Source organism: Indicator indicator, chromosome 15 (assembly GCF_027791375.1).
Source record: "Indicator indicator isolate 239-I01 chromosome 15, UM_Iind_1.1, whole genome shotgun sequence".
In the NCBI taxonomy this organism is placed as follows: Eukaryota; Metazoa; Chordata; class Aves; order Piciformes; family Indicatoridae; genus Indicator; species Indicator indicator.
Genome location: NC_072024.1, coordinates 24388802 through 24518134, shown reverse-complemented (window position 1 = coordinate 24518134; position 129333 = coordinate 24388802). Strand labels below are relative to the sequence as shown.

Genomic DNA, 129333 nt, shown 5'->3' with positions numbered 1-129333 from the left:
ATCCCCACCCCTGCAGGTGCTTCCCAGAGGCAGAGCTGTGGTGCTGAGGGCCATGGTTTAGCCCTAGCCTAGGCAGAGCTAGAGCCTGTCTGGGTGGGGGATCTCAAAGGGCTTCTCCAAAACAGTTCTGTGCTGCTGTGATTCTGCCCTCACACCAAAAGGCTCAGTGATTCCCAGGGTCTCTGAGCTCCCTGACCACAGCTCCTGGTGGGAACTGGGATGGATCTCAGCCAAGCCATGGGGCGCCCCGAGGCAAGCAGCCCCTCACATCTTGAGGCTGGGGGCTGGCAGCTGGTGGCTGTGGCCTCACCAGGGGCTCCCAGGTGTACCCCATCTCCAGGACATGTCTTCTCCCTGCTGCTTGCTTCATCCTTCTGCAAACCTTCTGCCATCCTACTCCTGTCTTATTTTCACTCTTCCAAAAGAGACTCCACTGTCCTTTGAACTCCCTGAGTGCAGCCAGGAGGGCTTTTTGCCCTGGCCCCCAGCACGGAGGGCACAGGACACTCCTTGGCTCTGGGGCTTTTTATTTTTATTGAAGTAATCCTTCTGCAAGTTAAATTCAGTGAAGCACTGCACACGTAGCATGGAGCTGAGGCATGATACCTCCTGCCATGTGGGCTTACAACTTCAGGACCACACTTAGTGAAAACAGTTCTGCTGCTGAAAGAAGAGTTTGTTCTGCTTGCTGAGCCTGGTAGAACATCACCATCCTTTCACTGCTCTACACCCTGCTGTGCAATGCAGCTGGAAACAGCTTCAGAAATCCTTCAGTACCCAACCTTCATTCACCTGTGAGAGGCTTTTGTTGGCAGGTGTTGGCCATGCCATGGCCAGCCCCTGCAGGACACAGTGCTGGGCAGTGGCACAGGCTGGCTTCACTCAGCCAGGGCTCCCTGCAGAAAGCACCTGCCAGTGCTGCTGTCCCCTGAGGGGCTGCAGGGCGTGGTCTGGGAGATGCTGGGAGGCCTCCTAAGGCTTTAATACAGGACTGCTTAATTGCTTCCACAGCTCTGGAACAACTCATAAAATTGTGGAATCGTTTTGGTTGGAAGAGGCTTCTCAAGCCCTCGAGTCTAGCTGTTAACCCAGCACTGCCAGGTCACCACTAAACCCTGGCCCTCAGCACCACATCTCCACGGCTTGCAAATACCACCTGGCAGGTTCTCACTATCAGCTACAACATCAAGGTGTTGGACTGGGACTGGTTTGTGCTCTTCCTTCACTTGCCCAGGTGCAGTAAGGTCCATCTGGACAGGCTGCAGAGGTGGTGCCCAGGTGAACCTCATGAGGTTCCACAAGAGCAAGTGCAGGGTTCTGAGCCTGGGCTGGAACAATCCTCACTGTCAATACAGACTGGGGGAGGAGGGGATGGAAAGCAGCCCTGAGGAAAAGGACTTGGGGGTGCTGGTGGGGGAGAAGCTGGACAGGAGCAGGCAGTGTGAGCTTGCAGCACAGAAGGCCGATGGCAGCCTGGGCTGCATCCAAAACAGCATTTCCAGAGATCCAGAGATTGTGCCACTGTCCTCTGCTCTGGGGGGTGCTGTGCTGTGTACAGGTCTGGAGCCCTCAAGACCTGGATCTGATGGAGAGGGTCCAGAGGAGGCCATGAAAATGATCAGGAGCTTGGAGCAGCTCTGCTATGAGAACAGACTGAGGGAGCTGGGGGTGTTCAGCCTGCAGAAGAGAAGGCTCCAGGGAGACCTCAGAGCAGCCTGCCAGGACCTGAAGGGGCTACAAGAAGGCTGCAGAGAGACTGTTTGCAAAGGGCTGCAGGGACAGGACCAGGGACAATGGCTTCAAACTAGAGCAGAGCAGATTGAGATTGGATGTGAGGAACAAGTTCTGCCCCATGAGGGTGGTGGAACACTGGAACAGGTTGCCCAGGGAGGTGGTTCAGGCCCCATGCCTGGAGATATTCAAGGTGAGGCTGGACAGGGCTCTAGTTGGGGATCTAGTTGGGGATGTCCCTGCTGAGTGCAGGGGGGTTGGGACTGGATGAGCTTTGGAGGTCCCTTCCAGCCCAGCCCATTTCTATGATTGTCTGTGCTCAGCTCTGCCCCACAAGGAAGCTTTTTTCACTGCTCTAACACACACAAACACAGATGTTTTGCTTGTTCCCCTGTTCCCCCACAACAAATACAGAAACAGAGTCACAGAGATGCACCATGAGGAAGCCACAGGCCACTAGCAAAGACGAGTCCTGGCCTGCCTGCCCACCTCCCAGTTACCATGCCTGGTGTCCACCAGGCAGAAGAAGTGGCCAGGCTTTGTTGCTGATGCTGCTTCCTACTGCACTGCAGCTGCTTCCCAGGGGCAGGGTCTTGAGCTGAGCTCCTGCTTCTTCCTGTGCCTCTTATCCATGTGAATGAGCCCTTAGGCTACAGCACAACAGCACCAGGGGGCTACTGTCATTTGTCTGAGTTACTACAATTGTTTCCCCCCAAAACAAACAAACAAAACAAAAAATAAAATAAAATCCCAGAATCCCAGCATGGTGGAGGATGGAAAAGACCTCTGGAGCTCACCCAGTCCAACCCCTTGCTCCAGCAGGGCACCCACAGCAGCTTGCCCAGAAGCACAATGCCCAGGGGGGTTTGGAATTTCTCCAGAGGAGACTCCACAACCTCTCTGGGCAGCCTACTCCAGGCCTCCTGCATCCTCACAACAAAGAAGTTTTTCCTCCTGTTCAGAAGGAACCTCCTGGGTTCCAGTTTGTGCCCCTTGCCCCTTGGCCTGACCCTAGGCACCATTGACGAGAGTCTACCTTTCCCCCCACCCTTTAGCTCTTGCTGAGCATTGCTCAGATCCCCTCAGGGACTGCTCTTCTCCAGGCTCAACAGCCCCAGGGCTCTCAGCCTTTGCTTTTCAAAGATGCTCCAGGCCCCTCAGCCTTTTCAGAACCTTTACTGGACTCCAGTATTTCCCTGTCTCTCTTGAACTGGGGAGTCCAGAACTGGACTCAATACTCCAGATGTGGCCACACTAGGGCAGAGTAGAAGGGGAGAGGAACCTCTCTCAAGCTGCTGGAAGGGCACATTGCTGGCTCCTGGGGAACTTGTTGTTCACCAGCACTCCCAGGTTTTCTCTGCAGAGCTGCTTTTCTAAAAGAAAATACCTAGAATTTGAAACCTTCTAAAAGCCTCATCCCTTTGATTTGACCCTGACAGGATGGCCACAGCTCAGGTGTCTGTGCCCTGTACAGATGCTGGGGACTGACCATATCAAATCCCCCTGCCAGTATGAACTGACACTCAAAGAGTTAACTTCTCCACGTGGAGATGGTGCAGGACACCAAGCTGGGTGGCTGTGTCCATCTGCTAGAGGGTAGAGATGCTTCACAGCAGGATCTGGACAAGTGAGAGCCATGGGCCAAGGCTCTTTGTGTGAAGTTCAACAAGGCCAAGGGCCAGGTCCTGCCCCTGGGTCACAACAACCCCATGGGGAGCTACAGACCTGGGGATGTGTGGTTGGAAATCTGCAGCTTGGAGAGGGACCTGGGGGTGTTGGTTGGCAGTCACTGACCATGAGCCAGCAGTGCCCAGGAGGCCAGGAAAGCCAAAGACCTCCTGGCTTGGATCAGAAGCAGGGTGGGCAGCAGGGACAGGAGGTGACCATCCCCCTGTGCTCAGCTCTGGGGAGGCCACACCTCGAGTGCTGTGTTCAGCTCTAGGCTCTCACTGCAAGGAAGGACATTGAGGGGCTGGAGCCTGTCCAGAGAAGGGCAATGAGGCTGGAGAAGGGCCTGGAGCCCCTGGGCTAGAGGAGGGGCTGAGGGAGCTGGGGGTGTTGAGGCTGGAGAAGAGGAGGCTGAGGGAGACCTCATTGCTCTCTGCAGCTCCCTGAAGGGAGGTTGGAGTGAGGAGGGGACAGCCTCTGCTCCTTGGTGGCAAGGGACAGGAGCAGAAGCAATGGTTCCAAGCTGCCCCAGGGGAGGTTCAGGCTGGATGCTAGGAGATATTTCTGCACTGGAAGGGCTCTCAGACATTGGAATGTTCTGCCCAGGGCAGTGCTGGAGTCCCCATCCCTGGAGGTGTTCAAGCAGCTGTGGAGCTGTGCTTAGGGACATGGTTTGGTGCTGAGCCTGCAGTGCTGGGTGGAGGGTTGGACTGGATGAGCCTGGAGGTCTCTTCCAACTGGAGTCTCTGAGTCTGCAATCAGGCTGTGTGCTGCAATGGAAGGTGAGAAAGGTGCATGTGTGGACTGCTAAATGCAAACTGCACCAGCAGTTCTGAATACCAAATAAATTCCTTAACTAGGTCTTTAAACCAATCTGCTATATGAAAGGCCATTTTAAACCAGACTCCTACTATGGCTTGAACCACTTTCCATTAAAAATGTTGTTTACAGCCTTAAATGCCTTGCTTCAAACTGCACAGCTCATTATTGCTCCTGGTTTGGGGTTTGGGCTTATTTGTGCCTTTTTACCTCTCTGTGTGTATTTCATTACATCATCTGGACAGCATGTCCAGAGAAGGGCAACGAGGCTGGTGAGAGGCCTTGAGCACAAGCCCTATGAGGAGAGGCTGAGGGAGCTGGGACTGTTTAGCCTGGAGAAGAGGAGGCTCAGGGCAGACCTCATTGCTGTCTACAGCTACCTGAAGGGAGGTTGTAGCCAGGAGGGGTTTGGTCTCTTCTCCCAGGCAACCAGCAGCAGAACAAGAGGACACAGTCTCAAGCTGCTCCAGGGGAGGTTTAGGCTGGAGGTGAGGAGAAAGTTCTTCACAGAGAGAGTGGTTGGCCATTGGAATGTGCTGCCCAGGGAGGTGGTGGAGTCACCATCCCTGGAGGTGTTCAAGAGGGGATTGGATGTGGCACTTGGTGCCATGGTTTAGATAGTCATGAGGTGTAGGGTGACAGGTTGGACTCGATGATCCTTGAGGTCTCTTCCAACCTTCTTGATTCTTGATTCTTGATTCTTGATTCTTGATTTGAGCTCTCCCTTGATGTGCTCACTGCAGAGCTCCCTGTAGGACAGCCACAGCCTGATGGGTGCTGCTCACCCATTTCAGCCAACCAAACCAGTACAATGTGGTATGATGTGAGATCAAACCAGTTGCTGGCACTGGGAAATGTGATGTCAGAGGGAACACTGGCAGAGAGACTTACTGTCACCTGCTGACCGTTCTCTGGCCTGTGTTCCAAGCTTGGTTTCATGGATAGCTTCTTTGCAGCCTTTTACTGAAAGAGTAGAAGTGGTCAAGGGAAGCCAAAATAATTTGGTTTACTTCTCTCTGCTGAAGAGTTGTACTTCTCTGCTACTCTTCAGCAGCATGCAAATACCTCCAGGGACAATGTGTCTGTCTACAGGGCATGGTGAAATAGAAGGCCTACAGGAAGAACACCACAAAATGGTAAGGAAAACTCAAAAGATGAGAGCAGTCATAGAATCATAAAGGTTGGAAGAGACCTTGAAGATGATCAAATCCAACCATAACCCAACTACCATGACCACTAAACTCTATCCTGAAGAGCCACATCCACAAGTTTCTTGAACACCACCAGGGATGGGGACTCCACCACCTCCCTGGGCAGCCTGTTCCAATCCCTGACCACTCCTGCAGGAAAGAGATTGTTCTCAGTCTCCAACCTAACCCTCCCCTGGCACATCTTCAGCCCATTTCCTCTTGTTCTACTGATGGCTACTTGAGAGAAGAGACCAACCCCACCTCACCCCAACCTCCTTGCATGGAGCTATAGAGAGCAATGATGTCCCCCCTCAGCCTCCTCTTCTCCACACTAAACACCCCCAGCTCCCTCAGCTGCTCCTCATAGGATGTCCTATAAATCCCTCAGCATCCTCACTGCTCTTCTCTGAACACCCTCCAGCCCCTCAATGTGTTTCCTATCCTGTGGCTCCCAGAACATTACCCAGGACTCCAGCTGTGGCCTCACCAGGGCTGAGCACAGCAGCACCATCACTGCCCTGCTCCTGCTGGCCAGACTGTTCTTGATCCAGGCCAGGTTGCTGGTGGCCTTCTTGGCCACCTGGGCACTGCTGGCTCATGTTCAGCTGCTGTCAACCAGCACCCCCAGGTCCTTTTCCCCAGGGCTGCTTTCCAGGCACTCTGCCCCAAGCCTGGAGTGTTGCTTGGGGATGTTGTGACCGAAGTGCAGCACCCAGTACTTGGCTCATCCCACTGGCCCCAGCCCATGCATCCAGCCTGCCCAGATCCCTCTGCAGAGCCTTCCTACCCTGCAGCAGATCAACACCCCCCCACCTCCCCCCAATTTAGTGTCAGCTGCAGATTTGCTGAGGGTGCCTCAATCCCCTCATCCAAATAATTGACCAAGATGTCAGAGCTGTCCCCAGCTCCAAGCCCTTCCCCCTGTGCTGATGACCAAGCCTGAGTCCTTCCTCAGCACTGCACTGGGCAGGGGACTGGAGGGCTCAGTTCAAACTGAAGAGGCAGATGGAGGCTCTTCCAAAGTGCCTCCTTCCAGATGTCAATGTTGATGAGACTTCTGCTCCTGGGTCACTTAAATACTCCTGAAATATCCCATCCTGTCCTGAGAGCTCCAGGACAGCAGCAGCTCTCTTCATGCCCCTGGACTCCTGGTGGTTTGCCAACAAATGTCCAACTGCTTTCTGCCCACAGGGGCTGCAGCCACCCTGCAGATGTTCCCTGGCTATCTCCTTGAGCCTATGTTGATGAATTCTTTTTTCCAGTTGATTTAAATGTGTGCATTAAAAACTCCCTTCCAAATCTCAAACCAGTTAACTCAATGATCAAATGAAGTTTTGCTGAGGTATCTCACTGCCCAAGCACCCTCCTTATGTGGCTTCCAGACTGAAATACCCATGAAGAGCTCAGGACAGTGAGACAACCTCACCAGTTTAGTTTCTTTATCTGCTAATCCATGGAAAATCGATTAGTAAGATGTCCAAGTTGCCAGACCAGAGCCACCAAGTCTCCCATAATTTGTTTCCAAGCAATGTGGGCTCCAGCAGCCTCCAGCACCATTTAAGATAATCCAACTGACTTCCCAGGGGAAAGGAATGATGCTGACACTGTGGGCACAGCTCTGCTGCTGCATACAATCATCACCCATGGAGAGGTGTGGGACAGCCAAGGAGCCTGACACTGCTCCAGCCCCGTGTGCAGAGGCATGTTTGGAGGCCCTCCTGCATTCCAGCTGCTCTGTGTTGTGGTCCCCAGACTCCCTGTGGTACTAAGAGGGTTTAGCTCAGCAGTGGCTGCACTGGAGACATGCAGACACTAGAAACTGGGGTGGTGCTTTGGAAATAGAGCTGTTCTCATGGAGGTGCTTGTAGGACTTGAGGAAAGGCAATAAGGGTATCATTTTCTGCAGGTTGTATGGGCTGGGTGTGAGCAAAGCCCACAAAGCAGCTGGGAGAGGGAGATGAGCACAGAGCATGGTATGAGGAGCTGCTATGCTGGCAGCTGCTTCTATGCTCTATAGAATAAAAATGCTGTTTCAGGAAGGGCAAGGTGGCACTCCAGGCTGTTTCAGCAAGGGCAGGTGGCACTCCAGGCTATGGCTGCACACATTTTGGGGTGTACAGAGGCATGAAGCTCCTTTTCCCCACAACTGTCCCATGCCAAAGGACATCCAAATAGCTGAATGTTCTGTTCAGACCCTAAGCTGAGAGGTGCTGGCTGATGAACTCAGCATTGCCAAGCACTGAGCAGCCTCTTCTGATGGCTCTCAAGCCTGCTTTACTCCCTAGACTTGCTCTTCTGCTTTCTGGTTGAAGCTCCAAGCAACTAAAATCATGATGATGGACAAATCTAAGCTTAAGAGAGGTCTGATTTCCAGAGGCCTTACCTATGTCAGCGTGAAGAAGAAAATAGGTCCCTTTGTGTGTCCTGAGACATTAAGGACAGGTTGTTCAAAACAACTGAGTCATGATTTGAAATGCAGGCCTAGAACCTTGCCCTCACACTACCACACCTTGAGCTATGCCAGAAATCCAGCTGCATCCTCCTCAACACCCATGGTGGACCAGAGTGTGCCACCTCCAGCAGCAGTTCCAGGCCAGCTCTGCATGGACACTGGCTGAAAGTTATTGCTGTGGTGTGGAAACTCAGTGGGTAAGGCAAGGAATTGTGAGAGTCTCTCTTCAGCTGTCCTAGGTAGGTTTTGCCTCTACCACTGATGTGTATCTCTGTAGCAAAAATGAGAACTGAAGTCATTTGGCCCCTGGAAATTCCCTTGTCTGCCACAGGTGACTTGGGAGGATTTTTTCAGACTGATGATCTAAGGCAGAGAAATGTCCTCTTGCTCTTTTTGCTCAAAGATAAACAGAACTTTCCTTTTTTTTTTTTTTTTCTTAGCTCAAATGAGATGGATTCAAGACACCAAATCCATCATAACTGGAATTAAAATCACATCTCAGCTGGGATTCCCTTTGTGGGTCCTTCATATGAAACTCTAACTCTTAGGGAAGTGTGCCAGGGGCTGGCCGAAGGCTCTGGGGACACAGATCCCCCCAAATACCCACACTGCCATCATCTTAACCACCTGCACAGCCTCAGCATTGAGGGGAAGTGAGGTTCAGTGTTCTCAGTCTCATACAGGCTTGATGGTTCTTCTTTTGTTTTTGCTGCTGGCATGGACCCACCTCAGCCCAGGAGGAAGGAGTCTGTGGGATGCACAGCCCCGGGTGACACAAACAGTCTGTGTCTTGGTGATCCTGTACAGAATGTACCCAGCACCTTCCCACTTTCACCTGGTCCTCAGTGAACTGGGATTGTTTAGCTGGAGAAGAGGAGGCTCAGGGGAGATCTCATTGCTCTCTACAACTCCCTGAAAAGAGGTTGGAGTGAGGTGGGCATTGGTCTCTTCTCCCTAGCATCAGGTGATAGAACCTCATAGAGAGGAAATGGCCTGAAATTGTGCCAGGGGAGGGTCAGGTTGGAGATTGAACAATTTCTTTGCTGCAAGAGTGGTCACAGTATCACAGTACATTAGAGGTTGGAAGGGACCTCCAGAGGTCACCCAGGGTAATCTGCACAGGAATGCACCCAGGCAGATGTTGAAAGTCTCCAGAGAAGGACACTCCACAACCTCTCTGGACAGCTTGCTCCAGGGCTCTGTCACCCTCACTACGAAGAAGTTTCTCCTCACATTGAGGTGAAACCTTCTATGTTCAAGGTTGAACCTGTTGTTTCTTATCTTAGTGCATACCACTGAAAAGAGCCCCCTCCACTTGCCCCCCACCCCTCAGCTATTGATAGTCATTGATCAGATCCCCTCTCAGCCTTCTCTTCTCCAGACTAAACAGCCCCAGAGCTCTCAGGCTCCCTTCACAGGGAGATGCTCAAGTCCCCTAAGCATCCTCCTGGCTCTCCCTTGGACTCTCTCCAGCAGGTGTCTGTCTCTCTTGAACTGGGGAGCCCCAAACTGGACACAGTACTCCAGGTCAGGGATTGGAACAGGCTGCCCAGGGTGGTGTAGACACCATCCCTGGAGGTGTTCAAGAAACGTGTGGACACTTGGAGACACGGTTTAATGGCCACGGTGGTGTTGGGTTGATGGTTGATCTCGATGATCTTAGAGAGGTTTTCCAACCCAAACAATTCTATGATTCTATGATTCATAGCCACGAGGTCTCTATTTTTACCTTTTTGCCATAGCAGCCCTACATGAAAGGGTGAAAAGGGCTGCCACGGGCAGCGGTAGGAAACTTTGAAAGCAGTCCTATAATTCCAACAGCTAAAAATAAATTAATGTTTGTCTTTTTTAGCATGAACCAAGCCCCGTGGGTCTTCACCGGCCCTCACTCGCTGTTGCCGCCTGGATAGCGGCCCGTTGAGGGGTGAATTCTGCTCCTCGGGCAGCACGGTACGCACAGCACTTTCCAGGTGCCCGCCCCGCGGTGCCTCGTCGCTACAAGAGGGCTTTTGTGCTCCGCTCTTGCAGGCACATCCCGCATCACCCCGCGCCGTCTTTGCGCCGAGGGGACAGTGCGGGCTGCCTCCCACATCGCTCCCGCCGCCAAAGCTCCCTCCCCGGGCTCTGTGCCTGTCGGGGGACACACGGACAGAGCCCGAAGCTGCTCCCGGGTCACTTTCTTTAACAAAGTCCCTCCCGGCAGCCGGGCGGTACGAGCCCCTGCACCCCTCCGCCGCCCCCGGCCCCGCCAACCGCTCCGCCGAGCCCCGCCGCTGCCCGCCGCTCGCCCCGGCCCCGGCCGCGGCCCCAGCCCCGGCAGAGGAAATATTGCGATGTTGCAAGCTGACGTAAGGACATTAGAAGGCAAGGGCTACATTTCAGAGTGTTTATGAAAAGCCTCGGTACTGTACTGTCACCAGGGGGCACGCAATAGAATGCATTTCGCCAAACATTTTGAATAATAATCCTTTAACAACAACAACAACAACAAAAAAGCCCCAGTCCGGCCGGCGCTCGGAGAGCCGAAGGAGCCACCATGCAGCCAAACTTTGGGAAGCCCTTTATTATTTTCCTGACATTGTTCGCCCGCCCTTGAGGAGCCGTAATTGCATTATCTGATTCCCCCCCCCCCCGCTCTTTTTTCTTTCCCCCCCCCCTCCTCCCCCCCCCTTTTTTTTTTTCCTCCCTTCTCCCCCCCTCCCCGTCTCTCGGCATCGGGAATTGGCGGGCGGTTCGTCAGGAGCAGCAAGCCGGAGCGACCCCGCGGCAGGAGCCGCCGCCAGCCCCGCTCGCCCCGCTCCCGCGGGCGGCCAGCCTTGTTTTGAAGGGAGCTAACATGGCGACGGTGCCCGTCTATTGCATCTGTAGGCTGCCCTACGACGTAACCCGCTTCATGATCGAGTGCGATGCCTGCAAGGACTGGTTTCACGGCAGGTAACACAAAGAGATCGGGCCTTTCCCCCCCTTGCGCCGCGGTCCTGCCGCCTTTCGCCGCCTTTTTCTCCGCCGGGCGCTGCCGGAGCTGCCGCCGTGTGCAGTTTTCCAACAGGCCTTTTTGGAGAGGAGGAGGAGGAGCCACTCTGCCCCCGTCTCTCGCTCGCTCTCTCCCCGTTGTATTTTTTGTGTGTGTGTGTGTTTTGTTTTGTAAATTTTGCTGCATTCCCCGCACAAAGCTCCCCCCACACCCCCCATCCCCGGGGCTCCGGTGTCACCGGGGTGGGGGGGGCCATTGTGCTTCCCTCTCGGGGAGGGGATCGCTCCCGCCGGCCCGGCTGGGCGATGGCAGCGCCGCGGCGGCGGCTCTGACGCCGGGATGTTGTGTGTCCCGCCGGGGCCGTCCTCCCCTCGGCTCCGCACCGCTTCCTTCCCTCACCCAAACGGGGCCTGGGGTGGCCGGGGGCCTGGCCGCGGCACACTCGGGGCGGGCAGGGGAGCGGGGGACCGCGGCGGCGGCGGACGGGGTCTCGGCCGCCCTGTCACTAGGCTCCGGCGCCTGGCGCGGCGGGCCGGGCCGGCCTCGCCTCCCGGCCGGGGAGAGGATTCCGGGCACCCCCCCTTCTTCACCCCCTCCCCCCGAGTCCTCCGCGGCTCCCCGGGGCGGCGGGAGCGGGGAGGAGCGGTGCGGGGGGCAGCCGGGGTGTTTCCCGGCTGACAGGGCTGCCATCGCCGCGCCAGCCCTGCGGCTTAACCCTTGGCGGGGCGGGCCGAGGGGAGCGCGGTGGGGCCCAGCTCCGCGTCCGCCCTGGCTGGGGGAAAGCGGCGGGCGAAGGGAAGCCCCTCGGCACCGGGAGCCGGGCGGGGCGGCAGAGCGCCTACCCGGGGGCGGAGAGGGCCGGGCGGGAAAGACCCTGCTCGTCCAGAGCCCGCCCCTGCGCCCGGATCGGGCACCTCCACCCCGCGGGGACCTGCGCCGCCCTACCGCGCCTCACGGCGGGTTCCGGGCGGGGTGAGGGCGGCTGCCAGGATCCCACCACCGCCCGCGGGCCGGCCCTGCCGCCGCCGAAGTGCCCGAGGCCGGGGCCTACTGTAGCGGCGGCTGCCGCCGGGCGGTGGAGGAGCGGCGGCGGCGGTGGAGCCTGAGGGAGCCTGGGCGAGCGTGGGCAGGGCGGGCCGGGGGACCCTTCTTTCCGTCTCGTTTCTCCCCAAACCGTGCTCGGCGAGCGCTGGTGCGGCAGACAATGGCCGAGCGGCCGCGCTGGAGTTAAGGCGGCCGGGCGCAACTTGCGAAGCGTGTGTTAGTGTTTCCTGCTCCTGTGAGAAACGGGGAAGTTGGTGAGGGGAAAGCGAGAGCAGTAACGTTCACCCGGTTCCCCGGGCAGTCGCTTCACCAGCGTCCTGCGAGCGGGCGGCGGGTCGCGGAGCGCTGCGGGGCGGAAGGTGCCACGTCCCGGGCGGCTCGGCAGCGGCGGTTCTGAGGAGCTGTCAGGCGGAGGAGCTGCACGGAACGAGCGGCCGGACGCGTCCCGTACCTGCGAGCCCCTGCCCTATCCAGAGCTGCCTGGCGGGCGGTACCAGGAGTCACGGTGGTGGTGGTGGGGGGAAGGTGGACGAGGAGGCAGCCGAGCGGGCAGGTTTTCCTGCACCAGGTGTTACAGGGGAGAGTGATGGAGCGTTACCGGCTTCCCAGCACTTCTCTAGAAGTGATAAAAGTGTAAAAAGTGAAATTAAAGTCTGGTAAATCACCTGGATGAGTGCTTTTTTATGACAGGTATTCAGTATGGTAAAAGTGAACTGCTGCGTTTGAACCAGCTCGGGTAATTGCCTCAAAGTAGCAGCTGGAAGAGGTGAAGGGCAGAGGCACTGCTTGCTGGAGTTGAACACATACCCCAGGAGGCTCTGGGTCAGCTGCAGATCTTCCCCAAAACTACCCCATAGCACCAGAAACTTTGCTGAGGGCTTAGTGATGATGCTCTGCCATTTATTTTAAAAGCTGTCTGGAAACATGAAGCAAAAATACTGAAATAAATAGTTGTAGTGCCATTGTTGATGGTGGGCTGCTCTGCATGTGTGGTTGTAGACACAAGGCTTGAAGGATGTGCACTGGCCTGTTTTGGTTAAGACTTGGCTGCAGGTGACAAGGTGAGGTTGGCAAAAATCTTCAAGTGTTCTCTTGAAAAGTGGAAAATTTAAGAACATGGAAGAATTCAGATTTTCATGCAAAGTGGTGGTAGAGTGGAGAAAAAAGGAATCAAAGTAAAAGGAATTAAGCTGCTAGCTTAAGGTGGTGTATTTTGGTTGAAGCTGATAAAAACAGATTGTGACTGATCAAGAAAATGATAACTTTGTGGGCAGTTCAGGGGCAGTGTCTTGTGCACGCACAAAGAGAGAGGTTTCACCATGTGGTATAAAGGGACAGAAATCACAGCTATGTTGCAGGGATACAGTTGTACCCTTCTTGCTTGGCACACAGGAGCATCCAGAGGGGGATTTTGAAGTAAAGAACGCTTGACATTCCTCACCATGTCTGCTGGGTCACCCCTGTCTGCAGGGCCATGGTGGGAGCCATGTGTTTCCTTCTGGTTTGAAACAGCCTCCTTCCTCCTCACTTCAGAGAGGGAGGATGTAAGGAAGAAAAATAAACGTCTGTGCTGGCTTCCCTTCTGTGGGAAAGTAAGAGATGGGGCAGCATCCAAAGCACTCTTTCCTCTCTCACCTCAGGAAGGAGGAAATCTGGAACTGGAGAAAGGTTGGGAGCATTACCGTGGCTGGGGTTGAGCATACAATTTCATCCTAGTGGTTTCCTTCCGAGAAGGGTGTAAGGTTTTTAGGGTGTCACTGGGCTACATCTAGACCTTGTCATTTGGTGCCTTCTAGGGGTTGAGGCAGCTTCTGCCCTGTGCCTTGCAGCATCCTGTCTGGGTACCTGGGAGGAATGCTGGCCATGCAGGCTCTTGTTCACGGCAGAACATTCTCTTCCTCATGCCATTGCAGGGGTTTAACTCTTTAAGTACAAAAGAAACATGGGAAACTATCACTCCTTGTATTTGCACAGCCTTACTCGGTGGGTTGCCCCTTCCCTGGAAGTGTTCAAAGCCAGGTGCATGAGGTCCTGAGCAACCTGGGCCAGTGGGAGGTGTCCCTGGCCAACCTAAGCCATTCTATGAGTCTATGATGCTATATCAAAACCCGAGATAACTGTCCTGGAGAAGTTACTGAGCAATACAGTGGAAAACAGCTTATCTGTGTCCCTGTTTGCTTTTCTTGGTATTATACGAACAAATAAATGTTCAGCAAAGAAAAATAAAAACTTTTTGTGTCTTTCCTAGGCATTCAAAGCCCTTGCAGTGTTAGTGTTTGTGTAGAAACTGTGCTGCAACCAAAAATAAGAGTGCAAAGCTGCGCTCCAGAGGAGGCTTGCCCAGCTTTGCAGTGGTTTAATCGTTCTTGTGTCTCTTTGTGTGCTTCAGAAAGCAAAGTGTCACTTCTCCTTTGATTTTAGAAGCAGATCAGGTGTTTTCATGCTTCCTTTCTGACAGTAGTTCCCAAATCCCTAAAGTAGATGTTCTTCATGGCTTTATTCACATGGCGGTCAGGCTCCCTCACACTTCAGGTTGGGTAACATCTCTGTGGCAATTTCAGCTGTTTTGATGGTGAATGTGTTCTGTAAAAACATCAAACGTGTTAAACTTCCCTAATGCAGTTTGGAAGGTGGGCAGGAGGAGCCAGGCATCAGGTGAGTGCTCTCCAAAACATCAAGTACTGGCAGTCTCCTGAGGAGCAATGACGAGCATTTTGGGAGTCACTGCTCCACATTGGCTCCCACTACAAGTGCCAGAGGGATGGATTTGGGGTTCTCTGGTGCTTTTAGATACCATTGATTATTTTTATTATCTTTTTGTCAGGGATTTCTTTTGGGAAGTGGTGTTAGATCTTTCTGTAGAAATCATTACTTCAACCTGAGAAACAGCCAGGTGGTCCCCAACTGCTGGATCTAGCTGCTGTGTGGTGGGGAAGGTGGCACCTGGGAGTGCTTGCTGCTGTTGCCTGGGCCCTTGCCATCATTGTGGTCTTAGGCTTGCACATGGTGAAGCTGCTTCATTAGACCATAGAGCTAAATTGATCCATATACCTGATAGGTTTCTTCTGATAGTCAAAGACTGATCATGATTTTGTAGGTTAGTAGCGTTTGGTAGTGTTGCCTGCGTGGTGTTGCTGGTCTGCAGGAAGAAGGAGTAAAGCACTTGTTCATGGTTAGCTCAGTTCCTTTCTGAGCCCCCCTGTTATGAGTCCTGTGTTAGCCATCACTGGAGCCCCTGGGACACTGCTGCTGAAGCCTGTTGGGCTATGGAGGCACCAGCGTGTTCATAGAGTGCTCTTTGTGGCTTCTCACTAGACTGAGTTTTAGTCGTTTCTGAGCTTTCTGTTTGTCAGAGCAGCTTGAGCTTCAAGCTATGTCTGGAGAGGATGGAGATGACCTTACAGGGTAAAGAAAAATAATGCTAGAGCAGTCAGTGGGGTGGTTTGTCTCCTCTGTTTGTGAAGCCTGGATGTTCTGTGATGTGGCTGTTTGGTCTCATGAAATTGCTCACACTTCAACTGCCTGTAGGCCTTTGCTGGGAAAAGCCAACCTTGCTGCTCCATGCACTCCTGGCTTCTCCATCATCTGTGTTGTGTTCTCACCTCATGGATCCCTTCCTGCTGAGGAGCTGCTAGCCTTGTTCCACATGTTGCCCTACTGCCCACAGGCAGTAGCAAGGGCTCGGGTTGCAGGTACCTCTCTGCTTAAAGCCTGTTGGTATGGGAGATGGCTCTTTGGACTTGGAGAAGGCCAGGAGAGGAGGATAAGGGCATTGCATCACCTGCCAATGGGTGAAGAAGCTGAGAACCAGCAGGTGCCCAGGCAGTCACTCTGCTACCTCATCCGTAGGCCTGGCCTGGCTTTGTGCAGGCAGTGCTGCAGGCTGGAGGGAATGAGTGCTGGGTGGGCTTGGCTTAGGGGATGTGAGACAAGATGGTTCAGCAGCTTGGTGAAGCTGTTTGGCCGAAGCACATTACACCTGAGCTGTACCTTCTCCTCTGCTGCTAGGGCATGGTGCTGGTGGTGCTCCATGAAGCCATGTGTGATTGAGGAGCTGCCTGCTCCAGGGTCACCCCCTGTTCCTGAGCTCCTCTGCTGCCACTGAGAGCAGCAGGGGTGGGTTTGCTGACAGGTTGTGGATGTGAACTGCCGAGGGCTTGATGACATCATATTCAGTGACAGGTCTCCAGGTATCTCATCTCTTATGGCAGTGTTACAGAGCCTGGCACTGAAGGTCAGGTGAGTCCTCTGTAAGGGTTAGCTGGAGGAGAAATCTGTACAGGGTTTTCTACTACAGCTGTGTGGGGAGGGAGCTGAATTATTTATCTGCTCTGCAGTGGGTGTTCTGTTACCGGTTCTTACAGCGTGCACCTGGTGCTTCAGGCTGGGATCATACAAACTCTGGCTAAATAAAAGAGCAACTATTGCTCTATTTAGTTTTCTACCCCATGTATATTTAATCTTTGAAGCTTAACTGCCCCAAGTGTAGCTGAATCAAGCAACTTAGTAAAATTACAAAAGGTTTATTTCTCTGAAAGTGGTTCTTGCAGTTGCTGTAGCAGCACGAGGCAGTGATGGGTGTTGATAGGAGGGCCTTGATGAATGAGGTGAACTCTGGCCATGGTGGGAAAAGCACTTTGCAGTGTAAACTGCAAAACTGAACACCCCGTGGGCAGGGGGACTCTGTCCTCCCACTGGAGCAGTCAGCTCTGTCCCTTTTCAAACTAGGTCTGGTTTTGTGCAGCAGCATCCACTCCCTCTCTTTGAGGTAGGCTTAGGATGGGCTGGGGCCAAATTGGGCAATGTGAGTCAAATGCTGAGGTGAGCATACTCCTAAAACCACAGTGCTCTTTGCCTTCATGCCACCACAGCCCAGGGAGTCACCGACATTAGTTGCAGTGTGCAGGGCATCAGTTCCTGTAGCCTGCTGGGTTCAGATCACACATCACAGAAATGGTCTGGGTTAGAAGGGACCTCCAAAGCTCATCCAGTCCAACCCCCTCTGCACTCAGCAGGGATATCCTCAACTAGATCAGGTTGCCCAGAGCCCTGTCCAGCCCCACCTTAAATATCTCCAGGGCTGGGGCCCCAAACACCTCCCTGGGCAATCTGTTCCAGTGCTCCACCACCCTCATGGAAAAAGGATGGGAACAAGGTGTGTGAGTTTTTCCCATAACTGAATGTTTGAGATGATTTCAGGCTGTCCTGAAGAGTTAGTTAAGATTGCAACCACAGTTGTGCTGGGAGAGTGACCAGAGCAGCTCTGGTGAGTAAGCCTGTACCAGAGTGCTTTCCCTTATGCTCTACAAAAAACCATCTCGTTTGGGAAGGATTTTATAGAGCCCACAAAGCACACTCATTGTTCTGGAGAAGGTGTTTGCATGACACTTATGCCTTAGAAGGAAAACAAGCCAAGCCACCCCAAACACCTACTTTCCTGAAACAATATGAGTTGGCAGTATGGAATGTGAAGAAGATATGAACTTGAGATAAAACTGTTGAAATCCTCCTTGTCTTCAGGCTGAAACTGCTCTCATTTTAATTTTCCTTTCAGTAACTGTGTTATTTACTCTGGAATTCAGAGACCCTAAGACACTTCTAAGACTTCAAATTCATTTTGTATCTTCTAGAAGATTCTTCTAGAAGGGCTGTGTAGAGATAGAAACACATGGCACACTTGTATTGATATGGGTTTGTTGCTTCTCACAGCTGTGTGGTCCCACAGTGATGGGTCCCACCGTGCTACAGTGATGGTGCCGCTCCAAACTCCACAGCATCAGGAGTCTGCCCAGGTGGTACAGTGAGTTGTACTTGCATGTTGCCAGTCAGTGCTGTGTTCATGGTCCTTTGGCAGGGCTAAATCACAGAGAACATCTGGTTGGAAGAGATGTCAATGATCATTCAGTCCAACCTTGCACCCAGTTTAGGGTAAATCCCAAACCATGTCCCTGAGCACCAGGGAGGCTGTGGAGAGATTCCATTGTGATCCTGGCCATTGTGATCCTGGGCAAGCTGCTGTGGGTGCCCTGCTTTAGCAGAGCAGTTGGACTGGATGATCCCCAGAGGTCTCTTCCAACCCCATCATGCTGGCATTCCCTGATTTTGTCTCCTTTTGATAAGTTTTTTGCTGTAGGACTGAGCATCACTGTTGGGCACCCTAGGTTTACAGTGCCTGGGTGCCCTGTGTTTCAGTTTGCTCCTTAGAAGGCCCTGAGGTTTCAGTTTGAGAAAGTGTTCCACTGAGACATTGTCTTGTGGAAAGAACTGATCACTCCAGTTTATCCACATGGGAACATGAGTGCTTAGCTGGCCTGGGCATCGAGGGGTTTGACATTTCAGCTCAGAAGCCATGGAATTATTCTTCAAATTCAAGTCTGCTTTAGAAAATCCAAGTCTGGGTAGTTCCAAGTGTGGACAGGAGCCTGGGAAGAGCTGGCTCTACAACTATGTTTTCTGGTATCTGAGAGCAGATAGAGATCACAGAAGGGTGTTGTATATAAAGATGCTTTTAATTTCAGAGGGTTTTACCCAGATTTTGGCTCTGGAAGTATAAATGTTATGAACATTAAGCACAATTCATGTTTTAATTAAAAAAACAAACTTGGAAAATGTGTATGGATTAATGAGAGCTCTTCAGCAGTGTTTGGTGAGTACCCAGCTACCTGTTAAGTTCAGTAGTAGCAGGATTAGGTTCTTCCCAGGTGCTGGCTTCTCATCAGAAAAGTTCAAGCAGTGTCAGAACAAAATGAAGCAGTTCCGGAAGCAAAGTGGGACTTGGTTGTCTGATGCTTCCTCCTTGCTGCCCAGCTGCTCTCTGAGGAAGGGAATGGCTAAAAGTTGGCTTGATGGGAATGATAGGAGCAGCCTGGCTGCCTCTGGGGAGAAACTGGTGAGGAGGACAAACCTTGAATCACTGTAAGGATTTCTAAAGCCCATCCTCTCCAGTGCTCCCATGGCATATCCAATGCTTCCTGCCTGCTGGCACGCTGTACAGTGGGGTGTGCTGTCTGCACCCGAAGCTGGGGGCTTCCTCTGCCCTGGGCAGCTGGGCTCTGCCTGGCAGCCTGTAGTGCTGGCACTGTGGCCTTCAGCTGGGGCACCTCTTGGCCATCTGCACAGGGGCTGTTAGGGAGTGCTCGGGGCCCGGAGCTGTGTGGTGCTCAGCTTGGCTCTGCCCCCATGGGCTGGGTGACACTCGGGGATGGCAGTGTGCAGGGCTGCGCCATGTCCTGCTCTGTGCCCCAGCCTCCTGCTGAGGCCATCGGCCCCTTGCCTGCCCCGAGCTGAGCATCCTCTGCCTGCCAAACAGCTGATCTTGCTCCCAGCTTTAGGAGCAAAGTTGTGTTGCACTGCAGAAATGTGTCCAGAGGAGTCCCAGCACAGAGGAAATCCCAGCGCTGCTGCTACACTCTTACTGCAGTGTTACTCTGGTGAGAGGAGGACAGGGAGTGGACCCGCAGGAAGTTTGCTGATGATACAAAACTGGGAGGAGTGGCTGACACCCAGCCAGGCTGTGCTGCCACCCGGTGTGACCTGGAGAGCTAGGTGAGAGGCACTTCATGAAGGGCAGCTGTAGGGTCCTGCACCTGGGGAGGAACAACCCTCTGCACCAGGACAGGTGAGGGGTGTGCATCTGGAAAGCAGCTCTGTGGAGAAGGACCTGCGAGTGCTGGTGGGCAGCAAGTTGCCCATGAGCCAGCAATGTGCCCTCATGGCCAAGAAGGTCCATGGTGTCCTGGGATGCATTCAGAGGAGTGTAGCCAGCAGGTCAAGGGAGGTTCTCCTCCCATTCTACAAGTGAGGTCCCTAATGAGGCCACATCTGGAGTATTGTGTTTGGTTCTGGACTCCCCAGGTCAAGAGAGACAGGGAACCTCTGGAGAGGCTACAGAAATGCTGAGGGATCTGGAGCATCTTTCTTACAAAGAGAGGCTGAGACACCTAGGGTTATTCAGCCTGGAGAAGACTGAGAGAGGATCTTCTCAATGCTGATTGGTATCTACAGGGTGGGAGGCAAGAGGATGAGGCCAGATTCTTCTCAGTGGTGCCTGGTGCCAGGATAAGGGGCAGCAACTACAAACTGGAACCTAGGGGCTTCCATCTGAAGATAAGGAGAAACTTGTTTGGTGTGAGGATGCTGGAGACCTGGAGCTGGCTGCCCAGAGAGGTTGTGGAGTCTCCTTCTCTGGAGACATTCCAATCCCACCTGGCCGTTGTCATCCTGGGCAAGCTACTGTGGGTGCCCTGCTCTGGCAGGGGGGTTGGACTGGATGATCTCCAGAGGTCCCTTCCAACCTCCACCATTCTGGGATTCTGTAACTTTATTGTTGTAATGACTTCTTTTCATGTTCATCAGAAATTTGTACATCCAAAATATTTTACAGTTCCTCAAAGTGTGGTTTGTGGCATTAAAAGCATCAAGACAAGGTGCACTGTAGCAGCTCTGGAGGCTGTTCTGTGGTGTGGATGAGCTAACTCCTTGAAATCAGCTGGAGCTGCCATGGTTTATGGACCTCACATGTGGCTGTGCCACTGTGGTGTGGGTGTGTGTGAGAGCTCCTGCCTTGCTGAGCAACCCGAGTGGCAGTTCCTTTCTGAGCCTGGATGTGGAAACAACAACCCTGTGCTCAGTCTGTTTTGGGATGGTACCTGGCTGCTTGCTACACCTAAACACCTTCTGTCCAGAAGAGATTGGGAATAACAAGGCTTTAGCAAATTTCACACAGTCTCTCACATGGAGTTGTTCCTGAGGAGTTTCTCCCTGACTCTATGGAATGCTTGAGTAGCTCAAGCCCTGATGAAAACACTCTCTGAGGGGCAGTGCTGTCCTTGTGACCAAGGTGATGTGTTCAGACTGCAACATCTGCTCTGCACTGGTGTGTGGTGCTTTCCAGGGCTGGTATCCTAGCCCAAGGTGTGTACAGGGCACCCAGGGATGGTTTTCTTCTGGTCTTAGAATGCAAACCCCTGCTTGTTGAGCTTTCCTGGTTCTTGGGTAGAACTGCTGGAAGAGGCTGACAATGAGTGAAGGATACCTCCCTCTGCTTTCCCCTGGGTGAGGCCACATCTGAAATATTGTGTCCAGTTCTGGCTCCTCGGTTCAAGAAGGACCTCAGGGAACTGCTTGAGAGAGTCCATCCCAGAGCCACCAAGCTGCTGCAGGCAGTGGAACATCTCCTGTGAGGCCAGGCTGAGGGAGCTGAGGGCTTGGAGCTTGGAGCAGAGGAGCCTGAGGGCTGCCCTCAGTACTGGGGATAAAGCTGTGCAGGGCTGGAGCCAGGCTCTGCTCAGAGATGTCCAAGGACAGCACAAGGGGCACTGGGGGCAAGCTGGAGCAGAGGAGGTGCCATAGGAACAGAAGGGAAAATTTTTCCCCTGTGAGGGTGCTGGAGCCTGGAGCAGGCTGCCCAGAGAGGTTGTGGAGTCTCCTCTGGAGACTTTCCAAGCCCACCTGGATGTGTTCCTGTGTGCCCTGCCTTGGGTGATGCTGCTCTGGCAGGGGGCTTGGACTGGATGATCTCCAGAGGTCCCATCCAACCCCTGACGTTCTGTGATACCTGGCCAGCAGTTCCTCTCCTCGCTTCCTCCCAGGCACGTCCCCAAAAAGCTCTGGCTGCAGCTTCCAGATGAGGCCCTGGCTCGGTGGTGTGCTGACAGCCCTGAGTGGATGTGAGGACAGTTTCACTGTGGTGCTCTTGTGCTCAGAGTTGCACAGCTACCAAGTGGTGCAGGACTCTTAAGGGGGCAGTCAGCAAGGGTTAGAGCTGTAAGCATTAGTTCTGGCAGCAGATGAGAAAGGCAGCAAGTTAAGAAATAGTTCTGACAGCAAAACAGTTCTGAATTGTACCCCCCAAGCTGTTTTGAACTCCCCTCTTTGCAGTTGCTGATCTGCTCATCTAGAAGCAGGTGAGAGCAGCTGGAGTCGTGGGGGGCCTCTTTGTTTTCCTGGAATTGCTGATGGATTTCGTTGAGTTCCCATCTTTTAGTCCAAAATATGGCACATGCGTGCTCAAGGGAGAGGATTGCTCCTTGAAGTTTTAATTCTGGCAGAGTAAAAGGGTGTAAGAAGTGAAAAAAAACAAGGTGAGAGATTTCTGCCAGGAGTCAGTAGCTGTGAGTTTTTGCTGTTAGCATCTCCTTTTTTGCTGTTAGCATCTCAGTGGAAGGTGATGGAAAGGAGAAAATTGGCAGGAACACTCTTTCTGTGTTGTGTGTCAGGAAGGAAGGGACAGGGACAGCCTCTTCTCACTTGTGCCCTGGGATAGGACAAGAGGCAATGGATGGGAACTCAACATGAGGAGGAACTTCTTTACTGTAAGGGTCCCAGAGCACTGGAACAGGCTGCCCAGAGAGGTTGTGGAGTTTCTTTCTCTGGAGCCTTCGCAGCCCTGTCTGGATGTGTTCCTGTGTGACCTGTTCTGTGTGCTCTGGCAGGGGGTTGGATTCAAAGATGTCCAGAGGTTCCTTCCAACCCCTAACCTCCTGGGATCCTGTGTGTGCCATTCATTGGGCTGCAAAAGTTGCACTTGAGATTGCCAGGCTAGCATGATTTAAACCCCTCCATGTTAATGCATACTTAGTTTGAACAACCTGATCTTCCTGTGCTCCTTTGGCACAGTCCTCACTGCCTGTGGACAGCAGAGTGATCTCCTTTGATCTCCTTTGTATCTTTGGGTCCTGTAGGATTTTCAGGTGGAGTAGGAATGATTCTGGGATGATTTGTGCTTAAATGTGAGCCATGTGGTTGTGATTTACCCTTTCAGCATAGGTCTGTGCTGCTGCTGGGGTGCAGAGAGGTACCTCATGGAACATGTAGGCACCATGCAGCCTCTGATGCCAGATCCAAGAGGCACTGCCAGTGGTTTTCATTATGTGTTTAGATGGTTGCAGAATGACATGGGAGCATGTGGAACAGCTAGTGACCACAGAGCCCAGGGAAGGGCAACAGAGCTGGGGAAGGGTCTGCAGAAATGAGGAGTGGCTGAGCGAACTGGGGTTGTTCTGCCTGGGGGAAAGGAGGCTCAGGGGAGACCTCCTCACTCTCTACAACTACCTGAAAGAAGATTGGAGCAAGGTGGGAATTGGTCTCTTCTCCCTAGTAACAAGATGAGAGGAAATGACCTCAAGTTGCACCAGGGGAGGTTTAGGTTGTGGATTTAGAAAAAACTTCTTCCCTGAAAGGGTTCTCAAAGACTGGACCAGGCTGCCCTGGTGGCTGAATGCCCATTCCTGGAGGTGTTTCAAAGTCACAGATGTGGTGCTTGGACTGGATGATCTTGAAGGTCTTTTCCAACCAAGAGGATGTGACGGTTGTGTTGTGTGATTGTGTGGCTCTTCAGGAGCACAGGCCCACAGCCAGAATACAAGCAGTACTTAATCCTTCCTTTTGAACAGCCCAACAAAGTCTCTGGACCAGGGCAGGAGAGGGAAGTGAAAGGACTTAGACTTCTGTTGCTGTTTGGCCTATGTCTGAACAAGGAGAGGGCCTCCTGCATCACTGTGCTCTCCATTTTCTCTCCATTTGTCACCACTAAATGCCCTTAAATACAATTGCAGCAGTTGCTAAGGAATGTAAAATTAGAGTGTATCTGTGTATTTTTAATGTTTTGAGCTCAAATGTGCACTTCACTGGCTGGAGTTAATTCGGAGTGGGAGCACTTGGAGATCTAGCTCCTTACAGACTGCCACAGCTACAGCATATCAACTCCTGGTGGGATTAATGACTGCTGTTGTGGTAAGAAATCCAGCTGGATGCCTGGTTGAACACTAACTGAGCAAAGAACAGTCAACTTTTAGGGCAGGTAAGTATTTTTGACATGGTCACTTCAGAAATCTAAGTCACAGAACTGCCATCAAAACCAGTGCTGTGGAGTGTTTTCTTTGCTCCTCTGGGAAGGGCTGAAAAGCACTTGCCTTACTGCCTAGAAACCCAAGACAAGCAGCAAGACCCCCAGGGTGGCCAAGTCACCTCAGGCTGCTTTCACCCTGTGCAATCTACCTAGAGAAGAAGACCACAGACAGGCTCTAGGCAGTCTCAATGTACTCATCCCTGCTCGTTGTGTCTGAAGCACCAAAGCTGCTACTCCATGTTGATTTGCTGCCTGGATTACTCATCCTAAAGACTTGACTAATTCCTGGTCTGGAGGAAAAGCCTCTCAGTTAAGCTTTACTGTTGAAAGGCATGGTAAAAAAAGATGGTACCTGAAGGGGGCCTACAAGAAAGCTGGAGAGGGACTTTTGACTTGTAGTGACAGGACAAGCAGCAATGTCTTTGAGCTGGAAGAGAGGAGATTGAGGCTGGAGGCTAGGAAGAAATTCTTGACAGTGAGGGTAGGGAGACATTGGAACAGGTTGCCCAGGGAGGCTGTGGATGGCTCATCCCTGGAACTGTTTAACACCAGGCTGGATGAGGCCTTGAGCAACCTGGGCTGGTGGGAGGTGTCCCAGCCCATGGCAGGAGGGTTGAAGCTGGATGATCTCAAGGTGCCTTCCAACCCAACCTATTCTGTGAAGCTGTGAATGGTAGAGAGCATTCAAGAAGGTCTGAAAGAGACAAGGATGCCATTTCCTGACAGCCAGCATGGCCCTTTGGTAAAAGGTGTGGCTTACTCTTGCTTGGATGGTGCAGATGTCAGCGTTGAAGCTTGTTCTGAGCACACCTGATGTGCCCAGTTTTTAATGCCAGCACTGACAGCATTCTGAACTCTTACAGAGATTATCAGCCAACATTTTTCTGTCAGCCAAAGGAAAAGACTTCTGCTCTTGGGAGAATTAAAATACTGCACTAGAGAGTTGTCCCAGTGGTTTATGGAAACATCTCCTGCACTTCCCATCCTGTGTTTGCTTATTTTTAGTCTCAGGATGTTAGATCTTATTATTTTATTAGGTGAATCACAGACCCCCAGAATGCCAGGTTGGAAGAGACCCCAAGGATCATCTGGTCCAACCCTTCTAAGGTGGTGGTGGAGTTGGAATGAGCTGGACCAGCAGCCTGTCAAGCTGAGTCTTAAAGCTGTCCAATGCAGGGGACTCTACTGCTTCCCTTGGGAGATGATTCCAATGTCCAACTGTTCTCATGGGAAACATTTTCTTCTGGAGTTCCATGGGAATCTCCCCAGCAGTAACTTGTCCCCATCACCCCTTGTCTTTCCCATGGCACTCCTGTACAAAGGGAGTCTCCATCCTCCTGGCAGCTACCCCTTCTGTACCAGTTGAGCTGAAGAGCCCTCTCTCTCTAGTCAGATTTTGATGTCCTGCTGCTGAAAGAGTGTTCTTTACTTGTGAGATGATATCCTTCATTTGAGTTCTGCTGAGAAAGTAGCTGAGCATGTTTCCTACAGCCCAAAAACCTGCTTCATTTTCTGGTTCTGTCCAGAGACATTTCAGGTTTTGGCTGTATTTCAGTGACTGTTTTTTTCACGTGGCTCAGCAGTGATGTTTCCCTTTTGCTCTCTCTGTGTTTTGGTAACTTGGGAGGCATAACCAGCAAATGTTTGCTCTCTGCATGAAGCTGTTCAAGACGCCAGGTACGAGGTTACTCGTTAGTTTTTAAGTGGGTTTGCTCTGAAACTGCTTTTTTACCCCATGAATCATAGCAGAAGGCTGTGCTCTGAGTTCACAGAAGGAAAGCCCCTCTGCAGCATGGTGAGCCAGCACTGCTAATCAAAGTGTGAGTACTTCAGAGAAATGACATCACTGCACACTGTGGGCTGGTGCTGGATGTAGTCACAGCCGTGGTGTCCTTGTATCAGAGCTACAATGACGCTGGCTGCTCTCCCCTCCTCTGTTGATGTTGTGACCTTGTCACAGAAGGCCACCAGGTTTGTCAGGCAGGATTTGCCCTTGGTGTAGCTGTGTTGGTTGTACCAAATCACCTCTTCATTATTCCTCTGCCTCAGCAGTGCCTCCAGGAGGATCTTAGCAGGCACAGAGGTGAGACTGCCTGGCCTGGAGTTCCTGGGTCATCCTTTTTTCTCTTGTTGGACATGGAGGTTATGTTTCCCCTTTTCCAGCCAGTGGGGACTTCCCTGGCCTGCCATGACATTTGGAATATAATAGAGGTTACTAAACTGGTTGGGACTAGATGATCTTTGAGGTCCCTTCCAACCTTGACAATTCCCTGATGATTCTGCAACTCAGTAGCTCTTGAGGGTTGTTGCTGCAGGAATGGTGCAGCGAAACTTGGTAGCTCTCAGTCTGGCTGAGCAGGTGTCACTGCCCTGAAGCCATAGCCACCTCTCTGCTTTTTTCAGGTGTAAAATCCTGTGGCAGTTGGGGAGAATTGTTTACTGGCACTGCTGCAAGGGTTCCCCTTCTCTAATCCGTCTGGGGTGATGTTTAAGAGAGGGTAAAATTTGAAGTCAAGACTTCAAAATGCAGCAGGGTTGAGGGGTTTGGAGGGCATCCTATGAGGAGTGGGGAGCAGCTGAGGGAGCTGGGAGTGTTTAGTCTGGAGAAGAGGAGGCTGAGGGGAGGCCTCGTTGCTCTCTACAGCTCCCTGCTGTTGGTCTTTTCTCTCTAGTACCCAGCTGTAGGACAAGAGGAAAGGAGCTTAAGTTGTGCCAGGGGAGGGTTAGGTTAGAGGTTAGGAAAAATGTCTTTGCTGCAAGAGTTGTTAGGGATTGGAACAGGCTGCCCAGGGAGGTGGTGGAGTCCCCATCCCTGGAAGTGTTGAAGAAGTGTGGAGATGTGGTGCTTCAGTATATAACCTAGTGGTCATGGAAGCTAGACTATGGTTGGACTCAATGATCTTAAAGGTTTTTTCCAACCTTCATGATTCTGTGATTCCAAGGGGACCAGGAGGGTCTGGTACCATGCCATGGTCTGTGTTTTCTGGATGTCCCACCCAATCCCATTCCACCCCACGACTGATTGACTGCTTGAGTTGCCTGCGAATTGGGATTTGCTATGCCAGCATCCCCTGCCCTCCCTTCTGCCTGGCTCTGACTCACCCTGTGTGGCAAGGCTGCCACCGTTGCAGACTTTCTGCTTTGTAGAAGCCTGGCAATCTTGCAAGTGCATGGAGCCTTCCCCTGTCATCTGGTGACTTAGGAGAGCAATTTCTTGTAAGGCAGAGCTTGTGTGTGGCACATGCTGCGCTGCCGTGTGGCTTGGCAGGGAGATGGCACAGCAGATAAGTGACAATCCACTGTGATTTTGCTGAGTGTGTGTCAGAATATTTAGCTCTTGTTTTAGGAGCTATTTGAATCAACAAATCTGTGTACAAGTTGTGGTTTCTGGGATGCTGCCGTCAGAAGCGCAGGGAGCGCCACTTGCTCTTCTGGAGTTTTCTGGGATTTCATTTCGGGTTTCAGTTTAGCTCAGCAAAAGTTAACCTGCTTTTCCTTCTTGTGCCACTCAGAGCTTTGGCTTTGATCAGCTGTGTTTCCCTCCTGCATGTCCACTGCCCACTGCAGCTGAGGAAAGCCACCTGGGCTGGTTCTCAGGTGATGGGATAGGGGAAGTTCAGTTTTCAAGCCAGATGCAGTCCCTTATCCCTGCTAGGTACTGTGGGTGGTACTGGAAAGGAGATGTTTGCGTTCCACATTTACTTGGGATGTTTGCAGGCTGTGTCATGTAGGGAGTAAGGTAAGAAAGTTGGTGTCTGTGGTGTGGCTGTGGTAGAAATTCCGAGAAGCCGTGAGTTAAAATGTGCAGAACAGCAATGAGGAGGAGGTGTAAAGCTCAGCCCTGCACCCAGTTTGTTACTGCCACCATACTCTGGTCCCACTTCCAAATGATGGCTGCTCTTGCCAGCTGCCCACACCAGTCACGCAGTCACAGGATGCTAGGTGTTGGAAGGGTCCTCCAGAGATCGTCAAGTCCAACCCCCCTGCCAGAGCAGGGTCACCTAGGGCAGGTCACACAGGGATGCATCCAGGAAGGATTGAAGGTCTCTAGAGAAGGAGACTCCACAACCTGTCTGGGAAGCCTGTTCCAGGCCTCCAGCACCCTCAAACCAAAGAAGTTTTTTCTCATGTTGAGATGGAACCTCCTATGATCGAGTTTGTGTCTGTTGCCCCTCATCCTATCACTGGGTATCACTGAAAGGAAACTGGCTCCATCCTCCTGACAGCCACTCTGCAGATGTTTGTACACATTGGTATGGACCCCCCTGGCCTTCTCCAGACTAAACAGCCCCAGGTCTTTCAGGTTCTCCTACAAGGAGAGATGTTTCAGTGCCTTCATCATCCTCATAGCCTCCACTGGATTTTCTCCAGTAATTCCCTGTCCTTGAAACTGGGGAGCCTATTACTGCACACAGTATTCCAGGTGTAGTCTCACTAGGGCTGAGTAGAGAGGGAGGAGAACCTCCCTCAACCTGCTGGCCACACTCTTCCTAATACACCCTACAATACTATTGACCTTTTTGGCCACCAGGGCACATTGCTGTCCCATGGAGAACTTACTGTGATGGACTCCAAGGTCCTTCTCTGCAGAGCTACTCTTCAGCAGGTCAACCCCTGACCTGTACTGGTGCAGGGGGTCGAGGGTGTCCTGAGCACTGGGACATTGTGTGTGTGCATGCTTCACTGGAGGTGCCTGGAGCGGCCCTGGGGGGTGAGATGCTCTTGTTGCCTGGCTGGGGTCCACCACTAGCATTGCACCAAGCAGCTGTGGCACACAGGCGAGCGCTGGGGGTTTGCAGAGGGCAGGAGGGGGAGTGGAGCAGAGCAAGCAGCCTGCAGAGATAAACAGAGCTGTTAGCCCGGGTGTGAGACTCCTCCGCAGGACGGCAGCCAGGCTGCTCACCCCTCCCCAGCTACTCCGGGCCATCAGCACTCTGTATCTCTTTTGATGATACTCTGAGGTGTTTCCATTTGAAAAACTGCAGTTAATGACTTCAGTACTGCTTGGAAATCACTGAAAGGGGTGGAACAAGCCACAGCTGAAGCTGCTTCCTTTTGCTTCCAAAATAAAGAACAGTCAAAAATGATCAGTTGTCATTTTGCCATTATCTTAAAGAAAGGACAAGCCAAGCTTTGAAGATCTAAGTTCATTAAGCCTGTGGCCTTTCCTGGGGGGAGGTGGGGGGCTGACACACATTATTTTGTAATTTTGGGGTTTTTTTTGTTTTCATTTTTTTGTTTGTTTGGGTTTGTTGTTTTTTCAGGAGAGAGCACAAGCAGAGTCATCAGTTTATGATGTGGTCACAGAAGTTCTTCACAGAATTCTAGCTACAAATGTTACTGAGGTTAATTTTATTCTGCATTTTCGTGGTGAGGGAGGTGGTGAATAGTGTTAAGAAGAAGAACAGGCATCAAGGAGGTGTTTCTGAACAGCACTTGAAGTGAGTTTAGCAGTGAGCAGGAATGCATTCTGTTTTCAGAGCTCACCTGACTGCTAATAGTCACAGTCTAAGCCTGCCAGCTGCTTTTTGTCCTTTCTGAATTTTGTGTTTCTCTGCATTCTTGGAGCTTCAAAGTTCAGCTCAAAGCAGAACTGCTTGCTTTAAATGCAAGCCACGGCTGGCAGGGCTTGCTGCAGGGGAGGGTCAGCTGCCCTGGCCTGATGCCTTCCCACCAAAGCCTGTGGCAAAATGCCTGCAAGAGCAGCAAGCTCCATCCTAGGCCTTGCTCGTGCCACAGGGCTTCAAGGGGACATGTCACAGTGTTTTAAGGAGCAGCACTGGAGTATCTGAGGGGAACCCAGCCCATGTGCACTGCAAGGGTTCACTTTTAGGCTTCAAGGAGAGCAAGGCTGAGCTCTAACCTTGTGTTGAGAAGCCACAAGCAGGGAAGCAGAATTAACACTGTGCCATGTTTGTAAAAAGGCACCAAAACTGCAGAACAAGAGAAAATTTATTACTGCCCAGAGAGAAACTGAAGCAGCTTTGGAAGTTAGAGCCACAGGGAAGAGTTTGCATCTTCCTACCCTTCTTATTAAATGGATCATCTTCATAGGTGCAACATGGATTCATAGAGTCATGCAATGGTTTGTGTTGGAAGGAGTCTTAAAGCTCATCCAGTTCCAACCCCTGCCATGGGCAGGGACACCTCCCACCAGCCGAGGCTGCACAAGGCCTCATCCAACCTGGCCTTGAACACCTCGAGGGAGGGGACAGCCACAGCCTCCCTGGGCAACCTGTTCCAGTGTCTCCCCACCCTCACTGGAAAGAACTTCTCCCTCATCTCCAGTCTCAATCTCCCCTCTCCCAGCTCAAAGCCATTGTCCCTCCTCCTGTCACTCCCAGCCCTTGTCAAAAGTCCCTCCCCAGCTCTTCTGGAGCCCCTTCAGGTACTGGAAGGTTGCTCTAAGGTCTCCTTGGAGCCTTCTCTTCTCCAGGTTGAACAGCACTCTAGGTGCAGCCTCACCAGCTCCCAGTTCAGGGGAACAATCCCTGCCCTGCTCCTGCTGCCCACACCACTGCTGATCCAAACCAGGATGCTGGTGGCCTTCCTGGCCTGTTGGGCACATGCTGGCTCATCTTCAGCTGAGTGTTGATCACCACTCCCAGGTCTTTCTCTGCTGGGCGGCCTTGCAGCCACTCTGCCCCAAGCCCCCGGCATGGCAGGGGGTTGGTGACCCGTTACTACTGTGGTTTTCTTCTAAACCAGCACCATTGCTTCTTCCCCCTCTGCCTCACCTCACCATTGCCCATCCTTCTGAGATACACATGTCCTCTGCTGTGCCACAGGTGTACCAGTGCCACCATGACTTCCTGCAGCAATGAGTGTGTGGGCAGCAGGAGCAGATGTGGTCACGCTGGTGAATGGGGGGAGTTGGGCAGAGCTGCAGGGAGCTGCACAGGACAGACATTGAGAGTGCAGCATGGATGCGCATGTAGGCATGTAAGGTGATTTACCACCTTCAAACAGGGGTAGAACCTGATCAAGCTGTAATTAGAGCATTTGAAATTTGCTGTTAATCCTTTAATTTGCTGTTAATGCTTTGAAAAGTGTATTGGGAATGCTGGAAGCTGATGAAGGCAAGATGGAAGAGCAGGTTATGCAACTCAACAGAAGGAATCAGGAATGGTTTGGGAGGGATCTGTTCATAATTTATCATTCTTAAATGGTGGTGTTGTTAGTGTTAATCTAGTAAGGTCTTCATAAATATGACAGTGAAAATCGTTCCCTTTCCCTCTGCCGTCCTCTTTATACCAGTGGCTCGTTGTTGGAGACTCCCCTGTGAGCACTGCAGTTGGCTCAGATTGTTTGTCATACAAAATAGAGCATGAAGAGGTGATGTCAGTCTGCCATCAGGTCCGCTGCCTGCTTAGAAATATATATATTAAAGAGAAAAAGAAGTGGCACTGTGAGGGAAAATGTGAACCAGCCCAGTGTTGATGTGTGTCTGGAGCTAGGTCTTGGCATCACAATGCCTTTGCCAGTCCTGAGTTACCTGAGGTCTGAAGATGAGTTAGAGATAGGAAGGTCATGACTGAAGCCAGTGGAATCCCCACAGTACTCAGGCTGTGTCTGGAGCCGTTGGGACAAGAGGACATTGTTGGACAGTTGTGGGGGTTGCCTGAGGCTTTGTGGCTTCTTAGTTTATTTGTGATGTGTTCCCTTGCATCTCTCTGTAGTTCAGTCCTGTACATGTATCAGGGAGCTGCAGTGTGCTCCCATGTGGGGACAGGCTGGGTGACTTGGGGTTGTTCAGCCTGGAGAGGGCTCTTGAGAGGCCTTAGAGCAGCCTTCTAGTACCTGAAGGGGCTCCAGGAGAGCTGAGGAGGGAATTTTGACAAGGGCTGGGAGTGACAGGAGGAGGGACAATGGCTTTGATATGGAAGAGAGGAGATTGAGACTGGAGATCAGGAAGAAATTCTTTAGGGTGAGGGTGGGGAGACACTGGAACAGGTTGCCCAGGGAGGCTGTGGATGTCCCCTCCCTGGAGGTGTTCAAGACCAGGCTGGATGAGGCCCTGAGCAACCTGGGCTGGTGGGAGATGTCCCTGCCCATGGCAGGGGCTTGGAAATGGATGATCTTTAAGGTCCCTTCCAACCCAACCCTTTCTGTGAATCCATGACTCTTGCACTCTGTGTGGCTGTGTGTGATATGCTGGATGACCGGAGCCTTGATGATGGATGGGTTGTTAGAAGGGACATGGCTAACTCTGCCTTCCTAGAGTAGTCATTTTCTCTGCCTGTTGCAGTGCCTGGGGGCTGCTGAAGAAATTAGCATTTGATGGCTCTTTGAAATTCAGAGTGGCTAGCTGGGTGATACAGAGTGATGGAATCATCCAGTCCAGCCATGCTCTAACTCTGCCAAGGCTGGGGCTACATTGTGTCCCTCAGCACCTTAGCTCTGCCTCTTTGAAACACCTCCATAGAGAGGGATTCAACCACCTCCCTGGGCAGCCTGTGCCAGGCTTTGAGAGCTCTTTCAGTCAGGAAGTTTCCTCTAATGTCCAACCTAAACCTCCCCTGGTGCAACTTGAAGCCATTTCCTCTCATCCTATCTCTTGTCACTAGGGTGAAGAGACCAAGCCCCACCTGGCTGCAGCCCCCGCTCAGGGAGCTGTAGAGAGCAATGAGCTCTCCCCTCAGCCTCCTTTTCTCCACACTAAACAACCCCAGTTGCCTCAGCTGCTCCTCCCCAGCCCTGTTCCCCAGCCCTTCCCCAGCTCTGCAGGCAAAGTGAAGAGGTCCCTGCTGTGGGCTCAGGTGTGTGTGTGAATGCCTGTGAGAAGAGGCCTCTGCTCCTGGCCAGCAGGAAGTGTTTCCTGAGCCTCCCCAATGGTCTCTTCAGGGGCAGAGCAGCCATGACAGCCATCAGCTGCTTTATTTTAAACCAATTCTGTCACCTCAGGAACTGAATTACTAAAACCTGGGCTTGATGGACCTCCCATGTTGATGTTTAATCCAGAAGATCATAGACCAGTGTCAGGAGAGCAGTACAGCTGCTTTGCAGTGTATGGATGAGTCCTCAGGCTGGTGCACGGGGAGGCAAAGGCCTGGTTTCATTGCAGTAAGCTTTACAACATCAGGTTCAGTCACATTGCCTCTATTCAGAGCTTGGGCATTTGCAAACTCACATTCCCCAATGCCAGCAGAAGTGCAGATGCTGAAATCCAAGCACCTTTTGCTATCTGTGCACAGGAGGATTATCAAGAGTGGGAGATCTTTCCTCTTTCTTCTCTGATTCCTCATTCAAACAGCTGGGAGGCTGAAGAGAACTTCAGCTATCCACAGAAGCTGAAAATCATTCCCCAAAAGAAAACAAGAGTGAGAAAGATCAGCCTGAGGCAGAGCTTTACACTGCTGAAGATGTGGGTGTTGAAAATCACAGACAAGCACAGCAGCTTTGCATGCAGCCAGGTTTGCTGGACAATTTTTAGCTGTGCCTAGGAGCAGCTATGATGTACACGCGTGTGTTGGGAGCCACTTGGGCAGGTCCTTCTCCTTCCTGCATCCTCCTCTTCACACCCATAACTTGCAATCCTGAATGAGCAAGGTGTCTTTGGGCTGGAGAACCTCCCCTATGGGCATAGGCTGAGAGAGTTGGGACTGTTCATGCTGGAGAAGAGAAGGCTCCAGGGGGACCTTAGAGCAGCCTTCCAGTACCTGAAAGGGCTGCAGGAGAGCTGGGGAGGGACTTTTGTCAAGGGATTGTAGTGGCAGGACTAGGGACAATGCTATGAGCTGGAAGAGGGGAGATTGAGAATGGAGATGAAGAAGAAATTCTACATAGTGCAGGTGGGGAGACACTGGCACAGGTTGTCCAGGGAGGCTGTGGATGCCTCCTCCCTGGAGGTGTTCAAGGCCAGGTTGGGTGAAGCCTTGAGCAGCCTGGGCTAGTGGGAGGTGTCCATGGCAGGGAGGTTGGAACTAGGTGATGTTAAGGTCCCCTCCTACCCAAACCATTCTCTGATTCTGTGGGAATGTGGTAATGGAGCTTTGTGCATGGAGCCAGAGGTTCAGTGGTGGCATCCCAAGGGGACTGGATGGACGACACTGCAGTTGGTGTTGCCAGCAACATATCTGATGCTGATCTGAGGTGCAGCCTTCCTGCTGGCCCCTCCACAGCAGGGGGAAGGATGCTGGAGGGGTCTGTGTGCATATGGAGGAGACTGAGGGTAGGAAGGAAGCCAGTGGACAGGAAGGAGATGCAGAGCCACTTTTGATAGGTGCAGGGTGCTGGAGCTGAGTGCAGTGTGGTTGTGCTGGCTGGGGTGAGCTGGCGGTGTGCTCTGTGGGACTTTCAAGGGAATGAGTCCTTAGAGGAGAGAGAGAGAGCTCCAGTTCTGCAATGCAAACAGCTGGGTTGGTTTGTCTGATCTTTCTGTTCTCCTGGTCTTCAGGGTCACAACCAGTTGTAGCAAGGGCTGCCAGTGCTCCAGGGAGAGGGCTGAGGCTCTTGCTTACTGCTGGGAAGGCAGGAGTGGAGAAGAGCTTTTGCTTGTGCTGATGACTATGCTGATCATTCTGACATGCTTTGCATGAGGGCCCTCGTGCTGGCAAGTGAATAGCATTGAGTTATGGTTCTGTCTTTTGGCTGACCACTGTCTTAGGGAGAGTTTTCTAATTTTGTCCTCAGCTCTCTGGGTTTTGCCTTTAAATTCATGTTGGTCTCTTAATCACTAGGCAGAGCTGATCCACTGGGAATTTTCCTGCTGTTTACTGAAGCTAGTAAGTTACTCTGAGGCCAATGGAAAGCTCCCAGCCAGATGGACTGCCAGCAAAGGGCTAAGGGCTGCCTACCCTGGGACATGGGCAGCAGGACAGTGCTCACCTCAGGAGCAGCTCAGGAGCAGCCAAACATGCTGCCCTGGTGAGGCTGCATCTGGAATGACGTGTCCAGTTCTGGGTCCCTCAATTCAAGAAGGACCTCAGGACCTTGAGACAGTCCAGCACAGAGCAACAAAGATGCTGCAGGCAGTGGAACATCTCCTGTGAGGCCAGGCTGAGGGAGCTGAGGGCTTGGAGCTTGGAGCAGAGGAGCCTGAGGGCTGCCCTCAGTACTGGGGATAAAGCTGTGCAGGGCTGGAGCCAGGCTCTGCTCAGGGATGTCCAAGGACAGCACAAGGGGCACTGGGGGCAAGCTGGAGCAGAGGTGGTGCCATGGCAACAGAAGAGAATACTTTGTCCCTGTGAGGGTGCTGAGGCTTGGAGCAGGCTGCCCAGAGAGGTTGTGGAGTCTCCTTCTCTGGAGACTTTGCAAACCCCACCTGGATGTGTTCCTGTGTGCCCTGCCCTGTGTGTCCCTGCTCCCATAGGGGAGTTGGACTGGATGATCTTTTGAGGTGCCTTCCAGCCCGTAATGTTCTGTGATTGTGTGGAACAGGCCATCTCCAGCAGCAGCAAGTGTGGGGTCCCTGCTTTCACCCAGCTGAGCTGTGCCCTGGCCAGGTTTAGTGCCAGGCTGGTTTTGGTGTGAGGGAAGGACACTGCTGCGAGCGCTGGGCTTTGGAGGACCAGTGACAGAGGCACCTGCGGGAGGGTGGCTGTGGGGTTAGCACAGGGCAGTGCCACAGTATTTTAGAGAGCTGTGGGTGTGTTGTGGCTGCTGGGGACAGGGCATACTTGCAGTAGGGTTTGCAGAAACGTTGCTGCTGGAAGGAGAAACAGAATGCCAGGGTGACAGCCAGTCAGGTAAGGCTTTTACAGAATGGTTTCTTTCCTCATATGTGTCTGCTGCTTTCTAGAAGTTAATTCCTAGCATTGCAGTGACCAATAAGGAATAAGGAATGTGTTTTACAAGGTGTGCTTCAGTTGTTTAAGTTGCAGTGGATTGGGTCCAGAGGAGGGCAATGAGACTGGGGAAGGGACTGGAGGGAAAGGCTGATGAGGAGAGGCTGAGGGAGCTGGGGGTGTTGACCCTGGAGAAGAGGAGGCTCAGGGGGGACCTTATCACTCTCTACAACTACCTGAAGGGAAGGTGCAGTAAGGTGGGGGTCAGGCTCTGCTCCCAGGCAACTTGTGATAAGATGAGAGGGTATGGCCTGAAGCTGTGCTGGGGAGGGTTAGGTTGGATGTTAGGAAGCAATTCCTCATGGAAAGGGGAGTTAGAGACTGAAATGAACTGCCCAGGGAGGTGGTGGAATAACCATCCCTGGAGGTGTTTAAGGCAAGATTGGATGTGGCACTCAGTGCCATGGTCTGGTGGATGTGGTGGTGTTGAGTCATAGGCTGGGCTGGATGAGCTCAGAGGTCTGTTCCAGCCTCAGGAATTCTGTGATTCTGTGATTCTGTTACTGGGGAAATGAATCAATGCCACTGGCTCAGCTGAACACAGCTCCCACTTAGGCCTAGATTTTAGCTTTTTGTGTCCCTTCTTCCTCACGTCCTCAGGACTGTCCCATGAAGGTGGCCTGTGTGAAGTGACTGGTGAGGTGGCGTCCCAGGTAGAGATGTGGTTCATCCTTGAATCCTTGGGACAGGAAAGAAAGTTTCAGGGTAGCATCAGGCCTTGTTCCCTTTGTTCTCTGCTGCCATGGTGAGCTGCTGTCTTGATGCTGTCTTGGAGGCTTCACTCACACCACATTCCACTGGGCTAGAGGGCTGGAAGTGTGCAACCTCCTTGCCCATCAGGGATGCATGATGTGTTCAATTAAACCCTGAGAGTGTGCCCTTGGTCTGTGGGGGTCTCAAGGAACCAGCCAGTGCAGTCCTGCTCGGTTTTGGTTTCCTGACTTTCTACTTTGGAAATCACATTTGTGGCTGGCATGCACCAGCTCTGTGCAGGCTGCTCAGCAGGACGCTGCTGGCAGAGGTTTTGCTTGTGCTGTGACTTTTGCTAGATTGCTGTGATCTAGAATCTTTATTTGCTTGTTTGATTTCCTTTGTTCCAGACTGTGTAATATTTCATTGGTACCCCAGAGCCCGTTTGGTTTTGCTGAGGAACAAAAGGCACTTGCTAAGAGCAGACCCTTTCCTAAAGCAGCTTTGAGCTGTGCTTGGGCAGAAGGTGTCCTGTTAATGAAAACGAAGGCTGAGGGCAAGGCTTCTCTGTGGAGAGCACCTTGTGCTGGGCTTGTTATGTGGCTGTGTAATGCAGATATGTAGAATGATGATCAGAGGGCTGGAGCACCTCTCCTATGAGGACAGACTGAGAGAGTTGGGGTTTTTCAGTCTGGAGAAGAGAAGGCTCTGAGGAGACCTTCTTGTGGCCTTCCAGTATCTGAAGGAGGCTACAGGAAAGCTGGGGAGGGACTTTTTAGGATCTCAGATAGTGATAGGACTAGGGGGATGGAGCAAAAGTAGAAGTGGGGAGATTCAGTTTGGATGTTAGGAAGAAGTTCTTCCCCCATGAGGGTGATGAGAGACTGGCACAGGTTGCCCAGGGAGGTGGTGGAAGCCTCATCCCTGGAGGTGTTCAAGGCCAGGCTGGATGAGGCTCTGGGCAACCTGCTGTAGTGTGAGGTGTCCCTGCCCATGGCAGGGGGGTTGGAACTGGATGATCCTTGAGGTGCCTTCCAATCCTGACAATTCTGTGATTCTATAATTCACCACTGGCTTGGCAGTATCCTGCAGCTTCTCCTGGAGCAGTTGTAAACTGCAGAGGCTGAGTGAGGAAGAAGTGCTGAGATATTAATATTGTGGAATTTCATTGATCATACAAGCAAGCAAGGATGCTTTTTTCCCCCAGCACAATTCCCTTTCCTACCCTGTCTGCACTGGGCAGAACTTAGCCTGTGGTTTCCAACATGTAAGAGAGAATCACAGAATCACAGAGTGGAGGGGGTTGGAAGGGGCCTCCAGGGATCATCTAGTCCAGCCCTCTGTCACAGCAGGATCACCTGGGTCAGGTTGCCAGGATCACATCCAGGTGGCTTTTCAAAGTCTGCAAAGAAGGAGACTCTACAACCTCTGTTCCAGTGCTCTGGTACCCTCAAAGTAAAGAATTTTTTGCTTATGTTCAAATGAAATCTCCTGGGTTCCAGTTTGTGCCCCTTGCCCTTTGTCCTGTCCCTGGGCACCACTGAGCAGAGTCTGGCCCCAGCCTCTTGCCCCCCACAGGTCCTTTAGCTCTTGCTGAGCATTGCTCAGATCCCCTCTGGGGCTGCTCTTCTCCAGGCTCAGCACCCCCAGGGCTCTCAGCCTTTGCTCCTCACAGAGATGCTCCAGAGCCCTCAGCAGCTTTGTTTCCTTTGTTGGACTCTCTCCAGTAGTTCCCTGTCTCTCTTGAACTGGGAAGCCCAGAACTGGATGCAGCACTCCAGGTGTGGCCTTGCTTGAGTAGATTGGAGGGAGAGGAGAATGTCCCTCGCTGCTGGCCACACTCCTGACCGGAGTGCACTGCTGTTACGGTTTGTCTCCCTAGCTCTCAGGAGCTATCAGACAGCACACTTCACTTGATGATTTGCAGCAGATAACTAACAACTTGTTTTGATCAACCCAGGCCCTAATTTCATGCAGAAGGTTTGAGTTGGGTGTGGGGATAAGAGAGGGGATTTGTGGCTGTCTGCAGAGCAGGGAGGAAGGGTGAAGGACAACTTTATGCCCAAGGTCATGTTTTGATTTCTTACCACTAAAGCAGCAAAGAGATGAAATCCCAGCAGAGCCCCAGGAGCAGTGCCCAGCTTGCAGGTGCTCTTTACTCATGTAAAGCTCTCAGTGACTGCAGTAGGAACACTTCTGTAGGTACCCACTTGGATTTCAAATCTCAGGTGTCGAGAAACTGTGTGTGAGGAGTTGTTCTGCTGGCAAGAGGCTTTTGTTAGGAGTATCCTGTGAGGATGATGGGTTTGAAGGCATTGTGCCTGTAAGGTGATCATCAGGATAGGCCTTGAGGTAAACTGGTAACAAGCAGCAGAGCTGTGCACTTGGAGTGTGAAGCTGCTGCTTTCCTTAGGGCAGAGCAGAAGGAGTTGTCATTGTGTGAAGTGACCTGGCCATGGAAGAGGCCCAGTCTGTCCTCCATACACAACAGAAACACTCTTCAGATTGCAGGGCAAAATGCTCTGCCTCACACATATTTACACTCTCAAAAATACTTTCTCAAGTGCCTTCCCCTGCTCTTCTCTGCTGTTGTTCTTGGGAGCTGAGCTGTTCCTGCTCAAACTCAGCATGCAGCGTAGGATGCACCACTATCAGCCATGGTTTCTGCTGAGCTGTGAGGAGAGAGAGCTTTATGAGAAGAGTCACAAATACCTACAAATACCTAGGGACTAGAATGTGTACCGTTTACTTTTTTGTAGTCTTGCCTCTAGTCTTCACCTTGAGGTATAGCTGTTGTTTGACACTAGAAGAAAGTCTCTCCTCAACAGTGCTTAGCATCTGTAAGACAGAACCAAAAAGGAAGATTTTAAGGTCATAGAATCCTAGAATCAGTCAGGGTTGGAAGGGACCACAAGGATCAGCCAGTTCCAACCCCCTGCCATGGGCAGGGACACCTCACACTACAGCAGGCTGGCCAGAGCCTCATCCAGCCTGGCCTTAAACACCTCCAGGGATGGGGCCTCAACCACCTCCCTGGACAACCCATTCCAGGCTCTCACCACTCTCATGGGGAAGAACTTCTTCCTCATGTCCAGTCTGAATCTCCCCACTTCCAGCTTTATTCCATTCCCCCCAGTCCTATCACTACCTGACATCCTAAAAAGTCCCTCCCCAGCTTTCTTGTAGCCCCCTTCAGATACTGGAAGGCCACAAGAAGGTCTCCTTGGAGCCTTCTCTTCTCCAGACTGAACAACCCCAACTCTCTCAGTCTGTCTCCATAGCAGAGCAGCTCCAGCCCTCTGCTCATCCTGGTGGCCCTTCTCTGGACACCTTCCAGCATGTCCATATCCCTCTTGTAATAGAGGCTCCAGAACTGGATGCAGTGCTCCAGGTGTGGTCTCACCAGAGCTGAGCAGAGGGGGAGAATCCCCTCCCTGGCCCTGCTGGCCACACTTCTCTTGCTGCAGCCCAGGCTCTGCTTGGCTCTCTGGGCTGCAAGTGCTCACTGCTGGCTCCTGTTGAGCTTCTCCTCCACCAGCACCCCCAAGTCCCTCTCCTCAGGGCTGCTCTCCAGCCAGTCCTTGCCCAGCCTGGATTTGTACTTGGGATTGCCTCAACCCAGCTGCAGGACCTTGCCCTTGGTCTTGTTGAACCTCATGAGGTTGGCTTGTGTCCACCTCTCCAGCCTGTCCAGGTTCCTCTGGATGGATCCCTTCCCTCCAGCCTGTCTGCTGCACCACACAGCTTGGTGTCAGCAGCAAACCTGCTGAGGGTGCACTCAATGCCTCTGTCCATGGCACCAACAAAGATGTTGAACAAGCCTGGTCCCAGGACTGATCCCTGAGGGACTCCACTTGTCCCTGGCCTCCACTGGGACATGGAGCCATTGACAGCCACTCTCTGGGTGCAGCCATCAAGCCAGTTCTTTAACCACTGAATGTTCCACCCATCAAACCCATGTGTCACCAGTTTGGAGCCCAGGCTGTGGTGTGGGACAGTGTGGAAGGCTTTGCTCAGGTCCAGGTCAATGACATCAGTTGCTCTCCCCTCATCTATTAATGTTGTGATCTATTCATAGAAGGCCACCAGGTTTGTCAGGCAGGACTTGCCCTTGGTAAACCCATGCTGACTGTACCCAATCTCCTCTTCACTATTCTTCTGTCTCAGTAGTGCCTCCAGGAGAATCTGCTCCATGATCTTACCAGGCACAGAGGTGAGACTGCCTGGCCTGGAGTTCCCTGGTTCTTCCTTCTTCCCCTTTTTGAAAATGGGAGTAATATTTCCCCTTTTCCAGTCAGTGGGGACTTCCCCAGACTGCCAGGACTTTTGGAATATAATAGAGAGGGGTTTAGCAACCTCCTCCCCAGCTCCCCCAGTACCTGTGGGTGTATCCCGTCGGGTCCCATGGACTTGAATGTTTTCAGGTTCTTCAGGTGCTCGTGAACTGATCTTCACTTACCATGGGCAGTTCTTCCTCCCAGTCCCTGCCATTATCTTCCATGAGTCCAGGAGTGTGGCTGGAGGCCTTTGCAGTGAAGACTGAGGTAAAGAAGTCATTGAGAACCTCAGCCTTTTCTAGGTCACTTGTGATCATTTCACCTGTTTCCTTTCTGAGGGATCCTCCACCTTCCCTGGTCTTCTTTTTACCATTAATATACTGTAGAAATTCTTAGTGCTCCCTTTGAGCTCCCTGGCTAGATTCAATTCAAACTGTGCTTTGGCTTTCCTAACCAGGTCTCTTGCTGCTCAGGCAGCTTCCTTATATCCCCCCATTCCAGTTGTCCTTTCCTCCACTCCTTGTAGAGTTTCCTTTTAAGTGATAGTGTGTCCAGCAGCTCCTTGCTCATCCAGGCAGGCCTCCTAGCATTCTTCCCTGCTTTTCTCTTTGTTGGTATGCATTGCTCCTGGACACAGAGGAGGTGGTCCTTGAATACTGACCAGCTCTCCTGGGCCCTCTTCCTTCTAGGGCTTTGTCCCACGAAGTCAGGTCATTTTATGACAATCACTAGGGACAGGAATGCAGATCTCCAGAGTATGTGGCCCTTTTGTTGGGGTGAGACCATTTTTTCTCTTCCATAGTGTTCTTTTCCCATGCCCTTGTGGCCAGTAAGGCCAATGGGATCCTGGGGTGCATTCAGCAGAGTGTGGCCAGCAGATCAAGGGAGGTTCTCCTCCTCCTCTACTCTACCCTGCTGAGGTCCCACCTGGAATATTGCATCCAGTTCTGGACTCCCCAGTTCCAGAGAGAGTCCAAGGGAGGGCTCCAAGGATGCTGAAGGGCCTGGAGCACTGCCTGGGGAGGAGAGGCTGAGAGCTCTGGGGGTGTTTAGTCTGGAGAGGAGAAGGCTGAGAGGGATCTGATCAATGTCTATCAAGATCTGAGGGGTGGGGGTCAGGAAGGAAGGGACAGGGACAGCCTCTGCTCACTGTGCCCTGGGATAGGCCAAGGGGCAATGGATGGAAACTGCAGCACAGGAGGTTCCACCTCAACATGAGGAGGAACTTCTTGAGTGTGAGGGTCCCAGAGCCCTGGAACAGGCTGCCCAGAGAGGTTGTGGAGTCTCCTTCTCTGGAGCCTTTGCAGCCCTGTCTGGATGTGTTCCTGTGTGACCTGTGCTGGATTCTCTGGCCCTGCTCTGGCAAGGGATTGGACTGGAAGATCTCCAGAGGTCCCTTCCAACCCCTAACATCCTCTGATCTTTCATGCTGTGTTTCCTGGAAAACTATGTGCATCACTGCTGCCAGCAAGAACCACTTGGGCCATGAGTAGGAGAAAAAGGCAAAAATGTTTTGGTTTTATATAGGTTGGAGCCAACAAAACCTAGTTTCAAACATGTGTAAACAAGCAGGTGAAGCCTACTGAGAGAATAGTTGCAGTGTCACAGGAGACAGAGTTGGTGCCTGCGGAAATAAATGGAAACACTTTGGTGCTCTCAGAGATTCCAGACCAATAGAGAATATTTCCATCCCATGGTATGCTCCTGGGCAAGCATCAAGTACTTTTACCTGAAGAAATGGAAATATACTGCAGAGACACACAGGGGAATTGAGGCTCTTACTGCCTTGCTCCAAGGTTTGGTGGCCTCTTCTCTAAGATCTTGGTCAGGACTAAAAGGGACAAATTGAAGGGGCGAAGAGGGATCCCCCTCTGGGGTTAGGGAGCTGGTGTTGTGATGGTGAATGCAAGTTGATTTATTTCTGATTTCTTCTGCAGACTGATAAAAATGGGCTGCTCAGGTGCATCTTCTTCATGGTTTGCAGCAGGGGACCTTAGATGCTGTCACACCCAGTCAGGCAGATGTCCTGGCTGGGGTCTGTTCTGTGGTCATCAGCTAACACCTGGCACAGCAGTTGAAGATGAAATGGAAAACTGTATGTAGAGAAGAGAAGGCAACTGGTGAGAGGAGCAGAGAAAGCAAGCAGGCACCAGAGGAGAGCCACCTGTGCTGTTCGTTTTTGACACCTGCAGCCTGTCAGCTCATGCCTGAAAGCCAGGAGCTTCCTTGTCCTCCTCACCATCTTCTGTTGCAGAGCTTGGGTACAATGTGGTGCTTGTGGTGAGGGCTGCCAGCCAGCACCTTGGGCTTTGTAACCCTCCCCAGCTGCCAGGGCTTGGTGACCACTTCTGGAGCCAGCCAGCACCTTGGGCTTTGTAACCCTCCCCAGCTGCCAGGGCTTGGTGACCACTTCTGGGCTCCCTGCAGTTTCCTTCTGTACACCTAGCAGGTTTTATTGGTGTATGTGGCCAGATTCTTCTGTGGGCTGATGCCACTTGACTCAGATGAGTGGCACAAGGAACTGACTAAGATGAAGAGCATGGTTTTGAGAGCAGAGTTGGGTTTTTTTGTTCTTTAATGTGCTACTTGACCTTTTGGGTTTAATTCAAACTAGCTTTGCAATTTTTTTCCCCCGAGTTTTGTTTTGTTCTGTTCCTGCTTTTTACCTCTGCCTCATTTTCTGGTTCCTTCCTTCTTGGCTTATTTCCCTCCTGGAAAACCAGTGAGGAGAAGGAGCAGGAGAAGAACCCAAAGAGCTATAACCACACAGGGCTGAACAGCTTCTCTGCCAATCAGGCTGTGCTGGCAGAGCCCTGTGCCCAGCGGGGAACCCTTGGCATGCTCCCAGGTTATCTACCACAAGGGTCCTGAGCTGAGGGCAAGTGCTGCCTGTGGCAGAGGGGAGAGCTCGATCCAGGCTGCCACTGCCAGGAGACAGGCAAAGGAACTGGAGGATGAGCCTCCTAGCAAGGGCATGGATTTGGGAAAGAAACTGTGAAATAGTAACAGTCTGCTGCCAGCTGGGTTTGGATGAGTCTTAGCATGGTCCTGGCATGGCTAAGAACAGAACCAGGGGGTGATGAGCCTTTTGTGAGGGGAAGATGATGAATTTTGGGTATGGATGGAAATCTGTTGCTGTGCAAAAAATTGCATAAGCTGTTCTCCATGGGTTGCATCTGCTAAAAGTGACCTCTTCAAGGTGCTGCATTTCATGTCCCCCAGGTGACACCTAGCTGGAGTTGCCTGACTGGCCAGCAGGGTCAATCACCTGGCCTGTGATTAGTGTAAATGATATGACAGGGAGGTGAAAGAGTTTTGACTTGATATGAAACAGCAAGGGGGAAAGGAGCCTCATCTGGCACGTTCCATTCCCAGACCCTGTTTAGAAGTCTTCTCAGCCTAAATTTACTTGTGGTTGGTTTATTCTTAAGACAATTCTGTCTTGCAGCAGTAGGGATTGGGGGTCTTGCACTTGCTCCTGAAGTCTGCCATGCATTCAGAGACTAAGTCTGGGCTGCAGCTGTGGATGCTCTGGCCTAAAATGGCAGACATGGACACCCTGGTGCACTGCTGAGCTGTCTCCATGGGACAACACAAAGGATACTCTAGGGATGAATTTGCCCTTGGCTTGAAGTTGTAACACCTCTGGTGTGCTGCTGTAGCTGTTACCTCCTCAAAGCTGATGTGTCTGACTAATGTGTCCTCACTGAACCTCTCTTCCTAGAGAAACTGAGTGCACCCTAGGCAAGTTTGCAGGTGACACTGAGTTGTGTCGCCAGGTTGACACTGTATAGGGAAAGGATCCATCCAGAAGGGCCTGGACAGGTGTGCCTAAGCCAACTTCATGAAGTTCAACAAGGACAAGTGCAAGGTCCTGCACCCGGGGCAGGGCAATCCCAAGCACAAATCCAGGCTGGGCAAGGAGTGGCTCAAGAGGAGTCTTGAAGAGAAGGCCTTGGGGGTGTCAGGTGGTGACAAACTGCCCAGGAGCCAGCAATGGTCCCTGGCAGCCCAGAGCCAGCTGTGTGCTGAGCTGCATCCAGAGCAGGGAGAGCAGCAGCACAGGGAGGGGATTCTGCCCCTCTGCTCTGCTCTGCTCAGACCCCACCTGCAGCACTGCCTCCAGTTCTGGGGTCCCCAGCAGAAGAAGGACCTGGAGCTGCTGGAGAGGCTCCAGAGGAGGTCACCAAGATGATCAGAGGGCTGGAGACCCTCCGCTATGGGGACAGGCTGAGAGAGTTGGGGCTGTTCATGCTGGAGAAGAGAAGGCTCCAAGGAGACCTTAGAGCAGCCTTCCAGTACCTGAAGGGGTTGCAGGAGAGCTGGGCAGGGACTTTTGACAAGGGCTGTGAGTGCCACAAGGGACAATGGCTTTGAGCTGGGAGAGGGGAGATTGAGACTGGAAATGAGGAAGAAATTCTTTCCAGTGAGGGTGGGGAGACACTGGAACAGGTTGCCCCAGGAGGTTGTGGCTGCCCCCTCCCTGGAGGTGTTCAAGGCCTTGAGCAAGCTGCTCTACTGGAAGGTGTCCGTGCTCAAGGCAGGGAGCTCTGAAGAGACTGATCTTTAAGGTCCCTTCCAACCCAACCCACTCTATGAATCTATGAAATACAACCAACTCCCAGGGCTGTAAGCTGGGCAACCTCTCATCAAAGCTGTCATGTTCCATTGTGCTTCCCAAGATCACAGCTGGGTTGGGTACATGCAGCCCACTGTGTCATGGTTCCTTGTTTTCCCCTCTTCCTCCAGTGCCATCAGTAGCAAAGCCTGGCACGCTCCACTCCATACCAGTGTGACAACACCGATGTGACACGAGGGCTGCCATAGCCCAGAGTGTGCCACAGAGTGTCAGCTGGGGACAGGCAGCCTCTGCTGTGTTTCCTCCTTCCCTCCACTGCCTTGGTGGGAAGAGGTTGTTGGAAGCATCATTCCTTTTTAGACTAAACACTGAGCGTCCTTCAAATTGTATCTTAATAAAACCAGAGAACATCTTGGATCGGCTTTGATTTAGATGTGCTGCAGCTTAAATGTGTCCTAATTATAGTGCTCATCACTTAACATTAATTTAATGAACATCCTCATTTGCACGGACAGGCTTGGCAAATAGGAATTAATGCCATTAAACCCCACAAGGCTCCCAGAGGAAGGAATTCAGCAGCTCTCTGAAGAAGATGTAACATCACTGATAAGGAGGCAAAGCACACCAGCAGCAGCCCTGCAGCTCAGGAGTGGCCTGGCAGCCCTTAGCCAATGCACTGTGGGCAGGATTGGCGCTGTGCAGCAGGTGGCTGTTACCTTCCAGGGGTCTGCCCATGGGCATCAGCCTTGCTGAAACACAGCTGGTCTGGGGGCACTTCCAGCCTGGGGTTTCAGGCTTGCAAGTGGACCCTTGGCTTTCCTCTGAGTGCTGTGTTCAGCTCTGGGCCCAGCACTTCAAGAAGGACACTGAGGGGCTGGAGCATATCCAGAGAAGGGCAATGAGGCTGGGGAAGGGCCTGGAGCCCCTGGGCTAGAGGAGGGGCTGAGGGAGCTGGGGGTGTTGAGGCTGGAGAAGAGGAGGCTGAGGGAGACCTCATTGCTCTCTGCAGCTCCCTGAAGGGAGGTTGGAGTGAGGAGGGGACAGCCTCTGCTCCTTAGTGGCAAGGGACAGGAGCAGAGGCAATGGTTCCAAGCTGCCCCAGGGGAGGTTCAAGCTGGATGCTAGGAAACATTTCTGCACTGGAAGGGCTCTCAGACACTGGAATGTTCTGTCCAGGCCAAGTGCTGGAGTCCCCATCCCTGGATGTGTTCAAGCAGCTGTGGAGCTGTGCTCAGGGACATGGTTTAGTGCTGAGCCTGCAGTGCTGGGTGGAGGGTTGGACTGGCTGAGCCTGGAGGTCTCTTCCAACCAGACATAATCTGTGATTGTGTGATCAAGACCAGACCTTATCTAATCAGCTCTAGAAATGACCACAGTGGTTCATCAAGGACCAACATAAGGACTGTTTTCTGGAGAAGTGTTGGTGGTGCACAGCTCAGCTTTCATGGCTGAACTGCATGAGCTGTCAGATGATCTCCACAGGCAGTCTCGGGGTAGGTGAGTGGTCCACTCCCTCCTCACAAACCTTTGTCATCCTGAGCTGTGTTTCAGTGCAGTTGTAGGAGTTCAGGAGATGGCAATTAGTGCTCTTTGCAAACCAAAGAGACCTAAGGGTACATAAGGTCAACAGAGGGGTAGTGTAGATCTATATGGACCTTCTTATGATGGGGACACCATCGTGGCCTGTCCCTGGATGGGTCACAGTGAGCAGTTTGATGTTTGTCAATCTTGGGCTCTTCCTCTCACAAATGGTAGCCTCTGAGCAGATAAAACCTCTGGTAATTCTCTGGTGGGGTTCATGAAGTCTGTGTAGGGGCGAGGCTGTGGTTCCATGCAGATCTTCCCTGTGTCTGTCTCTGTTAGTTTATCCATGGATCTGTGTCTCCAGTGGGGAACAGAGACACAAGTGGGATCTCAGGGAAGATCCAAGAGGATCCAAGTTTATTGAGTTTTATTCTGGTAATCAAAGTGCCTTCAGGTGAAAAAATAAACAAACCACAAACCCCACAAAAGTTCTAACTTAATCAGAAGCTAAACTGGAGGGAAAAGTTGGTTTGAATATTCCTGTGCCAGCAGGTAACATCAGGAGGAGTGTGGGCATCAGGGCAAGAGAGGGGATTCTGCCCCTTGGCTCTGCTCTGCTCAGACCTCACCTCCAATCCTGCCTCCAGTTCTGGAGTGAGTCCAGAGGAGGCCACAAGGATGATCCCAGGGCTGGAGCAGCTCTGCTGTGAGCACAGGCTGAGGGAGCTGGGGGTGTTCAGCCTGGAGAGGAGAAGACTCCAGGGGGACCTCAGAGCTGCCTGCCAGCACCTGAAGGGATCCTGCAGGAAGGCTGCAGAGAGACTTTTGCTGAGGGTGTCTGGACACAGGGGAATGGTTTGAAGCTGAGGCAGAGCAGGGTTAGAGTGGAGCTGAGGAAGAAGTTCTTCAGTGTGAGGGTGGTGAGACTCTGGCACAGGCTGCCCAGGGAGACTGTGGCTGCCTCCTCCCTGGGGGTGTTCAAGGCAGGGCTGGATGAGACCTTGAGCAGCTGAGTCTAGTTGAGAGGTGTCCCTGCCTCTCCTTAGGGATCTCTAAGGTCCCTTCCAACCCAAGCCATTCCATGATTCAATGGTATAACTTCCTCTGAAACCCAAGGAAAAGGAATTTGACATGGAATAAAACATCCAGGCATCAAACAGGGGGGAGATCTGCATGGGTCTGAAAAACAGCCTGAGGACTCCTGCCCTGCTTTTGCCTTGCCTCAGTCTGCTGCAGCTTTGGCCCCTTTGTTAGTGCAGTTTCCATGTGCAGGTTTATTTCAGTTTTCCTGTTCAGGTTTTATTTCAGTTTTCATGTTCAAGTTTTATTTCAGTTTTCCTATTCAGGTTTTATTTCAGTTTCCATGTTTAGGTTTTATTTCAGTTTCCATGTTTAGGTTTTATTTCAGTTTCCATGTTTAGATTTTATTTCAGTTTTCATGTTTAGGTTTTATTTCAGTTTTCATGTTTAGGTTTTAATCCAGTTTTCATGTTTAGGTTTTAATCCAGTTTTCATGTTTAGGTTTTATTTCAGTGTCCATATTTAGGTTTCTTTCTATTAATAAGATCTAAGCAGATGCTCATTCAGCTCCCACATGCATAGGAGAGGATGGACTCTAGGAGCAAGTTTTGGCTCAGATGCTCCCAGTTTTGGTGTGAGTTTACATTTTGCAAGGCATTTTACCTTAACACCTTCCTGGTGCTGGGGGAAATGTTTCTGTGGTGCCATGCTGCTGGCATCAGCTCTGAAAAGACAGAGCACAGGAGGAGCTCAGCTGAGGTTCTTCACGTGAATCTTTGTGTACATTACTGGCTCAGCAAAGGTGCAGTGAGGATACTTCTCAGTTTATTTATGTTAATATTTTGTTTTCTGTATGGGCTTCCTGCCTCCTCGGTGCTGTTTTCCTTGTGTGCATTTACATGTATGGCTTAAAGCAAGAGTGAGAGCGAGATGCCAGCGCTGCCTGTCGCATGACCTATTTACTGCTGCTTCAGCAAAGCACAGCTCTGCCTCTCTGCCTCTCAGCTTCTCATGGGGTGCAGAACCAAGGAACTGCTCAGGTGTTCCGTGGCAGTGGATGGCAGCCAAGGTTGTGACTCCTGTCCTTGCTGCACGTTCCTAATGTCAAAGGCAGTGGCACTGAAGCAATCAGCTGGATGCGAGCTGAGCTGGGGCTGAAGGGTCAGCGCAGGCTGCAGAGTGCAATGGTTGGTTGGCAGCATACCTAAGCACTGCCCAGCACTGTGTCCTTGGTGGATTTCTTGCCTTTTTTGAGGGAAAGCAGTAATTAGTGACCTGTAGCATGCTGAAGTGAGCACAGAGACACTTGAGACAAGACACGGAGCTTTTCACGCCACCGGTGGTAAAAAGGTTGTTGTTTCAATAGGACATCCACAGCATTCATCTTACTGCCTGCAATTTACTGAACAGCCATCACTAAAAGTTGTTTTTTTCTGATGAAATACTGGAGATTTGGGCTACTATTGGGTGAGGGAATCAGTTAGCCTTTAGAAATTGTGCCTCCAAAAGTAGAAGCTTTTAGGACCCTCTGGAGTGGCTACAGTTCAGGCTGAGGTGAACATAAAGCTCCCCAGCAGCCTTTCTGGGTTGGCCAGTTGGATACCACAGTGAGCAGCCAGTAGCACGAGGCTTGGTTCATGAACAACTCATTCAATACCTGTATGAATAAGTGAGGAGGAGTTACTGGATTATCAGCATTTTTCAACAGCTGTGGGAATTTACCTTCAGAGAAGGCTGTGGAAGAGTAACCCAAGACACCCTGACACGCCCCAATGCACCCTTCAAACAGAGAGAGGCGAACTGTTTGCTCAAAGGATCTTTCCCTCCTCTCAGGCCATGTGTTGCCATCTGAGGCCTTGGAGATCAAAAGAACTTTAAAGTCATTGCAACACCTTGTTAAGAGTGGAACCACAGCAGCTTTCGAGTTCACAGAGGGAGAGAAAGCTCCTGGGAGACTGCGGGAACGGTTAGGGGAAGGACAGAGGAGTGTCAGTGTGGAGCGAGGCTGGTTTGGAGCAATCAGTACCTGCTTCAGGAGGTCATTTGGCCACTGCCTGCAGGTTGTTCCTGGTGGAAACAGCACTGCAGGTCTGAGCTCGCAGGAGGGCAGCTGGGCTGATTTTGGCTGGCAGGGCAGCACTGCCAAGAGCTGGGGCTGAGCGCGGTGCCGGGCTCTGTGCTAGCTCGGGTACCTCAAGTGGTGCAGCTGCACAAGTGCCAGGTGCAGTCCTACCAAGAGATAAGCAGGCTGCTGTGTTGTAGCAGGTGAGCCAGCTGCCTGGTGCCCTCTAAACAGACCCCAGAGAGTCGTTGGATGCCAGCCTGTGCAGAGGAGCAAGAGGGGAAGCTTTTGTCTTGGGATCTGGTGTTCACCAAGGAGGTCAGGGCAACCTCCATGCACCTTCACCTAGTCACTGCACTATGAAGATACTCTGCAGGGCATGAAGTCTATGTGTGTACATGGTGATGGCACAAATTCCACTGCCAGGTGTAAGGGAATGTCAGATTTAGGTTGTGCAAAATCTCTGGTTTACACCTCTTGGGGGTGGAGCAGGCTCAAACAGGACTCTAGAATCTGCTTTTGGGGAGTTTGCCTGATACTGAACACCTCAGGTAAAGGTTTGTGTCTCCTAAGCACAGTGGGGGTTAGATACAGAACCAGGCCAGTTGAATCCTTAGGGAAGCTGATGTGTGTAAAACCCTCTCTCAGCTCTTCCTGGAGGCTTTGTTGATAGCTGGCTGAGAGTGGTGGTGTTGGCTGGCTCCTGCAACACAGAGGGATTTGGCATGCAAAGGAAAGATAGCAAGGCCAGAAGGAAGGTGTGGACTACAAGCTGACTCGTGTCCAAGTCCCAGACAGCTGCAGCAATAGCAAAACACTCTTGAGTGCACCTGGAAAACACTTGGCAATAAAACTGACATGGGGATGTTGTTGACTTGGAATCTGGATAGCTGGTGGAGGGAGAACATGGTGTCACCATCCCAGTTGTGACACCAGCAAGTAGCTGACAGCTGTCACTGAATTATAGACACATGGAATGGTCTGGGTGGGAGGGAACCTTAAAGATCATCCAGTTCCACCTCCCACTAGCCCAGGTTGCTCAAGTCCTCATCCAGCCTGAACACCTCCAGGGAGGGGGCAGCCACAGCCTCCCTGGGCAACCTGTTCCAGTGTCTCCCCACCCTCACTGGAAAGAATTTCTTCCTGATCTCCAGTCTCAATCCCCCCTCTTGCAGATCAAAGCCATTGCCTGTCACCCTGTCACTCCCAGCCCTTGTCAACAGTCCCTCCCCAGCTCTCCTGGAGCCCCTTCAGGTACTGGAAGGCTGCTCTAAGGTCTCCCTGGAGCCTTCTCTTCTCCAGGCTGAACAACACCAGCTCTCCCAGCCTGTCCCCATAGGGGAAGCTCTCCACCCCTCTGATCAAAGCCCCTTTGCCTTGCTCCAAGCTCCCCAAAGGCAGACCCAGGTACTCAAGCACAGGCTTGGCAAGCACTCTCCCAGGAAGCACCACCACACTCCTTGGCTCCAGGAGCAGCAGGAAAGCAGGACGCAAAGAGAGGAGAGCCTCAGACAGGCAGCCAAGAACACAGCTGAGGAGTGCCAGGTGCAGGGTGTCTCCTGTCACGTTGCTGTCACGTGAATGGGACAGCTTGTGGGTAGTTGCTAAGCATTCCTTTGGGCAGGTGAATGTTCCTGCAGAGCAGGGTGCTGTTAGCAGCGGTGTGAATATCCCTGCTGAGAAACTGAGGGCAGGCTGGCACTGCTGGGCTCAGGCACCAACAGCTCTGTGTGGCTCTGCTTGTGCCTCAACCTCGTCCTGCTGTGGTTGGAATCACAGAATCACAGAAAAAACCCAGTTGGAAGAGACCTCCAAGCTCATCCAGTCCAACCCTCCACCCAGCACTGCAGGCTCAGCACCAAACCATGTCCCTAAGCACAGCTCCACAGCTGCTCGAACACCTCCAGGGATGGGGACTCCAGCACTGCCCTGGGCAGAACATTCCAATGTCTGAGAGCCCTTCCAGTGCAGAAATATTTCCTAGCATCCAGCCTGAGCCTCCCCTGGGGCAGCTTGGAACCATTGCCTCTGCTCCTGGCCCTTGCCACCAAGGAGCAGAGGCTGTCCCCTCCTCACCCCAACCTCCCTTCAGGGAGCTGCAGAGAGCAATGAGGTCTCCCTCAGCCTCCTCTTCTCCAGCCTCAACACCCCCAGCTCCCTCAGCCCCTCCTCTAGCCCAGGGGCTCCAGGCCCTTCTCCAGCCTCGTTGCCCTGCTCTGGACAGGCTCCAGCCCCTCAATGTCCTTCCTGGAGTGAGGGTCCAGAGCTGAACACAGCACTCGAGGTGTGGCCTCCCCAGTGCTGAGCACAGGGAGGTCAGCTGATGGCTCTCTGGAATTCAAACAGGTTCTGAACTTTCTACAAGGGTCAGAAAAAGAAGTCCTCTAATTTAGCATGTTCCAGGCACCCCCCCCCCCCCAAATGATTATCTCTTTTGGATCCAAGAAGAATAAGCCTGATGTCAGGAGGCTTAGATTTTCTCTTTGGAGGATGTCAGGAAACCATGCAGGACTCCACAGACAGCAAGGGTTGGAAAACCACTTCTGAATAACTACATTAGCTAAGCATGATCATGAAAGAGATAGAGGTGGTGCTGTGTAAGCTCCCTGGGGCTCCAGCCCTCTTCCTGGGTGCTGAGTGTGTGCAGAGGGTGGTTCTCTGCCTGACCTGAGCTGGGTGATCTGTCTGGGGTTTGTGTGGTTTTGAGAAAGGAAAACGTAATCAGACTTGTGTTTGATTGGTATCCAGCACTTGGGTCACCTGATAGGAAATCAGGTAATGGGAGCTGGTTCTGTGGCACTCAGGCATTCCCCTCTGTTGGAGGCATTCCAAACGGAGCAATTTGGGCAGTTTTTGGATCCTTTGTGCCCCTGGAGCAGCCCAGAAAGGCTAGAAGAGCATCCAGAGTCCAGCTCATAGTTGAAATACAGCTGCACAATTGAAGGAAAGAAGAATGCAGCCAAACCTGTGCTGCTTCGTAAAGAACTTGGGGCTGCAGAGCCTGAGAGGGGTTAGGAGTAAGGCTGAGGCATGGAGAGTGCTGGCTGGCTGAGCTCACAACCTCTCCATGTCAATGGGACCAGAGATTCAGTAACCAGAGATTCAGCTGCCTCACACAGTTTGTTCCCATGGCTGGATTCAATGATCTCCAGAGGTCCCTTCCGAGCTCCAAGGGATTCTTCTGCTTGACTCTGCTGTGCTGAGACCTCACCTCCAATCCTGCTTCCAGTTCTGGTGTCCCCAGCAGAATAACACAGAGCTGCTGGAGAGAGTCCAGAGGAGGTCACAAAGATGCTCCAAGGGCTGGAGCAGCTCTGCTGTGAGCACAGGCTGAGGGAGCTGGGGGTGTGCAGCCTGGAGAGGAGAAGACTCCAGGGGGACCTCAGAGCTGCCTGCCAGCACCTGAAGGGATCCTGCAGGAAGGCTGCAGAGAGACTTTTGCTGAGGGTGTCTGGAGACAGGCCAAGGGGAATGGTTTGAAGCTGAGGCAGAGCAGGGTTAGAGTGGAGCTGAGGAAGAAGTTCTTCAGTGTGAGGGTGGTGAGACTCTGGCACAGGCTGCCCAGGGAGGCTGTGGATGCCTCCTCCCTGGGGGTGCTCAAGGCCAGGCTGGATGAGGCTTTGAGCAGCTGAGTCTAGCTGAGAGGTGTCCCTGCCCATGGCAGGAGGGGAGGATTGGAGCAAATGATCTCTGGGGTCCCTTCCAGCCTGAGCCATTTTGTGATTGTATGACTCTATGACTTTCTATCAACTTATAATAACCTTCCTTTTGGTGTTTTAAACACAGATAGAGGCTGGAAGTGGGGTTCTTGCATCTAAGCCACTGGAGCAGTTGAACATTTTATGCCTATGAGTATCAGCAATGCAACCATGTGAAAATAGTAACCCTGCAGTGTGGCCTGGACTTTGGTTTCCCCTGTGATGTGCTGAGATGAGAGAAGTGGGTGGACCACTAGATGGATAAAGAACTGGCTTGATGGCTGCACCCAGAGAGTGGCTGTCAATGGCTCCATGTCCCAGTGGAGGCCAGGGACAAGTGGAGTCCCTCAGGGCTCAGTGCTGGGACCAGGCTTGTTCAACATTTTTGTTGGTGCCATGGACAGAGGCATTGAGTGCACCCTCAGCAGGTTTGCTGCTGACACCAAGCTGTGTGGTGCAGCAGACAGGCTGGAGGGAAGGGATCCATCCAGAGGGACCTGGACAGGCTGCAGAGCTGGGCACAAGCCAACCTCAGGAGGTTCAACAAGACCAAGGGCAAGGTCCTGCAGCTGGGTCGAGGCAATCCCAAGCACAAATCCAGGCTGGGCAGGGACTGGCTGGAGAGCAGCCCTGAGGAGAGGGACTTGGGGGTGCTGGTGGAGGAGAAGCTCAACAGGAGCCAGCAGTGAGCACTTGCAGCCCAGAGAGCCAAGCAGAGCCTGGGCTGCAGCAAGAGAAGTGTGGCCAGCAGGGCCAGGGAGGGGATTCTCCCCCTCTGCTCCACTCTGCTCAGACCACACCTGGTCCAGTCGAGCCTCTATTACAAGAGGGATCTGGAGGTGCTGGAAGGTGTCCAGAGAAGGGCCATGAGGATGAGCAGAGGCTGGAGCTGCTCTGCTATGGAGACAGACTGAGAGAGTTGGGGTTGTTCAGTCTGGAGAAGAGAAGGCTCCGAGGAGACCTTCTTGTGGCCTTCCAGTATCTGAAGGGGGCTCCAAGAAAGCTGGGGAGGGACTTTTTAGGATCTCAGGCAGTGATAGGACTGGGGTGAATGGAACAAAGCTGGAAGTGGGGAGATTCAGGCTGGACATGAGGAAGAAGTTCTTCCCCATGAGAGTGGTGAGAGCCTGGAATGGGTTGTGCAGGGAGGTGGTTGAGGCCCCATCCCTGGAGGTGTTTGCAGGCCAGGCTGGATGTGGCTGTGAGCAACCTGCTGTAGTGTGAGGTGTCCCTGCCCATGGCAGGGGGGTTGGAACTGGCTGATCCTTGTGGTCCCTTCCAACCCTGACTGATTCTAGGATTCTAAGTGGCTGCGGACTGCAGGGATTGGCTGGGGTGGAGAGCCTTCAGAATCCAGGATGCCTTCCTGCACACAGGAACAGCAGCTGAGCACAGGTTGGCATTCAGAGTGCTCTGTGTAATGGAGACAGAGCTATTAGACCTCAGGGAAACACATCCTATAATAATAATAGCACTGCTTGCTAAGTGGATTTGTTTCTGGTGTTTTTAAACTTGTTTTGTGACTCAGGCTGGAAGAATCTGGATGTTGCTGATTGCATCAAATCTGTGATTGAATGCAATTGAAGTTCTCAGTGCCTGCTTGCTTTTAGTTTGGCTTTCCTTGCAGTCTGGGTTACACCTTCTGAGCAATGTTCAGTCTGTGCTGTCAGACCTCTCTGTCAGTTCTGCTCTCCAGAGACCTTGCTGTGAGTTGCCACTTCCTGCCAGGGCAGCGAGGCCCTGTCCCAAGCTGTCAATCATTTCATAGATTCACAGGATGATTTGGGTTGGAAGGGACCCTAAGGATCATCCAGCTCCAACCCCCTGCCATGGGCAGGGACACCTCCCACCAGCCCAGGTTGCTCAAGGCCTCATCCAGCCTGGCCTTGAACACCTCCATGGAGGAGGCATCCACAGACTCCCTGGGCAACCTGTTCCAGTGTCTCCCCACTCTCACTGGAAATAATTGCCTCCTAATCTCCAGTCTCAGTCTCCCCTCTTCCAGCTTCAATCCATTCCCTCTCCTTCTATCACTACAAGTCCCTCCCCAGCATTTCACATCCCTGAGGTCTGAGATGTGTGTTGAGCCTGTTGCAGAGCTGTGGTGAACATGGGGTGGGCTGTACACTGGAATGTCTGTGTGCTGCAGAGGGAGGGTCCTCACAGCAGGAAGAGGGCAGCTCCTTATCTCTTCAAGGAGGTCCCAAGCACCTGCACTGGCCAGGATCATCCCTCAAGTCCCTCAGGTGTTTTCAGCTGACAGAATGATTCTCCAGCCAGCCTGGTTGGATGTAACGTTTGTTTTTCAGGGAGGTCCTGATTTCACTCACTTTTACAAATAGCTTTATAGAGGTCAAGTATTTCATGCTTTCTCCCAAGGGCTTCTTCCCTGCTGCATGCCACAGCTACAAACAAGTCTGAAAACAAAATGGCCAAGTGTGGCTCAGTTAAGCAAAGAGCAGAGTTTGTCCAAGACAGCAGAACTCCTATGGCTGGCTGCAGAGCAGGGATGAGGAAGCAGGGAGCAGCTCCTTGCTGTAATGCAATCCTGCTGGCTTTTCTCAGCCAGGTTCTACCAAACACCTCTGCTCCAGTCCTCTCTCCAGAAGGAAAGGGGCACCTACTCCATAAGCCAGCCATGAAAGAGTGGGCAATGTCCCCATGCCCCTAAGAATTCCCAACTAATTAATGAGCTGGATATGATGATGCCTCTGTGCCCCTCAGACAGTGTGGTGCTCTCCCTGGGTGCTGGAAGGGGTGGTGGGATCAGGCTTCTCACATCAAAGAAGCAAATTCTACTGCTGAGACTGGCCCTCAGGAACACCCCCCTGGAATCAAGAGAGAAAGTCTGGAGGAAGGAAGACTCCCCCTTGGTTGAGGAGGACTTGGTTAGAGAACATCTAGACAAGCTGGACACCCCCAAATCTAGTGGGACACATCCATGAGTGCTGAAGGAGCTGATGTTGATGCTAAGCCACTCTCCACTTTTGAAAGGTCCTGGAGAACAGGAGAGGCACTTGAGGCTGGAGGAAAGCCAATGTCACTCCAGCCTGCAAAATGGGCAAGGAGGACCACCTCCACCCCTGGAAAAGTGATGGAGCAGCTTGTTCTGGGCATCATCTCAAAGCATGTGGAGGAAAAGGAGGGTATCAGGAGCAGTCAGCATGGATGCACCAAGGGGAAATCCTACCTGACCAACCTGACAGCCTTCCCTGATGGTGTGACTGAATGGATAGGTGAGGGGAGAGCAGTGGCTGTTGTCTACCTCAGCTTCAGCAAAGCTTCTGACACTGTCTCCCACAACATCCTCACTGATAAGCTGGAGGAGGCTAAATCTTCCTGTTCCAAATGCCTGGTGAGTTTGCTCTGAGCAAGCCTCAGAGCTGAGCCCAGAACTGCAGAAACCCAAATGGAAATTGTAGCTAAAAAATAACCTGGAATGTGTGGAGCTGTGAAGCCCAGGAAAGGACAATGGCAGCAGGAAACGTTTATTGGTAAATTCCCACAGATTCCCAGCATGGTGGGGTTGGAAGGGACCTCTGGAGGTCACCCAGGCTGGGTCACCCACACCAGCAGAGTCATCCACAGCAGTTTGCTCAGGATCACAATGGCCAGGAGAGTTTGGATCCAGAGAAGGAGACTCCACAACCTCTCTGGGCAGCCTGCTTCAGGCCTCCAGCACCCTCACACCAAAGGAGTTTGTCCTCTTGTTCAGATGGTACCTCCTGGGTTCCAGTTTGTGCCCAGTGTCCCTTGTCCTGTCCCTGGGCACCACTGAGCAGAGTCTGGCCCCAGCCTCTTGCCCCCCACAGGTCCTTTAGCTCTTGCTGAGCATTGCTCAGATCCCCTCTGGGGCTGCTCTTCTCCAGGCTCTCAGCCCCAGGGCTCTCAGCCTTTGCTCCTCACAGAGATGTTCCAGGCCCCTCAGCATCTTCATAGCCTCCACTGTATTTTCTCCAGTAGTTCCCTGTCCCTCTTGAACTGGGGAGCCCAGAACTGGCCACAGTACTCCAGCTGTTCCCTCACTAGAGCAGAGGAGAGGGGAGAGAAATTCCCTCACTCTGCTGGTCACTCTCTTCTGAATGCCCTCCAGGAGACCATTGGCCTCCTTGGCCACAGCAGCATGCTGCTGGTCATCTGTCCTTTGGGCCCCAGTTCAACCAGTCCCATGTACTGGAGGCTCACACATGTGCCCAAGGCAGCACATGGGTTTTCCCCTGCCATTGCTTGCTCTTGGTTCTTCTGCTGAGGTGACACTGATGTGTGTGTCCCTTCTGTTCTCCCACCTGACATTTGATCTCACTGCTTGGCTTTAACCACACCTGACAGCAGGCTGGAGGTCTGTATGGTCTGCAGACATAGATGGCTGATGAGCTGAGACAGATCCTTCTGCTTAAGAAAAGGCTTGGCTGTTTGCTCCTTAGGCATGGGAGAGCAGCCAGGGAGGAGTTCCCTTCTAACAGCCACCAGGAAGGCAGCACACAGGGTGAAATGCAGGGAGCAGCTCATCTCACTGCACTTGGACCAGCTGCTTCCCTTTTGAGACAGGCTGTTCCCAAAGGCCTGCAGGGGCAGGACCAGGGGCAATGGCTTCTAACTAGAGCAGATGAGATTGGATGTCAGGAACAAGTTCTGCCCCATGAGGGTGGTGGAACACTGGAACAGGTTTCCCAGGGAGGTGGCTGAGGCCCCATCCCTGGAGGTATTCAAGGTGAGGCTGGACAGGGCTCTGGGCAACCTGATCTAGTGGGGGATGTCCCTGGTGACTGCAGGGGGGTTGGACTGGATGAGCTTGGTCCTTTCCAACCCAAACCATTCTATGATTCTCTGTTTCCCTTTGTCTTTTCTGACCTCCTTCTCGTTCCTGCAGTGCTGGCACCTGCATTTCTGGCTGCTGTGATGCAGACACAGGGAGCTGCTGTCCCTTTATGCTGCCCTGGCATCAGTGTGATGAGGGAATCCCTGCTGCTGGTGAGCCCTGCTCTGCCTTCAGGCCCCACAGGGTTTTTCAGGTGGTGGAGGCTGCTGAACTGGGATCTTCCTTGCCAAGGACAGCTCCTTGTTAAGCAGGAGCATTGTTGTGCCCTGCATGGTAACTGACACGTCAAGAAATGACAGCAGTTGTTAAGGGGCAGGGATGAGCTCAGGTTAATTATTAATTATGACCTTCATTGCCTATAAAAATGCTGTGAATACCCCTTCTGCACTCTGACAGCTGCCCCACCCCCAGCTTTGATGCTTTGTCACCTGCTGGGGTAGAGAGGCTGCTTGCTGAGCATCCCTGAGCAGCCAGCCCTCAGCACCCCTGCTGCCTGTCCCCTGCCAGACCGTGAACATAATGGAAAAATGGAAAAGGCATCCAGCAGCAAGATCTTTGCTCTGCTGCCTTATACACCATTTACAGTCTGAGGGAGAGGGAGAGGGAGAGAGGAAGGGGAAGGGAAGGGAAGGGGAAGGGAAGGGGAAGGGAAAGGGAAGGGAAGGGGAAGGGAAGGGGAAAAGAAGGGAAGAAAAGGGAAGGGAAGGGAAGGGAAGGGAAGGGAAGGGAAGGGAAGGGAAGGGAAGGGAAGGGAAGGGAAGGGAAGGGAAGGGAAGGGAAGGGAAGGGAGGGGAAGGGAGGGGAAGGGAAGGGAAGGGAGAAGGGGGAAGAGTGTGAAATTGATCAGCACTTCCCAAGACTCAATTCAATGCTAATGTTTCCAGGGAATGAAAGTTGTTTGGATTTGGGCTGGTTGGAGGAGAGAAAGAGAATCAGATACGTGGCTGTGTGCAGTAGAGTTGCAGTGCCATTTCTTTACCCCAGTGCTGCATTTCCCATGGCTTTCAGCACACTTCTGGTGTCAGGGTAAAGGTTAACAACAGATTCCAGGGACGTACCTGGAGTATAGCAACTGCAGCAGGGAGTTATTTGCTAGTTCCAAATTCTAAACCCTGTGTCTGAGTCTGGACGTGGCAGGCACTGCTGTACTTTGTGGTGAGCACTGAAGAACTGTGCTCTGGGCTGGCCTGCTGGGAACCTGAGCAAACCCCTCCAGCCCTGCCCAGGACAATTCCTCATCTGCAAAAAGCTGTCACAGTTGTGGTGACCTTCTTGGCAGACAAAGTGTCTAGAGCAGGGAGAGGTGGGCCCTTCCCCTTCCTCTGTGAGGTCAGAGTGGGCCAAAGAGCGAAGGGTGCAGCATCCTCTGTCCTGGGCAGCCACCACCATTGCCATCCATGCTGGCTTGCAGCCTCTCTCAGAGGCCCATGGCTGTGCTGCCTTCGGAGGGTGCTCCTCAGGAGCAGATAAAGTCATAGAATCATAGAATGGTTTGGGTTGGAAGGGACTTCTAAAAGTCATCCACTCCAACCCCTCTGCACTCAGCAGGGACATCCTCCACTAGATCAGGTTGCCCAGAACCCTCTCCAGCCTCACCTTGAATATCTCCAGGCATGGGGCCTTAACCACCTCCCTGGGCAACCTCTTCCAGTGTTCCACCACCCTCATGGGGCAGAACTTGTTCCTCACATCCAATCTGAATGTATCCACTTCTAGTTTTGCTCCATTCCCCCTAGTCTTATCACTACCCAACACCCTAAAAAGTCCCTCCCCAGCTTTCTTGGAGCCCACTTCAGATACTGGAGGGCCACAAGAAGGTCTCCTGGGAGCCTTCTCCAGACTGAACAATCCCAACTCTCTCAGTCTGTCCTCACAGGAGAGGAGCTCCAGCTCTCTGCTCATCCTCATGGCCCTTCTCTGGACACACAATTCAAGGTCCTCACACACATTCATGCTATCACAGAACCACAGAATGTTAGAGGCTGGAAGGGACTTCCAGAGATCATCCAGTCCAACCCCACTGCCAGAGCAGGATCACCCAGGGGAGTCTGCACAGGACTCCGCAACCCCCCTGGGCAGCCTGCTCCAAGGCTCTGTCACCCTCACTGTAAAGAAATTTCTCCTCATGTTGAGGTGGAATCGTCTGTGTTCCAGTTTGTATCCATTGTTCCTTCTCTTGTTACTGTGCACCACCCAAAAGAGCCTGGCCACCTCCCCTTGACCCCCACCCCTCAGCTATTGATAGACATTGATCAGATCCCCTCTCAGCCTTCTCCACACTAAACAGCCCCAGGGCTCTCAGTCTCTCTCCATAGGGGAGATGCTCAAGTCCCCAAATCATCCTCATGGCTATAAGAGCAGTCCTGACCCATTCACCTGCTTCCTGCATGAAAAACCTGGTGGTGAGCTTTGGCAGAAGCCTGGAATGGGAACATCTCTCCCCTGTGCACACAGGAGTGGCAGAGGGAAGAGTCTGCAATAAAAACGCAGTGTGGAGCCTCTGAGTGCAAGTGCTTCTGTTGGTGCTAATGCTGGCTGAAGGCAGTGTGGGGTATGGCAGCTTGAGCAGCTGCAGTGTCAAAGGCTTTGCTTTTCATTAGTAGTAATTTTTTTTTCCCTTTAACAGTTTTGGTGACATTGAAATGCATCACTAATAATATTTCACTTTCATCTCATTATTAGATTAGTTTTACACTGCCTTAATCTGAGGTAGATCACTTAAAAACCATTTCAAAGTCAGCCATTAAGTTGTTTTCAGTTGTTGCACCCAGCTGTTCCTGGGTGCCCAAGGATTCATCTCTTATGCCATCCTTACTGCATCTGGGCAGAAAGGTGGCGTGGGGGTTCTGTAGATGAGCACCTCGGTAGAGCTGTGTCCTGGATGGTGCCACGGGGCCTGGATGGTGCCATGTGTCTGGCATCCTGGATCCTGTGACCAGCAGAACAGGGGAGGGGATTCCGCCCCTCTGCCCTGCTCTGCTCAGACCCCCCTGGTATGCTGCCCCCAGTTCCACAACAGAAGGAGGACATGGAACTGTTGGAGGGAGTCCAGAGGAGGCCACAAAGGTGATCAGAGGGCTGGAGAACCTCCCCTGTGGGGACAGGCTGGGAGAGTTGGGGCTGTTCAGCCTGGAGAAGAGAAGGCTCCAGGTAGACCTTAGAACAACCTTCCAGTACCTGAAGGGGCTCCAGGGGAGCTGGGGAGGGACTCAGCACTGGCTCCTGCTGAGGCTGGTGTCACGTTCTGGGTTTCTTTCACAGGTGCAGATGCTCTGCAGACCAGCCCAAGGCTAGGTCACTGCTGCACAGCTGCTGCCCCTCCCACAGCCAAACCTTGCTGGAGCAGGTCCAGAGAAGGGCAACAAAGCTGGGGAAGGATCTGGAGAACAGGGCTGGTGAGGAGCAGCTGAGGGACGTGGGGGTGTTCAGTCTGGAGAAGAGAAGGCTGAACGGAGACCTCATTGCTCTCTACAGCTCCCTGAGAGGAGGTTGCAGTGAGGTGGGGGTTGGTCTCTTCTCCCCAGTCTGAGAGGAAATGGCCTGAAATTGTGCCAGGGGAGGGTTAGGTTTGAAATTAGTAAAAATTTCTTTGCTGCAAGAGTGATCAGGGATTGGAACAGGCTTCCCAGGGAGGTGGTGGAGTCCCCATCCCTGGAGGTGTTCAAGAAACCTTTAGCCATGGCATATGGGGACAATGGCCATGGTGGTCTTAGGTTGACCATTGGATCTCAGAAGGCTTTTCCAGCTGAAACAATTCTATGACTCTCCAAACCAAATGCACCCAGCAAGAAATCCATGTTCCTCTTCTGGCAGGAATGTTCTTGAGGGGCTGTCTGTGTTTGTCTTTAACCATGGCATTCAGTTTTGTCTGCCTGCCTTTGTGTGGAAGCCCACAAACAGCTCTGCTGGTGGAAACAACTAGAGAGTTGGGTATTGTTCATGGGGAAAAGGGGCACAGAGTGGGACTGGTTCATGTGTTGGGTGAAGATAAGCTGTGGCATTTCAGTGAGGACATCTCCTGGACACTTTGTAGTTTTTCATGCAAGGATGGCAGCAGCAGCTTCTGCCTACAAGTGACTGCAAATGGCCAAGCCATGTTTGCAGGCTGTGTTGTAGTTGGAAGGGTTGGCTGCATCTTTTACAAGAGGGTTGGAGTTTGAGGTCAGTTTTGTTCCAGTGAAATCCTTGGACTTGCTCCCAGAACAAGAGCTCCCACCACACCGAGGCCTTCTGCCCCTGCAGTACCTTCTCATACCTCTTCCTGTAGCAATGTGTGCAGCACCCAAGGGTCTCATCTCCTTAGTATAGCTAAATATAGACTTTTCAAGCCCTTGTGGAGAGCCTAATCCATACCTTTACTAAGCTTAACAAACAGAATCCAGTGGTACAAGCAGCTGACACAGCCTTATGGCTAGAGGAATCCTCCCCATTCTCTTAGGCCTGCTCTAATCTGCCAGGCTTTGTTTAAATTTTCTGCTGCTTAATCTGCTGTTGGACTGCCTGTGCTTACTGCACTCTGAGGACTCGTTTGATGGGATGATTTTTCCTGTCTGCAGACTTACTCTTCAGTTTTCCATGCTGTCTGCCCAGGGAGGCCCAATCCATTTGTATTTTCTCAAGTTAAGTGTTTAATAACCTCGTCTTCTTCCCCCATCAGCCAAAGCTGCACGATTCCAAGATGCTGTCCTGTTTGCCAGCCTGCTCACAGGCTGAGCTCACCCAGAGGAGAGTTTCTCTGGCTGTGCTTGCAAAGCTGCCCTCACCCTGTACTCTTTGGTTTGAAGGGAGCTGGGTCTCATACCCACCCTGGCAGCAGCTGCAGCAGGATGAAAATACCCACCAAGCTTTGTGGCAGCAGCTTATTTTGACAAGACAGTGGTGGTCAAAGGGATTTGTTTCCGTCTCAGAGCTAGTTTGTCTTTCTCCAGCTCGGCTGCAGACTCAGGGTAGGGTTTGTGGATGCTCTGTCTGTGGTTTGCACTCATCATGTGTGCAGTTACAAATCACTGCATGCCTTGGATTCTGGAATGGTTTCCAGCCCAGCTTTGTAGCCAGGGAGGGTCATGCCCCTTGCGTGCACGTGTCTGTGTGTGTGCTGTGCTGCAGCCTGTGCCTGCACACCCCTGCACCTCCCAGAAAAGCCACCAAGGAACTCAGAGCTGCTTTGCTATGGCAGTGACTTGAAAGGCTTCAAAAACCCCCCTAGAGGTGGGCTTGCATGACCATGCATTATCCTTCCTCCATCCATGTGCCTTCCTGCCTGCCAGCAGCCAGGAGTTCAGGGCCTTGTGGAGCTGCTGGGGTGTCCCCCTGACCTGACTTTCCCTGCCATTTAACCTGGGTCTGGGTTTGGGCACTGTGCTGCTGTCCTAAAGAGCTTGAACACAGTGGGAGTGGTTTGAGAGGTTCTGTGAGCTGTCTGGCAGAACTGACCCACCCTGGTTCCTTGTCTGTGCCAGAGGAGCAAACGTCCTCTCCTCTGCTTCCTGGGGGTCAGAACCGGCAGCTGGCTCCTCAGAGTTCAGTGCACTAAGCACTGCCTTGTGCTGCCTGCAGGGCGAGGGGCTGAGTGCTGCTGTATGCATGGAGCTGGCATTGCCATCACCCCTGCCCAATCTCTTTCTCTTCTGTGGGAGAATAACAGCAGGCACCAGGACAGGTTAAAGGCTGCCCTGCTGGAGAGCAGCTCCGTGGAGAAAATCCTTGAAGTGCTGGTTGGCAGCAAGTTCTGCATGGGACAGCAATGTGCCCTTGTGGCCAAGAGAACCAATGGGATCCTGGAGTGCAGCAAGAAAAGTGTGGCCAGCAGGGCTGGGGAGGTTCTTCTCCCTCTCTAGCCTGCCCTGCTGAGACCACAGCTGCAATACTGTGTCCAGTTTTGTGCTCCCCAGTTCAAGAGAGACAGAGACCTGCTGGAGAAAGTCCAAGGGAGAGCCACAAGGATGCTTAGGGGACTTGAGCATCTGCCCTGTGAAGAGAGACTGAGAGCCCTGGGGTTGTTTAGTCTGGAGAAGAGAAGGCTGAGAGGGGATCTGATCAATGTCTGTCAATAGCTGAGGGGTGGGGGTCAAGTGGAGGAGTCCAGGCTCTTTTGGGTGGTGCACAGTAATAAGAGAAGGAACAGTGGATACAAACTGGGACATAGAAGGTTCCACCTCAACATGAGGAGAAACTTCTTTACAGGGAGGGTGACAGAGCCCTGGAGCAGGCTGCCCAGGGGGGTTGTGGAGTCTCCTTCTCTAGAGACTTTCCAAACCCACCTGGATGCATTCCTGTGCAGACTCCCCTGGGGGCTCCTGCTCTGGCAGGGGGGTTGGTCCTTTCCAGCCTCTAATACTCTGATACTGTGAACTGAAGAGCACTGAGAAGGCAGTGAAGTAGAGAAGCTCCAGAACTGCTCTTACCACAGTGTGACCTCTGCTTGTTTATGCAGGTGGTTAAGCTGAAGCTGCTTCTGTTGCTTCCCGTGGCTCTCTTGCCTCGCTGGTGCCTCCTGGAGCCGTGAGCTGCAGGCTGTGTCTCACAGCCCCCAGCTCAGACTCTGTTTTCTGTGCTGCACATGTGCCTTGCAGCCTGGGCGCCTCCAGCCCGAGCACGCAGGAGCAGGACCCTGTTGGCTTGGCCTCCAGTGCTGTTGAGCTGGCTGCTCAGCACACTGGATGCAACCCAGCACCTTCTCTTGGGTGCTTCCTTCCCTTGCAGCTTGGATTTGCTTTTGCCCAGCGCTGTGTTCTGCCAGGGGCCTGCACTGGCGGCACCGTATCACTGCAGATGTTGTGCCATCCAACACCATCTTGCTGGGTGTTCCAAGCAGCTGCCACGGTGCAGCCCATCTTCTAGGCAGACAGCAGTGCTGTGAGCTGTGTGTCTGCTTTTCCCTCTCATCTTCATGTGCTGTAACAGAGATGGAGCCTGTAGAAGGCTTGCCCATGGGTGTACCCTGCCAGGCTTGCCCTTGTGCCTAGCAGCTGTCCGTACATGCTTGGTAAGGAAGATGTGTTCTGGTAATTAGCTTTATGTGGGATGGTGCTTGGAGAACTCTTATGTAGATACAAAATAGTGTCTCTGGGGAAAAAAAAAACTCCCTGGCACACTCTGCCACCTTTTCATGGAGATCCACAGCGAGCTGGTGGTGGCCTTTTGACTGACATGGAGAAAGCAGGCTGCAGCAAAATACAGCCTGAGTGTCCCAGAGTACAAAGCACCTGAGCTGTGCTTTGCTCTAGGTGTGAGCAGGCAGCAGAGCTGCACAGCAAAGGCACAGCTTCTTGGGGCTGGGCTTCACCACTATTAGTGCATGCTGGCAGGGTTGGAGACTGTCTCAAGCTAATGTGGTATCTGCCTTTATGTATTGCAGCTGTGTGGGGGTTGAAGAAGAAGAGGCACCAGATATTGACATCTACCATTGTCCAAATTGTGAGAAAACCCACGGGAAGTCTACTTGTAAGTACCTTTGTGCAGCTGCTCCCCAGGCACACAGCAGGTCCTGAACATGGAAACCAGCGAAGCTTTTGGGTTCAGTACAAAAGGACACACCTAAATAAACACCTAAATAAACACCAGAATTTCAACCAGGAGGTGAAAAAAATGTTGGGAGGAAAAAAAAACTGTGGGCTCATAGAATCGTAGAATGGTCCAGGCTGGAAGAGACCTCCAAAGCTCATCCACTCCAATCCTCCTGCAGTCAGCAGGGACATCCCCAACTGGATCAGGTTGCCCACAGCCCTGTCCAGCCTCACCTTGAATATCTCCAGGCATGGGGCCTCAACCACCTCCCTGGGCAACCTGTTCCAGTGTTCCACCACCCTCATGGTGCAGAACTTGTTCCTCACATCCAATCTCAATCTGCTCTGCTCTAGTTTGAAGCCATTGTCCCTGGTCCTGTCCCTGCAGCCCTTTGCAAACAGTCTCTCTGCAGCCTTCTTGTAGCCCCTTCAGGTCCTGGCAGGCTGCTATTAGGTCTCCCCAGAGCCTTCTCTTCTGCAGGCTGAACACCCCCAGCTCCCTCAGTCTGTCCTCTGTAGCAGAGTTGCTCCAACCCCCTGAGCATCTTTGTGGCCCAAGCTTTTGGAGCTTTGGATGCAGCTCCTTGCCCTGGCTTTGGGCAGTGTGTGTGAGCTCATACCTGGAGATCTTCTGTCCTCAGGCCCAGCAGTGGAAGTGATGCTTTCTTCCTTGCAGGGAATGAGGTATTGTGGAAGCTCTTAGCACTGAGGGCTGGGAAGATCCTGCTGAGACTCCAGTGAGCTTTGGAAACAAGGTGGTGTGTTTGTTGTGGGATGAGGAGAGTGAGAAACAGTCTGCTGTGCTTGGCCTGCAGAGGAAGCTGAAGCCATTTCAGTAGCAGTCAACATTGTAGGATGTGTTGGGGGTGCCAATTCACAGGAAAAAGTTCTTCTGAGTAAAAAGTGACAGTTGAGCTCAGTGGGAGTTTTGTCTGGGAAAGGGCTGTAGAATGTGTTTGCTTTGGTCAGATTAATTCACAGATTCTTTCTGTTATTCAATGGGAGGAAAAAAAGAGAGAGAAGAGGAACCAATTGCTGTGAAAGATGAAAGGTTTTACTTGAAAGCCGTTTGTGGTAAATAAGCACCAACAATGCAGAGGTTCCCACTGCTTTGCAACCTTACAGCACACACAGAGGAAGAGCTCTGTGCTGGTGTCCCAGGAGCTGTTCCTTTTTTAGTGCAAAAGAAGAGATGCCTGGAAACTTGGCTACTGTGGTGTTAAAATTCTCTGATTTTCAAACCAGGCAGCTTTTTTTTTTTCTATGCTGCTTTAAAGTTTAGTTAAAAAAAATCTAGGAGGAAAGAAGAGGAGCCTGAAATGTTCATTTGAGGGGAAAAAGTGTAAGAATAGTTTTCCACTTGGGCTTTTTTCATATCACATGTGAACTGGAAACCTGAAATGACCTGCAGCTGTTCCTGTCTGCCAGATGGTGTGCTGACAGCACTGGCCCAAGCAGGGCACCCACCAATTGGAGAAGCTGGCAAAAACTCCTTGGGGAGGCTGCTTGTGAAAGGCATCAGTCTGTCCCCACAGGGTGTTTGGATCAATCTTTCTAAGAGTCAATCTTTCTAATGCTTTGTTGGAAGATTTCTGACAAACACACTGCAAACTGGTCACACAAATAACCTTAAATCCTCTTCAGGTGAGCAGTTTGCTGATGGGAGAGGCTGTGATGAAAAGTGGAGCATGTGCTGCCACATGAAGCAGCAGCACAGGAGTTCAGCCTCACTCAGGGTTGTCTGACACTGAGGGGTGTCTGATGCTTTGGTTTCTTTCACTTTGCTTTGAATTATGAAAGGCACAGGTCCTATGAGCAGCAGCTGAGGGAGCTGGGGGTGTTCAGCCTGGAGAAGAGGAGGCTGAGGGAGACCTCATTGCTCTCTACAGCTCCCTGAAGGGAGGTTGGAGTGAGGAGGGGACAGCCTCTGCTCCTTGGTGGCAAGGGACAGGAGCAGAGGAAATGATTCCAAGCTGCACCAGGGGAGGTTCAGGCTGGATGCTAGGAAATATTCCTGCACTGGAAGGGCTCTCAGACATTGGAATGTCCTGCCCAGGACAGTGCTGGAGTCCCCATCCTTGGATGTGTTCAAGCAGCTGTGGAGCTGTGCTTAGGGACATGGTTTGGTGCTGAGCCTGCAGTGCTGGGTGGAGGGTTGGACTGGCTGAGCCTGGAGGTCTCTTCCAACTGGGTTTTTTCTGTGATTCTGTGATTTTGCACCTTCTGTGAGAGGAAAAAATCAGAAGCAGCAGAATTCTGTCATAAGGAATTAAACTCCAGTGCTATAAAAATCTGTGCTGTGTAATGTTAGAACTGAAGAAATGGCAGTTCAGCTGAGAAGGTTACAAGCTTAGTACACCACTTAGAATGAGGAAAGTTACAAGTTCTGCATGACACAGAAATGTGCCCTGGTGGCCAAGAAGGCCAATGGGATCCTGGGGTGCCTTCAGCAGAGTACGGCCAGCAGATCAAGGGAGGTTCTCCTCCTCCTCTACTCTACCCTGCTGAGGTCCCACCTGGAATGTTGCATCCAGTTCTGGACTCCCCAGTTCCAGACGGACAGGGATCTGCTGGAGAGAGTCCAAGGGAGGGCTCCAAGGATGCTGAAGGGCCTGGAGCACTGCCTGGGGAGGAGAGGCTGAGAGCCCTGGGGGTGTTTAGTCTGGAGAGGAAAAGACTGAGAGGGATCTGATCAATGTCTATCAAGATCTGAGGGCTGGGGGTCAGGAAGGAAGGGACAGGGACAGCCTCTGCTCACTGTGCCCTGGGATAGGACAAGGGACAATGGATGGAAACTGCAGCACAGGAGGTTCCACCTCAACATGAGGAAGAACTTCTTGAGTGTGAGGGTCCCAGAGCCCTGGAACAGGCTGCCCAGAGAGGTTGTGGAGTCTCCTTGTCTGGAGCCTTTGCAGCCCTGTCTGGATGTGTTCCTGTGTGACCTGTGCTGGATTCTCTGGTCCTGCTCTGGCAGGGGATTGGACTGGAAGATCTCCAGAGGTCCCTTCCAACCCTTAACAACCTGGGATTTGTCATCCTGTGAGAGTTGAATCACCCACGGTCTTCTGATGCTTTCAGAAGGTTTCTGGCTATCCACTTCCTTTTATCCAGGAAAAGCCCAACTTGGCAGTAGATCTCTTGGTATGCAGCACAGCAGGAAGTGTCACTAGTGTGGCAGTACTTATGGTCATGTCAGTGTAAGAGGTCTTTGGTGTGGTGGGAATCCAGAATGTTCCTCCCGCAGCACAGCAACACAACTTCATGGTGCCTTCATATGCGTTGCAGGATGTACTGAACCACCCATCAGGGCAGAGCAGTACAGCAATATTAAAACACCAGTTCTTGCCAACCTTACCATGTGTTTTGGTGCCCTGGGAGACCTCAGGTTCTCAGACTGCATGTAGAATGGTGGATCCTGTTGAAAAATGGGGCTGTTACCCTGTAGCCCCTCCTTGCAGGGTGCAGAAGTCCAGGGAAGTGAGGAGGCTGCTGAGATGCAGGCAGGAGCTGCCTGGCTTAATGCAGTCATTCCGTCCTGCTGCAGGGCTCGTGCCTCTGCTGGTGCTGCCATGAGGCCCTCCCTTCCCTTTCTTTGTTAACTGGTTATAGGAGCTGTTTGAACTGGTTACTGAGCACTGGCAGTTTGGTGATAAAGGAGTAGGACTTCTTCCAGAGCCAGGAGTTCCCTAGTAGGATTTAGAATCACACAATCATAGAATGATCTGGTTGGAAGGGACCTCCAAAGCTCATCCAGTCCAACCTCCTGCAGTCAGCAGGGACATCCTCCACTAGATCAGGTTGCCCAGAGCCCTGTCCAGCCTCACCTTGAAGATCTCCAGGGATGGGGCCTCAACCACCTCCCTGGGCAACCTCTTCCAGTGTTCCACCACCCTCCTGGTGCAGAACTTGTTCCTCACATCCAATCTCAATCTGCTCTGCTCTAGTTTGAAGCCATTGCCCCTGGTCCTGTCCCTGCAGGCCTTTGGGAACAGTCTCTCTGCAGCCTTCTTGTGGCCCCCTTCAGGTTGCTCTAAGGTCTGCCTGGAGCCTTCTCTTCTGCAGGCTGAACACCTCCAGTTCCCTCAGCCTGTCCTCATAGCAGAGCTGCTCCAAACCCTGATCGTTTTCATGGCCCTCCTCTGGACCTGATCCATCAGGTCCATGTCCTTCCTGCACTGAGGGCTCCAGAGCTGGACACAGTACTCCAGGTGAGGTCTCAGCAGAGCAAAGTGGCAGAATCACCTCTTTGGATCTGCTGGCACTGCTGCTTTTGATGCAGATTAGCAAAGACTGCAAGCTTAGCAAAGGGGAACACAGCCACCAATTGTGTTATGCAACTCCTCTGGATTTACAAACCTAGGTGGATTTCTGGCATGCACATTCCCTGCTCTATGCTTTCCAGATGGCAAATGCAAAAATCATTTTCCTCCTCTTACAGTTTTCTACTTCAGCAGTGTGGCTTAGTGTCTGCTATTTCAGAAGATTGCTTCCTGTCACACAGCATTTTAAGCCAGTTCTGCTTAATGAAATTTGTAGGGACTCCTATTTGGGAGAAATTGTCCACATTCATCCAAAGCCTTCTGACATCGCTGCAATGAAATGGAAGTGCTTTGTTTGGGCAGCCTTGGCTCATTTTCATAATGTAATCTGAAGTGCTGGGGTTGATTTGCTGTCTCCTTTGCAGCACTGGAAATCAGACAAAATTCCTTGGCATTGGTGAGTATAGAGAGCCAAAGTCAGGCTGAAACTATTACAACCGAGTAGTTACAACATTAATGTAAATCGGTACAGAGCAGGAGGCTTCTATGAGTTCCTTCTTCATAAAGAGATCTAAAACATACCTCTGAAGTCTAAAATGATTCCTTTTGAGTTTTCATACAAATAGAATGTATGCCCTGCTTCCTCTGGAGGGCTTTCTGTAGAAGGAGCTGGTTGTTCCAAAGGTCAGCTCTGCATCCCGAAGTTCTGCAGAAAGCCAAATCTGGAATCACTTAAGAAGAGGCCAAAGCTATTTGTTGCACATGTTAGTGGGCCTGGAGTCCTGAGCGTGCTCCTCAGGGGGAAGGTGAAGCACAAAGAGAATGACTGAAAGTGGATTGGGTACAGTGCATTGGAGTGCAGCAGCAGCTTGATGCCGTCCGGGAGATGGCACCTCCTGGGCAGTGGTGTGGTGGTGGAGGCATCGAGAGGAGCATGATGCCAGAGGGGGATGATGCCAGAGGGGGATGATGCCAGAGGGGGATGATGTCAGAGGAGGATGATGCCAGAGATGGGTGATGCCAGAGGGAGATGGTACAAGAGGTGGATGATGTCAGAGTAGATATTCAAGGTGAGGCTGGACAGGGCTCTGGGCAACCTGATCTAGTGGAGGATGTCCCTGCTGAGTGCAGGGGGCTTGGACTGAAGGAGCTTTGGAGGTCTCTTCCAACTCAAACCATTCTAGGTTTCTATGATCCGCCTCTGACATACTCCCTGTCACTCAGTGCTGGGGGAATTAGCCCTCCAGAGCTTTTTGAGGACTTGCAGTGAGTTTCCTAACTCAGCACTGCTTTGGTGCTGTTCTTTTGCAGCACTCCCTGCTATCTGCAGGGCAATGAAAGAACATGCTAACATGATAAGCTCTTTAATTTTCACTGTGCCAAGTGCCACCTGTTTCAGTGGGACTTGTGTGAAGAGTCCCAGTGTTGCTTTTGATCTGCTGAGAGGGGGAGGAGGCAGTCCTTGGAAAGGGAAGGAGAGGAGGAAGGTTTGGCATTCATGTAGGGCTTGTTTCCTTTGTTACCAGAAGCATTGAATTAATACACTAAGCCTGAGAGTCATTAAGATAAAGAACTAGCAGCTTTAATGAATATATCCAGCTAGGCTGGAGAGCTGCATGGAACTAATAAAACCAGCATGCTTTCTGCAAAACCTGGGCTGGATTCACTGGGAGACAACTTGAGTTATTCCAGGGCTGGCTATGGGAAAACAAAGTTAGCTTTTTCTGAACCTCCTGTCTTTACAGCCAAGGCCTCCAGATTGCTTTCTTCCTTGTGAAGAATGATGTGGATCATCTGTGTGAAGGATGATGTGGATCATCTGTGTGAAGGATGATGTGGATCATCTGTTGTGAAGGATGATGTGGATCTGTGTGTGTGTGCATGTGCAAAGAGTGCTATCCATGTCTGGAGGAATCTGCTTCCATCCCTAGCTGCTTTCAGCAGTAGTAAGAGCATAAGAGATCTTGATTTGGAGGTAAAATGCTGAGTTTCATGACATAAAATAAAGCTGGAAAATAAAAGTAAGTTGTAACATATGAAAATTCTGAGAGAGGCTTGAAAAGAGACAAACCTGCACTTGGAACAGAAAACAGTTTTACTTCCAAAAGGAGCCTGTCTGGACAACCTGTGGAGGTAGGAAGAGCTGGGAGAGATTGTGCTGACTAAGAGAAAAATCTGGACCAGTTTTTCCTGCTCTGTGCTGTCAAGAGGCAAGGCAGAGCCACACTGGCATTTGCCTTCCTTAGCTGTGCTCATTCCACCTGCCCCTTTCTCCATGCTGAGCTGGCCAGTGTGTCTGTCACCCACAGGGAGGACAGTCGAGGGGCTTTCAGTCTGCTGTCATCAACAGAAGGCCTGAGCCTGGCTTGCCTTTCAAAACCTGGGGGAAGAGTTCTGCAAACTGCATTTGTGGTGCCCTTGCAGTTTGCTTTCTTTTTTTCCCCCCCCTTCCTTTTATGTGCATGATGGATGTGAAACCTGCCGCTGCTGGCCAGCCCTTTAGACTAACGTAATTCGTAGCAGATATGTTCATGAAGGTCTGTGCTGCATATTGAGAGGGCAGAAGAGTGGCTTTGTCAGAGCTTGGTGCTGGGGACCGAGCGTGTAGTCTGGCAAGCACGGAGGGTCCAGAGCCTGTGCTTGCATCGAGCCTGCAGTAGCTCTGCAGCTCTGTAATTATCCGTCTGGTTGCCCTTATGTTCCAAACCCAGCACTGCTGGGTGTGCAATGGATCTCCAGGCTGCTCTCTGACTGTCTAGCAGCGAGCTGGGAGCACTGCTAACCTCTGCAGGGGTTCCCTCCGCTCTGCTGGCTTCACAAACCAGGTGAAGGTTGGTCCTTCCCCCAAGCATTGCAGTGATCCTCTTCTGCCTTGACTTACGGTGCTGTCCCCTTCCTTCTCTTGCAGTGAAAAAGAAAAGAAATTGGCACAAGCATGACACTGGGCAGACAACAGAGGTCAAACCTGTGCAGAACGGGAGCCAGGTCTTTATAAAGGAGCTGCGGAGTCGCACGTTCCCCAGGTACGTCGTGGAGCCTGGAGGGGGCTGGAGAGGCACCACATGCACAGCCAGCTCAGGGATGGTGCTGAGCCTTGCTGCAAGCACTGCAGCAGAGTGCTGAAGCTGAAGGTAGTGCTGCTTTACTACAGGTGTCCCAGGCTCTTCCCTGCTTTACCTTTGTGCAGCCATATTCAAACTTCCTCTTGCCTGAGCCCAGTTCCTGTGCCTGCATGAGAAACTAACCAGTTTATTGCAGAGAATTATCCTGCTCTCAACACCACTGCTGGTGCTGCTGGAGGCTGTCTCCATCTTGAAAAGAAGAACAATGACATCCTCAGCTGCTGCAGTGACAAAGCCTCTCTTATTTGTGGTAATGAATAGCACTAATTGTTAGGTGACATGTTCCACACTTTATTAGGCTGCTTCACAGCCATTAGTAAGAGTGATGATTTTCTTCTGGTTCTTTAGTGTAGGCCTTGGCCAAATAAATCCTTAATTATTAATGACCAATTATTTTAGAGGAGTCTTTGGAGACTGGTGAAGTGTACTTGGGAAACACAGAACTTCCTTTTTAAGGAGAATTTAATTTCACATTTGATTTTGGATACTAACATATTAAAGTTTGTGAGAAAGAAGCCCAAAAGAGTTCCTGCATGATGCAGGCTTAGACTGCTGAAGGAAAAGACTGAAAATACCCCTGCAGAGTGTTTGCAGTGCTTACAGATGTGTTTCACTCAACTCATGACCCCATATTTTTACTTGCTTGGCCATTTATATTTGGCCTGCTAGACTTTTGTCTTGGCTCTTTTGTGCTTTTTTTTAGGTTTGGCTTGTGTGTTTTTTTCTTCATTTATACAGAGCAATTTGACAGCTTGCAAAACTAATTGCATAAAGAATCATAGAATTATAGAATGGTCTGGGCTGGAAGGGACCTCCAAAGCTCATCCAGTCCAACTCCTCTGCACTCAGCAGGGACATCCCCAACTAGATCAGGTTGCCCAGAGCCCTGTCCAGCCTCACCTTGGCCTCAAACACCTCCCTGGGCAACCTGTTCCAGTGTTCCACCACCCTCATGGTGCAGAACTTGTTCCTCACATCCAATCTCAATCTGCTCTGCTCTAGTTTGAAGCCATTGCCCCTGGTCCTGTCCCTGCAGGCCTTTGGGAACAGTCTCTCTGCAGCCTTCCTCTAGCCCTGTTCAAGTACTGGTAAGCAGGTGGAAGCCCCAGGCAGAATGATTTCAGTCACCTTGGGTGGCCTCTGAGATTGGACTCACACATGCAGCATCTCTGAGTCACTCCCCACTTGTAAACCCTGATGTGGACTCCCATTTTGCTTCTCACACAAATGTGCACAGAAGAAACTCCTGCTGCCCAGTCAAGGTTTCCGAGAAAGCCAAGAAGAGGGCCTGCAAGATTGAGGCCTCTGCCATCCACACTCGCACCATTAGCAGAACAAAGCCTTGCTGGCTTTGGAAGAAAACAAATTAAATCTGTAGGTGTTCATGAAACCAAACCAGAAGGTGATGAACAGAAAAAGGAGGTCTCAGTCCAGGGATAGAGGTGTGCCTGCTGATTCACAGCACACTGCAGTGAACTGTAACCTGTGGTTAGCCCCTTGGTGAGGCTCATATCAAAAGGAGCAGTGAAGAGTGCAAAAAGCAGAATTCCTGACATTCCCCTGGTGGGTGTTTAATACTAAAATAGCTTTAGAGCAGCAGTAGTGATAATAATAATAATTAAAAGGATGGTTGATGTGCTTCAGTGTGGGTGCCAGGCTCTCAGTTTTGACACAGTTGTTACTAGAAGCTTTGGCACTGCTCTCTACAACTGAGTGTAAGTTTCTGTGGCACATACAGGATCAAATCCCACTTGAACAAGTACAGGAGACATCTGTGGGCACTGCAAAGTAAGTGCACAGCTTCAGAGCACAGTCCTGGTTGGCTTCTTGCTCCTTAAAATCTCCAGCCTCGTTCTTTGCACGTTGCTGGCCATCAGTGCTCACACAATTGGGCAACTCCCCTTTTAATTGATTACTAGTTAAATTATTAATTAAACACTGTTTTTTATCTCCTGAGCAGCCATTGCCAGTTCAGTGTGGCTGAAGTGATCCAGAAATAAGCTCAGTTTCTACAACTTGTCCCTCTTTGCATTCAGGCATCTTGTTCTCTCAAGCACAAACCCCTCTGGGGTGGCCTCAGCAGGCCCTGTGTGTGTGGTGTTGAAGGAGGAGCCCCCACAGCAACAGGTGTGGAAGGACTCCCACAGCCCAGGGAGCTGGGGGCTCAGCATGGGTCAGGCTCCATGGGGCACTGAGGGCAGTGCTGCCCTAGCATGCAGCCTCCTTGGCATCACTCATGGCCTTGTCTCCTTCCCCACCAGATTTTGGTGCCCTGCAAAGATGTGAGCTGTAGTTCAGAGCTGCTGCAGGAGAGGGCACTCCTGTATTAGCCTTGTGTGCCCAGGGAAGGAGTGCTTTTTGGGGCCAACACAACAATTTCACTCTTCTCCCGGCAGCTGTGGTCCTGGCTTGCTGGATGGATTTTGGAGCCCAGCTGCCAAACAGCACACACAGCAGGACGACTTTGGGCCTGATGGTCCTTCATGTGCACTCCCCTTTCACTTCACATTCAAAGTGGTTTACTCTTGGAAAGATCTAGAAATTGAACCTGAGTTTCCCCTGAGAGCTGTCATTGAAAGTAGCTGGTCCAGAGATGCAGCTTCCCTTCCCCTAGGCCCTTTGAAACCTGCCCAGCAATGTGGCAATGATTTGCAGGATATTTCCGGAGCAATTTGTTTGAGGTTCTGTTTGAATCTTGCCTTCTTTAGAGTGAAACATCTAGCACTCATTGCTTTAACATTTATCACTGGACACATCTCTGTATTGAGGAAAACAGTTTATAGATTCACAGAATGGGTTGGGTTGGAAGGGACCTTAAAGCTCATCCAGTTCCAAGCCCCTGCCACAGGCAAGGACACCTCCCACCAGCCCAGGTTGCTCAAGGCCACATCCAACCTGGCCTTGGACACCTCCAGGGAGGAGGCAGCCACAGCCTCCCTGGGCAACCTGTTCCAGTGTCTCCCCACCCTCATTTTCAAGAATTTCTCCCTCATCTCCAGTCTCAATCTCCCCTCTGCCAGCTCAAAGCCATTGCCCCTTGTCCTGGCACTCCCAGCCCTTGTCAGAAGTTCCTTCCTGGCTTTCACCAGAAGCTGTTTTTCAGCGAAAGCTCTTACTTTGGAAGTTTCCAGCAGTCAGTGCATGAGGCTTGAGCAGATAGTTTCTGGATGATTTATTGTGTGCTTTGCAATCCGTGGCTTTTCCCTTATGCACCTAATTTGCATATATTTGCCTATTCCTAAGTTTCCCTTAGCTCCCAGCAGTGCAATGCAGACTTGTGCCAAGCTCTGCACAGAAGGCCTTGGCTATTTGAATCTGTGTTTACTTTTGCAGTGCTGAAGATATTGTAGTGAAAGTGCCAGGCAGCCAGCTGACCACAGAGTATTTGGAAGAAAATGGCTTTGCAGAGCCCATCCTGGTGCCCAAGAAGGATGGCCTGGGTTTGTCTGTCCCTGCTCCCACCTTCTACGTCAGCGATGTCGAAAACTACGTCGGTGAGTGCCTGGCAAGCAGGTGGCTTGGTGCTGTTTGGAGCTCAGCTGCTTTAAAAACCCAATATATATATATATATATATAACCTGGATAATATAATATAATTTATATATGTGTGTGTGTGTATCTATCTATCTATCTATCCAATCTGTATGGAAAGTTGTAATGGTTTAACTCAGGACAAACCAGGTCAAACTGAGCCGGCAGGTCAACTTGTCTGTTTTCCCCACAAAGATCTGAGGGAAAAGTAGCACACAAAAACTTGGGATGGAGACAGAAAAAGTGAGATAAGAATAGAGTTTTCTGAGTAAAATCAGCTCCATCAGAGCAGCAGCAAGCAGAAGCAAGTGAGCCAGAAGCCCAAGCCAGAAAATTGCTCTTTGTCCCACTGCCATCCCAGTGGAAAAGACAACACCCAAAAACCCAGAACCCAAAGCAACTGGGACAGGAAGCCTCTCGTATTCCAAGTGCAGGGTTCTGCAGCTGGGTTGGTGCAATCTGGGTTGGTTGGGCAGGGACTGGCTTGAAAGCAGCCCTGAAGAAAAGGCCTTAGGGGTGCTGGTGGAGGAGAAGCTCAACAGGAGCCAGCAGTGAGCACTTGCAGCCCAGAGAGCCAAGCAGAGCATGGGCTGCAGCAAGAGAAGTGTGGCCAGCAGGGCCAGGGAGGGGATTCTCCCCCTCTGCTCCACTCTGCTGAGACCACACCTGGAGCTCTGTGTCCAGTTCTGGAGCCTCTGAACATCCTGGAATGTGTCCAGAGAAGGGCCACAAGGATGAGCAGAGGGTTGGAGCTTCTCTGCTATGAGGGCAGACTGAGAGAGTTGGCGTTTTTCAGTCTGGAGAAGAGAAGGCTCTGAGGAAACCTTTCTGTGGCCTTCCAGTATCTGAAGGGGGCTACAAGAAAGCTGGGGAGGGACTTTTTAGGGTGTCAGGGAGTGATAGGACTGGGGGGAATGGACCAAAACTAGAAATGGGGAGATTCAGATTGGATGTTAGGAAGAAATTCTTCCCCATGAGGGTGGTGAGACACTGGCACAGGTTGCCCAGGGAGATGGTGGAAGCCTCATCCCTGGAGGTTTTTTCAGCCAGGCTGGATGTGGCTGTGAGCAACCTGCTGTAGTGTGAGGTGTCCCTGCCCATGGCAGGGGGTTTGGAACTGGCTGTGGTCCCTTCCAACCCTGACAATTCTGTGATTCCAACCTGAACTTCAAGCCCCACAGCACTTTGCTCCAGCCAGCACTTTCATGTTTGCAGCTGGCATTGCTGCAGCATGGTCTGGATAGCAGCAGCAGGTTCAACTCAACCCAGAACAAAAGTTTTAAATCTCTTTTAAAATGTTGTCTCTGTCTTGAGCTACCCTGACTGTGAGATTTGTTCTCAAGTGGTAGATTGTAATTAGCAATTAATTCACTCTTGTTTCTTGTCCCAACCTGAGAGAGAGCCTGAGCCAGGCTGTGTTGTGCTCCACAGCACTGCATGAGAAGAAACAGCCATAGTAGTACCAAGAAAGAGCTTCTTCAGGCCAGCTCTTAACTGCTGACTGCCATCTTGCTTTGCATTGGAGGCACTTGGCTTTTACTGAGGGAATTACCAGAGTGCCTCTCTCAAAGGCAGCCCATTTTCAATCCTGGTGTCAGTGAGAGCCATTTTCAGTGCTGCTGGTGCTTTGGATTCCTTTTGCCATCCTCCTGTCTGCACCCTGTACTGCATCTTCTCCAAGTCATCAGATCTTTGCAAGACACACCTTGGCCAGGAGCCATGGGAGTGCTCTCAAGTCACTTGTCTTGTCCCTGCACCCTTCTTCTTTCTGCATCTGTCTTGTCTCTTGTCCCCTCTTGCTCTGTCCCTCTTCTTTGTCACTTTCTGTCCAATTCTCTCTCCTTCCAAGGCATTGTCCTTTTGGAGCCATGACTGCAGCTCCAGTGTGTTTCCTGGTCCCTTCATCCCCTTACATAGTCTGCTAACCACCCTCTCCTTCTGTTCTCTCCTAAGCAAGCCCTTGAGCTGTGCCCTAAACTGGAGGAGGCTTCTGTCAGCAGCCACTGCTGCTCTTGACTGCATCTATTGCATTTGCAGTGATTGTGTACAGCAAGATAATGATGAATAAAGGAGAATTCCAGAGCCCTAATTTTATTCTTCTCTCTGTCCCACTGCTTCTACAGGAAACATATTGTCCTTGCCCATCTGCTACACTCAGCAGATTTCCTTGGGTGACCTGGGTTCCCCTTCTGCATCTGCTGGCTTGCTCCCAGCCTCTAGCTGAAGTAATCCACCTCACAGAGCTGTTAGTGAGGAGCTGGAGGGGAGAACGTGGGTGGTTTAACATGAAGCTGGCACCAGGGCTGGAAGTGAAAAACACAAACACTGCAGCCTAACCTCCAGGGCTTTGCTTTGCTTGAGCAGGATTGATTGCCCAGGCAGGAGTGTTCATAGAATGGGTTGGGTTGGAAGGGGCCTCAAAGATCATCCAGCTCCAACTCCCCTGCTGTGGGCAGGACACCTTCCACTAGAGCAGGATGCTCAAGGCTTTGAACACCTCCAGGCAGGAGGCATCCACAGCCTCCCTGGGCCACCTGTGCCAGTGTCTCCCCATCCTCACTGGAAAGAATTTCTTCCCCATCTCCAGTCTCAATCTCCCCTCTCCCAGCTCAAAGCCATTGTCTCTTGTTCAGTCACTCCCAGCCCTTGTCAGAAGTCCCTGCCCAGCTCTCCTGGAGCCCCTTCAGGTACTGAAATGTAGCTCTAAGGCCTCCCTGAAGCCTTCTTCGCTCTTTTCTCTCACTCTTCTGTAGTTGATTACATTGGAGCTAGAATGTCTTTTAGAAACAACCTAAAGTAAGCTGCAGAGAAAACATCATGAACAAGACTGGCAAATACATCAGCACTGTTCTGGCATTTTAAGGAAAACAAATTGATTGTTTTGTTTTCCCCTCCTAATGTGAAAAAAAAGCACGAATGAAATGCTGGCAGAGGAGAAATGCAGCCAGTGAACAGTGAAGGACAGAAAGACTGGAGAGATGCTCTTCTTGCAGAAAAGACAAGAGAATCTGCTCAGCAAAGGGCACTCTTCACAAGGCTCTGACTTGCTCCATGTGTTCTCTAGCTTGCCCAGTGTCAAATTCCACCAACTGACTGATCCTGTTGGTATCAACAGTGGAGACCTGTATCCAGCAAGGTCTATCAGAGGAAGTGTGGAAGTACTACAGACCTGTGGAAAGCTGCAGCTTGGAGAGGGGGTCTTGGCTGACAGTTGACTGACCATGGTCCTGCCCCTGGGTCACAACAACCCCATGGGGAGCTACAGACCTGGGGATGTGTGGTTGGAAATCTGCAGCTTGGAGAGGGACGTGGGGGTGTTGGTTGGCAGTCACTGACCATGAGCCAGCAGTGCCCAGGAGGCCAGGAAAGCCAAAGACCTCCTGGCTGGGATCAGAAGCAGGGTGGGCAGCAGGGACAGGAGGTGACCATCCCCCTGTGCTCAGCTCTGGGGAGGCCACACCTCGAGTGCTGTGTTCAGCTCTGGGCCCTCACTGCAAGGAAGGACATTGAGGGGCTGGAGCCTGTCCAGAGCAGGGCAATGAGGCTGGGGAAGGGCCTGGAGCCCCTGGGCTAGAGGAGGGGCTGAGGGAGCTGAGGGTGTTGAGGCTGGAGCAGAGGAGGCTGAGGGAGACCTCACTGCTCTCTGCAGCTCCCTGAAGGGAGGTTGGAGTGAGGAGGGGACAGCCTCTGCTCCTTGGTGGCAAGGGACAGGAGCAGAGGAAATGGTTCCAAGCTGCCCCAGGGGAGGTTCAGGCTGGATGCTAGGAAATATTTCTGCACTGGAAGGGTTCTCAGACATTGGAATGTTCTGCCCAGGGCAGTGCTGGAGTCCCCATCCCTGGAGGTGTTCAAGCAGCTGTGGAGCTGTGCTTAGGGACATGGTTTGGTGCTGAGCCTGCAGTGCTGGGTGGAGGGTTGGACTGGGTGAGCCTGGAGGTCTCTTCAAGCTGGATGTTTTCTGTGCTTCTGTGATTATTCTCTGTGCTCTAATACAGAGGGGATAGGTTTTTGTCAGGTATAACTTTGGGTAAAATAACAAAAAGACAAATTTTTCATGGCATGCCTGAAATTTTACATTGAAAGTCCTCTTTGATTATACATTTCACCAGCAAAAATTTGTAATAGAGCAAAAGAGGACTTGGAATTTTGGAAAATCATAGAATCATAGACTCATTAACATCATTGAGTCCAACCACAACCCAGCTCCCATGACCACTAAAGTCTATCCTGAAGCACCACATCTCCACACTTCTGGAATGCCTCCAAGGGATGGTGACTCCACCACCTCCCTGGGCAGCCTGTTCCAATTCCTGACTACTCTTGCAGCAAAGAGACATTTCCTAATCTCCAACCTAACCCTCTCCTGGCACAGCTTGAGTCCATTTTCCCTTGTCCTGTTGCTGGTTGTTTGAGGAAGAGACCAACAGCAGCCTCACCCCAACCTCCTATCAGGGAGCTTTAGAGAGCAATGAGGTCTCAGCCTCCTCTTCTCCACACTAAACACCCCCAGCTCCCTCAGCTGCTCCTCATATGATGCCCTCCAAACCCCTCAGCAACCTCTACTGCTCTTCTCTGGACACCCTCCAGCCCCTCAATGTGTTTCCTATCCTGTGGCTCCCAGAACAGAACCCAGGACTCAAGCAGTCCTGTGCAGTGTCACACTCTGTCCATCACCACAGGATACTCCCAGCCTGGTGGGTAGGGCTCAGCCTGTGGCTGTGCAGGTATTTGGGTATCACAGTGTCACAGTCTCACAGCACAGTATTAGAGGCTGGAAGGGACCTCCAGAGATCATCAGGTCCAAGCCCAGTGCCAGAGCAGGGTCACACAGGCAGTCTACACAGGAATGCATCCAGGTGGAGTTGGAAAGGCTCCAGAGAAGGAGACTCCACAACCTCTCTGTGCAGCCTGCTCCAGGCCTCCAGCACCCTCACACCAAAGAAGTTTCTCCTCCTGTTGAGGTGAAACCTTCTGTGTTCCAGTTTGTATCCATTGTCACTGTGCACCACCCAAAAGAGCCTGGCCCCCTCCTCCTGACCCCCACCCCTCAGCTATTGATAGACATTGATCAGATCCCTCTCAGCCTTCTCTTCTCCACACTAAACAGCCCCAGGGCTCTCAGCCTCTCTTCACAGGGAATCATTTTCATCAAGTAAATAGTATCAATAATGAAATGAATGGATTCAAAGCAACACTCATCCTTGAAAGAGTCTGTCAGGGGCATGACTTCAAAAGCAGCCTTTGGTGGGTGTCCACTTACTGTACCTACCTCTCCTCCATCCATGTGGCTGCAGAGCCATGGGAACAGCAGGGCTCACTGAGGGAGCCTTCAGCTGGCTGTGCAGGGGAACAGGGACTGAACTGGGCTGGCTGGAGAGGTGCCAGGGGGGAGTAGCTCAGTACTGTGGGGCAGTGTGCTGCTATGTTTGAGAAGCAGAAGGCCTCCCAGCCCCCAAGGGTGACAGCTGATAAAGTCCCTTGGGAGGCCACGGGATACAGGAGTCCAGGAAGGCTGCACACACTTCATGAGGGAAGTCTTAAAGGCACAGCTGTCCCTGTGTGCCGAGAAGGGAGTCCAGCCTGGCTGAATAGGGACCTTTGGCTGGATTTCAGGAACAGGAGGAGAGTCCCTGGCCTTTGGAGGAGGGGACAAGTCTGTCATGGGCACTATAAAGATGGAGTAAGTTATGTTTTTTCAGGCACTGGCACAGGCTGCCCAGGGAGGTGGTGGAGTCACCAACCCTGAATGTGTTTAAAGGTCGTTTGGATGTGGTCCTTAGGGATATGTGGCCTGGTGAGGCCACATCTGGAGGACTGTGAACAGTTCTGGGCTCCCCAGGTTTAGAAGGACCTGAGGGAACTGCTTGAGAGGGCACAGCAAAGGGCTGCAGAGATGATGAGGGGGCTGGAACATCTGACTTCTGGAGAAAGGCTGAGGGACTTGGGGCTTTCTAGCCTGGAGAGGAGTAGAGGGAGGGGGGATCTTGTCAGTGCTGATCAATACTTAAAGGGTGGGTGTCAGGTGGGTGGGAGCAGCCTGCTTCAGTGGTGCCCAGTGACAGGACAAGGGGTGATGGGCACAAACCTGAGCATAGGAAGTTCCATCTAACAATGAGGAGGAACTTCTTTGCTTTGAGGGTGGTGGAGCCCTGAAACAGGCTGTCCTGAGAGGTGCTGAACTCCCCATCTCTGGAGTCATTCAGAGCACACCTGGATGCCTTCCTGGGCAGCCTGCTCTAGGTAAGCCTGCTCTGGAAGGGGGTTGGATGAGTTATCTCCAGAGGTCTCTTCCATCTCCCACCATTCTGTGATTCTGTGAACAGGGAAGACAGAGGAGCTAAGAAGATCAGAAAATCTGGAGGTGTTTCTCCAAACGATAGCTCACCCCCAGCACACACAACAAGGCCACCCAGGCTGCCTCTCAGTCTCTCTGTCTTGTTGAATTGATTTGCAGGACCAGAGAGGAGTGTGGATGTCACTGATGTCACCAAGCAGAAGGACTGCAAGATGAAGCTCAAGGAATTTGTGGATTACTACTACAGCACCAACAGGAAAAGGGTTCTCAACGTGACCAACCTGGAGTTCTCAGACACGAGGTAAGGGCCCAGCCTCTGCACCTCACACTGCACAGGGTACATGGCAGGGCTCACCTGGAGCAGCCTCTGCCCTTACTGGTGCATCCCTTTTGTGGCAGTGCTGTTTGGTCCTGGGACAGCAGCTTCTTGTTGCTCTGACTCTCCATGGCATCATCCATACCCAGGCAGCTGAGCAGAGCAGGGAGCTGAACCTGTTTGCTGAGTGAGTGGTGGATGGACTGTGTGGGCCAGCACTGTGGTGCCTGCAGCCCATGCCTGCTTCTCATCAGCATTCACACACCAGAGCATCAGCTTTCAGTTTTGTTTTGACTCCAGTAGCACAGGTAGAGTTCATCGAATCATAGAATGGTAGGTTTGGAAGGGACCTCTGCAGTTCATCCAGTCCCACCCCCTTGCCAGAGCAGGGGCACCCAGGGCAGGGCACACAGGAACACAGCCAGGCAGGTTTTGAAAATCTCCAGAGGAGACTCCATAACCTCTCTGAGCAGCCTGCTCCAGGGCTCCAGCACCCTCACAGTGCAAAAGTTTTTCCTTATGTTTAAGTAAAGCATCCTGGGTTCCATTTTATGGTTGTTGCCCCTTAACCTATCACTGGGCACCACTGAAGAGTCTGACCCCACCCTTTTCACCTCCACCCTTTGATAAAATCACCTCTCAGCTCTCCAGGCTCAACAGCCTCAGGACTCTCAGCCTTTCCTCTTCACAGAGATGCTCCAGGCCCCTCAGCAGCTTTGTGGCCTTCCACTGCACTCTCCCCAGTAGTTCCTTGCTGAACCGGAGAGCCCAGAACTGGACCCAGTACTCCAGATGTGGTCTCACAGGACAGACTAGAGGGGGAGGAGAACCTCACTTGATCTGCTGGCCACACTCTTCTTAATGCACTCCAGAAGACCATTGGCCTGCTTGACCACAATGGCACATTGCTGGCTCATGGTGAGCTGATTGTCCACCAAGACCATGCCTGGCTGAGGTGCTTCAGTGCTGCAGTGAGCCAGAGGTAATGGTGCTGGCTAGGGGCACATCACCAAAGCTCAAGGACAAGGACAGGAAGCCTCCTGTTCTCCTTGGGTGGCTTTGTCTAGAGGATAATGAGCTGAGGTAAATGCCTCAGAGTGAAGTTCCTGCTCCGTGCTGCATTCACCACTGAGCTGTGCTTCCACTCCAGCAGCAGGCAGATGCACCAACAGTGGCTGAACAGGCAGCTGTGCAGGTGGTTTTCACAGTCCTGGTAGTACTGAAACCTCTTATAAGGAGATTGGAGTGAGGTGAGGGTTGGTCTCTTCTCCTGGCTATCAAGGAAAGCACCCACCAGCCCTCATGGAGCTGAGACATAAAATGGACACCCAAAGGACCATGCCCATGGATGGTCCATGTGGGTTCTCTCTGCAACTACCTAAAAGGAGGCTGCAATGAGGTGGGAGTTGGGCTTTTCTCCCCAGTATCAGGTGATAGGATGAGAGGAAATGGCCTCAGGTTGTGCCAGGGGAGGGTTAGGTTGGAGATGAGTAAAAATTTCTTTGCTGCCAGAGTGGTCAGGGATTGAAACAGGCTGCTCAGGGAGGTGGTGGAGTCCCCATCCCTGGAGGTGTTCAAGAAACCTGTGGCCATGGCACTTGGGGCCATGGTTTAGTGGCCGTGGTGGGGTTAGGTTGACTTGATCTTGGAGGGCTTTTCCAACTGAAACAGATTCTGTTGGGTGAATACCAGACAAACTCCACTGGTCAAACACCAAACACTGAACTAATCAGATGAATCCAGGAGCCAGGGTAAGAAGCCAAGGATGAGCACTTACACAATGAGGATGTATCATGGCTCTTAATTTCCCCCTAGAATCAGTCCTGAAACTGTGGGCTGTAGATATATAAATGCCACAGAAAACTAGAAGGCAGCACACCAAAGGATTGCTGCACTCATGTGTCAGCAGAGCATTCACCCTGCTGCCAGCAGAAGTCCATGTCCTGGCACTCTGGGCCATGGTTCAGCAGCCATGCTGGGGCTGGGCTGATGGTTGGACTGGATGATCTTGGACAGCTTCTCCAACCCAAACAACTCTGCGATCCTAGGCAGGGAGCTCTTCTCAAAGGGAAGAATCAGAGAAGGAAGAGATTCCTTTGTAGCCACAGAGCACAGGAGGTGCTGGGTGTCAGTATGAGCATAAAGAGGGATTGTTTTGGGGAGCTTTCCATCTTAGTGAGGAGACTTAAAGGAGCATGAAAAGAGAAGGCTGGTGAGTAATTGCCAGCTCACTTAGGGTGAAGCCATTACCTTTAGGCCTGTAGTTAGTGCCTTAGCAGTGCATACCCATCTCTGCAGAGAGCATCTCCAGTAATTACAGCCTTCCAAGATTACCAGGATCTTCAGCTGAGGCTTTTTTGGCTCTCTGCCATTATCCCAGAAGAACAGGAGGCCTTTTGTTCTGCAGGACTGCTGGAGCTGTCACTCAGATGCTGCTAATTTAGACATTAAGCAGCAAATATTTTATTTCTTACCACAGACAGTGACACTTTAATTGAATGCACTGCTCCATCTTCCCCTGCCACTCTAAATGGAGCTATTGTTATCCCTGTTTGCCAGTGAGCAGGAATGACACATGGGAGTATTTAATTCTGCTTGGCAGTGCAGGTACTCTTCTGACTCCTGATTTTAGACCCTGCAGCAGTGAACCTCCACCCCCTACAAACATTAGTCCAAATTTTGGACTATTTAAATATAAAATGGTCAAACTTAGCTTTTACTGCCTGCTTGTCATGCCACTACATCACCTCAGCTGGGATTGATAGTACCCAGTCTGCATTTAATGTAAACCCATATGAATGATACAGACATAAATACAGCAAATATGAATCCATGCTCAGTGCAAACTATGGCTTGGTAGGAATTCTAGCAAGAAGTATTTCATATGCTGTGTTTTAAACATGTTCACTCAGATTAGGCTTTGTAGAATCACAGGTTGGAAAAGCCCTCTAAGCCCATCCAGCCCAGTCAGGCTCTAACTCTATCAAGGCTGGGGCCCTCAGCTCTGCCTCTTTGAAGCACCTCCAGGGATGGGAATTCAACCACCTCCCTGGGCAGCCTGTGCCAGCCTTTGAAAACCTTTTCAGTGAAGAAGTTTCTTCTAATGTCCAACCTAAACCTCCCCTGGTGCAACTTGAGGCCATTTCCTCTCGTCCTATCACTTGTTACTCTTGGGAAGAGCCCAACCCCCACCTGTCTCCAGCCTCCTCTCAGGGAGCTGTAGAGAGCAATGAGGTCTCCTCTCAGTCTCCTCTTCTCCAGATGACATCCCCAGCTCCCTCAGCTGCTCCTCCCCAGCCCTGTTCTTCAGACCCCCAGCTTTGTTGCCTTTCTCTGGACCTGCTCAATGTCCTTCTTGGAGTGAGGAGTCCAAAACTGAACCCAGCACTCAAGATGTGGACTCAGCAGTGCCCAGTCAAGGGGCATGATCCCTGCCCTGCTCCTGCTGCCCACACCATTGCTGATCCAGGCAGGATGCTGGTGACCTAGGCCACTTGGGCACACTCTGGCTCTTCTTCAGCTGCCTTTTTCTTTTTTTTCCTGAGCTTTTAATGTAATGTACTGTCTAAACAAAAAACTCAGCATGATTTTTAGCATCCAACCAAGACTTATTTAGTTGTTAAGTATGAATGTTATTGTTACTAGGATATTTAATTGAATTTAAGGGATATTCAATTTCATTTGAAGCTTAATTTGCAGACTGGTAAGATTTAGCAGATTGTTTGTGTGAGAGCACACACAGTTTACCACCTCTTCTGAAGGGGGCTGGAAAAGTGGCTGTGCTAACTGAGGCCACAGAGCAAGAGGGCTGGAACAATGCAAACCATGAACACTTGGCCAGCACTGCTGCAAGAGAGAGGTCAAGGGGTCCTTGTTAAGTCATCAGACCTGAAACAGCCTTAAGTCTGTCTCTGTAAGCAGTGTTCAGGTGTTTCTGAATGAAAAGCAGCTCCACTGAGAGGGAAGGAGCTGCTTCAGGTTGCTCTGCAGGTGTTGGAGTCACACTCTGCTGGTTTTTTGCAGCAGGCTCCTTGCCCTCATGTCTGTTTTCTGCTCTGTCTCTAAAGGATGTCCAGTTTTGTAGAGCCTCCAGATGTAGTTAAGAAGTTGTCCTGGGTGGAAAACTATTGGCCTGATGATGCTCTTCTGGCTAAACCAAAAGTGACCAAGTACTGCCTGATCTGTGTGAAGGACAGCTACACAGATTTCCACATAGACTCGGGAGGAGCTTCTGCCTGGTACCACGTGCTGAAGGTGAGGGCCATGCTTCTGTGCTGTGCCTAGGAACAACCTCAGTGTGATATGCAAAGACCACCCTAACAGCCCCTCAAAAATTCAGCTCCTGGGTCTCTCTCCATAGTCTTGTTGCATCCAGAGCCTTACCTGCTGTAAGTTGGTGAGGTCTCAGTGGTCCCCAGGGTCTGTTGAGCAGACTTCCACACTTGGAGTGTGGAGGTTGTCCATGGATCTTCACTGGTTTAGGATTGTAATCTTTGTTTACTGCCTTCTGCACATGTATCACCTAAGACCTGAAGGATATTCCATCCTGCTCTTGCAGAGTGGTGGAACCTGGTGCTGGAAACCTCCTGCACCACCAGTCTCATCAAATGTGGTCACCTAGTGATGGAGTGGTTGCAGCCATTCTGTGCAAAGCTGACTGGCAAATGTTCAAACAATCTCAGAATGGCTCAGGGAAGTGATCTCAGAGATCATCCACTCCAACCTCCCCACCATGGGCAGGGATACCTCTCAACTAGACTCGGCTGCTCAAGGCCTCATCCATCCCAGCCTTGAACACCTCCAGGCAGGAGGCAGCCACAGCCTCCCTGGGCAGCCTGTGCCAGAGTCTCACCACCCTCACACTGAAGAACTTCTTCCTCAGCTCCACTCTAACCCTGCTCTGCCTCAGCTTCAAACCATTCCCCTGTGTCCAGACACCCTCAGCAAAAGTCTCTCTGCAGCCTTCCTGCTATTGGAAGGCAGCTCTGAGGTCGCCTTGGGAGTCTTCTCTTCTCCAGGCTGAACAACCCCAGCTCCCTCAGCCTATCCTCAGCCCTTGGATCATCTTTGTGGCCTCCTCTGGACTCCCTCCAGCAGCTCTGTGTCCTTCTTATCCTGGGGACACCAGAACTGGAGGCAGGATTGGAGGTGGGCAGAGCACGGGCAGGAATTTGATTGAAATAATGTTAAACTGCAGAATGACACAGATGGATGTTTGGATAAACACTGCGGGGGGTGTGTGGTGTGTGTGTGTCTGTGTCAGTGCAGCAGTTTGGTTTGGCTGTTTGTTGGTAATTTTGTGTTTTCTAATTCAGGGAGAAAAGATCTTTTATCTCATCAAGCCAGCCCCTGCAAACATTTCTCTCTACGAGCGCTGGCAGTCGGCAGCCAACCACAGCGAGATGTTCTTTGCAGACCAAGTAGACAAATGCTACAAATGCACAGTGAAGCAGGGACAGACACTCTTCATTCCATCAGGTCAGCAGCCTGCTGCCAGCTGAGGGCCCTGCTTCTTTCAGAGCTCCTGAAGTGGCCTGTCCAAAACGCTGGAGGGATGTGATTTGAAGATTTTCTCTGGCAGATTATCAAGTCTGCATCTCAGCAGCCATGTAATGTCATTGAACCATAGGCTCAGAGAGCTGTTTGGCTTGGAAAAGCCCTTTAAGATCATCCAGTCCAGCCATTCTCTAACAGGTCTGCTGCTAAACCATGGTCCTCAGCACCACATCTCTGTGCCTTTGAAACACCTCCAGGGATGGGCATTCAACCACCTCCCTGGGCAGCCTGTGCCAGTGTTTGAGAACCCTTTCAGGGAAGAAGTTTCTTCCAATGTCCAACCATTACCTTTTGTCCTATCACTTGTTATCTGGGAGAAGAGCCCAACCTCTACCTCTACCTGGCTCCAGCCTCTGCTCAGGGAGTTGCAGAGAGCCAGAAGGTCTCCCCTCAGCCTTCTCTTCTCCACACTAAACACCCCCAGCTCCCTCAGCTGCTCTTCACCAGCCCTATTCTCCAGACCTGCTCCAGCCCCTCTGTGCCATGTGCTTACAAAGCAAAAGCAGAATTGCACTGCTTTGTATGAATATTTTAGTAGCTTTCTAAAAACACAGCTAGCAGGTAGAGTCTCCCACTCCTGCTCTTGCTGGGTTGCAGTAACTCAGGAGTCCTTTTACTGTATCCAGCAGTGGTGCTTTCTGCTGTCCAACAGAGGATTCTCCTTGACTTCCTTTCAGACCATGACTGCCCACAAAATCCTTTTTGTGGTGTCTGACTCCCCATGGCACTAAGGAACTGTAAGTGCCTGCATTTAGGGTTTCACACCAGGATGAAGCTCTCTGGGTGTCAGAGAGCTTTCTGGGTTACTTGATAGAGTCAGGCTTTCCTTGCAGGCTGGGGATGGGGGATTTTGTTTTTCTCAGCTCCTGAGAGGATATTTTTAAGGACAAAGAACTGATCCTAGTTTTAAATGAACACAGTTCTGCTCCTGCCCCTGTCCCTCACCTTTCTGTCACCATGAACAAGTATTTCCTTGTTTTCCTTGCTGCTTCCAGCACTCCTTGTTAGCTGCTGTAACTAATCTCTGTGGGACAGAGATTTTATCTCCCTCTGTGTGCCTTTGACCAAGGCAGTGCCTGCTTGGTCTGTAGGCTGAGCTGAGGCTTCCAGGCAGTGCCAGTGAGCAGCAGCACTGGTACCTGTGTCCTGGAGGCAGCACCCAGCAGTGCCCCTTCTCTCTGGGTGAATCTATTCTTGCACAGAACGTTTACCCACTTGGGTTTTACTTTGGCTATAAAAAGTGGGAAGTGGCTATTTGTCTCAGGCCCATATGTGGAGCAGATGGTGAATAAACACCGAGCAAGTGACAGAGATTCACTCATCTGGGAAATTTCTTTTGTGTTTGGCAAGCAGGTGTTCCTGACACCCAGTAGTGTCAGTGGCAGGAGCTGTCCCAGGGTTTTATGCTGAGGGGAGAGCAGCTGCCATTGTGTCACTGCTGCTACTTGTCACAGCACTGTGAGCAGCAGGTCCCCTCTCACTGCCTGCCACCTCGAAGGCAGGCCTGGGACTGGGAGTCAAAGCTGTGTGGCACCTTCCTGGGCTGGGCTGTTTTCATACAAAGCAAACAAGGGGCCAGATGCAGCTTTATTCAAAACTGATGGGGTTCCTGAAGGGCTGCATGGGTACCTAGGAATTGCTAAGTGAAGTATGAACCTCACAGGTTAATAAAGCTTCATTATTGTCATTCCAGCTTTGAAGCTCAGGCCTCTTCTCTCTCTCTCTTTTAGGTTGGATTTATGCAACTCTCACACCTGTAGACTGCCTGGCCTTTGCAGGACATTTTCTACACAGTCTAAGTGTTGAAATGCAGATGAGGTAAATCTGTCCTTAAAATCCAAAGCTAGGTAGAGGCTCAATGTGTGATAAGTTTGCCATTCCCCTCTCCCATCAACTGCCCTACCTCTGCACTGACATTGATGTAGCTCCACTGGGCAGTGTAGGGAAGGGTAGCCACATCTGTCCCCTCTGTGCTGAGCTGCTCCAGGCTGTCCTTACACCTATTGCACAGCCCATGGAAGGATGTGTCAGGTGCCTGGATTGATGTGGCCATGTCCTGAAGGAAGGACTGTTAAAAGGTGTCAGGAGGTTTACCCTTCAATATCCCAGTCACCTTCTGGATAAGCCCCCACCCGCCCAGCTGGGCTCTTTGCCCAGGGTAAGACAACACAAGTAGCTCTTTACTGATGCTGGAGAAATGATCATAGAATCATAGAATTGTTTTGGTTGGAAAAGCTCTTTAAGATCAAGTCCAACCATTCTCTAACTCTGCCAAGTCTGGAGCTAAACCATGGGCCTCAGCACCACATCTCACAGAATCACAGAATCACAGAAAGTTAGGAGTTGGATGGGACCTCCAGTCCAACCCCCTGCCAGAGCAGCATCACCCAGGACAGGCCACACAGGAACACATCCAGGTTGGCTTTGAAAGCCTCCAGAGGAGGCTTCACAATCTCTCTGGGCAGCCTGCTCCAGGGCTCCAGCACCCTCACACCAAAGAAGTTTCTCCTCCTGTTGAGGTGAAACCTCCTGGGTTCCAGGTTATATCCATTATTCCTTGTCCTATTACTGAGTGCCACTGCAAGGAACCTGGCCCTTCCTCTTGACACCCACCCCTCAGGTATTTATAGACATTGATCAGATCCCCTCTCAGCCATCTCCTCCCCAGACTAAACAGACCCAGGGCTCTCAGTCTTTCTTCATAGGGGAGATGTTCCAGTCCCTCAGTCATCCTTGTAGCTCTCTGTTGGACTCTCTCCATCAGGTCTCTGTCTCTCTTGAACTGGGTAGCCCAAAACTGGACACAGTATGTGTCTCCCCAGGGCAGAGTAGAGGAGAAGGAGAACCTCCCCAGCCCTTCTGGCCACACTGGTACTAATGAACCCAGGATCCCATTGGCCCTCTTGGCTACAAGGACACATTGCTGTCCCAACAAGGGCACATTTCTGTCCCAACAAGGGCACATTTCTGTCCCAATGCCTCTGCCTCTCTGAAACAGCTCCAGGGGTGGGGATTCAACCACCCCCCTGGGCAGCCTGGGCCAGTGCTGGAGAACCCCTCCAGGGAAGCAGTGCAGTAAATCTCTCACCTCTGTATCACAGTTTCTTATGAGTGATGTTGTGGTGCTGTGCTTCAGTCTGGGGCCAGGACAGGTGGCAGCAGCACAAAGAAACAAAGCTCTGCAGGATCAGCCTCAGACGCGTGGGAGCAGCATCCTTGTGGCCTGCTGTGCTTTAAGGCTGTGTGGCTTTTGTGTTGCAGGGCGTATGAAGTGGAGAGGCGATTGAAAATTGTCAGTCTGACCCAGTTTCCAAACTTTGAAACTGCCTGTTGGTACATGGGGAGGCATCTGCTGGACACATTCAAAGGTGAGGCTGCAGGGCTTGCCCCCTCGGGGGGCCTGGACATGGTTGCTCTTTGTTTCTATGTGCCACATAAGGACAGGTGGCCAAAATGAGTCCTCTTAGGGTTTGAAAACTACTTTGTGCATACCAGCAGAAGGTGCTGCCCTGGTCCAGCTCTCCACTTATTATCCTGACTTAAGTGTCCCTCTCAAAGTATCATAGAATCACAGGATGTTAAGGGTTGGAAGGGACCTTCAAAGATCATCAAGTCCAATGCCACCTGCCAGGACCATAGAATCCAGCACAGGTCACACAGGAGCACATCCAGATGAGTCTTGAAAGTCTCCAGAGAAGGAGACTCCACAACCTCCCTGGGCAGCCTGTTCCAGGGCTCTGTGACCCTCACAGTGAAGAAGTTCTTCCTCGTGTTGAGGTGGAACCTCCTGTGCTGGAGTTTATATCCATTGCCCCTTGTCCTCTCACCTCAGGGAAGGTTCCATCTTCTTTATGCAGTGTATTTAAGTTGTCTCAGGGGCAAATAATACCTGAATGTTGTTAAAGTTGCCTGTAAGGCCTGGATTCACTCCCTGCTTTAAACTAATGAAGTGCACATTCTGTCAGCCTGAGGTAAGGAGCAGCACTTCCTCCTGCCCTCATTCTGCTGATCCCAGTTGAAGTACATGGGCAGGCTGCATGTCCTTAAGGCCATAGGAACATCAGACCTGGCCTGCAGGAACCCTGAGAATTAAAGCAAAGGTTTCTTTGAAATGCAAAATCTTCCAAATGAGATCCCTTCAGAGCTGCCACCAACATCCACCTGTGTCTGTCCCTCTCCCTCACAGTCTGGGGCTCGCCTTGCCCTTTACCTCCCTTTCTCCTGCTACAGAGTGTGTCCAGAGACACCCACCAGAGCCCTTTATAATGAGAAAAATGTTTCTAACTGATCACAAGGTGAGGGGTCCCACTGAGTGTCCCCTGGAAGGGGCCTTCTTGTGACCAACTCAGTGAGCACCGTGATGAGGGGAGAAGCTTAGGCAAGGTGGCAGAAGTGGAATGCTTTGCCCAATATCACCTTGGCTCCCAGTGGACCAGCTGCTGACAGTGCCTTTTTATTCCCACAGCCTAGGATGCATCAACACAGAAGCTAGCTTGAGTGATGGGACCAAGCAAGGAGCCAGGATTGCCAGTGTAGACATAACTTAGAGGAGCAGAAGGCAGGAAGGCTGAGTTGGATTTATGACCCAGGGAATACACTCCTCACTACCATCAGGTTCTAAGAGGGAGGCATTTGTGGTGACCAGCTTTCAAAGAGTTCTCTCTCACAGTGCAACTGCTTCAAAGGAAACCACTTGGAGCTGTCAGTGTCTCAATGGCATCAATTTTTCCCCCCCTCTCCTTAGGTTTGCATAAAGCTGGGCAACAACCTCCTGCTCACTTACTCCAAGGAGCAAAAATTCTTAATGGTGCTTTCAGGTCATGGACTAAAAAACAGGTAGGAGAAGCAGCTTCTTGTAATATGTGTGTGTTAGGTTTGCAAGAGAGAGCAGGTGCTAGGAGAAATGAAGAGCTCCACAGCAGAGCAGCTCATTCTCAGGTGCCAGAGAGAAGGGAGTTGGAGAGCATGGCAGGGAGGAGGGCAAGAGCTGGGATTCCATAGTGCCACGTGAGGAGCCAGCAGAAAAGGGACCAGCAGGGTTGTAAAGAAGCCCTTTCTGCACAGGGCCAAAAGGATACTGAATGAATGTTCTCCGCCTCTGAGCATTTGCCTCTGCCAAATCCTTTAGGCAGAGGTGATGCACAGGAGCGAGGCTGTGAGCAATGCCTGCATCGTTGTGGGCACAAGGTTCCTGCAAATCCTCACCTTAGCTGAGCCAGGAAATACATTTGGGTGGGAGAGAAGACTGAAAGGGCTTTGCAGCCTGAATTCCCTGCTGCAGTCACTTCAGAAGGGTTACTCTTGTGTGTGTTGCTCCTAAGGCTGTGGGGAATTAGCTGCAGGAGAGAGGCTGTGCAGTCACTGAAGGTGGAGAGGGCAGCTGGCAGCCTGAAGATTTTCAGCCAGCTGAGTGCAATGTGGTGCACACAGTTAGGTCACACAGGAGCCTGAATGAAGAACTGCTGCTGGATTCCTGCAGCAGGACTGACTGGTGTGGAAGCTCCATCTCACACTGTTTATGTTTCCACTTGCCATGCAGATGAGGAGTAGAGGGTCCAGGGAAGTCAGACTGGGTTGGCATTTAGGTGAAGCTGAACTTGGAATATTCTGCCATGAGATGTGAGTGCAAATGTGGTGAGTCCTGCCAGGGAGCTCCCAAACCACTGCTCACCAGGTGTGTGCCTCTTGCAGTCACCAGCCTCAGCCAGTCCCTCCTTGGGTATTAGAGAATCTTATGTAAGGAGGTAAGCAGAGGGATGTGACACTTGGGCAAGTGCAGTAATAACTGAAAAAGCCTCCTGAGACTGCTCTTCTCTCAGGACTGCTATTTCCAGTAACACCCAGAAGGGTTAAAAATGCTCATTTTGAACTGGTTTGCTGTTTGACTGCTGCAGGCAGTGTGGATTTCAGTCCCCAGGGGAAATGTGGAGGGGTCGCTTCCTGCAGCTTGTTGCTACTTGTGCAAGCAAAACCATGCCCAGAAACAGCAGCCTGGCTTTGTTGTCTTTTAGGCTTTAGCAGAGCATGAAGATGAACTCCCAGAAAACTTCAAACCAGCACAACTTATCAAGGACCTTGCCAAAGAAATAAGACTAAGTGAGGTTTGTGCTCTTTTCCTGATGTTCATGATGTCGTTGGGCCTTTTGACAATCTAGGCTATAAAATGGGGGAATCAAGGAACCTTTTTGCTCCACTCTCTTCATTAAAAGAATTCAGGTGAGGTTTTGCAGTAGGGGGACTGCTCAGGACTGTTGTCTGGGGCTGACTCATCACATTTCTGGTCCCCTGTTTGCTTTACACTGTCTGCCTGTCCTACATCCTTTCTCCTCCACCTCCTCTGAGATGGACTGGCCTCGTTCCTTTCCCTCTCCATCCTTTTTTTTCTCTTTCACTTCAGTCACTGCCTACCCCAAAATACCAGAGAGCACTGCTGCCATCCCCACGATCAGGCTCCCTGGGTAGTTCATCCTTTTCCTCATCTCCTTTTCCTCATCTCTTGTCTAGGGCATTGGCTGAGCTTGGGACTATTTTCCTGCACACTGTCTCAGCAGGAAGCTTTGCTCTTGGCTGGCTTCTAGGCAGACTTATTATAGCAAATGCAATAATAACAACAACCTTCCCACCTCCAAAAAAAATCCAAGGACCAAATAACCCCGCCTAGGAAACTAAAACCAAAACAGTGACAACAAAACCAACCCAAAACCAACCAGCCAAAAGCAAAAGGAAGTTGCATGGAGGTGGCATCACAGCACTGAGTGGAGCTGTGTGACAGTGCAAGGTGCCAGTGGCTGGATCAGCTGTTGTGTTCCATTCCACTCCCTTCCTAAGGATACCAAAGACCTCAGCATTGAAGTCTCTCTTGCCTTTTTTCTCCTCTTTGATGTACTGTCTAAGTTTTCTGGTTGTCAGAATGGCAAGTTAAGCAGAAAATGATTCCTCTTTAGAAATCATAGAATCATAGAATCAAGAAGGCTGGAAGAGACCTCAAAGATCATCGAGTCCAACCTGTCACCCTACACCTCATGACTATCTAAACCATGGCACCAAGTGCCACGTCCAATCCCCTCTTGAACACCTCCACAGATGGTGACTCCACCACCTCCCTGGGCAGCACATCCCAATGGCCAATCACTCCCTCTGTGAAGAACTTTCTCCTCACCTCCAGCCTAAACCTCCCCTGGCACAGCTTGAGTTAATCAGGCAGTGGAAATTTTAGTTGGGCAGCTATTTTACTGCTTGTTTTGTTTTGTTTTGTTTTGTTTTGATTTGTTTTCCCCTGTGAGGGCATGAAACAGGATTCTGCTACATTTATCACATCTGGATTAATTGGGAATGGTTTGTGCTGAGGCTGATCAGCATTTTAAACCACTGTATGTATGTCTTTGTATGGGCAGACCATGTAGCAGTCCTGCCTGGTGGCACAGCTTGCTGAAAGGTACATTCCTTGTGAAGCCACTGGAGGTTCTCCAGGCCAACCCTGTGCTTGAGTGGCATGGGGAGTGGGAATCAGTGGTGAGCAAAGCATTGCTGTGGGGTGTGGAGTGGTCTCCGCTGCCTGGGCAGCCTGGCCTGGGGGTGCAGTTAGCCCTTTATGGAAGGGACGGAGGCTGGGGGGGGGGGTGTGCCCAAGGCAGGGAGGGGGCAGGGAATGTCTGCTGGAGACAGGTGGGTGTGATGCCTCCCCATGTTGTGCTCACCTGCAGAACGCTTCGAAAGCCAGCAAAGCAGACACGAGTGCCAACACCACCCCCGAGGAGCTCTGTCCTGTGGAGAAGGACGAGCCTCCATCGCCGCTCCAAGCCACGCCTCCGCCCCCGCCTCTGGAGAAGCTTCCTAAAAAAAAGACTCCCAAAACTGTGAAAACCCCCAAACAACTCAAACCATCCAAACCCCCCAAGCCCCCCAAGCCACCCAAACCCCCTAAGCCTCCCAAAACACCAAAAGTGAAGGGAGAAGGCAAAAAGAAGGGAAAGAAGGCAAAAGAGAGTCCACCGCCAGCCATCCCCAATCTCGACCTGCTGGAGGCACACACAAAGGAGGCTTTGACAAAGATCGAGACGCCAAAGAAGGGGAAGGTAAGGTCATGGTTTAACCTCTCCTTCTTCTGCCTTAACAGGGATAAAATCACTCCTTAGGTTGCATGGATAAAATAATGCAAGCAACAGAGTGTGAGATCTGTCTGCACTGCAGCAAATGCAACTTGGGTAACTGCTTATTGCCCTTTTCTTTGCTGACTCTTTGCTTGGTTATTCATTTGCTATGGAGCCTCCAAGAAACCTGCTGATTCAAACCCAGGCTGGCAAACTGCTGCCCAAACTGAGGCAAGATGCAGATTAAAAGACATTTTTCAATGGATTTTTTCCCCTTGAAGTATTCTGTTGAGTGAGCTGATTCTGCCACTCTGCTCTGCTCTGGGGAGACCTCACCTGGAGTACTGCATCCAGCTCTGGAGCCTTCAACACAAGAAGGACATGGACCTGATGGAGCAGGTCCAGAGGAGGGCCATAAAAATGATCAGGGGGTTGGAGCAGCTCTGCTCTGAGGACAGACTGAGGGAGCTGGGGGTGTTCAGCCTGCAGAAGAGAAGGCTCCAGGCAGACCTCATAGCAGCCTGCCAGGACCTGAAGGGGCTACAAGAAGGCTGCAGAGAGACTGTTTGCAAAGGGCTGCAGGGACAGGACCAGGGAAAATGGCTTCAAACTAGAGCAGAGCAGATTGAGATTGGATGTGAGGAACAAGTTCTGCCCCATGAGGGTGGTGGAACACTGGAACAGGTTGCCCAGGGAGGTGGTTGAGGCCCCATGCCTGGAGATCTTCAAGGTGAGGCTGGAGAAGGCTCTGGGCAACCTGATCTAGTGGAGGATGTCCCTGCTGACTGCAGGGGGGTTGGGCTGGATGAACTTTTGGAGGTCTCTTCCAACCCAGACCATTCCATAATTCTGTGATTCTATTTTTATTTCAGCTGCTGTTGGCACTCCTGTGCATTTTCATAGCAGTTACCAAAGATGCAGGAACTGATTTCTAAAGCATCTTATTTGCATGAGATTTTAATCTAGAGGGAGTGAGTGAGGATAAAACATTAGCCTGAAGATAAAACAATGGTCTGAAACTTGTCCTACTGACTTGCCCAGGTAGGACAAGTTTGATTGTAATGTTCTTTAATTGAAGAATGATGAATGTTGCTGCTGACCCTGGTAGGGGCCAGGATTTCCTCAAGGCACTGCCAGAGTCGTTGTTTGTTTAGAAGTGCCCAGGAGTCTGGTCTAAATGCTTGCACTTTGTGAGATGTGCAGCAACAGGCAGGAGGATGAGGATGTCTTCACAGTGCCCTTGTGTGGTGGTATATCAAGGAGCAAAGTGCTTAGCCTTCTGCATTCCCTGCAGCAGCAATGTTTGATGGATCTGCTGTTTGCGTTCCAAAGGAATGAAGGAGAAGAGTTTTCCAAGCTATGTGATGGTATATTCCAGCATGCCAGCACACCATCCTCATTAAGAATACATGCTGACTTTTTCCCCAGGCTGCAAAGAATGTTTTAAGTGTTCCCAATAAGGAAGCTGCTGGGAAGCAGAATGAGGTGGAGAAATTTGAAGTTCGAGAGCAAAATAAAAGCAAAACAGAAGCCAAGTGGAAGTACAAGGTAAGGCCTGCTGGTAAGCCCTGCTGTAGGCCCTGCCATATCCTGCTGAGCCCAGGCTGGGGAAATGTTTCTAGGTCCACCTGAGCAGAGAGCACCAACTCCTAGTTCCCATTTGAGCAGAAGGTAATGAAGTACATTGACACAGACAGTGAGATTGAATACATCAGCAGCAGTGTGCAGCTGGCACCAAGCTGAGTGGTGCTGTTGACACAGCAGAGGCACAGGAGGGCATCCAGAGGCACCTGGGCAGGCTGCAGAGGTGGTGCCCAGGTGAACCTCATGAGGTTCCACAAGAGCAAGTGCAGGGTTCTGAGCCTGGGCTGGAACAATCCTCACTGTCAATACAGGCTGGGGGAGGAGGGGATGGAAAGCAGCCTTGAGGAAAAGGACTTGGGGGTGCTGGTGAGGGAGAAGCTGGACAGGAGCAGGCAGTGTGAGCTTGCAGCACAGAAGGCCAATGGCAGCCTGGGCTGCATCCAAAGCAGCACTGCCAGAGAGCCAGAGAGGTGATTCTGGCACTGTGCTCTGCTCTGCTGAGATCTCACCTGCAGTGCTGTGTGCACCTCTGGAGCCCTCAGCACAGGAAGGACCTGGACCTGATGGAGAGGGGGCAGAGGAGTGCCACAAAAATGGTTAGGGAGTTTGTATTAGTTTGGGTTAAATTAACGAGACAGGAATTATAAAATGTAGTTATTTTTATTTTCCCAAAACCCCACTCCAAAACTCTGTACAAAACTGATAGAATTATTTACAGGTTCTATTGGGTCGTGAATTCTTCCAGGGTGCTTATGGCAATTTTGACACAATTTAGAGAGTTCAGAGACTGGGAAAAGCTATGACACAAATATCTTCACCCTCTTATAAACCAAAGGCCAACCAATAACCCTTAGGAAAAGATGAGCAGGCCAGGGTTTACTCACGAGGACTAGAGTGGGAATTTGGAGATGGTCCCTAGCTTGCTCTCCCTGCTGACAGGCTCCAGAAACTGTCAGTTTGTAATCCAGTTCCAGGCTCAGGCTTTATCCCAGGGCTCTGGACCAGGCACTGGAAGCAAGGCAGGACACTCCAGACGACAAGGCTTGAAGTGAGGAGAGGCTTCAGCAGATGTGAGCAGGGCTTGAGCAAGCAACAGCAAGGCAGATTTGAGCGAGGTGGATCTGAGCAAGCCCCCAGGCTCCCCAGCCACTTGTATATAGACAAAATGCCAGAGGTCACTTGGTACAATGGGCACTAAAGCTAACATGGAGCCACCCAATGGAAAAGCCTCTGCCAGGCTATGACCATAACAGGCAGAGGCCAGGACCTCGTGTCTGGGGAAGCTTTCGTGCTCTGACCCCAGCTGGCATCTTGTTTACCAGACAGGCAAGGGCCTGTGCCCTTTGTTCCTTTTCACACCTTGCCCTGTTGTTGTGGTGGGAAGGAGGGGAGAGAAAGGACCTGTCTGGACATCCTGAGGCCTGTCTGGATTTGTACTGGGCCATGTGTCATGGCCTACCACCACAGAGTTGGAGCAGCTCTGCTCTGAGGACAGGCTGAGGGAGCTGGGGGTGTTCAGCCTGCAGAAGAGAAGGCTCCAGGGAGACCTCAGAGCAGCCTGCCAGGACCTGAAGGGGCTACAAGAAGGCTGCAGAGAGACTGTTTGCAAAGGGCTGCAGGGACAGGACCAGGGACAATGGCTTCAAACTAGAGCAGAGCAGATTGAGATTGGATGTGAGGAACAAGTTCTGCCCCATGGGGGTGGTGGAACACTGGCAGAGGTTGCCCAGGGAGGTGGTTGAGGCCCCATGCCTGGAGCTCTTCAAGGTGAGGCTGGACAGGGCTGTGGGCAGCCTGTTCCAGTTGGGAATGTCCTTGCTGAGTGCAGGCTGGTTGGACTGGATGAGCTTTGGAGGTGCCTTCCAGCCCAGACCATTCTGTGATTCTATAAAAAATAAAAGTAGCCACTGGTGAAGGAGGGGAAGGGAGAGGAGGATTTTTCAAAGTCCTGTGGGGAATTGTCCATCTTCCCCCTTGGTGAGGCCAGCAGGAGTGCTCTTACCAGGGAGGTGTTTCAGTGCTGATCTCTCTTTGGGACTCTGTCTTCAGTGTTGTTGTGCTACTTGAGAGTACTTCCAAAGAAATCAATAACTAATGATGGCATAAAAACATCTGAGTGATGCCACATAAATGAGAAACTTGCCTTCCTGGGGGGGGCTAATGTAGGGTGAGTGGAATTCCTACACAGAATAACACATTTTTGCTCCAGGTAGCGTTGAACACAAGATGACATCAGGCTGTGGCACAGAAACAGCTCTCTGAATGCTGCCTGCTTTGGGAACTTCTGATCCCCATCCCTGCAGATGTCTAAAAGAGGCAGAGATGTGGTGCTGAGGGATGTGGTTTAGCACCAGACTTGGTAGAGTTAGAGTTACTGTGTCCAGTTCTGGGCCCCCAGAGGTCCCAGAAGGACCTCAGGGAACTTCGTGAGAGAGTCCATCCCAGAGCCACCAAGCTGCTGCAGGCAGTGGAACATCTCCTGTGAGGCCAGGCTGAGGGAGCTGAGGGCTTGGAGCTTGGAGCAGAGGAGCCTGAGGGCTGCCCTCAGTGCTGGGGATAAAGATGTGCAGGGCTGGAGCCAGGCTCTGCTCAGGGATGTCCAAGGACAGCACAAGGGGCACTGGGGGCAAGCTGGAGCAGAGGAGGTGCCAGGGGAACAGGAGGCAAAACTTTGTCCCTGTGAGGGTGCTGGAGGCCTGGAGCAGGCTGTCCACAGAGGTTGTGGAGTCTCCTCTGGAGACTTTCCAAGCCCACCTGGATGTGTTCCTGTGTGCCCTGCCCTGGGTGATGCTGCTCTGGCAGGGGGTTGGACTGGATGAGCTCCAGAGGTGCCTTCCAACCCCTAACATTCTGTGGTGCTGAGGATGGTTGGACTCTGTTCTCGAAGGTATTTTCCAGCTGAAATGATTCTTTGATTCTATGTTTCTGTAATTGTAAAGGTGCTAACTAATGCCCCCAAACACCCCAAAAGTTGATGTTTGTTCACGTGGGGAGTCTGCTAAGCAGCATGAGTCACTGAGGCTGCAGACATCTGTGTTTGCTGAGTTAAAAGCATCATGGTTAACGTGATCGGATGGGCAGCACCAGCTCGTCCCACTGCTGTGCAGCCTAGGGGGAGACTATCAAGCTGATGCTAAAAACAATCCAAGTGTTCCATTGCACTGGAGGACTTTGACAATCCAGGCTCTGCTGATGGTGTGAAAGCAGCATGGGAGCCTAGGAAGGCAACCTGGCTGTGATTGGGAGGCAGCAGGCAGTGTCAAGGGGCACAGTGTCCTGGGCTCAGAGGCTGTGTTTAGCATCTTCCTTCAGGCTGCACCCAGTGAAGGGAGCCAGATGGAAATCATAGAATCATAGAATTGTCAGGGTTGAAAGGGAGCTCAAGGCTCAGCCAGTTCCAACCCCCCTGCCATGGGCAGGGACACCTCACACTCCAGCAGGTTGCTCACAGCCACATCCAGCCTGGCTGAAAAAACCTCCAGGGATGAGGCATCCACCACCTCCCTGGGCAACCTCTGCCAGTCTCTCATCACCCTCATGGGGAACAACTTCTTCCTAACATCCAATCTGAATCTCCCCACTTCTACTTTTGTTACATTCCCCCCAGTCCAATCGCTCCCTGACACCTTAAAAAGTCCCTCCCCAGCTTTTCTGTAGCCTCTTTCTGATACTGGAAGGCCACAAGAAGGTCTCCTGGGAGCCTTCTCCTCTCCAAACTGCACAACCCCAACTCTCTCAGTCTGTCCTCAGAGCAGAGTAGCTCCAGCCCTCTGCTCATCCTGGTGGCCCTTCTCTGGACACCTTCCAGCACCTCCAGATCCTTCCTGGAACACAGGCTCCAGAACTGGACACAGTACTCCAGGTGTGGTCTGAGCAGAGTGGAGCAGAGGGGGAGAATCCCCTCCCTGGCCCTGCTAGCCACACTTCTCTTGCTGCAGCCCAGGCTCTGCTTGGCTCTCTGGGCTGCAAGTGCTCACTGCTGGCTCCTGTTGAGCTTCTCCTCCACCAGCACCCCCAAGGCCATTTTCTTCAGGGCTGCCCCAACCCAGCTGCAGGACCTTGCCCTTGGTCTTGTTGACCCTCATGAAGTTGGCTTGTGCCCAGCTCTGCAGCCTGTCCAGGTCCCTCTGGATGGATCCCTTCCCTCCAGCCTGTCTGCTGCACCACACAGCTTGGTGTCAGCAGCAAACCTGCTGAGGGTGCACTCAATGCCTCTGTCCATGGCACCAACAAAGATGCTAAACAAGCCTGGTCCCAGGACTGAGCCCTGAGGGACTGCACTTGTCCCTGGCCTCCACTGGGACATGGAGTGTCATTGTGTTTGTGGAGGGCACAGCTTAAACTTGCACTTAGGTGCTGCTTGAATTGGGAGCAAGTCCCTCAGCTGAAAGCCAGGTGAGGCTGAGGAAGAGTGGCATCCTTGCTTGTGTGTGGGGGAAGGGATTTCTGTCTGCACAGGGATCAGAGGATTCTCTGAGCTTGAGTCTGAAATGTCAACAACTTGGTTAACTGATTTCATTTTTTTTATTTGGGTCTTTCTGCCTTTCAGAACAGCAAACCTGACTCACTTCTGAAAATGGAAGAGGAACACAAGTCAGAGAAGACACCTCTGTCAGGAAATAAGGACAACAAATTCACCTTCTCCTTCTCTAACAAGAAGCTGCTTGGGTAAGTAAAAAGTGTGACAGTACACAGCAGCTGGAAAAGCAGCTGAAGAAGTCATTAGTTACGGGGTTTACACAAGAAGGTGAAAATCTGCCCTCTGGTCAGGGCAGAAAACAGACTTAGGCAAAAACTTGTTCTCTCCAGAACTTCACTTTACCTAGAAGCTGGCTTAGCTTGCCAGAGCAGCAAGGATCTGATGAGGGTGGTAGTTGGCTTGAGAGGCTTCAGCATGCAGGCAGTGTTTGTGCTCTAGCACTTTTAAGTTTATAGATTCGTAGAATCACAAAATGGTTTGGGCTGGAAGGGACCTTAAAGCTCATCCAGTTCCAACCCCTTGCCACGGGCAGGGACACCTCCCACCAGCCCAGGCTGCTCAAGGCCACATCCAACCTGGCCTTGAACACCTCCAGGGAGGAGACAGCCACAGCCTCCCTGGGCAACCTGTTCCAGTGTCTCCCCACCCTCACTGGAAAGAATTTCTTCCTCATCTCTAGTCTCAATCTCCCCTCTCCCAGCTCAAAGCCATTGTCCCTCATCCTGGCACTCCCAGCCCTTGTCAAAAGTCCCTCCCCAGCTCTCCTGCAGCCCCTTCAGGCACTGGAAGGCTGCTCTAAGGTCTCCTTGGAGCCTTCTCTTCTCCAGCATGAACAGCCCCAACTCTCCCAGCCTGTCCCCATAGCGGAGGGTCTCCAGCCCTCTGATCATCTTGGTGACCTCCTCTGGACCCTCTCCAGCAGCTCCAGGTCCTTCTTCTGCTGGGGACCCCAGAACTGGAGGCAGTGCTGCAGGTGGGGTCTGAGCAGAGCAGAGCAGAGGGCAGAATCCACTCCCTGTGCTGCTGCTCTCCCTGCTCTGGATGCAGCTCAGCACACAGCTGGCTCTGGGCTGCCAGGGACCATTGCTGGCTCCTGGGGAGTTTGTCACCAGCTGACACCCCCAAGGCCTTCTCCTCAAGGCTGCTCTTGAGCCACTCCTTGCCCAGCTTGGATTTGTGCTTGGGATTGCCCTGTCCCAGGTGCAGGACCTTGCTGAGTTGTATTTAGTGGCTTTGGGCAGGTCCCACTCATGAATCCTTGTTAAGAGCCTGTTCAATGGACACTGCCTGCCAAAACCCCACACTGCACCTGCCTTGTGCACATCATGACCCACTGGGCAGCTGTAATTAATAAAGTGCTTATTTGGAGCAGCTAGGTCTGCTGTACTCAGCATCATGTTTGGAGATAGGAATTCTAAGTTCAGAAAATGGATGGTCACATCCAGAGGGTATTGGCCAGTGGCTTGAGGTCCAGATGAAAATTGGTGCCAAGTGGTGTCCCTCAGGGGTCTGTTCTGGGACCAGTGCTGTTCAGTATCTTCACCAGTGGGACTGAGGGCACCCTCAGTAAGTTTGCAGATGACACCAAGCTGAGTTGATATGCCAGAGGGACAGGATGACATCCAGAAGGACCTGCACAAGCTGGAGAAGTGCTCAGGTGAACCTCATGAGGTTCAATGAGACCAAGTGCAGGGTCCTGCTCCTGGGTTAGGGCAATCCCTGGTATCAGTTCAGGTGGGGGAGTGATGGGATTGAGAGTAGCCCTGTGGGGAAGGACTTGGGGGTGCTGGTGCACAAAAAGCTGGAGATGAGCCAGCACTGTGTGCTGCAGCCCAGAGCCAGCTGTGTCCTGAGCTGATCCCCAGCAGTGTGGGCAGAGGGGCAAGGAGGGGATTCTGCCCCTCTGCTGTGCTCTGCTGACAGCCCCCCTGCAGTGCTGGGGAGTCCTCAGCACAGCACAGACAGGGACCTCTTGGAGGGAGGTCAGAGGAGGCCACAGGAATGAGGGAAGGCCTCTGCTGTGAGGCCAGGCTGAGAGAGTTGGGCTTGTTCAGCCTGGAGAAGAGAAGGCTCCAGAAAGACCTTCTGGTGGCCTTCCTGTGCTTCAAGGGACTGATCAGAAAGCTGGGGAGACATCTTCAAGCAGGGTCTGTTGGGACAGGACAAGGGCTGATGGTTTGAACTACAAGGGAGAATTCAGACTGGAGAGAGGGTAGAAATGTTTGACACTGAGGGTGGGGAGAGCCTGGCCCAGATTGCCCAGAGAGGTGGGAGCTGCCCCCTTGGAGGTCAGGTTGTTTGGGGCTGTGCTGTCCCTGCTGACTGCGAGGGGCTGGACTGGATGACTTTGGAAGGTGCCTTCCAACCCAAACCAGTCTGGGATTCTGTGTCAGATTCTGTTAACTGCTGTGGCCCCAAGGTTGCAGCTGACTGAGAATTCTGCATGCAGGTGGTCGTTGTTTCCCCCTCTGCCGGTCTGCAAACTGTTTCCCAGTCAGTGCTGTTACTGATCTGTCCCTCTGACTCCCCAGGTCAAAGGGGACCAAGCCCCAGCTGAACACCAGTGTGTTTGGCTCCCTGCAGAACTTCAAAGAAGACAAAGCCAAGCCTGTCCGTGACGAGTATGAGTATGTGTCAGATGATGGGGAGCTGAAGATCGATGAGTTTCCCATCAGAAGGAAGAAGAACACCACAAAAAGAGAACTGCCCTGTAAGAACAATTCCTGCTTGCTCTCTCCCTGCACAATCCCAGCTCCTGATTGCCCCAAACTAGGCTTCAAAATCTGTGACTGCTAATGCAGAGAGCTATGGCCAGTCCAAGAGAAGTCCAAGGGAAGTCAGTAGGAGAGTTGTGTCCATGGCTGAACTGTCAGTCCAGGGGAAGTCAGTAGGAGAGTTGTGTCCATGGCTGAACTGCAGTCCAAGGGAAGTCAGTAGGAGAGTTGTGTCCATGTCTGAACTGTCAGTCCAAGGGAAGTCAGTAGGAGAGTTGTGTCCATGGCTGAGAGCTGTATTTTGGAGAGAAGGGAGTCCTGACTTTGTTTTCCTTTCTTGTTGTTTCAGTTTTATCAGAGAAAAAGGACAGCTTGCAGCACACTCCTGTGAAGAAGCCAAAGGTGGAGTCAGTGTCATACAAGGTAGGGTTGTTCCTGCCCCTTGAAGGGGCTGTAGGGCCCTGCTGTGATGGCAGAGCTTCCTTAGGGGCTCCTGTCACTTCCTCCCCTTCACTCTGCAGTGCCAGTCTGCCCAGAATAGGTGGCACCAGACACTGCCAGGACTAGGCATAACTTGGTGCTGTGGCTGGAGCTGCTCATACCTGATCAGGGCTGATGGAGAGTGCGTATGGGGATCCTGACAGTGCACAACACAACAGGAGAAAGCCCTGAGAAGGAATAGGAAGGGTCAGGAGGAGTTTTCTGTTGTACCTCCCTTCATCTCACCTTGCTGACAGGCACAGGAGTCTGTCCCAGGCTGTCCTCCCAGCTTGTGGCTCCTGTTTCCACGTGCTTTGAACACTGACGTTAATGTTCCTTGGTCATGTTTGACAGATGGAGCTCAGGGTAATGCTGATACCCTGACCTCAGGTCATGTGACACTTCACACATGCACGGAGCTCTTTGGGTTGGAAAAGCCCTTTAAGATTATCCACTCCAACCAGGCTCTAACTCTGCCAAGGCTGGGACTAAACCATGGCCCTCAGCACCACAGCTCTGCCTCCTGGAAACACCTCCAGGGATGGGCATTCAACCACCTCCCTGGGCAGCCTGTGCCAGGCTTTGAGAGCCCTTTCAGGGAAGAAGTTTCTTCTAATGTCCAACCTAAACCTCCCCTGGTGCAACTTGAAGTCATTTCCTCTCCTCCTATCACTTGCTAGTAGGCAGAAGAGACCAAGCCCCACCTGGCTCCAGCCTCCTTTCAGGGAGCTGTAGAGAGCAATGAGGTCTCCCCTCAGCCTCTTCTTCTCCAGACTAAACACCCCCAGGTCCTTCAGGTGCTCCTCCCCAGTCCTGTTCTCCAGACCCTTCCTCAGCTTCATTGCCCTTCTCTGGACCTGCTCCAGCCTCTCAAGGCCTTTCTTGTAGAAGGGACACCAAAACTGAACCAGGTAGTCAAGGTGTGGCTAGTGCTGAGAAGAGGAGGACAGTCACCCCCTGGTCTTTCAGCAGGCTGACCAGGACAGAAGGTGTTCATTCTGTGTCAGCAATTGCAGCGCATTGCTGGGGATAAATTACATGAAATGACATCAAAATGCAAGGCTTTGCCCAGCTGTGGTGAATACAAATCTCTGCTACAGTCTGGGTAAGTCAGGAGAAGCAAAATAGCTTCTTAACTGCTACAGGTGACTGAAATGGCCTGGCCTAAGAACTAAGGAATCCCTTTCATCCTGCTTTGGCTCAGGGATGTTCAAGAGCAAGTGCAGACCTCCTTGCCTGAGTGAGTAGTTGGTGTCTGGAGAGCAGTGCACAGAGAACAGGATAAAATGTGCTGGTGTCTGCCTGGCCCAGGGAGAGAGGTAGTTCCTGGAAACAGCAGTGCCTGGCAGCCTAAGCAATGGGGGCTGGGACTTTGGAGGCCTGAAAGTAGAGCAGGAACGGAGAAGAAGTTCTTTTACATTCTAGAATGCAGTGCATAGAGGTCCCAGCCCCAGAGAGGTGGCTGTGTGCCAGGTCTGCCTGTTCTCTGCAGCAGGGATGGTCTGACCCCATGGCTGACCTGGCTGTGGTAATAGCCTTGCATGAGAGAGATCTGTGCCCTCATGCATGTCTGGGCCACACACTGGCTGCTTGTGTTGCCTGGGCCTCCAGAAGAGGAGCAAGGGCTGAGAAGGCAGCACAGCACCTGGAAACACCACAGTTACAGGTCCTGTGTGCAGGAGCACAGCACAGGTCACAGATGTTGGGGGTTGGAAGGGACCTCTGGAGATCTTCCAGTCCAATCCCTGCCAGAGCAGGACCAGAGAATCCAGCACAGGTCACACAGGAACACATCCAGAGAGGGCTGCAAAGGCTCCAGAGGAGACTCCACAACCTCTCTGGGCAGCCTGTTCCAGGCCTCTGGGACCCTCACAATGGAGAAGTTCCTCCTCATGTTGAGGTGGAACCTCCTGTGCTGTAAGTTTATATCCAGTGCCCTTTGACCTATCCCAGGGTGCAACTGAGTAGAGGTTGTCCCTGTCCCCTCCCTCCTGACCCCCAGCCCTCAGATCTTGATATACATTGATCAGATCCCTCTCAGTCTTCTCCTCTCCAGACTGCACACCCCCAGGTCTCTCAGCTTCTCCTCCCCAGGCAGTGCTCCAGTCCCTTCAGCATCCTTGGAGCCCTCCCTTGGACTCTCTCCAGCAGATCCCTGTCCCTCTGGAACTGGGGAGCCCAGAACTGGATGCAATACTCCAGGTGTGGCCTCCCCAGGGCTGCAGGGCTGGAAAGGGAGAGAAAGACCCAAACCCCAGCATGCCTGCAGGCTGCAAGGAGGCTGGTTGTGAGCCTGTGCCTGGGCTGGCTTATGTGTCTGCAAGGAAAGCCCAGCAGCAGTGCTAGCCCTGTGACTTGGCCTGGGGGCCTGGCAAGAGGAGCAGCAGGCTGCAGCAGGCCCTGCACTGCTCCTTTGGCTGCCCCAGGCAGCTTCTGCTCTGCTGAGCCTCTGCCTTGTCCTTGCAGAGTGCTGAGTCCTCAGATGAAGATTCGCTCCACATCGACACGGAGGCCAAGCCAGGACGCAACTCCAAAGTGAAGAAAGAGAGTGGAAGCTCAGCAGGAATTCTTGACCTTTTGCAGGCAAGCAAGGAAGTTGGGGGTTTAGAGTATAACACCAACAGGTATGCACCAAGGGATGCTTTTTCCTCTTCTCCATAATCAAAAGTGGCTCTTGTTTTCCTGTGTGCAGGGGTGGGTGGGTGTCACAATGAATTCAGAGCCCAGGAGATGCTTTGTCTCCAGGAAGCAAATTCTTTCTTTATCCTGGGATCTGAAGGGAGAGGTGGGAGAGATGGTGGTGGTATCATTTCAACAAATGGAGGCATTTCTTACCTCTAAGTGCAGAACATCCACTGCTGTGAGAGATGTATCATTCAGAAGGAAGGGAGAGCTCACTGAATGCACCTGGACGGCATGAGAAATGGTTTTTAATGTAGTGGTAATGTAATGAAGTAATCACAATGAGCAGCACTCCTTCCGTAAGGCACTGAAAGGGGCAGGGCCCAGAATGGTTGGAAGAAGAAAACAGGAAACCATCTACCCTACCCTTGGTCATTGGCTTCTCCCCACCAAAAGACATGGCTGGAAAAAACCCAAACTCTTTCCTGGATCCTACAGTGGAAGTTCTTCCCTGGGCTTGGTTGTATTTCATATCATGGAGTCATAGAATGGCTCAGGTTGGAAGGGACCCCAGAGATCATCTACTCCAATCCCCCTGCCATGGGCAGGGACACCTCTCAGCTAGACTCAGCTGCCCAAGGTCTCATCCAGCCTGGCCTTGAGCACCCCCAGGCAGGAGGCATCCACAGCCTCCCTGGACAGCCTGTGCCAGAGTCTCACCACCCTCACACTGAAGAACTTCTTCCTCAGCTCCACTCTAACCCTGCTCTGCCTCAGCTTCAAACCATTCCCCTTGGCCTGTCTCCAGACACCCTCAGGAAAAGTTCCTCTGCAGCTTTCCTGCAGGATCCCTTCAGGTCCTGGCAGGCAGCTCTGAGGTCCCCCTGGAGTCTTCTCCTCTCCAGGCTGCACACCCCCAGCTCCCTCAGCTTATGCTCATAGCAGAGCTGCTCCAGCCCTGGGAATGTCTATGGCACCACTGCAGAAGTTGCCACTGGATGTTTTGGAATATGATTTGTAAGGACAGCACTAAATCTGATAGCAATCCAAACAGTGAGTAGGGAAAAGAAGTGTGAAATTGGAAATCAGAGTTCCTGGACTCAAACCCTGCAGTTCATTTGGTCTGGAACAAAGCTTTTGTTGAAGCCCATCTCAAAACACTTGTATGGGTTCACTACAGCCAGGTCTGACTATAAGCTGCTGATAGAGAGTTAGGTCATGGAATCATAGAACTGTTTCCATTGGAAAAGCCCTCCAAGGCCATCCAGCACCAGCCTGGCCAGTATGTCCCCCCAAGTGCCATGGCACACATTTCATGAACACCTCCAGGGATGGGGACTCCACCACCTCCCTGGGCAGCCTGTTCCAATCCCTGACCATTCTTGCAGCAAAAAAAAATTCCTAATCTCCAACCTCACCCTCCCCTGGCACAATTTCAGGCCATTTCCTCTCCTCCTATCACCTGATCCTAGGGAGAAGAGCCCAACCCCCACCTCACTGCAGCCTCCTCTCAGAGAGCTGTAGAGAGCAATGAGGTCTTCCCTCAGCCTCCTCTTCTCCAGACTGAACACCCCCAGCTCCCTCAGCTGCTCCTCCCCAGCCCTGTTCTCCAGACCCTTCCCCAGCTTCATTGCCCTTCTCTAGGCCTGTTCCAGTCTCTCAGTGTCTTTCTTGTAGAAAGGACCCCAAAGCTGAACCCAGCATTCAAGGTGTGGCCTCACCAGCACAAGGAGCCAGTCACTGCCCTGCTCCTGCTGCCCACACCACTGCTGGTCCAGGCCAGGCTACTGGTGGCCTTCTTGGCTAGCTGGGCACACACTGACTCATGTTCAGCCCTTGTCAACCAGCAGCCTCAGGTCCTGTTCTGCTGGGCAGTTTCCAGGCACTCTCCCACAAGTCTGTAGCATTGCATGGGGTTGTTGTGACCCCAGGGCAGGACCCAGTGCTTGGCTTTGTTAAACCTCAACCCTCTGACCTCATCTAATTGATCCAGCCTGGCCAGATCTCTCTTCAGAGCCTTCCTACCCTCCAGCATTTCAACGCTGCCACCCAATTTAGTGTCATCTGCAAACTTAGTGGGAGTGCCCTCAATCCCCTTGTCCAGATCCTTGATAAAGATATCAAACAGGAATGGCCTCTGTCCCCACCACTGCTGAGCCTGGCCACCCATTCAGTCCTTAAAGCAGCATCCACCCACCCCAGCAGCCAGTTCTCCAGGAGGATGCTGTGGGAGGCTTTACTGAAGTCCAGACGCACAAGCCCCACAGCCTGTCCCTCACGACCGTGTGGGTCACCCTGGTGGTGCAGGAGATCAGGCTGGTCTAGCAGGACCTGCCCTCCATGAGCCCATGCTGGCTGGGCCTGATCCCCTGGCTGCCCTGTCCATGCTGCAGAATGGCACCCAGGAGGACCTGCTCCATGACCTTCCCCAGCTCAGAGGTCAGACTGACAGCTCTGTAGTTCCCCAGGTCCTCCTCCTGGCCCTCCTTGTAGATGTGCATGATGCCAGTCTCCAGTCATCTGGGACCTCCCCAGTCAGCCAGGACTGCTGGTCAGTGATGGAATGCAGCTTGGAGAGCACTTCCAGCAGCTCCCTCCCTAGCCTTGGGTGGTTGCCATCCAGCCCCAGGGACTGGTGTGTGTCTCTGTGGTGCAGCAGGTCACTGACCATCTCCTCTTGGACTGTGGGGGCTTCATTCTGCTCCCCATCCCCATCTTGCAGCTCAGAGAGCTAGGTACCCAGTGAAGAACTGGACAACTCCTAAAAACTGAGGCAAAGAAGGCATTGAGTCCCTCAGCCTTTCCCTCAGCTGTGACCACTCTGTTCCCAGTGAAGGAGAAGAGACTCTCTGGGTCGTCCTTTTGTTGCTGATGTATTTGCAGAAGCATTTCCTGTTCTCTTTAACACTGAAGCCAGATCAATTTCTGCTTGGGCTTTGGCCCTTCCAATTTTCTCCCTGCATAGCCACAGGACAACTTTGTAATGCTCCTGAGTGGCCTGCCCCTCTTCCAACATAGGCTGCTGATCAAGTAGATCTTTCCTGCTGCAGCCTTAACTGAATGATCTGTCCACCATCTGGAGGAGGCCGGAGGTATCCACCTGAGTACTTTCTGCTGCTGCAGAGGGACCACAGCCTCAGTACTCTGGGAAGCTGTGGGCTGTTGGTGAATTGCTGGCAGGAGTTCCTAGCCCCTAAGTGCTCCTGCTGTGCAAACAGAGGAGTTAGCCTCTGAAGGGTGAGTGGCAGGCTGGGTGGTGGTGTGGGACATGATGTGACTCATGTGGGGAGGCTCTTCTGCTTTGGCATTTTCATACACCAGTGGTGGCAGCCCCCAGTGTGCACTGTGCCTGGTAGCCTTGAGCTTCCTTCCAGCTGGTCAAATTCTTCCTCTGCTTGCTTGGCAGTGTTTAGGGGAAGCCCCCCAGGACATGGCTCTGCAGTGCTGACCCTGAAGCCCTCAGAGTTGGTTGTGGAGACACTGTGTTGTTGGTACAGGCTCTGAAAAGTTACCTGACCCCTGTCCTCCCCCACCAGCAACAGCAGCCCCCAGGGAGCTGCCCATGGCATGCCCAACCACACAGCTTCCTGGCTTCTGGGGCAGCAGCCCAAGCCTGCTGTGCTGTCAGCATCACACAGCTGGACTCACTCCTGCAGCTCTGTGTCCTTCTCCTGCTGGGACACCAGAACTGGAGGCAGGATTGGAGGTGAGGTCTCAGCAGAGCAGAGCCAAGGGGCAGAACCCTCTTGCTGCAGCCCAGGACATAGTTGTCTTTTGGATCGTAGAATCATAGAATGCACTGCCTTGGAAGGGACCTCCAGAGATCAGCCAGTCTAAGCCCCTTGCAGTAGGGACATCCCCAACTAGATCAGATTGCTCAGAGCCCCGTCAAGCCTGACCTTAAATGTTACCAAGGATGGGACCTCTCCCACAGAATCATGGAATGTTAGGGGTTGGAAGGGACCTCCAGAGATCACCCAGTCCAACCACCCTACCACAGCAGGAGCACCCAGGCCAGATCACCCAGGGACACATGCAGGTGGGTTTGGAAAATCTCCAGAGAAGGAGACTCCACAACCTCTCTGGGCAGCCTGCTCCAGGGCTCCAGCACCCTCACAGCAAAGAAATTTCTCTTCATGTTGAGGTGGAACCTCCTAGGTTCTGTCTTGTACCTGTTATTGCTTGTCCTGTCACTGGGCGCCACCAAACGCAGCCTGGCCCCTTCATCCTGACCCCCACCCCTCAGCTATTGATAGACATTGATCAGATCCCTCTCAGCCTTCTCTTCTCCACACTAACCAGCCCCAGGGCTCTCAGTCTCTCTTCATAGCAGAGATGTCCCTGTCCCTTCATCATCCTCATAGCCTCCACTGCCCTCTGTCCAGCAGATCCCTGCCCGTGATGGTGCACATGGCTCAGCATGCTCTGTACCAGCTCAGCATGACTCTGGGGGGGAGCTGGGCCTGGCATGCCCTGGAGCTGTCCTCCACAGCCCAGCCCTGTGCTCACCATGCTGCTTTGGCCATGTCTGGTGGGCCACCTGACAGGTTCTTTTGCCCATGGACCATGCAGCTGCTGCACTAAGCTTTACCATGTGGTGCTGGGCTGCAGGGGAAGGCTGCTTCCAGAGCAGTTTCATCTCCTCCACCATCTGCAGCTGAAAAACTCCAGGTGCCTGCTAGGCAGCAATCAATGGTTGCAGTAAACTCCTCTCAGTCCTGTGCCTTTGCAGGAGTGAAAGGGAGCAAGGAAACCCCAGAGGGGAGCACAGTGCTCAAGGGGAGCCCACTGCAGAATGCAGAACCAGTCACTGTGTCCTTTCCTTTGCTCACCCACAGCCTCAGCTTTGAGCTTAGGGAGAGGAAAACAGAGCTGCCAGGGTCTGTGCTATCACCAAGTGCCAGCTTGCTGTGTGCTGGAAGGCCCTCACCAGCCAGCTGCTGGGAAGGGAGCACAGGGGCAGGAGCTCACAGACAGTTTACTTTCAGAAATGCTTATTGTAAATCATTGCTGAAGCTACAGAAAGGGGATATGGCATTCCAGAGCTGAAAAATTGCTTCCTGACTCTTCTTGATTTCCTTTTTTTTTTTTTTTTCGTCTTAGAAAGCTGAAATACTTCTAATGGAAGCACAGCCAAGCACATGCCCTAATGAGAAACACTTTACCCCATGTGCAGCTCTGGCTCTTGGAGACATTTCTCCCCCCAGTCAGGCTGTGGTTGGACTCTTAAGTTTTGATCATACTCCACAATTTATTTGTTGAGGCTTGTGTTGCTTGAGGCAGTTCCTCTCAGGTTTGCCCATTTGTGGTCAGTGCTTGATGGTCTGTTTGCAGTGTTTTGAGAGTCCAGTCTGTGCAGAAACACTTGGGGAGAGGATGGGGATGAGGGAGTGGAAACCTGGAAAGAGAATCTGTTCATTTCCTAGAGATGGTGCAAGGTTTGCCTCAGCCAGGGTTCAGGCTCAGGCAGCTGGCATGGTAATGAAGGGATGAAAATCTCTCTTCCCTAAAGGAGTTGTTCAGTGTTCTCCTATCTCCTAACACCACTCTTAACTCATTTTCAGGATTAGTTATAAATAAAATTAGTGCCCAGAAGCTCCATTCTGGCTTGTGCATTGCTCTGTCTGGAGTCCTGTAATGGTTTCCAGTGGATTAAGTTAAGATGAAGTAAGAGGCAGCAATGTGGTGCTGCTGCCTGCCTTGGAAAGTGCTGTGTCAGGGCCTTCCACTGCAGCACTGCCAACAACTTTTACTACAGCCAGGTTTTTGCATTTCATTATTTGCCCAGACTCTCAAGCTCTGGAAATATTTGCTGATGTGTTCTGCCTGTTGCAGAATGAATGTCTGATGTTCTGTGATGCATCCTTCTGCATTCTTCTGTATCACATAGCAATACATCAGAGATGTATCACAGAGTCAATCAGGTGGGAAGAGACCCTCAGCATCACCAAGTCCAACCCAGAACCCTACTCTGCAAGGGTCACCCCTAAACCAGAGCCCCAAGCACCACATCCAAACCACCTTGAAACACAGCCAGGCTTGGGGACTCCACCACCTCCCTGGGCAGCACATTCCAATCCCTGACCACTCTTGCTGGGAAAAATGTTTCCTACTGCCCAGTCTAAACCTACCCTGCTGCAGCTTGAGGCCATTCCCTCTTGTTCTGGCACTAATGACCTGTGAGAAGAGACCAGCACCAACCTCTGCACAACCTCCTTTCAGGGAGCTGTAGAGAGCCAGGAGGTCTCCCCTCAGCCTCCTCTGTTTCACACTAACCATCCCCAGCTCCTTCAGCTGCTCCTCACAAGATTTATTCTCCAGGCCCTTCACAGCTTCCTTGCCCTCCTCTGCCCTGGCTCCAGCACCTCCACATCTCTCTGGGATTGAGGTGCCCAAACCTGGACACAGCACTCCAGGTGTGGCCTCCCCAGAGCTGAGTCCCAGGGGACAATCCCTGCCCTGCTCCTGCTGGACACAGCATTTCTGATCCCAGCCAGGATGCCTTTGGCTTTCTTGGCCACCTGGGCACACTGCTGGCTCCTGTTCAGCTGCTTGGCCATCAGCACCTCCAGGTCCCTTTCTGCCAGCATCTTTCCAGCCACACTGCCCCAAGCCTGCAGCACTGGGGTTGTTGTGCCCCAAGTGCAGGACCTGGCACTTGGCCTTGTTGGAGCTCCTTCTGGTAACATTGGCCATGGATCCAATCTGAGATCTCATCTCTCCTACACCTAGCAAGTGAGTTCCCACCTCACTGAGCCTGCATGCCAGTCAGCAGTGACACAGTGTGACCTCAGCCTGCTCTGTAGCATTGTGTTTCTCCCTGTGGTGCCATGGTGCTCTTCCAGCAAGTGGTGGCAGCCCCCAGTGTGCACTGTGCCTGGTAACCAAGAACTTCCTTCCAGCTGGTCAAATTCTTCCTCTGCTTGCTTGGCAGTGTTTAGGGGAAGCCCCCCAGGACATGGCTCTGCAGTGCTGACCCTGAAGCCCTCAGAGTTGGTTGTGGAGACACTGTGTTGTTGGTACAGGCTCTGAAAAGTTACCTGACCCCTGTCCTCCCCCACCAGCAACACCAGTAACATGGCATGCCCAACCACACAGCTTCCTGGCTTCTGGGGCAGCAGCCTCAGCCTGCTGTGCTGTCAGCATCACACAGGTGGTGTCACCTGGGGCCTGCCCAGCTGCTCAGGGGGCAGGGGCCAGGAAACCTCTGGGAGTAAGAGTGTGTAGTGAAAGGAGTCAGCTCTGGAGGGGCTGGTGTGCTTCTGAAGCTCTAACAGCTCTGGTGTCTCCACTTTCCCCACAGCCAGCCCCCTGCCTCGCCCAGCACACAGGAAGCCATCCAGGGCATGCTCTCCATGGCAAACCTCCAGTCATCAGAGTCCTGCCTGCAAACATCATGGGGCACCAACCAGGCAAAGAACAACTCCATCTCCACACAGAACTCTAAAAAGACAGGGGGTGGTGGCAACAAAAATGCCAGCAAGCAGGTACTGAAGAAGAGCACAAAGAACAGCATCGACATGGAGGATTATGACGAGGACCAGGACCACCTGGATGCCTGCTTTAAAGATTCAGACTATGGTGAGCAGGAGCAAAGCCATCTGTGTGTGCCTGGCCTGCATGGAGCTCTCTGTGCATGTCTGCAGGTGCTCCCCATGTTCCTCTTGGTGTGCTTGCTCCCTTCCCCACCACATCCTTCAACCACAGATTCACAGATTGCATTGTGTTGGAATGGACCCTCAAAGGTCCAAGCCCCTGCCATGGGCAGGGACACCTCCCACTAGCCCAGGTTGCTCAAGGCCTCATCCAGCCTGGCTTTGGTTACTTCCAGGCTTGGAGCTTCCACAACTCCTCTGGGCAGCCTGTTCCAGTGCCTCACCACCCTCATGGGGAAGAATTTCTTCCTAATGTCTCATCTAAATCCAGCTTTTCCAGTTTGAAGCCAGCACCCCTTGTCCTGTCACTCCCAGCCCTTGTCAAAAGTCCCTCCCCAGCTCTCCTGGAGCCCCTTCAGATACTGGCAGGCAGCTCTAAGGTCTCCCTGGAGCCTTCTCTTCTCCAGGCTGAACAGCTCCAACTCTCTCAGCCTGTTTCCATGCTCCAGCTCTCTGATCACCACCTTTGTGGCCTCCTCTGGACCTCCTCATGTCTTTTTTGTGTTGAGTGCTCCAGAGTTGGACACAGTTCTACAGGTGGGATCTCATGAGAGTGGAGTACAGGAGCAGAATCCCCTTCCTTGAGCTGCTGCCCACACTGCTGGGGATGCAGCCCAGGACACAGCTGGGTCTGAGCTACAATGCACATCACTGGCTCTTGTTGAGCTTCTCCTCACCCACCACCCCCAAGTCCTTCTCCTCAGCACTGCTCTCTGTCCATTCTCCACCCAGCTTGGATTTGTGCTTGGGATTGGCCTGACCCAGGTGCAGGACCTTGCACTTGGCTTAGCTGAGCTTCATGAGGTTGGCCTGGGCTTGGGATTGGCCTGACCCAGGTGCAGGACCTAGCACTTGGCTTGGCTGAGCTTCATGAGGTTGGCCTGGGCTCACCTCTCCAGGTCCCATTATAATGGGGCAGTTCCACCACAGTAACCTGCAGGAGCATTTTTGAGTATAAGAAGTGAGGCAATGTAGAATAGTATTACTTTGAAGACTGGTAGGGACTGTAAGGCCCAAAGAGGGTGAGACATAGGTAGAGGTTTGTGCTGCATCACAGAGAGTCTGTAGGGCCATCAGAAATCAGCTGCTGTGACTGGAAAAGTGCAGTGCAACAGAGGTGCCAAGGCAAAAGGGAGCTCCTGTGACACTGCAGGAGGCTTCCCAGCCTCCCAGGGTGCACTGCCTGTGTGGGATGCAGTGGGGGTGCTGGGAGGTGCTTTGGGAAAGGGCAGCTCCCTGAAGCTGTCAGACAGGGAGATGGTTTGCAGACAGATGTCACACAGGACCAAGGCTGTGCTCTGCTGAGGGATGCATTTGCTGCTGGGGAATGGAGAGGCTCTGTTGTGAGCAGGCTTGGCTGGCAGAGGCTCTGGTTGTGCCACAGCTGCTCAGCAGGCTGCAGTGTCAGTGGGCAGGTGCTGCAGTGATGCCCACAGCAGAGAGAGGTAACAAGCTGGTGAGATATCAAATGCCCTGCAAAGAAAGCTACAGGACCTTCACAGCAGAGGCAGAGACAAAGCCCAGCCAGAGAGCTTGGTGTTTATCCAAGAGGCCTCTGAAGCATCCCTTGGTTCATCTCTTGGATGCTTTCCCTGTGTCTTACTTTCTCCTGGTCATACAGGCCAGAAGGTGTGGTGCTGACTGTGGTGGTTGGCTGAGGTGTGCTCAGTGCAGCCTGGCCTGAGATAAGGAAACCTGTTCCTGGCTCTTCCATCCATGCTGCTGCTCTGCAGGCAGGGGAAACACCACCTGCTCCTGCCTGGGAAGCTACCCTGTGTATCCCAAGAGCACTGGTCACAGTTTAATGCCAGCAGCTGCTGCTCCCCACATGGGGAGGAGAGCAGGAGCAAGTCCCCTGAGCTGTCGCAGCTGTGTCAGCACTGGGTGGTGCTTCTGGGGGCCCTTGCTTCTCCAGCTGGGACACCTGCAGCCACCACCCATGCACAGAGCCGGTGGCCTCCACAGGACAGAGCTGTTCCCTGCACTGAAACTGTTGCCTTTGTTTCCTGCTGTAGTTTACCCTTCCCTGGAATCAGATGAAGATAATCCAGTATTCAAATCCCGCTCAAAGAAAAGGAAAAGCTCAGATGATGCCCCTTACAGTCCAACGGGTAAGTCCAGCTGCTCTGTGATGCCCAGGCTCAGGCCCTGCAGGTCCCTAAGACCAGACATTTGTCAAGGAGGGTGGAAACTGCAAGCCCACTCCTTTATCACCAGCAACTCCTTTATCACCTGAAGGATGGATCCTTTGCAGCATAGTGGGAGGTGATACTGTGTGCTGGGACTCATGCTGAGCAGCATTAGCCACCTTCTGTCAATCAGCTGCCAGGAAAAGCTCTTTCCTCCAGGGGTTGTTTGTTTTCCTTCCCATTCTTGGTAATGGAACTGCTGGTGGCCACCTCAGTGGTGGTTTGACAGTGAAGCCCCAGAGGGACAAGTAGCCATGGCCTTTCAGTGCTGTGTAAAGAGGGACTTTGGAAATGGTCTCCTCCAAGTTCAGCCTAAGCTGGTGGTCTGCAAGGATGTTTTGGTTGCAGCTCACCAGAGGCAGTGACAGGCCAGGGGCTCCTTAGACCCTTTTGATATAGCCTGTTACCAGGGAAGTCTCTGCAGCTTGCTGTGTGTGAGAGGCAGCCCACATCTCATCGGCTGGTGACACTGCATGCCCACCTCCACCTGATGGGGCAATGGACACTGTCCATTGGGCAGTGATGCTCATGTGTGTAGTACAGGCTTTGGCTTCAGCTGCCAGAGGAGCTGCTCAGCTGTGTTCCACCTTCATTGGCAGCTTCTCCCCAGGCCACCATCTCTGCAGGCTGTCAGCACCTCCTGCCTTCACACACATCCCAGGGAAGGCAGGGCAGAGGCTGCAGCTCCCCTGGCCCTCTGCTGAGGAGGGCAGAGCCCTGCAGCCCCCTGTGCTGGCAGGGGCACGTTCTGCATCTCACCTGCCTCTGCTTGCCTTGCAGCACGAGTGGGCCCCTCGGTGCCCCGACAGGACCGGCCGGTGCGGGAGGGCACCAGAGTCGCCTCCATTGAGACCGGGCTGGCCGCTGCCGCCGCAAAGCTGTCCCAGCAGGTGAGGCTGCCTGAGAAGCAGGCAAGGAGAGACCTCTCCCCCAGCAGCTGAGGCCTGCCCAGAGAGCAGAGCAGCAGCAGTCCTTCTCAGGGTTTGTTGATGACACTGACACAAGGCTCGGCAGTCTTGGGGGAAATCAGAGGGATGGGAAGCCTGAGGGTGTCACAGCACACCTGACAGCACCGCAGCACAGAGCAGGCCCTGCAGCAGAGGTGCGCAGGAGTGTGAGGGAGAGAGCACAGCCACCAGGCTAAGAGAGAAGCAGGGTGCCCAGGAGGAGCGTGTGTGGACTTCATGGTGATGTATGTTTGAGAGGCTGACTGGTATGGGTGCCTTGTCTGTGGAAACTGCCTGCTGGGAGGCAGAAGGATTTATTCACTCCCAACGATCAGGTGAAGCATGGGAACTGTGGGGCAGTTTAGCAAAGATACGGAGGTACTCTGCCTGTTGGCAAGTCTCCAGGCTGTAAAGAGGTCAGGGAGGTGCTAAGTGCCTAACACAGACAGGCCCCACAAATGTGATGTTGTGAGGCATGAAGGTGACAGTATCTGCTGGAGCAAGGTTGGTGAAACACCTTGGCAAGCTGCTGGAGCTGCAGGTTTTGGTGACAGGTTTTGTGATGCAGGTTTTGGTGACAGGTTTTGTGATGCAGGCTTTGTGATGCCTACTGTTGAGTAGAAGAGCTCTAGGATGGTTTCGTCAAGGAGAGGACTGAAGTCAGGCAGGAGGGTCTGCACAAGCTCAGGTGTGGGTGCAGGAAAGGCAGCAGTGTGTGCAGCAGGCAGAGCTGTCAGCCAGATGCAGTTGCAGCAGAGCCTGGGTGCTCTGCGCCAGGCATGCTGTGTAGGGTCTTGTGTCAGGAGCCTAAGCACCACCAGCCCTTGCCATGGCTAAAGGTCTTCTGGGGTTAACCTGAGCTTCATGTTTGTCATTTTAAAGGAGGAACAAAAAAGCAAGAAGAAAAAAAATACCAAAAAGAAGCTGTCGAGCGCCAGCACGAACAAAGCGGCTGAGGAGGGCAGCTCACCAGAGCCGAAGCTGGAGTGCCAGGCCAGCAGCCTCACGGATCACGAGTACACGGCGGGGGGCAGCACCTTTGGGGTCGCCCAGCCCAACAGGGGATCGCAGCCCATGGCACCCGGGGTGTTCCTCACGCAGAGGAGACCCTCCGCGTCCTCGCAGAACAATGCCTCCACCAAAGGTACCGGGAAGCACCCGGGGTGATACTGTAGGAATGGGGAAAGGTGAACTGCTCAGGCAATCCCTGCCCTCTGCAGGGCCCTCATGGCCTGTGTCTGCCGTGGGTATGGAAAAGGGCTTTGGCAGGTCAGACCCGGGCAGAGGTAGGGCCCCTGGCCCTGGCTCTCCTGGCACTGTGGGCCCAAACGCTGCTGGGCTGCTTGGTGCCGGGGTGAGGCCTCCCCGGCTAGGAAGCTCTCCTGAGCATGCCCCGAGGCTGCAGTGCTCACATCACAGCCCAGCCTGCTTGGTGAAGCCCTGTCCATGGGAAGATGCATCTGTGAAGTCTGTTCTGCCCAGGGCTATGCCAGGCACTGCCATGGTGGGGTGGTGTCTGTACACCAGCACCTGTGCTGACCTGTACAGGAGGGCATCCTCCCCAGAGAGTATAAAGCAGTGCAGATCTGCAGACCTGACTTGAGAGCTGCCACAAGGCAGCAAGGGAGTATCAGATCCTAGGAGTAACACAAGGACACCACCACAGCCAAGAGAGAGGAAGTGGTCGCTTGTTGTCTGCTTTAGGGAGAACATTACAAAGCTGAGGCTGTCCTGGAGTCTGGGTTGGGTTCTCCTCTGCTTGAGCTGTGCTCAGCAGGTGTGACAGAAGCGGGATAGGCACCATGCAGTGTGAAGAGCAAGTGTGGAGTCCTGCTGGGAGAGGCCCTGCTGTAGCAGCTGAGGCAGGGTGGCAGAGGTTTCCTACAATCCCCTGTGTTTGAGTGGAGGAAATGAGAGGTAGTGCACTGTGTCCTGGCACACAGGAACACACCAGAGCATCTTGAATGGGCCATGCAGGAGGATGTGCACAGCCCTGGGTAGGTGCTGGGGTCCTGCCTGGGGCTGGTAGTACCTGTGGCAGTCAGCAGAACCAGAGGGGAATGAAGGTGTTTGTGGTGAGGTGGTGGCAGGAGTGACACAGGTCCAAGCCCCAGTGGCAGATGTGATGGGAAGAGGAGTGCTGAATGGAGCTGAACCCCAGTCTGGCCCAGTGAGCACTGTGAGGAGAGCCTGCCCAGGCAGATGGATCACACCTTGGCCTGTGGTGTCAGTCAGTCCTCAGAGAAGGGAAGGAGCCATGTGCCAAGAAAGGAAGTGGTTGACCTTGCGAGGATGAGAGCACTTTGAGGGCCCCTTGTGCAGAGTCTTGGGTCATCTGAGGGCACCAAGGGGACTTCAGGGCATCTCTCTGCATGAAGCACAGGAAAGTATTGAGCCTGGGGGCTACCAGCTTGGGCATCACTGGGAATGAAGGAACTGTGGAAGAAGATGGTGAGATGAAGCAGAACTAGGGAGCTCTAGGACCTGCTCAGGGAAGGTCTCTCAGTCTTAAATTGTAAGGCAAAAGAATGACAAATGAGGAAACTTCCCATGGGAAGTGCAACCCACAGTGTCATGGTCTTCAAGGCTGGGGAGTTAAATGCTAAATGGGAAGAGTGGAGAGAAGCTGAGTCTCTGCAGGTAGCACACACAGCTGCACCAGTGGCAGCATGACAGGAAAAGAAAAGGCTGCCTGGGTCTGGGTGGTGCCAAGCAGTCCCAGCGGCCTTGGCAACCATGGAAGTTTTTGGCCATAAGGTGGTATCTGGTGGGGCAGCAAACAGCTACTGTAGCTGCACCAGTCCCAGGGCAGCAGAGACCTCACTGAGCCACACAGCTCAGAAGCAGGCACCTGGGCTCAGGGTGGTGGTGTCTGCTCGTCAGTATGGGGACAGGGAACAAATGCTGTCCACTTCGGGTGTGTTGTAGTGTCTTGTGCTAGCCTGAAGCTGCAGGAAGGAAGCATGTGTGCATCTCTGGGTGTGCCTGTCTGTGTGCCTGGGTGTGTGCAGGTCTGGGTGTGCCTGTCTGGGTGTCTGGCTGTGCACTTTTTAGTGTCCTCTGGCAAGACTGGCTGCAGGAGGTGACTAGGGGAAGAGAAGGGAAGCAGCAGTGTGGAGCTGTGATGGCAGGTGGGCTGGTCTCAGGGTGATGGGTGGAGGGAGGGGGTGTCCTCAGGGCAGTGCTTGGTCCAGGACTCATGCTGGCATGTGAGTTCAGTGTCCCTGCCACACAGATTTCCTTTACAGGGTGCCCAGACTGCCTTGGGAGTGTGTAGGTGCAGCCTGCCAGGTGGCGGGGGTGTGTGTGTGTGTGTGTGCAGCCTCTCCCGTGAGAGAAGCAAGACAGTGCTGGTGTGGCTGGGCTGAGGCTGTCACCCTGTGGGCAAACAAGTCACCCAGGGGCAGCAGGCCAGGCGTGGTGTCAGGCCGGGCACAGGGCACCAGGGCTGGCACTGTGGAGGCAGGAGGACCCCCAGCAGAGAAGGGGTGGAATAAACCTCCGCCCTGAACGGGGTGTGTTCAGAGGGCTGTGTCCCTGGGCGTGGGTGAGCCGTGTGCCCAGGCTGCCAGTGCTGCTGGTTCTTCAGAGCCTGCGCTCCTCAAGTCTCCCCGATGGCCCCGGACGGCCCTCACCCTGGAGGAGCCAGGCAGGGAGGCGGCGGCGCAGCCCGGAGGGGCTCCGCAGCAGGCAGCCGGTGTGGGGGCATCGGTGCGGCTGGAGCGGGCCCTCACCGCGTTCCCCCGCTCTGCTTCCAGGAAAGCGCACGAAGAAGGGGATGGCCACGGCCAAGCAGCGGCTCGGCAAGATCCTGAAGATCCACCGGAACGGGAAGCTGCTGCTCTAGCGGCGGGGCCGGAGGGCAGCCCGGCGCCGCCTGACGCTTGGGCCAGCACACAGTAACCCCTTTGAACTTTCAGCGGTCGGAGTGTACAGAATCCTGCTATAAATATTTTTTAATATAGATGTCCTTTCTCAGAGCGCTGAGAGTGACTAGCCGCAAAAAGCTAATACTAAAACCCCGGCTGCGGAGGAAGGGACCGCTTCCCCCCGGCCCGGCCCAGCCTCGGGCAGAGCCGCCCTTGGAGCAGCAGCGATGCGGGAAGGCCCCGCTCCAGGCCGGGGGAGCCGCTAGCAAAGCAGCGGCAGCAACGCGAGAAGGCCCCGCTCCAGGCCGGGGGAGCCGCCAGCAAAGCAGCGGCAGCAACGCGGGGAGGCTCCGCTCCGGGCGGGGGGAGGCTCAGCTCCGGGCTGTGCCGCGGGTCCGGGCCGGGACCGCTGGGGTGGGCTGTGAGGCGGTGGCGCGTTTCTCAGGCAACCCCCCTGTCGCCCTGCGTAGCTGCGTTTCCCGAAGCATCCTTTTCCTAGAATGTAGCTTGTACATAGCTTTTGGAATAACCACCACCGGTTTTTTTATAAGGGGAAGAGTCTCTCCGGGGCGCCGCCCGCCGGTACCAGCTCTTTGCGTAACTTCTTGTACGAGGAGGGAAGACAAGTTATTTTACTAGCACCTTGTGGAGTGTTTTCCGTGTTTTGTGACGATGTAATTTATTAATGTTTGTAGCTTTTTATATTTGTACATTTCTTATGGGCTTTGTTTATATACACACATTACTGGGGCGCGGCGCCCGCGGGGAACCAGAGCCACCCGCGGCCGGGGCCCGAGGGGCTGCCGCCGGCCTGGGCGTCGCGCCGGCTTTTTTTATTATGATTATTATTAGTAGTATTATTATTTTTTCGCGACATGTACATTTCTAACAAAGTTTATCGTGGCTATCTATCTATGACGGTGTTTTATTTACTGATTCATATCAAATGCTCTTGTATCGACTTCACGAAATCTAAGTAAACTTAGAGCAAAGTTCAAACAAAAAAAGAGGAGAAAAAAAAGAAAGCAAAGTAAACTATTTCAGGTTTTGTACACAACTGCCTGGGCCTGGCCTTTTTGTGGGGTTGGCACGGGGCTAGGGGTAGGGGGTAAGGGGGGGTGAGAAGAGGTAGCTGCGAGGTTCCTCCGGGTGGAGAGGAGGAGGAGAGGGCAAGGACCCACAGCAGGGGAAGGAGGGCAGACAGCCCAGCAGGGTGCCCTGCCTGGTCATCCTCAGCAGGAGCTCCATTGCCCCTTTGCAGGCACACCCTGGGGGGCTAAGCCAGTGCCCCAGCTGCTGCCCAAAGCCCTTGCTCTAACACCACAAGAAGCCCTGGCTAATTTGGCATGCCCTTGAGTGTTCTTGTAAGATACCTCACAGTCCATCCAGACATGTCTGCCCACCATCCCTCTCTGCTCTCATCAACCACCTGCACTGGGCAAGCACATACACTCCTTTCTCTCCTCCATCCATCTGGGAGGGGACCAGGTGCTTGAGGCTTTCCCCTTCTTGTCAGTGGTGGAAACATCAGCTGTCCATTCACCTTGAGCCAGATTGACCCTCCTGTCCCTGAGGCCATTTTCCAAATATGCCTTGGTCTTCACAAGAGAGACTGAGCGTGATAGCCACAGACATGCAGCCACTGCTGCTCCTGCAGTGCTGACACAAGGCTGTTCACGTCTCCCACACCTAGGCTTCTCTCCAGCACTTGGCCAGATCATGCAGGCAGCGACACAAGCCAACCACACAGAGCTACCTCTTGCCTCTTCTGACAGCCCAGCCCTAGAAGGCTCAAGCTTAGTGTGGCAGAGTCCTCTCTCTAGAGGTAAGCATCTCACAGCACCAAACTCCAGTCATGCTGTGCTTCCTTGCCAGGTGACAATGACACCATGGGGTGTGGCCAAGAAGGCCAATGGCATCCTGGCATGGATCAGCAATAGTGTGGCCAGCAGGAGCAGGGCAATGGCTTTAAACTACAGCAGGGTGGATTTAGATTGGGCATTAGGGTGAAGTTCTTTACTATGAGGGTGGTGAGGCACTGGAAGAGGTTGCCCAGGGAAACTCTGGACACCTCATCCCTGGAAGTGTTTAAGACTGGGTTGGATGAGGCCTTGAGCAACCTGTGCTGGTGGGAGGTGTCCCTGCCCCTGGCAGGGGTGTTGGAGCTGGACGATCTTTAAAGGTCTCCTCCAAGCCAAAACCATTTTATGAGTCTATGATTCTATGAACCTCCACCTCCAACAAGTACTGGAGCAGGTGGGTGCCCCCTGAACATGTCATGGCTCAGGAGCATGTTTGCTGACTGCAAACTCCTGCCTTGGCTCAGGCACTGACAGACTCGCAGCAGCATGGCCACAAGAGGCTGCATGCTGCTGGGCAGGTGAGCAGCAGCTCCTTTGCAAGGTGCTGCCTTCCCAGTGATGCCATGGAGCAGTGTTCCTGAGGCTTTTCATAGAATCATAGAATTGGTTTGGTTGGAAGAGACCTCCAAGACCATCCAGTCCAACTGTCAGCCCAACCTCACCAGCCACTAAACCATGTCCCCAAGTGCCATGGCCACAGGTTTCTTGAACACCTCCAGGGATGGGGACTCCACCACCTCCCTGGGCAGCCTGTTCCAGTCCCTGACCACTCTGGCAGCAAAGCAGCTTTTCCTTCAACCTAAACCTTTCCTGTCACAATTTCAGGCCATTTCCTCTCATCCTATCACCTGTTACTAGGGGAAGAGACAAACCCCCACTTCACTGCAACCCCCTTTTGGGTAGTTGCAGAGAGAACCCACATGGTCCTTTGGATGTCTGTTTTATGTCTCAGGGACAAGGCTGAAGCTCCATGGGGGCTGGTGGGTGCTCTGCTGTGCATACTCTTATGTGTAAAGCTCAGAAGAAAGTTTAAAGGATCTGAAATGTGTGGCATGGGTCAGGTTTTGTGGCTGTGTTCTCTTCAAGTCACACCTCAAAGCTGTCTGAGTGTGATGTCCCTGATGGGTATCGATAGGCAAAGTGCTGTGCCTACAGCTGCTAGGGGCTTGGCTCTCCCCACATTCCCATGCAGCATCCCATGGTGCTCAGACCTGGTGAGACAAAGCCCACCCAGCATATGGCATCCTGACCTTGTAGAACCATAGAACTGCTGAGCTTGGAAGAGACCTCTGAGATCATGGAGTCCAACCACACAACCAGAGCTCACAACCCTAACACTGCTGCTAAGTCACTGCCACCAAACCACCCTCAGCACCACATCCACACTTTTTCCGTGTTCCTTCTGGGATGGTGACTTCACCACCTCCCTGGGCAGCCTCTTCCAGTGCCTGAGAACCCTTGCTGGCAAGAAATTGTTCCTAATATCCAACGTGAACCTTTCTTGGCACAATTTAAGACTATTTCCTCTCATCCTGTCACTTGTTGCATGTGAGAAGAGACCAACCCCCCCCGGCTCCACCCTCCTTTGAGGTAGTTGTAGAGGGTGATAAGGTGTCCCCCTCAGCCTCCTCCTCTGAAGGCTAAACATCCCCAGGCCCCTCAGCTGCTCCTCCCCAGCCCTGTTCTCCAGACCCTTCCCCTTGGTTTGGTTGCCATTCTCCGGACCTGCTCCAGCCCTCAATGTCCTTCTTGGAGCAAGAGTCCCCAGCCTGGTGCCACGTGTGCCCTCACCTTGTTCCTCCTCACCAGTGTCGAGCCAGTGCACCGCACGCTGTGGTGGACGACGTCAGCCATGGTGCCGCAGGTGTCCTGCGGCCGCCGACTGCCGCCCGCTCCGGGCGCGGCGGTGCATGGGGGCTGGTCCCGCAGCGCGGCCTGGCAGGGCCGGCAGTAGCAGCTCTTCACCAGCTGGGGGCGTGCCGAGCCCAGGAACAGCCGCAGCTGCGCGCCCTGCCGTGGTGAGGTCTGGCACCGCCCGGGGCTCCGCGGCACCTGCGGCCTTTGCCAGCTTCCCTGCAGCGCTGCGAACGGCCTGCGACTCGCTGCGCTGTGCACCTGCCAGCAGCCCCGGGAGGTCACTGCAAGGCTACAGTCCCGGCCGTGCAGAAAGCACCCTCAGAATCACAGAATGCCCTGGGCTGAAAGGAACCTTCGAAGCTCGTCCAGTCCAATGCCCCTGCAGTCAGCAAGGACATCCTCAACCAGATCAGGCTGCCCAGAGCCCTGTCGAGCCAGGAATAATGACAGAGCATAGCTGCTTCAGTCCAGAGGACATTGCACTGACAGGCTGGTGCAGAGCTGCAGCTCCCATCCAGGGACAAGAGCTGCCAGCTGCTCCAGCTCCTCTAGGAAGTAGCCCAGGGCATGGGACCTGACTGCCCAGATCCCTGCATTCAGCCAGCAGGATCCCAACTTGAACAAGATGCCCTTTGGCCTCTGAGGCCAGAGCACAGAGGCTTTTCCTGGCACACAGGCACACAGACTGCAGAGGGATGCTGGTCCCTGCCCTGCCTCCTGGCCTGGGGTGCCAGGCAGATCTCAAACAGCACCGAGATGGGCAGCTGTACCTGGTGGGCAGTGCGGCCTCGGATCCAGTCTGTGATTCAATGCAGTCATTTTGGCTCTCTTGCCTGTTTCCTGAGCTGTTACTGCTTCCTTTGCCTTTTCACTTCTTGCCCTCTCTCCATGCCCCACACAGCCTGGGGAGTGGAGCTCAAGCCCAACATTCACTACACCTGCTTGCTAGAGGTCTAAGAGTGTCTTTGTCTCTACAGATGGGCTCACGACTCTCTGCATTTAACCATGGGCAGGCAGCTCCTCCACCCCTTCTGGGACAAGCTCCAAAGGGCTCTGCACCTGAAAAGATACTGCCCTCCATGAGTGTAATATAAAAACTAGAGCACAGAGAGGAAAATGGGGGGTGGGGGGCAGCCTGACTTACCCTCTGGCTGGCTTGGTGTGACCATCAACAGCAGCCTCCTGCTGACAACAGGGACAAAGGGCACCTGGCATAGGTCTGGTCTCTCTCCAGCAGCTCAACAGGGCTGTTCAGCAGGCACCAAGCAAGCATCAGTGAAAGCTGTTCAGGTGTTAGGGAGGCAGAAAAGTCACTTTTTTGTTTTCCCCTTGCATTATCTCCAACTGATAATAGGGCCTGGCCACCTGCAGCCAGCACATGACACTTCTAGCAGCCCCTGGACTGTCCTGTTCCCTCCTGCCTTGCTGTTCTGCTTGGCGAATGCTGCCCCAAAGCTCCACTCCAAGATCAGCTCTGTGGGGATCCTCCTGCCTGCCTGGCTCCAGGCAGGGCAAGGGTACACCTTGCATTGCCCACAGGTGTTTGAAGAGGCCACAGAATGGCCCAGGTGTCCTCCTGCTAAGCTGCCTGAGGATATGGAACAGAAACAGACATTCAGTTTGGAACAGACCCTCAGCACCACCATTCCAACCATTAACCCTACTCTGCAAGGCTCACCCCTAAACCACAGCCCCAAGCACCACATCCAAACCACCTTGAAACACAGCCAGGCTTGGGGACTCCACCACCTCCCTGGGCAGCCAGTGCCTGACCACTCTTGCTGGGAAAAAATGTTTCCTACTGTCCAGTCTAAACCTGCCCTGCTGCAGCTTGAGGCATTCCCTCTTGTTCCATCACTAATGACCTGTGAGAAGAGACCAGCACCAACCTCTGCACAACCTCCTTTCAGGGAGCTGTAGAGAGCCAGGAGGTCTCCACTCAGCCTCCTCTGTTTCACACTAACCATCCCCAGCTCCTTCAGTCTCTCCTCACAAGATTTATTCTCCAGGCCCTTCACAGCTTCCTTGCCCTCCCCTGCCCTGGCTCCAGCACCTCCACATCTCTCTGGGATTGAGGTGCCCAAACCTGGACACAATACTCCAGGTGTGGCCTCCCCAGAGCTGAGTCCCAGGGGACAATCCCTGCCCTGCTCCTGCTGGACACAGCATTTCTGATCCCAGCCAGGATGCCTTTGGCTTTCTTGGCCACCTGGGCACAC

At 52.4% G+C, this 129333-nt stretch overlaps 1 protein-coding gene across 1 annotated transcript; it reads left to right on the top strand.

The window, feature by feature from the left end:
- The first annotated feature begins 10687 nt into the window (after positions 1-10687).
- Positions 10688-123373, top strand: PHF2 (PHD finger protein 2). Its single transcript, XM_054387273.1, has 22 exons — positions 10688-10794; positions 65539-65624; positions 72854-72968; positions 76401-76561; positions 83053-83194; positions 87277-87463; positions 88525-88687; positions 90496-90583; positions 92027-92133; positions 93510-93601; positions 94777-94866; positions 96469-96840; positions 98284-98403; positions 102989-103107; positions 105451-105629; positions 105983-106056; positions 108580-108737; positions 116039-116316; positions 118406-118501; positions 119360-119469; positions 120409-120670; positions 123285-123373. The coding sequence occupies exons 1-22, from the start codon at positions 10697-10699 to the stop codon at positions 123371-123373; spliced, it is 3186 nt and encodes a 1061-aa protein (XP_054243248.1). The 5' UTR covers positions 10688-10696.
- Positions 123374-129333: the final 5960 nt, after the last annotated feature.

Excerpts from the sequence above, each read along its gene's own strand:
- PHF2 (XM_054387273.1), top strand. The coding sequence starts at position 10,697 with ATGGCGACGGTGCCCGTCTATTGCATCTGTAGGCTGCCCTACGACGTA. Across the intron at positions 98,404-102,988 it reads AAGCCAAGTGGAAGTACAAG|AACAGCAAACCTGACTCACT; the intron begins GTAAGGCCTGCT and ends TCTGCCTTTCAG. Across the intron at positions 103,108-105,450 it reads TCTAACAAGAAGCTGCTTGG|GTCAAAGGGGACCAAGCCCC; the intron begins GTAAGTAAAAAG and ends CTGACTCCCCAG.